This window comes from Hippocampus guttulatus, chromosome 7, assembly GCF_054856545.1.
Source record: "Hippocampus guttulatus isolate MCC_2025c chromosome 7, RoL_Hgut_1.0, whole genome shotgun sequence".
In the NCBI taxonomy this organism is placed as follows: domain Eukaryota; kingdom Metazoa; phylum Chordata; class Actinopteri; order Syngnathiformes; family Syngnathidae; genus Hippocampus; species Hippocampus guttulatus.
In genome coordinates this window covers 11,593,371-11,730,543 of record NC_141267.1, presented here as the reverse complement: position 1 = coordinate 11,730,543, position 137,173 = coordinate 11,593,371, and the positions used below count along the sequence as shown (strand labels likewise).

The following is a 137,173-nucleotide window of genomic DNA, read 5'->3' as shown; positions in this document are numbered from 1 at the left end:
ATCATCAAAGACACCGTTGAGTTGGCAACCTGTTACAACTTTCTCTTTAATTTTTACTTTTGCATCCTTTTTCTTTTTTTTTTTTTCTTCCCCCAGACATGCAAGCTCATTAACAGCTCCTACAACATTGCCCCCTTAAGATCACACATTCTGACAGATTTTTCCATAACAGACATCCCCTTGGTGAGGAATGGATCCGGAAGAAAATGTGAAGAGGGACGAAAGCTAATGGTTCCAACCGTTCTATCCATTGACCATTATAGAATGTGAAGTTATTCCCTAATCGACCAACTAACCCTGTTGGAGAGCGGGAGTTGTTTGTTTACATTCAACCTTTAGCTGTTGGGAGGGGGGGGGGGGGGGACACGTGTAAAATGTCAATGTGAAGGGAGCTCATCTTCATACATCAGCAGAAATATATTTTGTAATTCCAAATTAAGATTTATTAATTTATCATTTCATTCGTATTGTTATTATATTTGCTGTTTTTTATGTTCTATCATTATTCTACACAGCACTTTGTTACAGCCGCGGTTGTTTAAAAAGGTGAATCGAGTTGAGAATCAAGTTACTCTCGGCGTGTAGCAATGTAGAAAAAAAAATATACATATACCTGTATATATATATATATATATAATTTTTTTTCTTCGAAATGCTCACAATGTAATCAAAGCAACATAATAAATTCAACATGCCATTATACTACGGTGTGTATAGGGCCTATTATCTGTTATTGAAGACGTTCAGCCTGAGCCAATTAATTGATTGAACAGGAACCAACAAATGCTTGTAAAATATGCAGGTAAGGACACATTTCTCAGAATAATCAGACTGAATTTATATTGCTTTGAATGTCATTCCAACTTGCAGCACAGGAGGAAAAACCCCCCAGCATAATTCAGTCATCTGTGCAATGTTTAAGTTTCTGTTGGCTTTGTACTTTCTCCTCCTCCTATTTCACATGTCATCTATTTTCATGAGAATTCGGAGATTAGTCATGTTGGACTTTGCTTTCTTGTGATGTGCTTTCATTTCGTGCCAGCATTGAGAGGATCCTTGTAAAGATGTTCTCATATTCGCACTTTGTATGTGTCGGATACGCATGGGAAGCTTACAGTCGTTCCCTCCTCTAAACTCAGTTGAGCCAAAGGGTGTGAAACCTTCGTTTTTGTGCATCAGATTCAGAGGAGAAATGTATTCCCTTTTCATTTAAAGTCGAGCAAGCTCAGAGCTCAAAATCGGGTATGGAATTAACTTCTCAAACGATACAAGAGACATCAGATGACCCACAAAATTGAACTTTTCCACCAAATGAAACCCAATCTATCCCTGAAGACAGTTGCAGCTGGGTCAAAGTCAACAGCGTGACATGTGGAAGGCACTTGAACTGAAAGTTAGCAGTGCATCTCATTTCCAAATAGTTTGAAAAGGGCTCCAAGGATTTAGATCACTGTCAAGATATAGTATTTTTGATTTGTCCAATTTCACTCCGGTGAAAATCCAATGAACAGGCTGTTTTCAGAATGTCAATGTTGGGTATCCTTGCCACCATAATGCTCCCATATCCCGCTTCAGGACTCAGAGGTCTCTTCAGAATCAGTTGCACGCTGTGAAACGGATGATTCCCAGAGATTTCCTGGGGATATTGGATTTCCCCAAGCAGATGAATCTATTTGTGACCGACATGTCAATTTTTCCAGCGCATTTTAAACGACCAAGGAAGGCACCTTCTGACATCTCACAGGCTTAGGCAAACACGTGTTCTGCTGACCAGGAAAAGCTTCACATCTCGTATGGGGATGGATATTGCTTCATGAGATTTTCTTAACAACATTCCCAGGTGACAGGATGACCTAACGACACTCTTAGATGAAGCACCGCTGACCCACATTCAGGTAGAATTAAACCTCCTCTGAAGATTTTGGAATAGCCTATGGAATTTGGTTAATGTGGAAAAAAACAAGAAAAATACTAATCTAAAAAAATATTTTTAAATACAGAAAAAAAAGCCCCCAATAGTCTCAGTTCAGTTTTGTATTTGTTCAGTAATAGTCACACAAGAACTGTAAATGTTCCAGATTTCTTGAATGTATTATAATAATTTCGAGGACAGGGAAAAAAATACTGTCATAATAGCTGCGTGCATTAAAATCAAGCAGATGATTTATGATATCCAGTGTGGTGGCCAGAGCTGGACTGCGGCCAGTGGGCATATCGACTTTTCTCAAGGTATTTCCTCCCAAAACAGACATTTTCTGTTTCTCCGTCTGACTTGAGAGAAAACAGGACTTTAATGGCTTGCAGGCCGAGTTCATTAATAGTACTCCTTAAAGCAAAAATATAGCGATCCTGGCAGGTCCTGGCAGTCCTACATACAGTATATAATCAGGTTACTTGGAAATGCCTGAGTCGGAATGTGGCACCTGCTACAGCAACCAGAACGTGAAAATCTAGAGCCATCATTAGCATAGCATTATAATAATACATTTGGTTCAGACAGCAATGGTGGTTTTGCGACGTGGCAATTGTTTTTGTTTTTTTTCTAAAATTCAGTCAGTTTTAATTCGTGTTTAGTGCATGTTTGCTAGTTTTTATTTGTTGGTATGAGATTTAAAAAAAAGTGACAAGTATTGTGTCGTAAAAACTCAACAAAAGACAACGTTAAAAACCCCCAAAACTTATTAGATGGATCAATACCCATTCCCAAATCGAATAGAGGGATTATACAAGGCTCCACAAAACTTGAGGTGCCTTAAGTGCAGTGAATAATACGACTTTTATTGTTGGATCACATAAAAAGGAATGCATCTCCAACTGCATAAATTGTTAGTACCAATACAATAAATAATCATGCGGAGTAGGCTTACTGTATGTAGGATAACGTACATAACGTAATCAGGAGAACGTGCGTTTGTTTGTGTGTAAAGGAAAAGAGATGTGTGTGTGTGTGTGTGTGTGCATGCCATGGGTATTATTTGGTGTAAGCTGTTACTGCCAAATGAGTAGACAACAATATATTAAATTGGCGAACGTCAGTGTTTGTGTTTTCTTACCTTGTGTGACTTGTTGAGCTGGAGGGACCAATGTGTTCGGATTTTGACTCGATGTAGACGTGCTGCGTGAAATGAATTTCATAGCATATCAACACTGAAAATTAGACACCGATAAGATATTCATTGCTATTTGAAACAGTGGATGAATTCTAGTAAGTCAAACTGAAATTTTGAAAAGGCAGGCTGTTTACCCTTTGTTCTTTCTTGAAGCTTTGGACAGCTCGAAGACTGACCGCATCTCCACCGAGGAGCACCGTTTTCCACTTTTCCGCCCGACTCAGCTGGCGGATATTCCGAGAGGGGTTTGTCTGTCTGGAAAAGCAACGCTGGACTTTTGGGCAAACGCTTGTGTTCATGTATGGGTCAGCGGAGTGTGTATATTGTTCATGTCCGTCTCTTTTACTTGCTGAAACATATCCGTCCACGTTTGACAGCACGGGGGCCGACAGCGTCGTTGCACTTTCTGATCATTTAAATGCTCAAAGGCACACTTGAAGAGCAGAGTTGTTTGGAAAAAAAAAAGAGAAGCCACACAAAGAGGTAGCCAGAGAGCAGCCCTTGACACGCTTCTATATCACATAAGGGACTGCCTGCCACTTTCCAGTGAAAAATAATGCTCACTTGTCAATCTTCCGAGCTCCAGCCTGAGAGCGGCCAGTCCTATGGAGACCTATTGAGGTGTATGCTTTGTTTCATCTGGGGCAGGCCTCAGAGGAGAGCAGGTCTGTTGGATCTAGGAATTGTCTTCAAATATAGAGTACCGCAAAAAGGGCACGCTTGATATAACCCCGGGGCAAATGTGCTATACAGTGAAGGAACTGAACCTACAACATTTTACGGATTTGCCGAGTGAGAGATTTGAGTGTTTTATATTGCCAGAACTACAAGTGAACCTTGACAAAAGAACTAAACAAGATAGTGTTAGGGTCACTTTAAAAAATAAGAGTAGGCAACAATAAATCAAGCACATGTATATAAAAGACATTGTAGAGCACAGGTGTCAAACTCAAGGCCCAGGGGCCAGATCTGGCCCGCCACATCATTTTATGTGGCCCGCGAAAGCAAATCAAACTGTATGATGCTGGCTAAAATTTGGACCAACATTTCAAATGTTCGTATGTAATAGATAAGAGAGCTATTGTAAGTGTTCCTTTTACCAAAACCCACATTACAGTAACTTAAACTATCGGTGAATTAACCATTCTTCATTATTGACTTCCTTATATGGTTTCACAGTCATGACGGCCATCCAAGGGAACCGGTAACTAGAATGTGGCCTGCGACAAAAATGAATTTCACACCCCTGTTGTAGAGATTTGTCACATAGCTTTTAAAGACATCATCTATGAGCTTTGGGACTGAAAACAAAGATACAATACAATACAATACATGCTGATATATAAGATAACCAGAGTAATTGAACATTTTAATTGAACAATATAAAGTAACACAGTGAACATCTAAAAATGAATCCCACAGGAATAATGAATACACCTTAGAACATAGGTGTCCATACCTGTCAACTTTTCGGAGCGCCAACCTGTATAAACGACAGTCAAAATAACGGCAGAACCCCCCCCCCCCCCCCACAAAATTTTCAATGATATTTATTGTAGATCTCCATAATACAATGTCTGGTTAATGTCTAATCATCATTCTACTTAGTGGCATTACTGTGTTCAGAGTTGTATTCCTGCGTTATTTTTTTCACCAACTCCAAAAGCAAACAGAACTACCTGTTAGGGGGAAAAATAAATAAATAACGGACATTTTTAGAATCCGTATGATTTGTGCGATACGGCCATATACGTAAGATTCACCACAAAATCCGTATGAACTATGGCTAAACCGTATGAGCTGACAGGTATGGGTGTCAAACTCAGGTCCTGGAGGGCCACTGTCCTGCATGTTTTCCAAGTCTCCCTGTTGCAACACACCTGATTCAAATGAACAGGTTCAATGTCAGGCTTCCACAGAGCTTGCTGATGAGCTGATCATTTTAATCAGGTGTGTTGCAACAGGGAGACTTGGAAAACATGCAGGACAGCGGCCCTCCAGGACCTGAGTTGGACACCTATGCCTTAGAATGTAAACTCAATTTTTAAAGTTATAAAGTTATTATCATCTGTAGAATGTTAACATTATTGCAATTTGCAAATGTGCTATTTGCACACAATGACACCGGCGATTGCTGCTTTGGATCGGTGGCTGCACGGCCAGTTAGTCGCGGATAAACTTCTCATTTTTTTATGTGGGCAGGCTGTGTGAACTCTGCCCGCATTTACCTGCTTTCCACTTCATCACTTGGCTGCTACTTGTTTGTTGCCTTGTTCTTGACGACATACCTTGCACAACGATTTCATTTACTCCGTGCAGATACCTCGCCACGCAATCCTTCACTGCCCGTCAGCTGTGCGTTGCTGTACATTCCGTCTGTGTTATGATGACTTTCTGTTTCCAGCCTATTCTTTAATTTGGTGGAGGATTCTGTTTACCTCAACTTGCAGAGTTAAGGAAACGCTGGACTCTGATTGGCTGCTGTCACACACATTTCCGTCGCGTCTGGTGGAGTATATATGCTCACAGCTGCAGCTGGTCACATAATAACACAATTATCATTCAGATAAACACCCAGGCTCATACTTAAATTGCACTTTCTAACACATTTTGCTTTATGTTGCGCACGTGACTAATAAAAGTACAGTTAACTTCCAGGTCCCTTTATATGAGTCGACCAAAACTGTATTCCGAAACTGTGCAAATATGACCTGCAAAGTCTGTGAGAAGTGTAAGGATGACATCGTTACAATCTGATGAGATATTTCATGTTTTGACCTAAGGGCCCGACCGATATCATTGCCACATTATGGCTTTTCAGTCCATGATATTGCCTTTGATCAGGCAGATCAAGTCCAACATTTTGAAGTATGTCATATAGGGTGTTCATCCTGCACATTTTTTCTTCCTGGTGCTCATAATACTTCATTGTGCTTTATCTCAACTGAGGAAGTTTGTGTCACTCCGGCGCTGAATGAGATTGTGTGTCTCACAGATTATTCACAGGGATTATTAATCATCCCACTGTCAGAGTTTCCAGCGACGGGAGAGGATCTTTCTTCATGCCTTAAAACAACTGACATGGAAAACAACAGCTGCAGCAATAAAAGACTCCCATAAAAACGATCCATAAATGCACACGAAGAAAAAAAAAGTCGCTTCACTAAACGGTGTGTTTTACTGTCATCTCAATGACTTAACACCTGTTTTATTACGACGCTAGTTTCAATTTCATGTGGCTATTTAAATCATTTGAGCCATTGAAACTCATTGAATTTGTACTTTCATTGGTTATCTGTCAAAAGAAGTTCTTCAGAAGTTCTTAAATGTGAAAAATGAAATTTAATTCACTATTCACCATCATCGTCAAAGTGCAGGTTATTGTAATAAACACTCAACAGGCGTCAATGTTTTTGTGATAGAGACCCTTGTTCACTGTTTGGATCCACAAAATCTTCATCAAAGTCAAATGTGAACTGAGGACCCCCTGTTGACGTGAACATGAAGCGGAGGACACGAAACTTTACCTTCATAGTTGCACGTGTGAAAAATAATCTGGAAATAGATGCAAAGTTTGCATGCTCACGGCAGTGTCCATTTTAAGTGCAAGCAGACAACATTGAGAAACAAACCAAAAAAAGCTTGACATATTACAGGATGAAACTGCGTTTCTGGCACACATTGAACATTTCATGCACAAAAACAAAAAACATTGCGGGAGTGATTCCTGTGTGTAACGATTCTCCTGTAAGAGGACAAGACACATTTTATTCAAAAAGGAGACAAGGCATCAGACGAGCCACTTGTATCAAAGTGGAGACTGACGTATAACTTGACGAATTTGTGAGAAGCAGTTGTTTACATCACCCTTATGGCATGGCCACGTCACATTCTACTACCTTTTGACAGGTGAAAAGCATAAATTGCATGCAGTGCAAGTGGAAAAGGGACATAAGGTAACACTTGGTCTTTTAACAAACATTGTACAACCATTGCGAGGGAGCCTTTTAGTTATTAAAAAAATAAATAAACCATTAATTTAGTCTCTGCCTGTTTCTTCCTTCTCCAACGGTGAGGATGTTCATGGAAAATAAATGAGTGGTGAAGAGTGCTATTATCCAACAGACACTTCCTGGCAAAGAAACCGTCACCCTGTGCCTTTTGCCATTTACTGCACTTTGTTATTATGCAAGGCAGCAGCTGTGATGGCGCCCTACCTAACTAAGACCGGGTGAGAACCTGTGGTGACTCCGACTAATGAAGGTGAAAGGCATTCCATTTCTGCATTAGTCTGCCCATTGCCCTCCATTCGACCTTTTTCTTCGTCACATTTCTCTGTGGGCTCACGGTGACCCAATCCGCCCCACTCATCTGGGTTCCGTGACCGTTCTAAACATAGGCTCACACCGCACTGCTTTTGCTAATTATCTTCAGAAGAAAGTCATGTTTTCCCCCTTTTCTTGGCAGCTATTTTCATCCGACGTGGAATGCGGATCCTTGGTCAGTGGCTTTATGATTAATGATACATTGTCTGGAAGAATGCGATGCGGTGACAAGCGATCATACTGAGACAATGCGGAACGGAAACAACAGTTTTCCTCAAATGCTGCTGCTGAAATTCAAATGAGAATAATGTTCAGGATGGTCAACATTTTGGGTTTTCAAAGCATTCATGCATCGAATTTTGAAATCACGTAATAGCTGGTATACTCATCTCTAAACAGAATTATGTTTTTTGTTCCATATCAGTGACTGTTTTTATTTTTTTCTAATAAGAATTGGGGAAAAAAATCTGTGCATCGACATTCAAGGTACTGCCTTTAAACAATGTGATTTGACTGATAACAAATACACGGTTAATCCATTTCAACTCAATATCAGGCAAAAACTCACAACACCCACTATTATTGATGCACACTATGTTCAATTAGATCTGCAAGATTCAATGGCCCATAGTCATTGATATAAACCAACGTTAAGATGACCGTATAACTTTTAAGTAGAATGCAAGTGAGAAAAGAGAACTCACCATCGTAGACTATTTAAATGGGTGACTAAAAAGCACATAAAGCACGATTGTTTTTTCCTTTGGAGAATTAACCTCATGGCCAGCACCAAGTGCTGTGTGGTTTAAAGGCTGTCAGCCATTTTTTTTCAAGGGATGTAATGGATTTAACAGCCTGGTACCGGGAGGCGTCAACCTACCATCTACTTGTAAATGTAAACGTTGAGGAATTTAGCAGTGTATTTAACCCCAATTAGTGCTTATCTCAATTATTTCTAACGGAATCCTACGAGGCGGATCTAAAGCGATCATCGTCAGTCAAACGTAATGTCAAAGAACCATGAGAGTATTTGTCACTGAATCCATCAAATGTTTATCAAGTGTCTTACTTTAGTGTCAAGTATTTGTTTTTGAGCGTGCACAATGCAAAGAGGAGGTGGAGGTGCTGTGAAAAGACAAATCAGCACGTTTTCTTTCCAGGTTGAGGCTCGACTTCATCGAGGTGCTTCTGAGGGTGTCGATGAGATGCAAAAGGTGAACATTTATGATGTAAGGAAAAAAAATATACAATATGTATTCATGAGCTTAATTACAGGATGTGTTAAAGATTGTTGTCTAATAATTGTTGTCTTGCTATTGTCTAATAAGCAACAACCAGTGAAAGGTGTCATATAACAAAGGACTGCCAATTATATGGATATTATAAGCCAATGCTTTTCCCCTGGCTGGCAGCTTTGCAAAATTGTTGAATGTCAGCAATTTACAAACAAATTGTTGACAATAAATTGGTTGCTGGCAGCCCAGTGGACGAGTGGTTAGCGCATCTGCCTAACAGCTCGGAGGTTTGGCGTTTTGAATTTTGGCTCGGGCCGTCCTGTGAGGTATGCCCATGTTCTCCCTGCGCTGGCATGGGTTTTCTGCGGGTCATCCGGCTTCCTCCCACAACCCAAAAAGCATCCACTTTAAGTTAGCTGAAGACTCCAAATTACAGGGTGTGAATGTTTGTACCAATGTGGCCAAGAATTTATTTGTAAGACATTTTTGGATTCATCCTCATAAACTACGAGTGAATCAAAAACTATCAGTGTTATTTTGCTAGTCCTTAATGTCTCGCATGGGCCAGCTGGTCGTTAATCAAATCATGCTTTTGTTGAACGTGCAAAACCATAAGTAAATATGGCACACTGATTGCTCACTGATTTGCAGTGGTGTTACTAGATCTCTTGCGACCGACACGTGTCTGGCTACCCTGCTAACTCTGAATCATTCAGAGTAATGCGGACTCAGTGCGTCATAATCATTGTGCTTATTATTCCGATACGTACATCCAGTGCTGATTAATGCCTCTGAGCAAACATGTGCAGAGAGTGAGGTTGACCTGCAGTCCTGTTTTAATCAAGTGCACCTTTGATTTTCTTAACTACTTTGTTTGTCCTGGATGCCCTGCGCTTTCACAAGCTCATTATCAATCACAGAGGAGTGACACGTTCTGCTAGACAGGACTCCACCCACTCTCCTCTTCATCTTTTACCTCTTTGCCAAGATGCAGTCAATCCATTATTGCTTAGGCAATGGTAACATTGGGACCCTGTCAGCTGCCGTTAGCCCTCAGGACCGCCGCGACGAACGGGCATTGTGAGCTAGTGTACTGTTTAGGGGAAACACATTTCCTTTAATCGCGGCAGCAAGGTCCACGAGCAGTGAGACACAAAGCGGCAATGTGACTGACACAGGGTGACAAACGCTTTGAGCCCGACAGGAAATGAATGCACAGGTCGAGGAATAACACGATGCATGAAACAGGCTTAAATTGACACGAGTGACACGAGTAAATATTACGGCTGTGGCCTCCACTCTGTGTCTTCTATTTCTTTCATCGCAGAGATTGTGAGAGATTGCATTTAATTCATCTAAAAGGTCGCGCAATGACAGACGTACTCCAACATGTTATGTCATAGTCACTATGACATAGTGTATCAGAGGGTAGATTTGGCCAAAATCTCTAGCGGCAGGCCCACATTGGAGCGTTCTCGTAAATATTGGAGAAAAAAAAAAGCTTACAATTTCTATCCCCAAACATATCAAACTGGACAACAAAATGTTATTCAATGGAGGATCAGTGGTTGTATGATCCAATGACCCTTGTCAAATGAAGCACTCTGGGAAGGGACCAGGGCACTTGCTTTGAGTGTTTTGTATAATTCCAGATCCCCAATTTCAATGTCAGAAAGAAAAATACAAACCAAAACAGCAGTTTAATGCTTTCTTCTTTGACCTCCATCAATTCAGCGAAACATGTCTAAGTGTTTTTTAAATCTCTTTTTTTTCTAAATCCTTCCAAATTAAACAGACACAATGGCCAACTAACACTGGAAAGATCATGACCTCCTCAGTTATGGCAGGATTCAATTTTACTTGGATATCTTTAGTGTGGGAAGTTTGAACATCTGGTTTGGGTCTTGGGCGGCCGTACGATTTAAAGTGTTAGGCCGTGCGCACCTGCTGAGCTCCACAGTAGTTTGGTTTCCTCCACTTCTACTTCTTTATTCCCTGCCGTCCCCTAATATGTCTCTTTAGGAAAAAAAAAAAAAAAAAAAAAAAAAAACCAAACAAAAAAAACATATTTTTACATTTCATTTCATTGTTCCTCCCAATCTGCCCAGAACCAACCTTGTAAAATCGTAGAAATACGACCGCCCTGAGGTCTTTGCAGATGTACACACAAGTCGTACATCACTGATGTGCCAGCCACAGCTGGAAGCCATCGCATCAAAGTGAGTTGTAATGTGGCTCCTGTTTGATTTTACCTTAGAGTCAAAATTCCCGATGCTCCCAAGACAAAAAATTCAGCATCTGTCGGGTTCCCCCGGCTTTGTTTAACACATCTGCGAGTGATGGAAAACACTATCGTAGTCCCCGATAAACTAGAATACGAGCATAATTAAGAGTATGCATTCAATTGTCAAATGCAGTTATGAAAGTTCTGTCCTCGTTAAAAGATCTGCAGAGATGGACTTTTGAGTGTGAAGCTAATCAATCATGCAGGACCACCATAATCCATTACACTTGCTGCTATTGACATGCATTGACATTCAAAGTCTACCTCCACAATTTGAGCTGGAATATGTAATAGAAACCATTCATAATGCCGGGTGCCAATGCTACAATTATCACAAAATATAGCCAAAGTAATTTAGGCAGCCGTACAAAGAAAGAAATGGCTTGAAAGGCGGAAGGCTGGCTGATATTAGAACATCCGATCATTTAAATCTAGTTTTGATTGCTGCCGATATGAAACCTCTGCTCAGATGTCATTAATTGCTTGTCTGCTATTCCCTTTCTTTTTTTAAGTCAACATAATGCTTCTCTCCCCTCCTGCTATCTGCGATGGGATCCAATGAATAGGAAATGGAATTTGCATGATTGGGAAGACCTCGTAATGTCTTTTCTAAGACGGCAGATTGAAATCGTCTCCCCCCCCATCCTCCACCCCCAAAAAAGGGAGGCCCTGGTGTAAAGGATAATTTTATTAGCAGTGGATGGATACCAAGAGATTTCCCGAAGAATCCAATCGTCACAATAAGATGGTAATTTCACATCCAATTAGTAAATGGACCATTGGAAATACATTTCTGGTTTGGTTTGGTTAGGCAGGGAATGCCCCCCAAATCAGATTTTTAAGATCTATACGACTTCATTAATTTTGTTCTGCTCATCCAGGCCAGCTAAGAGACATAAGGCCATAGAGCTGGCCCACTCTTCCACAGTCAGACGACATTCCACTCTGCTTCTCCTGAATCTGAGATTCGACTTTTTGAATGACCCTCCTCTCTGGGGAGGCTGAGGAGTGTGATCCCCCTGCAGTTGGAACAAATGCTACAACTTAAAAGGGGCTCTGCCGGTCTGCCAGTCCAGAGCCAAAATGTCCTTGATGTCCATGTGATGTTCCAGAGGCATGCCAACCTGGACAGCAGCATCCCAACCCCAATGTATACAGTGTTGATGGTACTCCGCTTCCCACTCTTGAAATGTTGGTTGGCGGACCAGAAATTCCTCAAAGCCGTCTGGAAGTCACTCTCCATGCCTTCATTTAAACTCCTCCCACTCGCCAATTTTTGCCTCAGCAACCAACAGAGCCACTTGGTCTGCCAGTACCCATCAGCTGCCTCTGGAGTCTCAAGGCCAAAACGGGCCGATAGGATTCTCTTTCAACTGTGGCAATGTTCACCAGCGAGTTCATGGATTGCTGCCAGGACTGCGGTCAGCTGCTTCAACAATGGAGGCGCGAAATATGGGCTAGTCAGATTCAATGTCCCCGGGACATGGTCAAAGGTCTGTTGGAGGTGGGAGTTAATGTAAGCATATATGTAAGCATTAAGGTCTCTCAACAGATGGGTGTGCTACCCATGACTCCAAAAAGGTTGGGTACTCTTGAGTTGCCGTTTCGTGCATTGGCACAAACAACAGTCAGCAACAGTGTGTCGGGTAAAGCATGACTATCTAATCACTATCTCACGACCTCACGCATGAAGGAAAGCTCTTTCCTTGCCAGGGACATTCCACATCCCTTTAATTAGCTTCTGTGGCCGGAGATCGCCAAGCTCCCACCTCAAGATATGATAAGATTTATTTGTCCCGCAAAGGGGAATTTTGCATCCTTGCCACAGCAGTAGTATCGGGAAAATAAAATAGCATGCTTGAAAAAATATTAGTATAAGAAGCATATTGCACAAAATAGGAAACTGCCATCCTGTTCACCAATGCATCTGGTCCTCAGAGCCACTCCCATAGGTGACTTGTCCATGGAAACGGGAACCCAAATCGTTTTTTTTTCTGGTGGTCCTGACCAGGCCCCTTGTGTAGCAGGCCCGGTCACTAGGTTCTCACCACCACCTTCAGGCCTGGCTCCAGAGCGGAGCCCCGGTGATCTGATTTCAAGCTAATAAAATTCACTCAAATTGTCCTGTTTACTTTCTAATTTGGTTAGAATTGGGGCTTGATTTGAATTCCTGCATGCAGTTTATATGACTTTTGATGTATAAGACATCTTACCTCAAAGAAATACCGTACTTCATGGCAACATGTTTGAGACCGTCCCAAACATTCAAATGTCAACAAAAGTCCAGGCAAAGCCAGTCGTATGATTCTATGAGCAAGCTCGTGCATGTCGGTGTTAGTTCCACACGAGGATTAGGAAACAAACAGAATAATGACATCACAGAGCAAGTGATTTGACAAAGATCACACACACAAAAAAAACAAAAAACAAAACAATAAATAATGTTGTTTTAATTGTCAACTAGCTCATGGTCACAACGGCCCTGTGGGAGACTTTTGGCTGAGATCAGCATGACAAGGTTTTCTCTTGTACGGCTCCTTTGAACGGTGATGAAAAACTACTCCAACAGAGTCATTCATAATATATTTTCTATCTTGTCTTCACAGAACACCTTTGCCACCAGCAAGGAAATTCTAAATCAATATTCCGTGTCAATGTGCAGTTGCACTCAAGGTTATAACTCTTTTCCTTCTACTTATTAATTATAAACGCAATGCAGAGTCCATTGGCTGCTTTATGGATCTCATCCGTGTACTGATGCGGTCAAGGTTCCCAGAGTGTTTAAATGATGCAGCCAATGTGTTGATGTTTTAGATTCAAGTATTGCACATGTTTCAGCATGCTTCGAAGACATGCTTTTCCCTTATAGCACATTGTATCTCTAAATATGATCAATCCCTGATTGTAAAGATTTTAAAGCAAACGAGTTGCAAATCAAATTTTGGTTTCTGTGAGCTACAGTGAAAAAAATGGTGTGTTGAAATTATTCAACTATGCATCTCCTTAAAAAAATACTTCGAGATCCAGAAGATTTCATTTGAGGTACACCTGACGTACTCAATATTTTCTTTTTGAGCTGCTGCTGGCCTATTCCAAATTGTTGCCTTTTTCACATAACCTTTGTGCGATTTCACATTTCACTTGCTCAATTAATGCCCCCCCCCCCCAAAAAAAGTTGTGCAATTCAAAAATTGTACCTGCTCTACTTTACGGCCTAATTGAAAATGGCTATTTCGAGTGTTTGTTGATAAAAGTGAACCAATAATGCATGTATGTATAATTTGAAACTGAGAATAATGCTTGTGGTCTTTCTGCAAAACAAGATAAAAGAGGCACGATGCGATGTGACAAAACACGGTATTTATATAATGTTTGTCATCCAAAAGCAAATAACTGTTTTCCTTGTACTCATTCTGAATGGCGGCCACAACATCCGTAATTGCTTTCAAACGGCTGAGCGAAAGATGCTTTCATATTGAAGTCATTTATCACCAAAGGAGCTGCTTTACCCCACTCTGATGCTATTCTATTTTAAAACACATGATGGAAGTAAAAAGACTTGAACACCGTTGATGATTTTAATTTACACTTTTTTTCCCGATGCAAAGTATTTAATCGTTTGAGCATCCGTGGCAGACTGACAATGATACGTCAATGCTCTCTAATCCTCCGTTTGTAGTCTCGGCTTTTTAGGGAAGATTTATGCAGTGGAGCGATGTAACATTCCATTATATCCAAAAATCTTATTTTTATCATTGTATAATGAGAATAAACATACTCTGATGACTGGTTCTGCCACTTTTTAGGGTCTCACCTTCAAAACCCATCTTTAAAATGAGCCGTCCCCCCCGAGGTTAAACTGGAACTGGCTACACTGGCACAGTACACTTTATTTCATTTTCTCTTCTTCAGTCAGTCACTCTCATCCCTTTTTCATTTGAAACCCTGCATCTGTTTTTTTTTCTTCATAATTATGGGAGGGGATTATAGTGGAGGCAGCTCGAGCTGCAGGTTAATTGGATTTTTCACCTCAGCGGGACCAGATCTAAGTCGCCCATGGGTCGCAAATCTGCACATTTGAAGTTGGGGACAGGACAAAAGAGGCTGGGGGAAGAAAAGAGTGAGCAGTTAAAGGGTCCCCTTTGACTCTCGTTACTTTTGCCTTGCCAGATACTTTCTCACTTTCATCCGTGCTGGTGACATCTGTAAGGGCCGCTGTGTTTTCCAATCTCAGGAGTCATACAGACATGCATTGAAGTGAGTATTGACTCCTGGTCTAGCAAGGGTTTGGAATAAAACTTTTTCAAATACACTCAAAGTACAGTGCAAGTGCTCCTTCATCTCTTTGCAAAAACGAACAATGTGGGAAGAAAAAAAAATCAATCCTTAAAGTTCAATCAAATCCTTCTGATGAACAAGTTTTTATTTTCATCCACACCCTGGTGACACTAGTTCAAATTGGTGATGCGTGCTCAAGCCCGCTTGTAGTTGGGAAAAACACGAGAGGAACACTTGTTTTCGTTTCGAATTTAAATGTAATCATGCATCTGTGAGGGGTTTGTGAAGCTTTTCACTCCTCTAAAACGATGATCAACACATTTGTGTGTAACTTTTCGGATTAATTGTTCACAGCTACGGTTACACTCGCAGTCACATATCACATTGATCAGAAATCTGTCTTTCCTCAAATTGCATCATATACTGCAGAGGATAAATCCTAATTGTTACGGATGATTCAGAAACGACGACTATCGTTTGGTTGTTTTTGTCAAGACCACATTCACATTACACAATCAAAGCCCCGGTTCTGCTGACAATATTCTCTACCTCGGTTTCCTCAGCGCAGACTGCCTCTCACGTCTGTGGGAACATCCGAGCCCGCAGCCCCCCGGCTCCTGGCCTACTTCTGAATCGATGTTTGACAAAGGCCGAGTCTCTCCCTGAGCAAGATGCAGAGAATTAGAGAGGCTCTCATGTGGTGAGAAGGCCACACGCAAAGCTAGAGGGTGCCAAGTCCACACTATCCATCACAGACAAATATCCTTATCCCAGATCATATTGCCATGCTCTTAAGCGCAAAAACAAACCTGCTTGCGAGCATCTAGGGTTGCAGTGCGAAGACAAACAGAATTAAAGTTTGATCAATGGTCTGCATTGTCTTCTTGAGAAAAGTTTGTCTTTTTGCTATACTTCAGCCACTGAATCGACACAAAGCATTTGAGGGCTGACATGCAGGCATGGTCCAGGAAACAGGTAATATTCAATTTAAAAAGTCCTAATATTCATTCCCAAATTTACCTCTCATGCGAGGCTTGACTGAGTGTCACACACTTTCACTCAGTGGTGCTGCTGTAACGATCGACACGTGGAGCCATCACTGAAAAGACAGCCCGTCGGAACAAAAACAGAATACCGAACGGTGTGGCTCATCCATTAAATGCCTATTTTTTTCCCCCCTTAATTTTTTTTTTGGCCAATTGCCTACCTATGTATAATTATGTCTAACTTTTGTCAGCCGCTCAAGTTTTTAAATGCCACATAATTGTGGTGAGTCAAAACAGTAGCCCAGTAGCCCACTCAACTGCTACGTTGCGTGGCTGTGACAAAGAGTGTATCTTTTTTTTTTAAGGTCCGAGTCGTTTACTTCAATGCCAAATGGTAATCAGAGCAATTTCCAGCTCCTCCGCTGAGATCTTGTCACTTCTGCTCAACTGGTGTTACATTGCAGTGCTTCGTAAATTAGCATTACCTGAGGAGTAACACGGGTGGGAACTGAGCATGGGCTTCAGCTGCAACGGACAATTAGAGCAAGTATGTGTCATACTTGGACATATCTAGGAGAATATTTTTTCTCTAAGCGCAGCCAAGTGTAACAATGACCAGTTGTGAGCTCTGTGGATCACTCCCACCTGCTAATAAAGCCAACATTCAACAAGATTTGTGTAGTGCTGCTACGCTGTGCCAAAAGTAGGGCTCATTCAAGAATATACTTAATGGAATACTGCAAATCAAGAGTCATTGAACTTTTATTCGTGTTACAACCACACAGAACCGTTTACACAGCAATTTTCCTACCTGAGTTTCTCATCTCTGAATAACATGAACAGATTTGGCTCGTTGACAAAGGCGGCTGAAACGTGCTCTCTCAAACGGTGCAGCCATGAAAGAATTTTTTTTTTAAAAAAAAGGAGAGAAAATAAATTAGATATAAATTGACCAAATTACCTTTCAAGGTGGTTGGAACTTGAGAGAAAAAGTGTAGATTATCCATAGCAAAAAAATAAAAAATAAAATAAATCAACGTGATCTGATGTCCTGTAGTCGCGAATACACCATTAATAAGCAACATGGCATTTGACAAAAAAAATCACATTTATTGTATTTGTCAAACAAGTGTTGAACTTTACATCAGTCTTAGAATGGAGAGCCCGTTGTAATATGTTTACACAAAATCAGGAGCTACAGTACAGTATGTATAGCAGTGCTGGGAAGTATTTCCCATTTATTTCAAAAATAATAATAATAATAAATAAACCATTTAAGGCAGTGAAAGTAAACTCATGATTAATTAACAACAAAAACCCTTCATTTTCAAACTGCCCATAACTTTGTCTAAACAGTTAAAATATGTACTGTACTTCTACATAAAGTAAAGCCACTCTATCAAAATCAAATCAACACATTTAAGTGGGTGATATTAATGCAATCCAGACAGTATAAACACTGTTGACTGGTGGGAAATGTGATAAAGCATTCATTTTTTTTTTAATGTATAGTTTCTTTCTTTCTTTACATATGTCTTTCACGTTCAAACTCACTACCATGAATCAACGGTTGAAGCCACTAAGTATAACTTCTAGACAATAGTCTCTCAAATGTTAAACTTTGTAGTTAAACAGGTTCTTCATAATTACGGTTTCCCAAGAATCTGTATTTTACACCAGCAATACAACAAAATATATATTTATAGCCATTATTCTTGACTACAGATTCAATGTACAGTTGAGAAAATATAAGGCCAGGGGCTTGATTGCTAGCGGTCATACAATCGAAACGGCATGGGGATGAAGGATGACCAGGACAATATATGTTCCTTTTTAGGGGGCGTGAGAGGGAGGGTAGTCTGTACAAGCTCAGGTCAATGTCCTGGTCCATGAGTGTCATTTTGTTCACAATCCCGAAAAAAACCCAACCAAACAAACCAAAGAACTGAACAAAAACACGGTGTTGGGAAGTGTATGTACAATTTTTTTAAATGCTTTTCTGAGGGATCAAGTAATGGTTCTTTGTTTTTGTTTTTTATTTTTTTTGTCCTTTTGTATTTCTATTATGGTACCGTACAGTTTTGACAGCAGCAGCACATTTAAATACATAATTGGCTTATCTCTAAAAATGAAAATTCTGTATTTTATGTACACTTTTAATAAAACGTTGCAGCGCATTGGCTGAAAAGAGTGGAAGGGTGACCTGTTTGGGGAAGCAGAGCGCTCAATGGCTAGTTCCAATGACACACCTGCTTCCTTGACTAGTTTGTCCACCAAACGGCTGAAAATGGTCAAGAGAAGGTCTGGTTGTTCATTTTAATACATTTAAAGGCTTGTGACTAGCTGCATCTGTCCTTCCCGTACATCGCCCTCCGGTATGCAGCCGTCTTTAGTGATGGGGATAATGTAACCATCACTTGTCCCTTTGCCTATCTGGTAATAGGCCTGCAACTGGTGGCCGGCTCCTAAGTTAGGCATGCTCTTGTAGTAAACGTCCTCATTCTCGCTCCTCTTGGATGGGGACAAGTCCTCCACAACTTCCGGACTGCTCTCCGGATAAGGAGAGTCCCTCAGGTTGGGCATGCTAGTGTACAGGGAGTCTCTGTTTGGAGACTGCAAACTTTCCTGGTCGTTGTTGTCGGGCGTCAGCTGGCCTACAAGGGTTTCCACTCCCCCATCAATCCTCACCTTCTTCTCAGGGGCATACAGAAGCGAGTGAGTTCGCTGGGGGATGAGCGGGGCCTCCAGCTCGTGCTGATGGTGCAGCTCGAGGCCCACCGCTTCGCCCATGTGCACCAAAGAAGAAGCGTCGGCGACAATGGCGTCATCTTCGCTGCTGCTGCCACCCACCGCTGTCACCTTGGGTGGAGCCCGCTCCGTGTTGTGGTGGTGATGGTGGTGGTACTGCAGCGGCGGTGGAGGCAGCTGCTGCTGTTGAGGGCGATGGTGGTGATGGGGAGCGTGAGGCAAATCGGGGGGCTGCTGTTGGTGGATTTTGTTACAGGCACGCAGGTTGTTGTGTACAAGCTCAGAGATGATCATTTTCTCGAAGGCAGCGTCGTCCAGACTGAGTCCGCAGTCGGCCACCTGTACACTGTCGCCGAAGTCCGCACTGCGGAGTGAGTAGCTGTTGTTAAAGTTACCATTTAGCGGTAGAGTATCCATTGCACTTGTATCCCTCACCACATTGTTCAGTGAGTGCCCTGCCAAAAAAAACATAATGACTTTCTGTTATTTTTATCTTCATAACACATGACCGCTGAATCCAATTTTTAATGCTGTTTAGGATGCACGTAGTTAATAACTTTCAGCCATGCCATACATCTGTTAGTTTGGCACAATGCTTTGCATGCATTTTCAGCTTGCCATTTATTTATTTATTTAGTCTAACTTTTGAACTTTCAGCTGTCATTTATTCATTGTCAGCTGTGGTGTATTAGTATGCCACAAAGAGTCAATGAAAGGGGGATCCCAAACAACATTAAGAAAACCAAGGCAACGGTAGCCATCATCACGACACACTGGGAAGAGGCAAGCCACATTACACCAAATAGGTTGAAGGTGCAAGGCGAGAGAAAAAGCACGACGACGGGGAGGAATGACGAGAAAGGGAAAGTAGTCATGTGTAAACATGAGACAGCCATCTTTGTTCTCACTACACGGGGAGCCCACAAGCAGCACTCCACCATCACCACACACAGCAGGTGAAAAGACTCACTTCATGTCTGCCTGCTCAGCCTATCTGGTCTAAGAGCAGCTGATGTACAAAAGAAAGTAAAATGATTTATTGTAACATAAAGAAAAATCACTCAAAAGAGCAACCCAAAAACGAAATTTAAAAAAAAAAAAAAGTTTGAACTGCAACATAGCAAGAGCAAAGGTTCAGAAAATCTAACCGGCTTCCAAAGGCAATTGTGTTCAGAATAGCAGCAGTGCGTCTTAAAAGTTGAGCAAACACACTTCTGTTATTCTGAACACAACTGTATATTAACCAAAAACTATTAAATCGCTTTTCTCTTTTGCTTTTGTCCAATTAGGTATACATTCTGTCCGCAGCATGTGCGCCCATAGCTGGCTCAGGTCAGAGGTCGCCAACAGCCCGGCATTTGGCATTCGTCACAGTGACAGTTCCCAGTGAGACACCGGTCACTGGCAGAGCAGCTGAGAAATAACACAAGCACCGTAGAGGTCAGACGCAGTCATGTTAGGAATTCCTCAAAGCCCGGAGGTCATGAAAAGCAGCACCCAAAAAAAAAAGATAAATATTAGTTATCCCATGATAAAGAGAGGAGATAAAGGCCAATGTGACTCTGAACACTAAACCAGATGTCGACATTAGCAGGAAGACTAATGGGGGTGATTTTGCTGCACAGATTCTTTTTCTGTAAAATACGAAAAAGAAAAAAAAAAGACGTAAAAGGATCAGGTTTGCCACGTTAAATGCCCCACTTCTCGTGGCGAAAGCACGAAAGGCAGATAAGGTCAATCAAACAGCTGCTGCCATGCCAGGCGCGTGTTTACCACTGGACAAAAGTGATTGAAAAAGGTTGCGGATGAGCTCAACTGGACTCTGTCACTGCTGTCCGTGACAGTCGGACAGAAAATCAGGAAAAATGATAATGCCTCTAAAATATTGTCAGGTTACTTTCGAAATCATTCCAAAGAATTCGAACAACATTTTGTGAACCACTTGCTCATTGAGTGTGTGTGTTAATGGCCTAAAGTAAACAGTAAAAGTGCCGGTGGTGGCGAAGGGGTGGAATGTTTGTTTTGTTTTAGTTTTTTTTAAGTAGGCATGCTGAAAAAAAATTTACATTTGATAGGCAAAGTTAAGTTTGACTCCCATACTTGTCTCTCTGTAGGTCACTAGAGGGAAGCACAAGGAAAGAGCACAGAAACATCACAAAAGATGCCATTTCAAATTCAACATGGTGGGGGAAACATACAATGAAGCCCAGATAGGACACTTTTTTTTTTTGTCTCAGTCAATTCTGATTTGTGAATGGGTGCCCTCTGGCTACAAAGAACACACCAAAATGTAAAAAAATAAAATAAAACGAAGACGTTTTTATTAAGCTGTCAAAATAAGTTGTGAAAAATATTTCCTTGCCATTTCTAGTCACTAGATAACACCTTCATCCAATTACACAACAAATATTAAAAATGAGAGGCCAGAATATGCCTGATTTTGGGCTTAACTGTAACTGCACTGCAGTCGTCATAACAAAATTTAAAAAAACGTTTTGATACGCGGGTGACCCTTCTTTGTATGAAATGCATTTTCTGATGTTAACAGATTTGATGTGTTTTAAGGGTAAATCTCCCATTAAAGCACACAACAAATGTCCTGAGAACATGGCTCATGCATTTTACATCATCACCTCATGACTCAAACAATCCGGCTTGTTTAGGTTGAGAAATTGATGGGAGACAAAGAGTGGACAGGATGGAAGTGTGACAATGCAACACTGTAGAACACCCTGCCTTTTGTTTGGCCTGTCAACACTACATTGAAGAGTGAGATACTTCGGGGAGGGCAGGTTTCAAAAAAAGTGAAGAAAAAAAAAAGCAGGTGATAGAATAAGCAAGCACACCTGGAGAGTTAAACACTGGAGCCGTGGGCGTGTTACACACAACTGTCTCAGCCAGTAAGGTGTTATAAGGGTTGTTAGAGCCTTGTGGTCGAAGAAGAGGATTTGTAAGTAGATAATTCCCGGTCATTCCTGGAGATGATAGACAGAAGGTGAGAATGTGCACTCAGCCAACAGTGAAAGTCATAAATGAAAGCCACGTTCAGAGAGCGTCCTTATTTGAGTTCTGTGGAAGCAGCTGGAAAAATGCGAGACGAGCAAAGACATGCGGACAATCGTTTGGTGTTCTTGCCAAGTGTAATACTCTGCTGACTGATACGTAAGACCAATGACTCAAATGTTGCACCTGAATAGAAACAACGGGTGGAATATGAATAAAAGGACTGGGAGGACAAGCAGTTGGTGCGCAATCGCATGGGGATGGTATTTGTCAGGTTTTTGCAGCTATATAGAAATGAGAATATTGTCCAGTGTGCATAAACACTTTTTTTTAAAAAGCCCAACAAAAGCCACTCTTTAAGAGATCATTTTCCTGGAGATGAACCCTAAAAAGTATCATCCACTCAACACAGCAGCAATGGCTCAAGGCTTGCCACTCAAACAAATGCAAGCTGATAATCAAACCCTGAAGAAAGATACATTTTACGATGCCGGCATAAAAGAACATTTCTTCATTCAACAAAGTGTGAATGAATGGCAGTTATAAGGCTGTGTTCCTGTTCAGTTTGTTCTATGAAAAATGCCAATGACATAATCCAAAATTGTTAGTTATCACACTACATTTTGGTGAAGGGATGGAAACCGTCGCTCTACAAAGCTGACTGCTTTGAAAAAGATCAGCAAGATAACATTTCCAAAGGGCTTTTGGACAGTTCTGTATTTATTTAATCGGTTTTAACCTTTTTGGGGGAAAATGTATGCACTTCACACCAAGTAGTTTCTGCTGTATTACATTTGCGGGGTGCCCCCAGACAACAGTCTAGAGCAAGGGAGTGGCAACTGGTGACCCACATGGGCCAAACTCTGACTGGCCTTTGAATAATGTAAAAAACAACATATACCTAATTTGGGGGGGATTAGTTTTTCTTTTTACAAACCCAAAAATCATTCAATCCTTCACACTTTTTGCAAGAGAAAATGGGGGACAATAACACTGAAAAAGGGGAAAATCCCAAATATGAAAAAAATATTGGAAAAAAATAATAATGCATATGTGAATCCACAGGTGCCAAACTGTGAATATGCAGAGGTCTACTGTAGTTTTAAGTCGTAATATCACCAATCACAACGAGGTGGCAGACATGTCTTAGTTGCGCTTAAATTGGGCCTGCACTCCAATGTGAGTAGGCCTATTATATAAACTGTATATTTTTGGTGGATTTGGAATGACAAAGTCTTTCAATAATCTTGACATTTTGAGTAAGTTGATTTTTGTGAAGAACAAAAAATTGAGCACTTAATGTTCATTTCTTGGTCAGCAGTTTTGTGCCATCCATTAATGGTAGTTTTTCTTCAAGAAAGTCATTTGAAATAGAAAAAAAAAAGAAATACAGTTCATGGTTACTTTATTGTTTGCTTCAGACTCTTTTTTGTTGGATTAGGACTGCATTTTTTCAAATACATGCATTGACCAATGTAATACAAATTTAAATACTGTATATTGACAGCTTATATTTTGCATGTATGCTCATATTTTGCCCATATTTCAAATGGCACGATGAAAGAGTGTGGCCAACTCCAGCATTTAAGTTGCCCCTTCCTTGTCTAGAGCATTTTATATCATGAATTAGACGTCACATTTTCCTCCAAACCGTATCCTCCTCTCCATTTCTTTTTTTAACCAGCTTCTAATGTATTTCAGGGAATGAAGGCATCTCCAGTGTCATTATTCACCTGTGTTAAATGCCATCTGTCTGTCCGTTGGGCAGACTTCAGGGATGCTTTTAATGACAGGAAGTGCTTCCAGGAGATAGAGTCCTCGTTTAGTGCAGTGGCTCTCCAGGGTAGCTAGGTTTCTACACCCCGGAGTGATCAATATCTAACCTTTACATTAACAACTTCACGGCTCGACACTGTGGGGAGAAGAGCTCGACTTCTATTTTGTTAGAGGTGTATGAGCGAGTCAAAATGTGCCTCGGAGCCAGAGGTGCAGTGAGTTACCTTGTAAGAAGTGACAGTGAAAAAAGAGAGTGAAGGCAGAGATGTGCAGGTATTGGCATCGAAGCAGGGTGGGTTTGTTAACTGCCTCGGAATAGGCCCGCTTCTCCTTCACATGCACCAAAAGCCATTTAAGAGACAGGAGAAAGCCGAGCAACACGCTAAGCGCTACGGGTCAGCCAGAGTTGAACATCATCTTCTCATCATCATATTTGTGTTCAAGCTAAATAATAAATGACAGTTCTTTTTTTTTTCATCCCCTCACCATTTGAACGTAACCGAGGTCACCTCAGATGCCAGGCAACAAATGGCTTCTTTCTTCAAATATTCAGGTCTTGGTTTCTTCAATTCAGTTTCCTCATTTTTAATTTTGTCTCCATATGTGCTGTGCGTGTTTCTCTGTACGCCGTTTGGACAGCCAGCACTTCAATAGGAAATGTTCTATCCTCGCCCCACTTTAGGGTTGACCGGACGGATTATTTGAGGACGGGTTTTAGTAATCCTTTGTGGACACAACAGGGAGACTAGACGAAAGGCCGAGATAATTTCTTTTTCCTTTTCTAACCGCACGGCTCTGTCTTTTCAAGCTGCGGCCATTTATTACGATTGCCGAGGTACCATCCTTTGCGGCGGCGAGGAGGAGTATTTTTAAACCGGGTGATGAAATGTGTGCATAGGGGTGTGTGTGAGAGATGTGGAGAGAAATGAGGTGTGAACTGACCTTGGTTAAGGGTGGAGGTGCTGTTGATGTCACCTGAGATAAAAGAGGACTCAGATTGCTTTCTTACGGTGTCATTCCACATTCTCCTGATTCGACTCTGTCAGGTCAACAAGGGACAGTCATTAGGACTTTAAACAAGCCCGCTGTGCAGATCCACTTTCATTGCTTTGAGTTATGTGCGCCATCTTCCTCCGCCCACTTTTTATAATTACAGCGACGCTGTCTCCAATGTCACCGTTTTTCAAAATGAATGCTTTTAGCCTTCGTCACTTGCTGAACACATTGGAAAAGTGAAAAGGTGTGGGCATAACTAATTAGCCGATCATTTTGAAATGGGTCCATTGTGTGGAATGATTGTTGATTAATCACATAGTGTACTACTTGGCTGTAACCAAGAATTTGCTGTAAACTATGAGAAGCTGCGCTACAATCCTGTACATCAAAACAGACCTCCATTGCGGAGCATTATGTTGTTCAAAACAACACTGCCATTGCAATGCGTGCACGTTCTGCTTTTTCTATGGCATTTTTTTGGACAGGCAGACATCATTTAATTCTAGTTTTACCTTTGTCACCGGAAGATGTCCTGATCTACCCCACTACATATCTGTCAGCCATCTTGGGGGAGTCGATATATTTTACTTTCGTTTTATTTAGCATCTTTAGTCACCGTTTAACCCGAAATTCAACTTGAAAGTCAACCTGCATCAGAAAAAGACTGTTTGACTTTGAGCCTTACTTTTAAGCGGTGGACAAAGGAAATGCAGTCAAATACCCATCCGTTCTTCCATTGGCATTCTGATGTTGAAAGCTAGCGAGCTAACCCACCGATCACGGAGGCAATCATGTCATTTTGGCTTGACCCAAAGTCAAATATGGTGCAATGCCGAATAAAACGTGCAATTCTATTTCACATGCACATGGCATTAGTGAGAAAGGTGGCAGAAGCTTAAGTGGGCCAGCAGAAAAGAAAGGAACATAAGAAATTCGGAGGATGTAGCTAGTCAATCCGCTTGTGCAAGCTTGAGGATCTACCTGGGTACCAGAGGAGTAGCGTGCGCTTGTCCGTGTCGTGGAAGTCTTTGCTGAGCCATGCGAGCTCTCAGTTGGCAGCCTTCCACAACAGTACGTGTGACGGAAACATTTGCTGTACTCTTTGCGGACCTACGAGTACAGACAAACATGGCTCTCCGGAAATCTTCAAGATGTGTCGAAGTGCTCTAAAGGCTTGCCATCTGTTCTGCTGAGCACTGCCGGATGTCATGAAACCTACCTTTTTCTGGAGGAGGCAGTGGAAAACGAAGATAAACATCCCCTGGAAGGCGTTAAATATAGTGAAGAGATATGCCATGACAATGGAGGCCTCATTGATGAAGAAGAGTCCAAAGGACCAGGTCAGACCCAGCAAACAGAGAAGCGCAAAGGCACCCATGACCCAGGATCTAGAAAATGGCCAAAAACAAAAACAAAACAAACAAACAAAAAAAGCAAGACATTCAATTCTGCATGAATAGCTTATATGTCTCTGACAAATCAATAAATGGAGCATTACTAAGAAAGGGGACAGGAAAGCTGAAAATCCTGTCCAAGTGAGCCACCAATAAAACTCATCCAGCACAGACCTACAACATGACTGAATAAAAGCAAAGAAAACAATTGAAGGGCATGTCTTTCTAACCTTTTCTCCCAAAAATATCATTTTTTCCAGTGTGATGCTTTGTATTGTTCAGATCTGTTCCATATTTTCTATTCAGTCAGAATAAAATGCAGCTCTTCAATAAAACCCTTGAAGGGGAAGTCATGTTAAAAAATGTCTTTACAGTAATATGTTCTCTGCGGCCCCACGAGTTTAATCAATACGGTGTTTAATGTAGCGGTTTGGGAAATATGAATTAAGCGGCAAAATCCACCCGTTTTTATCCATCGCAGTTGCGGGCATTTTGCCACTCAGGACTGAGCTTGTGAATGTCACATGACCATACCCTTAGGCAGTTTTGGTGGCAAAAATTGCCGCCCTCTGAGATGGCTAAAAACGGCCGGCTTTTTCTGCTTAATTAATATTCCACCAACAAAATACTAATCAGAATTTTGTGTTTAGACTAGTGAGGAAGGATAGAAGACATGATTGAAAAGAAAGTTTTTGACTTGCCTCCCCCTTTAACAAACGAACTGACCAACACCTTTAAATCAAATAATGTTATTGCCCCGTGCTGTTAAGAATGTCAAAGGAAGCTAGAAAATAATTCTGTAAGTTGCAAACGCGCTTGTTAACACCATGGGAAAAAAGTATCACTTCATTGTTTTTGTTGTTCTGTCATTTTGTGTAAAATGCAATGCTAAACATAATAGGGAAGAAAAGGAAACTAATTTCCTTTATATGGACACAAATTCCTGCGCCTTTTCCATATTATGAAAAGAGAAAAAATAATAATTAGTGCAGTAATTTAAAACCCTGATAAGACAACCACGAAAAATATGCAGAGCTTTGAAATCCCATTACACCTTTTTCACAGGAACGTTTTCTCAAAACAAACAGCACAATCCGAGGGTACAGTATTTTATCTGTGTCTGAACCTTGCAAGTAACTACCAGCACTTGAGGAAAGAGTTCAAGGAGTAAGGGCAAAATACCACCTGTTGGGTGAAGTCGCCACAAAAATACAACAACACAATGTATATAGTGAGAGGAAAGATTCACAAAGACAGGACTGATTCGTTTAAAGGTTGCTGTCTGGCAGAGAACGGATGACCCAGTAACAACTGGAAACAGGAAAGAGAAATAGGCAGGAGAGGAAATAGAATTAAGGAGAAATTGACGGGTTCTGGTCAATGCGTCCTTACTTGATAAACTGTTTATTATCTTCATAGCTAGCATGAGAAGCAGGAAGAGAGAAGCACAATTAGATCGCAGCAAGGATTGGACTGCAAAGCTCAGTAGACAATAAACATACAGGTTGCTGATGATTCAATTGTAGCATTCGTAGGCTATGTTGACCATGAGTTGGTACATTTAAATAAGCATGTGTGTGTGTGTGTGTGTGTGTGTGTGTGTGTATAATTAGCCGAGGTGTAAAGTCAAAGCTTACCCAGGCAAATCAGTATTATAGTAGCCGTCACAAACGTGATAATTACTGGCATGGATTGCCCCACAGAGAAGAGAGTGACAGAGAAGAGAGGAGAAAGGAGAGGCTGCGTGTTAAATTTGCTTTTACATGCAACATGCAGAGACACTGCCGCTAAAACAGTGCCATGAGAACACAAACAAAAAGACCACAATGATGCTATTAATAGACGGAAAATCCTTGCCGGAATAAACAATTTGAAGAGAAAGGTTCCGAGCACAAAGAACAAATTGTGGTTTCCTTAATATGCGAGTGGAAAAGCTCAAATCCACCCGGGTGCGTAAATAAGCCGTTCTCCTGTCTGCTCTTCTTGATTGCACATTCACCGCAATGTTGTCACACATTTGTTAGGAAAAGTAAATAATGAAATCACGGCTGAAATGAGCATGACTGCTGCCCTTGCACTGTTCAGATGAGCAATGTGTAACCCCTGATTAGCGGCCTGTGAATACTGTTTTCAAATGTATGCAAAACTAAATAAATAAATAAACAAGCAATTACAGCTTCAGAAAATGTCCAGCAGCAAATTTTCTATTGTGGTTTTGTGAAAGGGTTTGTGTTAATTTCTTGGGTTAGAAACTGGGATTGAAAAAAAAACAAAAACATTTCAAACATATGGTTGCTTTTCCGCTGTACCCTCACCCTTGGAGAGGTGAAAGGGCGTGATTTGTGACATTCTATGCAATTTAAAGTTGGAAGCAAATCATACTGTCATATCTATGCTTCAACAGTTTGCAACAATTTGGGTCTCGGTCAGTAGTTCCACTTCACTGAGAACAGAAACAGTCAAAGCTCCAAAGTCCGCCCCAGGCACGATACAAAGAGGTGATGATGCCATTTATTACGTGTAATTCAGTGGCTTGGTGAGAATCTGTATGGGCACTCACTTAAAGTGTGTGCATGTGTGTGTGCTTGGTTGGGGCGGCGGGAGACATGGTTAAATTAGCAAGTGTAAAGTAAGCAGAGCTACAGTATATTGACTGTTGATGAATGCAAATGAGCGATTTAACAGCGTGAGCTTCTCATAAACGACACTTACTTGATGGCTTGGTGAAGAAGTGCACGGGGGCTACAAGACATCGAGCAAATTGCGGCCTCTGTGATTTCAAATGCTTTCATTTATAGGGCTACTTGCTCGTTTTCCACACTCTGGCCTCTGCTTCCACTTGGCGAGGCAAGATGCCAGTCAGGGTGCTCAATTCCTACTTACTATTTCCCAGTTGCTCAAATAAATTGATTAAAACGTGCATATATATATGGGCCGGGATGGAGGTCTGTTATTTTGATCATATTGTTATTTTGACGAAATCATGCCATATACAAATAAAAACATCTGTCAAGTGTTTTTTGCATTGCAGAATAAAATACGCCTCCTCAGATATGCACACCACACGTGTAGTCATTGCATCTCGCTTTTGTCATTTAACTCTAGTATTTCATCAACAGCGGTGGTTAACTCATATCTAGTTTTATAATGGCCCCAATTTGATCCTGGAAATTGATTGCCTCCATTTTCCACGGGATTAATTGATTTCTAAGACCCAATCGGAAGGCCTGGTCATCATTTCACAAACAGCTTTTGGTGTGACAGATTGTATTTCTACATGATTCCATTTCTTAAAAAGTGAAGGACTAAAAAAAAAAAAAAGTATTGCTCAAATAAGTTAAAAAGCCTTTCCGCCAGAGTCACAGAGCCTAAGTTTTCATGGACAGTGGTAAATAGCAGCAGTGTTATATTACTTATAAGTAGGATGTGGCTATTGTGCAGCGGAGACTTTACTTACTTGATATTCTCCAGTCGGCTCGAGTCTGGTTTCAGGGTGGTTGAGTGCTTCACCATTTTGTACATAGTGATGACCAGGAAAATCAGATTGAGCTGTCAAATCGGAGATAAGGCAGTATTAATGCATAAGGATGAATAACTAACAGAGGAAAAAAGAAGAAGAAAAAAAAAGGATCTTGGTCAATGTTGCATCAAAGTTCCAAAATAAAAGAGGAGGGAGGCCAATCCTGCATGTCTGCAGACTAATCCAATAAACATCCATCGCTCCAGTCGAGAGACGACCGGCCAAGTGGCGCCAAATTTAGTGTCATTCCATATCAATAAAAGCATGAGAAAGCATTAAAATCCATCAGAGAAGGAACAAAAAAAAAAAGAGAACGGACTCCTCAGTCTGAGGAATTCAGGGGGGAACAAAAAGGAGAAGAGGTAATAAGAAACCATGTTGTTGTACAACTGCATCATTTTATGCACATACTGAAATATAACCAGCAACAAAAGGCTTAAGGGAACATTGTACATTTTTCGATTCCTCTGCACACTAGAGAAAAGACCACAAATCGGTGAGATGAAGAGGAGGGGGGGGGGTAGCATTTTAGTGTATTAAATCTTAAGGGAATCAGTGGCACATAACAGCCTGGGGGGGAAAAAAAGAATCTGACGTGTTGAGAGAGGGTTTTTTAGTTTTTAGTTTTTTTGGGTTACCTTGAAAATCAATACTGTGATTTTGAGACGCAAAGCCTGTATGGACTGACAGAGAGGAGCTGTTTCAAATAAATTCACTTCAAATAATATTTATTCTGGAACAAGGTAGACCTCGACTCAGCATGTTCATGCACTCAAACGAGCAGGCGAACCTTAAAGAAAAAAAAAAGGCAAAGAATATCTGAGAATGATGAATTGGAGTGTATGCCTATCAAAGACAACGCATGTCACCAGACTTTGAAACTGAACTTTTAAGTGCTGGGTTACAAACAGCATAACAAAGCCCTCCAAGAATAAAATGGAGATGCGTACTTTGCCTGGTGGGAGGGAATGAAATAAACGACCTTTGTGGGTGCCACTCGGACCGTGGCCACTCATTCTTAAACAGATTGTGTGTGCAAGTGTGTGTGTGTGTGTTTGCGTATTCTCCTATGAAAAGACTGCCTGTGATCGATACATCGCCCCTCCTCATGCAATCAGCTCATGGTGCAAAACACAATAACGCAGGCTGTATACTAGGGATAGGGTGGGGAGAGAACGCTGAATCAAGTGCCTCGGTTTATATCACGAATGGCAATGAACCCGTGTTTGTTTTGCAGGTATCAGCGATTATTTCCATCATCCACCGGAATGAGTCAAACAGTGGGGACTGGAGCTGTGGGGTGCGGGCGGGGGGTGTGCGGGGGAGGGACGGGAGGAGTTTTGAAAAGCCCCCTTTCACATCGAGTGGTGACATGGATCCAATGAGACAGCGGAGAGTGACACAGAGCTTTAAAGTAACCTAGCTGCACGGAACATGTCCCCCACCCCCAGCAACGCGCTTCCCTGGGGATCCTCCTTCGTCCTCCATCCTTCACTCTGTCTCTTCTGTCTGGGAACCATCACCGCAAGCCATGCAGATGCAACCTTGCCACACTGGGACATCAGGAGAAAGCCACCCCCCCCCTCCTGCCCCCTTCACATTTTCCAAGGTAGCCTGCGTGTGTACACACTGAACTCTAAATGAACTGCTGGGGATAAAATATTTAAGGTGCAGATGGAGCTGTCCACATGATAAGAACTGCTTGCGACGTGTCATGATCCAAAAGGCCTTGTGTTCATGTTAGCTCAAGCATACTAATGGTTTACCCCCAACTACCACAAGCATACAGTACATTCATTATTTCCATGTACCCCTTTCATGGAGCTAATACTCCCTGTGCCCAGAGACGACAATGATCTAAGTGCCTTCCATCAGCTTTTCTTTCAGCCTGCTTTGTTGTCTATGGCTAGGAAGGAAAATTCACTGGAAATGCACAGTTGTGCACAACTTCAATGTATCCCACCCAGATCTTCGCAATGCTTTGCCAAATTAGGAGTTGATGTGAATGACTATGAATTGAATATGTTTATTTTTAGCTACAAATTAAACAAGAACGTGACTAAAGTAATATGTTGTGCACTGAGATATATAATCATCCATTATCTGAGCCACTTATCTTCGCAAGGGTTGCAGGTGTGCTAGAGCTTACCACAGCCGTCTTCGGGCGGTAGGCGGGGTACACCTTGAACTGGTTGCCTGCCAGCCGCACGGCACACATAGACAAACAACCATGCACACGCAATCACACCTAGAGACAATTTAGAGAATTCAATTAACCTACCATGCTTGTTTTTGAAATGTGACAGGAAAGCAGAGAACCCAGAGAAAACCCACACAGGCACGGAGAGAACATGCAAACTCCAGACATGAAGGCCAGGGCTGAAATCAAACCCCGGGCCTCTATACTGTGAGGCGGATGTACTAACCAGTCGACTGCCATGCCGCCTAAAGTAGTGTATTGTACTACTTTATCTTTATTTTTGTGGCGCTTTCACAACAGCTGCAGGACAACTTAATTTCATGTATACTATATCGTCTGGTATCGTCTACAATAATGTGGTAGAAATAGCAAAACAGAACAAAAAAAAAAGCACAAGGGATTGCATGACTTCTCTTGATGAAAACCAATGCAACATGGTTTAAACGCAGACTTGAGCCACAATAACACCTTTCTTCCTCCCTCATTTTCTTCTTGCTCATGGACCGCTTCCGCTCTCCTTCATTGACAAGGACAAAGCCAATTTGTCGAGAGGTCACTGGTGGTGCAGGCAAACCTTGCTCCTGCACACTCCCTTGAGATCAGCCTTTCCACAATACTTTGTCTTTTTGAGTCATTTGTTGCACCGAACCAGAGGAGCGAGTTCTGCAAAAGCTCATTCCTGTCACACATTAGCTCCTCTCCAATACATTAGCGACTCGCAAGGGTCATGATTCTATCCGTGCGGTCATCACCGCCGGGAGACTGATCCAGACACATTTTTCATGCAAATCATTACGGAAGCAACATCCGATTGGAAAACAATGAGGGTCCAATTTAGAAAAGAAAAACATGCTCCTGCGTGTCTGTCAGAGCGCTAGCAAAGACGATGAAGCAAGCTGGCTTGTTGAGGTACCGTTTTACAACTATGCAGCACATTCACTTTTGTCCTGAGTGTATTGCAAACCAGTGAAGAAAAATGGAAAACGTAAGAGTTATTGAAAGGTGTGGAACCCACTTACTGCTATTGACACATTCTTTAATCTGAGTGATTCTGCAGTTTTTGCTTTTTGTGTATTGATACTGAATTGATTTACACCAAAAATTGCAGAGATGGCGCATGTACCGTATTTATCGGAGTATAAATCGGATTTATCTGAGTATAAGTCACATTTGTGGGTGCATTACCACCACCTTCTTTATATGCTAAATAGAAGGTGACCAATGGCATTCATGAACCAAAGGTATTTGCCAATTGCCTCAAGAAAGCTGACACGATGCAGGGATTTTGGGTGCCAGCCGAAGGGCCATTTTAATCTATACTGTACAAGTCAGGCCCGAGTATTAGTTACAGAACCAGACAAACTAAGCAAAACGGTGTGACTTATCCGCCAAAAAATATGGTATCAAGGAAGGAATTTTTCATCTATGAGGTTTACAGTCAGTAATCTAGTTTTTTTTTTCGCTGCTTTGTTTCAATATACACAGAATGCACTTCAGATAGAGATCTTTATGTGTTCTTACACAGGCGAAAAAGCAGAAGAGTATTGCTCATTTCAAAACACCTTGGGGCTTTGCAGAGACTGGCTAGGATTTGACATGGATGCCGCCTTCCCTTCTCTCACTGTAGCAGATTTTCATAGTCCGTTTAATGCTCAACAAGAGGTCACTGCATCGGTAGATACAGCGGCAACCGTGATGCTGGATAATGAACACAGCGCTGAACAAATGTAACCCATCTGGCCGGCAAAGCTGACAGAAGTTTGCCGAGCTCCCGCATCTTTCCTGGTGTGCATGAGGGTAAGCTAAAACATGGTGTGGTAAGAAGGGTAATATGTATGGGCTAACACAGGATGTTTTTAACACACACACACTCTGGTCTGCAGCGGGAGATAATAATGTCACGACCAGTAAATAATTGCATGGCTCAATGGCACATATGCTATATGTCCTTCACCTCTAACGGTCCTTGACCAAACAAAGCTGTGCCTTTCACTGATGCCGTCATCTGCTATTTACAATTGACATACAACACAAAAAGGAGGCCGGTGCAGGGGAGGAACATAGCAGCTATAAAATCTTAACGTGCCATTTTACTTGAAAGCACGGATCATAGCACGTCACTGTAAAACAACAGCTTCCATCTGTAGCTATCTCTGTGCACCGCGTAAAGGTAGAGACACACTATCAGATCGTGATCTGCGTCAGCCTGCTGAGAGATTATTGTGGGACGGCTCAAAAAATTTCTTTGGCACAAGGAGGTTCGGAGAAAAGAAAATCCTGCTGATTCTTCTTCTCACTTCTACCTTAATCGCTTCCCTGCATCTCCTTTATCTCGCCCACTCACTCTGTTAGCTTCACTCTTCAGAGAAAATACAACTTAAAGCTTACCATGATGATAAAAGTGACAGGTCCTATGAAACTCCAGATGAAATGATTATCCACATTGAGCCAGCATCTGAAAGAAAGAAAGGCACAAAATACACATTTCAGAATGGGATAGAGAAACCCTAGTTTCCTAGATGGAGTAAATCAACCACAAATTACACTGGTCAACAAATGTTTCGAAATTGTTTTAATCAGACATACGAAGTAAACGTTTCTGGATGAGGCTCTTTTTTTGTTTGTTTTCCTTGAAAACATTTTTGAAATCAGCGACAAAACTACATTTTGGGACACAAAGCAATCTCTGATTAAAATTTGTAGTTGATCAGTGCTGTGCTGGACGGAAGAATGCGCACAGAGAAGTTGTCTGAGCGTGACTTCACAATGACAACAATGTTGTTGGTCTGTAGCAGGACAGAATCAACAGCACCTCTGCTGGCTGCTGCCAGGTACTGCACTCACTCTTAACTCAAGACGCTTCAAGATTTGTTTCTTGGACAAAAATCAATTTTTTAAAAAATCAACTAATGGAATCACTGATTATTACGCCCACCCGTAGGATTGGCGTCTTTCGGCCGATAGAATGAATGATTTCTCATCCATTAATATTTAACCACGAAAGCTCTTTTTACAGATTGACCATTGGGGCAGAACAAAGGAAAGACCCTAAGTAGCCCCACTTCATAGTCTTAGCAACGATGCGGTCATTAATCTATGTAAAAAGCTTTTTTCTGCAGAAGGCATTTACAAACAAGAGGTCACCTGAGGGTCTTTTAGGAGAAAGGCATTAATGTAGCCACACCAAATCCCCTCCCTGATTCAACCGCAGTGTTGAGTCTTTCAGACACTTTCAAATGACATGAAAAATTGAACAGCTGCACATCCCGGCTGATGTTTGATGCTGGCCTTGGGGTGTTTGCATACAGTGGAAACAGAGAGTACTGTACATTTTTGTTTCAATAAAATGGGCTAGAATGATTTGCTTACACTTTTTCTGTCCCATAGCTTCCATAGTCGATCGCTGCGGAGACGCCAACGACGATGGCGGGAAATAGGTAACCAGATACGTAGTAGTACTTTTTCCGCGAGTATTCACTTTCAAAGACTTCCACCAGCATGAGGTACAGCTGGACTCCCTCCAAACACATCCAGGAAAAGGAAGCCAAGAAGAAGAAGTGGAGGATCCCCGCAATGATTGCACAACCAATCTGAGTGAGAACACACATCCAAATGAAAGAAGATGCGATTTATCCAAAACGTATTAACCATAAACACTCTTAGATTGAAGCTTGCATAACATATGGGAGAAAACTGAAGGAGGAAGTAAACAGTAACGGCTAAAACCTCTTCTAATGAAGCTGAATTTTGTCCAAAAGTGAGGTTTTAATTGGAAGTATTGTATCACCCAGCAGCAACCTATGGTAAAATAGTTGATGACAAAGTTTAACATGACATGAATTAAGTGAAACCATGGCGACTATACTTTAAATGGGGCAGCGGGGGCATCTGTCAAGGCGTGGACACGGCTTCTTAGTCACCTATATTAACTCATTCAGTACCAGCCAATTCTGGACCAAGTCTGAAAAGACGTTTAGAAACGTCTTTGGGGGTGAATGAGTTAATGATGCTGTCCTGCTCATGTCATGTCAGGGATAAGCCGAGAGGCTTTGGAACAAACAACACTTAAAGTCTCATCCATTTAACTCTGAAGAGTCTTTAGCCTTATTTTGCGGGGTTGTGAGGCGATAACGTGAAAAGGAACGAATGCAGAGTAAATCATTAGGGTGCACGCCCTGCCCTCTTACCCTGGGCTCTGTCATATCGATACCAATTAGGAATATTAACTCAGCGAGGAAGAGATTGATGCAGAGGTTCTTGTGGATGGTGTTGCGATCACTCTGCAGGCCTCGGAAAAAGCAGAAGGTGAAGATGCTCAGGCTTAGACAGACGAGCGACACCACGATGCCCACGCGGGTGATGACAGTCAACAGCAGCTCATGTTGTCTGTTGACCTGCGAGAAATATGAATAAATATCACACACTGCTTTACACGTGCGAAAAAAAAAAAAAAAAGAAACACCATTTCATGTTTTTTTGCAAAACATTACTACTAAAACCCACAACCACCTTTTTATAAGCATTACACTTATGGTCCAGTGTCACATCTGATGCGGTATTTTTTAATCAAATGTTTATTCCCTTGAGTCAAACCAAAGCCTGCCTTTTGTTGAAACGGTCGCAATAATACGATAATCCCAGGCCACTTTTCTACTGAAAGTAGCTCATGGATGGCATTATTATTTCTGCTCTTGAAAACATTTTAATATTGCCTCATTGGCAATTCACACTCAAGTATTTTCACATTTGGACCTCTCAAGCTTCAAAGCCAATTAGCTTCACTTTCTTCATCCTGTGTCACTCACATGAAACTGATTCACAGTCAACATTGTCATGGTTGAAGATGAAAAATTTTGATTGACTGAAAATTAGATGTCAATAGAGAATCTGAAATGATATTCAACTGTCAAAAGGTTTTGGAGAGATATTGCAACATTTTCGCTTTGGCAAAGAATATTCATCTTTGAAAACTTGAAGATGATTAACTGACAAATACTAGAATAAGGAACATTTCCGAATTTCACCAATTTCACCTGGAACAAGGAAAGATGATGAATATAAGCGCGGAACACAAAAATGACATACCGAGATTTTGCGGTGGGCCATGAGGATGGCGAAGTTGGTGAGGTGGCTGCAAGAGCAAGACGTGTGTGTTTTATTGGACTCAAGGAGTTTGCAGCCTTGCGTGGACCAGTGGCCCATCATACTCCGCTCGGAATAATTCCAGAAGGAGCAATTGGAGTTGAAGTAGTGCTCCATCTGCAAGATAACAAGAGATATGCTAAAGTGTCCCAATAATTGACTGCCTGAAATTGAAGTAGATGAACAACACAAAGGCCATTTACCCCCTGCTCGTACAAAGTATTTTTCCGCACTGATACGGATGAGGATTTCTCACTTCACAGCTCTTATGAAGCAATTCATACGTTGTATCTCATTTAGCACACGCTTACCAAATCAAGCGACACGTTCTTGGATATATGAGGCTTTAATAACAGTGAAGCATAATTGTTTGACGCCACGTCTTTGGAATTGCACCATTTCTCTGATAAAGAATGGATCCCCGCGTCGCCCTCGGGGAACTCAGAGACAACTTTAAAAGAATAGAGATAATTGGTGCTCCAGTAATTTCATCCTAGATTGTACAGCTAATCTAGGAGTTAATTTCCCCCCCACAATAAAAGAAAATGGCTATCATTTATATCCCAATGTTGATTAAGGAATTAGTTTTCATTAAGAATTCACTTAGGTTCTAAAGGCGGCTTTAATTTGATGTTCAGTGACTTAAATAAACTACAGAATGACCGAACAAGACATTTGGATTTCAAATTCTTCCTTCCCTCTACTTTCTAGATGTTTCAACCCCCCACAACCTCCCGGCCCCAATCCCATCATGACCCCGACTCCACTCACATCTATGTGCTCCAAGGTAAAAACCACTGGGTCATTGATGAAAACTCGGCTGGATTCTTTGTTGATTGAGGCAGCGATGATGTCGGAATTGACGGACAGGTTGTGTCCGTAAGCGTCGTTGGGCATCTGAATAGTGGCGTTTTCTGTACTGAGAAACTGCCCTAAATTCTTGTAGAGGACAAACACCAGCTTTGCAACTCCTACATGGAAAAAATAAAGGATGAATAGCATCTTGCTATGCAATGATGTTATATGAATTTTTCATTTTTCTTGCAAACACGTAATCATCCTTCCTTAATGGAGCTCACCATTGCGACTGTTGAGCTTAATGGTATTGGCCGAAAGCTGGATGGAGATTCCCCCCTTGGTGGATTGTGGGAATTTGAAATCCTGTACCTGACCGTCTGTGCTGAGCACGTAGACATCCAGGACTGCCGGAGGAGGAGTTAGAAGATGGTCGCGATGAGAAAAAAAGGGGTTATAAATCACAACGAAACATGTTTAATTGGGGACGTGACAATAAGATAAGACAAGACTCGGGAGACTAATGTCAAGGCTTTCTTATAAATACCCACGATCGTATTACCCCCACACAATATAAACGTCCATCAAAATGACATCAATTCATCCTTGTAAAACGCTTTCTGAATGAAGCGATGCAAAGCGACAAAGAAAACGCCATATGTGTATGCTTTAAACGTTAACGGGAATGACGGGGATTACAGGGCAGGTAGTGGATACGCAAAATACCCCGTAGCCGACTAATGCTCACATTAATGTATAGAATTACAAGGTCTAGACACATTCATTTATAAACTAAGCATCTGCAATCAGAGAATCCGGCCCCTTTAATTGTCCGATATTCATCATTTTGTCAGTAAGCGGCTCGTTAAACTAATACGTGATGTTTTTCTGTACCGGAGGTCAAGATGCAATTTATGAAGAGAAAGTCCTCATTTTATGTGGCCGTCTTGTTTTCCGTTTATAAATAATTCCCTCAATCAAATCATATCAGCTGAGCTCGCGTCAATCAGGAGAGCCTATCGGTTTACTGTTTCCGACTCACTTATATTGTCTGCAGGAACTTTAACGATGGCGGGCTCCATCAGGTTATCGGCGAACACAAAGGCGCCTTCCTCCAAGGTGTCCAGTAACATGGTGGCAGCATGCGTCTGCTCCGTGCTGTTCATGTCCTGCCAGGACTTCAGAGCCTCGGGTCGGAGCAGGTTGTTGACTGTATCTACAATGGCCTGTGGCAAACAACAGGGGAAAGTGAAAAACTAAACTAAATGCATTTTTTTTTGTGTGTGGTGGGGGTAGGGGTGGTGGGGGGGGGAAGAAATCTGCATTCGCATTTGATGACAAAAGGGCATGCAGACACTGATGAATAAAAAGCTGAGCGGAATCATCACATTAAAGAATATCATATGACCAGACAATAAATCACAGTGATTTAACAGCCCTTGAGGACTGTATGCATGATGTTACAAGCATGTTATGACGAAAAGAGAGTTGCAAACTAAAACTGTGGATGATGAGTGCAGCGGATTTGGTTTCTTTTCCAAGGACGTCTCATCAATGCACCCACTTGTGGTCAAAGAGTAGACAGTGAGCAGCTCTGCTCCAATAAATGGATATTAACTCAAAAGCATGATGGCACTTCTAGTATTGAAATTGGAAAAGTTCCCTTTTTATTACAATTCGAACTTAGATTCATAGGAATCAACATAAAATTACAGTTTTCTACACATACCTCTGGCTTCACATTTTTGGGAGTGAACAAAACTCTTGCATTTACTTTAGCCTTCTTCAGGAAATAACCAGATCAATACCTCTAAACAAGAAATCAATGCCAGAGACAGGTGGTGTTCATGATGCAGTGGATGGAGAGGACAGCTCAAAAGTGATGCGTGTGCATCAAATATGGCAGGTATCAGATAATGCTGGGCCATCAATCTCTTCTGTAGCACTGCTTTGGGAGACTCTATATTGACGATTGTATTTGGACACATCTTGTATATTATGTAATCAATCAGGGATTGGGCTCGTCCCCGTGCTAGTTAATTCTTTCTCTGATTAAGATATTTTGGACTTTTATGGCAATAGCATGGGGACAGTATTTTCTTGACACACAGCTGTGTTCCACTACACAATGTGAGATCCACCAAGGCCTGCTTCCATGGATGCTGTGTGGAAGAATTCAGTTAAGAGTCCTGGCTTGAGGTCCATCAAACACCTTTTGCACTCACACTCACGAGAGATAACCAACAACCCTTCCCTGAAGTGTGAAAGTTGTTAGAGCTGCAACGGAAGAAGCAACTAGTGTTTTCAACACTTTTTGTAAGCCAAAATGTGAGGTCAACAATTGGATGAAAAGTTATTTGTCCCTTCGCCGTGCAATTAGTCTGCGTGTGGCTTGTGACTTTGCTCCATCTGTTTTAATGCTGTCCCACAAGACAGATCTGCACGGAGGAAGGTGTTGACTTTGGTGGCAAGCGGAGGACGCGGCCATCCATCGTGGAGGAGGGATATATTTGGACACAACACTGTGATGCATAAACAGAACCTGACAGTGTTCGGGAGAAAAAAAAAAAAGATTTGGCCCACGTAGCCCTATTATCCAAGTGGAACAAATTGCACCGATTTACAGAAAACAATTACTCCTATGACCTCAAACCTGTTATTGTGAAACAAGAGCTAAAGTTTGACTTTGCGGTTGATGAAAAGTCAGGTGATGGTGGTTCTTGAAAAAAAAGTATGAATAAGGTGGGATTACTTTTTTTTTTCCATTAGAATGAACCCTGAAGAAATTAACAAGGCAGCAAAACAAGTAGGACATAAGGACTGAATGCAGGAGACTAGCTGTTATGACTCCTGATGTTTAATCTTGGGTCAGAATCTAAATTAAGACATTAAACAGGAGACATTTATGATCATGTCAAGACATTGTCAACCCCAGATGACTGTATTTTTTACATTTGACTTGAATGTGGTTGTACGAAGGGAAGTGTAATGAACACAGGATAGAGTGAGTACATATCAGTTTAAAAATAAATCAATAAATAAATAAATAAATACATTTAAAAAAAATCATGCTGCAGAATGCGAGCTGGTCATACAGCACAGGCATAGAGGAGGGGGTGGCAGCAAGCATGTGGCTTTGGGGGCAAGAGCTTCGCTCCAGTACCTTCATGTACGCCCTGCATGTCCTCTCTCGTTTTTGAAGCTTTTTATGTTTTAATTCATCAAGAAAAAAAAAGAGATAAAACAGAGAAAGACAGATGATTTGAAGTCAAAGTAAGCCTGGAAGAATGAATGCACAAGCTATCTCATCAATGACTCGCTTCTTACCTGTAGGTCAATGAATAATGAGGGATTTGGATGACATTCGTGATCATTGCGTAAATTGTGTGACTGCAATGCATGCAGCCAAGATTTCGTGGTTTCTTTTAAATTGGACGTTACATAGAAAGGAGGCAGAATGACTCCATGAAAAATACCATTATTATCTTTTTTGCATAGTTTCCCCACTTTAATGTTTACGATAATCAAAAAAATGTACAAAGTAAATAGTGGACAAAGACAACGCATGTAAACATAACATGCAGTTTTTAAGTTGTGATTTATTTGATTAAGGGAAAAAAAAACATTTGAAGCTAACTGGCCCTTTGTGGAAAAAAGGTACCGTATTTTTCGGATTATACGTCACTCCGGATTATAAATCGCACCAGCCAAAAAATGCATCATTAAGAAGGAAAAAACATATATAAGTCGCATTTTTGGGGGAAATGTATTTGATAAAATCCAACACCAAAAACATACATGTCATCTTGAAAGGCAATTTAAAATAAAAATAAAACTAGAGAACAACAGGCTAAATAAGTGTACGATATGCTAACGTTACATGACGCTTAAAACAACAAACTGTGAATGTGCCTGGTATGTTCACGTAACATACTAAGAGTTATTTAGACAACTATAACACAAAGAACATGCGAACATATTTACCAATCCATCAGCGTCACTCCAAATCACGAAATCCAATGAAATCTTCATACTCAGTGTCACTTTTAAACAACTCCGCCAACCCTGGAGGTAGAAGATGCAGCGCTTCCTCTTCTACGTCGCTTACGTCAGAGTCATTGTCAGTTGTTTTTCTCAGTTACCACCAACGTGGAAAGTATCAACACAGGCCGAGAAAATAACATGTGATGTGTACAATGTGTTAACCATTTCACACATACATGTAAGTCGCACCCCCGGCCAAACTATGAAAAAAAACTGTGACTTATATTCCGGAAATTACGTTACTTGCCCCCTTGTCAAATCATCAATTAACTGAGACATGTCACATTTTTGGGGAAAGCTGAGTTATTTTCATTGACCACACGAGGCTGATTACCTCCAGACCTGCTCTATCAAGAAATCACAAATTGTAAATAGAACCTGTCCGAGAAAACTAAATCATCTGCAGTAAATGTAACACAGCATTTCAGAAAAAAAAATGTACAATCAAAAATAGTGGCGGTAGTGTTATGGTCTGGGGCTGCTTTGCCTACACAGGACCTGGATGACCTGCTGTGAGTGATGAAACCGCAAATTTTGCTCTGTACCCAAAAATCTTGAGGGAGAGTGTTCGGCCTTCAGTTAGGACCTCAAACTGAAGCGCACTTTGTGTCTGTATCAGGACAGTGAACCAAATCACACCAGCAAGTCAACCTCTGAACAGCTCAAAAAAAACAAAATGAAGGTTTTGGAGTGGCTTGATTGAAATCCGGATTTGAATTGCTGTAGCGCGACCTTAAAAATGATGCTCATGCTTGAAAACCCTCCAGTATTGCTGAATAAACCAAATCTGCAAGGAAGAGTGGAAAAAATATCCCCACAGAGATGTGTGACACTTGTTGCCATTTATATACAGAAAACATGTCAGTTGTTGCTGCTGAGGGTGGCCCAACCAATTGAGTTTCGGGGGCAAGTCCTTTTTCAGGCAGCACCGGGTAGCTTTGAAAGGTTTTTCCTTAATAAATCAAATCAATATTTCAAAACTGCATTTTATGTTTACTAGCACGATCAGTGATGTTTATATATGTTTGATGATCTTAAACAAAACAAATGGGGAAACTATGCATATCTATATAGAGTTTGACCAAAATTCATAAGTTAAAATATGCCCAATAAATTCCACAAATCCCTGAAGGTCAAACTGCAATCATTTATTATGCCGTGCATCAACATATTGCACACAACTACATTAGACTTTGCTTGTTCTTTGGCTTTTTTTTTTCCTTTAACCACCACAGAAAACTAGCAATGTTGGCAGAGAAGCAAACTAGGATAATGACCATAAGAATCAGCAATGGAATTTCTGTCACGTAGGTAAGCGATAAACTCATGATGGGAGAATTCTTTTGAAACACAAACAAGACAATTAGCAATCCTGCTAGACTACACTGGAGATTACAGTGTAATCAGCCAATTAGATAATCAGATGTTTTTTTTTTACGTGCAGTGATACCTTGTTGAAGCTCCGTCCTGCAGAGTCCTTCTCACTCGGCCGTAGCTCCTGCAACTGAGCATCCAGGATGTCCACCAGCTGCTCCATGAGGCGCACTGAGGAGCTGACGTCCCCTGCGTAGATCGGGTTTTTTGTGTGCTTTGCTAGCTCGTTGGCCAAGTTTGCTGCATTTTCGCCACTGCGGATCTGCGGGAGGGCAGAATTACAAGGGTGCAAGGAGACAGATTTACTATTAACAGCCATATTAGGACAAGTTACACGAGAATAAGAGTGTAAGTAGTGTATTTGACTAAGGCAATCTAAAAATACACACGGCACACTATTTTGATAACTAATAATTTGAGTGTCCAAATATTTTCCATCTTCTTTTAAAATGTATTTATTCTTACTCTTTATTTATTGATTTATTTTACATAATGCTTTGAAGAAAAACAGAAATAAAGAGTTCACACTCACCTTCTGGGCTACCTGGTTGACCCAGTGGGAGGTACAGTTGCTGAGATCGGGGCCCTTAGGGTGCCAGGTCCCAGTGGAAAGTACACATAAATAAGATGCTGTGCCTGTGCGAGATAACAAGAACAAAAGTACAATCAAGTAAGCCAGTTTCATTCTTGCAACATCTTGTGTTGGTTTTTGCTCGACATTGGTGAACATTTTTCTCATTTTCTGTCCTAATTAGCCATGTGGCCTAACACAATTTCACACACAGTCCAATACGAGTGCATGTCGCCATGCCGTGTTCTGGGTCCAAACACCTGAGCCTACAACAGAGCCGCTACAGATTGCTTAATTATGTTTGGACATGACATGGCAAAAGGCACTCTATTAGAAACTGCCTTCACAGAGTCCCCACGCTCACTTTAGGCCTGTGCACATCAAGAGATCACGGCAAACTGGCATATCAGACACATCGAATCAACTCGGCTGTTCTCTTGAGGGGCGCAACATGTTGCGAGGCCCATGAGACGAGCTGGGGCCTGTTTACCTCGTGTTCCCTTGGGGCAAGGTCGCTCCACCAGCATGCCCCGCTGGGTCTGAGGCCACATGATGTCTCTTCTCTCAGTGGCCTCGCAGAAGCGCTCGGGCAAAGGGAACGACTCCAGGGGCGGAGGGGAAGTAGTCTGCAGAATCATAGGAGGGGGCCTGGCCGCTCCCTTGCCGCCCTCTTTGGGCCCTGTTGTGGTGGTAGTGTTGTTGGCCACTCCCCGGTGCACTGTGGTTGTTGTGGTGGCGGTTGTCGTTCTCAGAGGCTGGGGGGACACGCTGGCCTGAGATAAAGGCGGAGCTGCAGAAAAGCCACGATATGATTATTTATATTTAAGGATGTGATTACGCAACAAAAGCATCTGGTACGGGCTTCAGGCTGCAGCTGCAGAAAACTGGCGGGAATATATTTGGCACTATCCACATCATGCCAGAGCCAGTCTATCAAGAAAAACTACGTGCATGTCCAACAAATATGTTTTACTGAGTAGGGCTTACTGAAAAGTGGGTCATTTGCAAAGGTGAACTTTGGAAAGGCGTATCGTTGCCAAAAAAAGGTCCAAAATTGTTATTTCGGTTGTGAAGTAAACATGTAGTCACAAACAGAACAATGAACAGGAAGTGCATGTGTGTGTGTGTGAAATGCATCGTTTGTCTGACTACCATTTTTTCACATTGTGCATACACAAAAACTATTATTGCAGTTTGAAGCCCGTTTGCTGACACAGGTTCCAAAATGTTGTCTTGAACATGGATGACCACAGTCAACACGCTTTTTTTCTTCCATTTTTAGCTTGTGACATGCAGGAGTAAGTGTGATTCTCATGAATTAGTCAAAGCGGAGAAAACATGTTATTCTGTGTGGGTGCACTTTAAAGTCAGCTCATTAGTGTGGCACCCCCGTGGTCCTTAATGTGGAATATATCAACTATAGCGGTAAAACTATACAGCTAGTCAATGCTGGAACTTCTGGTTAATGGCTGCCCCATAAGAAACATTTTCAGATTTTTTTGCTTGTTCTCGTCATGTTCAACACTAATGCTTATTCTTCCAAGTATCCTGTTGAGTAAATTGCAGCTAAGTGCTTTGTTCAACAAGTGTATTTGCCTTCCCGGTGACGATGCCTTATCCACAGCACTCAGTCTGCACTGAACAAGACAATAATTACAGAAACATCGTCCTGGCTGGCAGTCATTTCTGCATAGGAGAATTTGAAAGATGGATGATTGCATTTCACCAGAGTTATGCAAAAAACATCGAAGAAAGTAGAGACATAGTACACTCCTTACATCAGGGGTGTCAAACTCATTTTTGTCGTGGGCCACATCGTAATTACGGTTTATCTTGGAGGGCCGTTATGAATTTTGGAAACCAAATCTCCTCCACATATTACATACACAACGTACAACAAATGGATGAATAACTAGTTTTAAAATCAAAATGTCAAGAATAATGACTGTTATTGTGGATTACATATGACAATTTGAAATTTTGGTTTAGACTTTGGCAAGCATCATGGAACTTGACATGCTTGATTTGCTTTCGCGGGCCACATAAATTGATGTGGCGGGCCAGATCTAGCCCCCAGGCCTTGACTTGACACCTGCGCCTTACATTGAACATGATATACGAAGGAAGAATATGTGACGCACTACGATGGTACACTGGAACTCGAATAATGTGATCTCGACATATTCCCGGTGTTTACTCAAGCAATCATGTTTAAATAATGCTTTCTTTTTTATTTTATGACGATGGCTAGATATTTTGAATTATAATATTGGACAACCCCCCCCCCCCAAATTATCTATTTTCTTGAATTTTTGTTTTGCATTTGGCAGCCAATGTAATGCACACTAATGACACCTGCATCTTATCACTCTCTCCCACTCTTGTTCGTTTGGCACAAGTTACGCCGTGTGCATCATGAAAAAATAACAGTGCCCAAACTACCAGATGAGAAGTTGAGATCAAGCGCCGTTTCTGTCGAGCAAAATTAACAACTTAAATAGCATCACTGGCCCATGTTAAGATCTTGGGTATTGCTATCAGACACTCATAATGATTTGTGTTTTGCATGTAATATAATGCAGTATATAAAACATATGATAGACCTGATAAAAACTGATTTTGTACCCTGGTGGAAATTAATTAAAGCAAAAAAAGTTGAACAAATAGTCTCATCCCAATTAAATTAACGACATGATATAAATCTCAATGTATTTGCTGGTTGGGTTTAAAAGGGGCATTTTTATCAATGGCAGGGTCTTTAATTGGGATGCAATGTGCACTGTGAATCTAATCGCACTGGATGACTGATTTCCTCCATTAGGCTGCCCATAGAGCGTGCGGCAAGCGGCGCGGCTATGGCGCGCCAGCCGAGCCTGGCCGCTCGAAGCAACGCAACCCCCATAGTGAAAACATCGATGAAACAAGCTGACACCGACCCAGCGATTGGAGGACAGAGTCAGCTGTACAGGACAAGAGAAGCTGAATGGGGGAAAGAAGGGACTAGGGGGGAAGTGCACGTCGAGACGATGACAAGAAAATTCAGAGCGGATGCAATACGCTTGCAGACAAAGAAGACAGCATCTGTCTTTGGGTGGGATTGAAAGAGAGACAATAACACCCGTATCTATCGGATAATGTGACTGACAAATACCCATTAACCCTAATGTCTGAATGTGAGAGGTGAGCTGAACCTTTTGGCATATTAGCTCTGTTGACCTAGGAAATGTATTTGTGGGCTGATGTGCAACAAACCACGCATACTGTATATTGGTTGACTTATTGCATTAAATGTCTGCTTTAACCTCAGCCTCCCGGCATGCATCCCCAAGTGACGTCTTTCGATTTAAAACAGAGAAATTGTTAGTTGCACAACCTGTCAAAGCACTCATGACGACAACCTGTGCTTAGCATCCATTCTCAACCGGTATTTACACCTGGACGTCTGAAACGTCTGCCTTCATGTCGTGTTGTTTTTCACTACTCATCCAAGTTAAAAAAATAAATAAATAAATTCCACCTTAAATGTTACCTTAGTTTTTTCAATATAATCTGGACTGTGTTTAAAAAAAACAACTAAATCCGGTCTTTTTGCGGGAGTCTTACTTCCAAAGTGTAGAAGACGATAAGGATAAGCTTCCTGCTCTCCATGGGTGGAGAATCCAGACAGAAATAAAATGAAACTCAATCTGCAGTTTGGCAGCATGATTTAAGATAACGCTCTTGCAATTCCAGTGAGTAAATCAACACGGCATTCACTGTAATCCAAGTACATTCTTCTGGCACGTCCGTTTACTACCATATCTTGTCAACATCGCTCGTTCAATCGGGCTGCTTGTCATAGCTTACCAGGAGGTTCAGCCATGCACTCTAGTTCCTTTTCATCGTAAAATATCTTTCAATTTTTTGGTTTTTTTTTTTGTTTTGTTTAATATGCTAGATTTTTTTATTATTCCCTTTTATGAGCAGTGAACTTGTACTGGACCGTTTTTAATACCAGATGTTGGCAACATGATCCAAGAAGTTCCATTCCTCATTCCGTTGTCATATTTAAGAATATAGTCATGCACAAATTCTGTAACACTGTTGTTTACTGTGTTTATTGAGTATGAAACATTTGGTAAATTAAATTCATTAAAACGTTAAAACTAACACACAGCACACTCTGACTGGTCGCAAGAATGTAAACAGGAATACGTTACGATCTCCAGACCAATAATCAACACATTTATCAACAAATTAGCCTTCATTTATAATTTCAAATTATAATTCTGTGGAGTAATAGGCATGCTAACCACATACATAAATAACTGAAGTGGCGTTTAGTAAGTAAACAACGTAATCTGTACCTGTAGTTTTGACACCATTATGTCACATCTGGTAGAAGCATTTAATTGATTTGACTTTAATATTTTACTCCCAAAATAAATACATGCGGTATTATCATCATACTATTTTTTTTTCTTTTCTGTCTTTTCTACAACTCTAGGCATTTGTTTTGCTTAGCACCGACATTTGGCATTCCCATTTTGTTTTCTGGTTCGGAATTGTCACTGAAGATCCTTGGGGTGAGATAATATGAAAGCCAGCTACGATATGTATTAGAACTTGATCCATATGGCACCCCCCCCCCAAAAGTCTATATCTAATAAATAATGGCCCATAGCCGATATAGGGGCGAATAACCAATTCATTAGGTGATGTATGAAACATGGAAAGTGTCTGTGATTTGACACGCGTATACACAAAACAATGTCATGTAAAATACTACTATCGACAGGAATGTCAACTTCATGTGTCAAGAGGGATTCAATTAAACTCAAGCAAAAATTCAACACTGCGACGCTAAACAAATTTTAAGATTCATGGAAGGTAGTAAACTGTCTCCCAAGCACTCGTTTATATATGCAGTTGGGCATTCAATTATTTCAAGATGGTTTTGTAGATGATTTTCAATAAAATAACAAAAAGATAACAATTTTATTCTCATTTAAAATGGAATTTTGGTCATTGTGGTCAGGAAGTGCACAATCAGATGTGGCCTGTGAGTGGCACTGATGGAAAATGTCATTTAAGTTGCCCATCCCTGCAATGGAATACAAAAAAAAGAGCAGTTTCTCTCAGCCATCTCAGAGTGATTAGGGGAGAAGTGTGCTGCATTTTACTGGCCTTTGTGTGTCTGAGGAGGAGGCGCCAGGCACTCGCAGTGTGGCGCACACTCACAGACACACAGAAGCATCGTGACAAAATCTCTGTGCAACAATTAAGGTGATACCTCGGTTATGTATTGATCAATGCCAATTTAGCAGTGTAAATCTATAATCTACCCGGTTTATGGGCCCAGCGATTTATCGGTTGGGCTCGACTATGCATACCTGTTTGGCGAAGTGATTAGGAAATTCACCGCAGAAATGAGGAGCACTCCGAAAAACACGAGAGGACAAGCGAACCCTCGAAAGTGAATCGAATGAAAGCCGTATTAGTTAAACTGCGAAAGCATTCCATTTAGGGAGGTTTATAATGAAGACAAATTCACTTTCCTGCGTGAGAAAGAGGCTAATATGAATGCAAGGTCTACTGCCCTGAGATATTCATGCATAAACAATGCAGCCACTCTGACCACTGCTGTTCATGTACATAGAGCCGCCTCCAGTCTGTGTAATCCAGCCAGAGAGCAGTATAATAATCGTATTACCTTTATGCCATAGCTCAATTTAATTTAATCCAATAAAAGCTGCGAGGAATGAACCCAAAGGTATTAAAATATACTCTCGTTCACAGAGATTTCCAAGAGAACACGTTTGAGTTGAGCTGTTGTTAGCCATGAGACTGGCAGCACATCATTGAATAACATCGTTGATGATGACAAAATCCCACTTTTGCGGCGTAAGCGGAACGGAATCCCTGATAATGATGTCTGTGCGTGCTGCACTCAGCTCAAGGGAACCTTCAATTAGTGGTCATAGTGAGTCAGTGCATGCAATGACACCTGCCAAAGCAGCGCTAATAATCAGGACAAACTTTATGAATAATCTCTTTGTGCCATTACACACTCACACGTTGTTGCACTTGTGTGTACAGTCTCGGCGGTTGCATTGTTGTCGGCAGGGTGAAAGGTCACCAACTGATGACAGACATTTAGATGGGAACCCAGGAGAGGAAAGGGGGGAGAACAACTTTGGGGTGTTGAGCGGATGCATCAACATAAGCGCTCCAGAACCCACGAGCGCGCACGCACACACACACACACACACACACACACACACACACACACACACACGCACGCACACACACACACACACACACACACACACACACACACACACACACACACACACACACACACACGCACACGGCTCAGATGAGACCTCACCGCGGCAAAATCATCCCGGGGTAACAAATGAAAACTGACAGCATACGCGTCTTATATATTATGCTTAATGACTCCCCTTCCAATCGACAATGTGAGGTCGTTCCAGACTCGTACATCTTATGTTAAGGGGGCGGCAGTTGCTTATCTGCAAGGACTTGGTCTTGGTCTTATTTATGAGTCACTGGGCTGAACTGGAGAGAGAGAGAGAGGAATTGACATTTCCTCAACTGAGTTTGGGAAAAATTGTTTTCACATTTTCATACTGATTGTAGATGTGGTAAATCATGAGGAAAGTATTCATATTCATATTTCAAAAATAATTTGAGAATGAGATATGACATGATTTATATCCAAGGTAGAAGGGGGTTCTTTCCACCGCCAACTAGATGACATCAACAGCACTACTGACTCATAGCAGCCCAGCGGTGTGATCAGCTTTACCTCAGCTGCTTCAAGACATGATTTATGACATGCAAACGCTCAGGCAGCCCGAGAACTTCCGGTTGTCATAATTTTCAGCATTTTAGATTTACCACAACCGTATTTGCTACTCAATGCGATGTTGCCAAAGGAAAATTCAAAAAGCTCAAGTTTCATTGAGCAAGAGGCACGACTGCATGCTCTGCACCTTACTGCCAGGCCTCCATTAACTACAGTATTGGTCTTTCGGTCCAGTTTCTTTTCTTTACATTGCCAGAGGATAAAGATTCAACATTGCTCATTGCCATTCAAACATTTCATGTGAACTGTGGGGTTTTTTTTTAGGTTATTTTTTTCGTTCGTTTAAAGGGGATGTGTTTGAGGGAGACAACCAAGGCTGGCTCCCGATGACGAGACGGAAGACAGCACAAGCACGTCTGTCCGAAACCATTTCCTCATCAACCAAGACTATGTTGTGCATCCTGATCCAGCTGCTGTCAGCCTGGCGCTTGACAAAACACAACTCTCCAAATGGAAATCGAGCAGATGAGACGAGAGGTAGAGAACCTGACATTGAAGCAAAGTCATTCTTCGTTTTGGGGCTTATATGAAGAGTTCAAATATCACGAATAACATGTATAAAATGAATGCAGCTCACGCTTCTTTAAAGTTAATTTATCTGAAAACTGGATGAATAAAAAAAAAAGATTTGAGTATTTTGTCAGAGTTATTATGAGTGACTCAAGCTGTTTGTGATTGCACATTGTTTTACAATATTTTTGTAACGTTTGTTGTCTGTTGTCAGATTTGAACCAATACACTTATCAGAGACAGTAAATCCCTAAAAGCAAGGGAACTAAAAAATTCATCCATAACAAGAGTTCAGTGCTCAGTAGTACTATCTTAATCTTAACCTAATCCACTTTGAAAGTACGGTCAAATTGTTTCTTCTGCAGCATGTTTGGTATGTTTGTGGCGTGCGTTATGAAAGGGCATGCAGTTTTTGGAACTGGAGCAAGTTTTTGTTATTATTACACAGCCTTAACCCCGCATATATTCCATTACTAAATTCGCATGAGAAAACAGCACGGAGTAATCTCCAGATAATTTCAAGCGAGGGATTTGAGAAGCTTTACTTCTTTATTCACATTTTGTGGCAGACTTACTGTTACTTTTTTGTATGTTCATGGGTGGTAAAAACCTCCTAATGGGACTGGAATTGGTGAAGTTAAAAGTGAATGGAAACCCAAACATGACAAGTGTGCTGCTGCCTTTGGAGACAAGCCACACTTTGTCTTTGTCAAAGTACAAAGAACCTACTAGATGGATGATAAATAAAGAACCCATTAGCATTGAGGTGATGAACAGTGAAGAAAAAAAACAAAGCAAAACGTGTCAATGATTTATTCTTTTTGTTGCTACTATATGTCGCCTACAACAACATGCATTCACCTAGTCCCCTGAAACCACTCTGCACCTATGGAGTTGTTCTTGACTACAAAGCAGTGTTGTAATACACCATATGTTTGCAATGCATTCCGATATCTGCCAATAACAACAATGATATGCAGAGGAAATTGGATTACATGTCTTTCACTCTCTGTTGCATTTGTGGACGTGAAGCGGGAAGAATGCATTTGATTGCTTGCATATCAGCAGTAAATATGAGGAAAGCTGAGCAAAGGAAAAAAAATAAAAATCATATAATTTCCCATGAGCCATGTCCGTTGGAGCCGTGGCTCAATATACACCGTACGTTCACATCTAAGGGAACATAACCTAATAGCTAATTTATGTCAGTTTTTGTTGTGTCTAATATTTCCCACACACCAAATGTGGATACATATAACCATATTCATACTCTTGCGCAGTAATCTACACCTTGACAGCAACATATAAAGAACAGACATAGCAGCTGCCAGACTAGAGCTTTAACGCCTAGACGACCCCCCCCCCCCCCTTTACCCCCACTGGCAGCTTTTCTCTCGACTGTACGTGCATCAAATTTCAAGTTTTAACTCCAAATGTACCAAGCACACTGATACTTAATGCTGTGCAGACAAGGAGTGACTATTTCAGGGATGAGTGTACACACACGCACATGCCCATAACACCCATGCCTGACATGCACATTTTTCTAAAATGGAAAGTCAAGCATGTTGTTGGTGCAGATTAGCGATAACAAGAATATGGCCCATGTGAGTCAATCCCTTCAAAGGCATGTGTTGGGAAGTAAGACGAACCAATGTAAAGTATGAGTAATAATTCTTTTAATGTGCCTTCTTTTTTTTGGGGCTCAGACTTTACTCAAACGAGACCATGGATCCCTTTGGCAGTAAAGCTCAGTGAAACTATAATCACGCCTTCTACTCTGTTTCATGTACAGCAATTCTTTGTGAGTGTAAATCTTAACCTCGGGTTTATTTCATTCGGCCTTGTAATTTTTAGCATTTGGAGCTATGTCACTTGCAACTTGTGAAACTATCTTGAAGTGTTTTTGTGCAAATGTGTTGTGTAAGAGGAGAGGGTTGGGCAAACGACAACTGCCCTTAATGTCTGATGATGTTCCGTGCAAGAAACAGGTGATGCCTTCACCTCATGAACTGAACATACTCTAAATCCAACAGACACTGGGTTGTTCTCCCATGACGCAACATCGCAGACCTGTGAGCAGGACCGTAAATCCCTAATGTCGGATTTCATCGCTTCGGTTCACTCCATCCGTATATCTTAACTTAGCGTGACGACTCGCGATAACAGCAGTCCAAGTATGAGACCAGTTAAAAAAAAAAAAGCTACATGGGAGGAACAACAAATGTCAGCCCGGCAGTAAAGTAGCTGGCCTTCACAGTCATTCCTTTACATTGCTAGCTTCTTCACAGTTCCTCGTATCTCCAGTAAGCTGAGATGAAATTCGACCCATCATGTGATGCGTACAGACCAGGTGGCAATTTAGAGAACTTCAACAAGTCCACTGCTCTTGGTCACGTAGAGGGTTTAGACACTGTAGATCTGATGACATGTATGCATTTCAAAATTTATTGGCACCACACACATGCAAGCACACGCACAGGCACACACACACGCACAGGCACACACACACACACACACACACACACACAAACACACACACACTTTGGATTGTATGTGAACGCCAGAGTACATACGGTGGAAATAACTCGTGCAACTACATGGAGCAGATGTAAATAATATGAAGAAAGATCCAAACATGTTCAAACTAAGACCCTTCATGGAGTTGGGAAACAGTGTTAACCACACAACCACAGTATTGTCCGAGGATGGGAATCATAAGAACTGCTTTTGAATTTTGGGATGGGGAAAACAAACTAAGGATTACTTGCGGTGACACATTTGGATGGAAAACTGACTGATGGCGTGTTGGAGTGAAACATGTGTATTTCATCAAGAGCACGGTCACTTCCCAAAGGAGAAGGCGTGTTCAACAGAAGATGCTTACAACTAAGGCAAAATAAGTTGGCAAAATATGTTCTCATTCGCCGCTTCAGTGCAGTAATGTACAGCAGTTAGAATAAAAAAAAAAACTCTGCTAAACTCTCCCACTAGTGAATAAATGTTTTTAAATGTCTGAACTAGATATGCGTGATGGCCTTATACAGTTTGCCAAAGGCGCAGCTAAGGATTTACTTAAATCCTGTCATTTAGTCTGCAGTGCTCTTTTAGTATGATTTGAACAGTTTGACGGAGGCTTTAGATTTGACTTCAGGGAGCACGCCAGGAAAAACATTAAATGACCATGTGGGTACACTCTTGAGCAAGAGAGGCAAACAGTGTCAGAACATGTCGTACCGTCAGAGTCCATTTCCTTAAAAGGGCAAGCTACATTAAGGTACTACAAATGACTGAATGCCAATGCTGTTTTTAGACATTTCTTCCCGAAGTCAAGAAGGTACATAGTTGTAGCCGCAATAGCATCGGAAAGCAGAGCAGCAGTACCTCTTAAGATAGCAGCCCAATGTAAAGTGACTGTGCGCCCTTGGGGACTTGAGGTTTTAAAAGGTAATGTAAGGTATTCTAGAGGGAAAAGGAGAAAACACCAAAACGGAAGCTGCAATAGGAGTCAAAAGTGGAGGCAACAAGATGTCATAGCTGAGAATATGACAGCACTGAGAAACAAACCAAAAAGGGTGATTTTACACATCAGTACCCACTCCTTCTTCACTCACGTGTCTAACTTGGGCAGCTGACAGGAGGCTGGGGTGGGTGAAAGAAGGGGTGGTGGGGGGGGGGGGGGTTGTCAAAGGCAAACAATCAAATTGGTTGTTTTAAATGCATCCTAATGCTCGCTTGCTGCTGCAGCGGTTGAGCGTGGAGGCAACACAGACCTGGCATTTTCGCCAAACACCTCAGGTGGCTGTGAACGCTAGATGGTGAGAGTCTCTTATGTCTCTCTCTGTTTTCCCTGCGCTTCCTCAAAATGTTGCCACGTGAAGTTTGACCTCCATGTTAGCGCTGCCAAAAACAAGAATATATCACAGCGGTGCTTATCAGAAAGCTTTAGATTCAACAAATGCTAAGAGGCTTGCACTCTGGGGTGAATGCTCATGTCTGCATCTGCAAGAACAGAACATTTGGGCACTGGACGGGACTTCCATTAGACATGTACACAGTACATAGGGTGCTCTTTGGGCCACACGCAGATAACTTTCAAGTAAGTGGACGAGCGCAATTTCACCCAAATGTCTTTGTTCTCTTCATTACTTTTATACAGATGTATAATTCCAGGGTGAAACACGGCTTGAATCCATATGCAAATGTATTGACATCCGTGCAATGAAGAGAGGAGAACATGATTTGTGTGGGCACGAAATGTGGCGCCGAGGGCTTTTATATGGCAGTGATTCACAATTTAATTCTGCAACACGGGAAACATAAAAAGGCTAACAAAGCTCACCTGTGTCCTATCGAGGCAGCAAATATAGGCTGTTTGTACACATTTGTAGGAAACGAATATCCTTCAACATGCTTATTTGGCAGTTTAACACCACATATCAGCGCTTGGCATAAATAAAGTACCCATAGAACTGGTGCATAATGAGATTCCAGCGAGGACAGAGCATTTAAATCAATTTAATCATCGCCGTTAAAAGAACAGACGTAGGAATATGTTCGTTTACGAGGGCCCATATGCAACAAGGAACAAAGGCACAGAGCCACGAGTCAACGAGTGGATTATGGTGCTACTGGTCAAAGCCAAGCGACGGACTTACTGACCCATTTAATGTCCACTTCCAGTGGAGATGCTTGTTGGATGTGACCCCGTCCCCTCCCCCATAATCCTACACGAGATGATGTAGCCTCAACATGAGCAGCGATATTGGACTTGACAACAATCCAACTGTGTGCCATGTAGTTTGTCAACATCACTTTGCCGCGATTGAACAACCAGCAAATGCGGGCAAAGGGAAACAAGCCAGGAGGTGCGGTCCTCGTTAGTTGCTGAATGCATCACGAGCAGCCGCAACATCTCGCACTTGTCTTCTATGTATGTGCTTTGATTAAAACACCCTGCTGATCATTTGTCCGCAGTTCTCATATCGTCATTATGTTCATAATTGGCATCATTTGCATTCGGAACGTAAAAATATTTTCTGCACAATTAGATGCTATAGCGTTATGATCGGCGTTTCGCGGCTCAAGCAAATCTAGAATATCATTGCTGTTTTTGTTTTGAAATCATTCTGTAGCTCAAAAAACACATGCATCTCCAACACTGTGATTGTGGGAAAGTCAATGAGCCGAGAATGAAGATATCGCAAAGAGGCCGTCTGGCGACAGGCAAACCAAAGTGCCCATCATTTATGTGTCAACAGCAGCCATGTGGGAGGACAAGTTTACTGACATGTTGATGATCATCTCAGACTATTCTCCCCTGCGCTCATCGACGGATGCTCGACATACATTAGTCAGCAGCAAGACCACGCCAATGCCTCGTTTGTCAAGGAGAGAAGAAAGTCCTCATAGACGAGACAAAACGGACAAGACAGAAAACCCATCAATATGTTGTTGAGCAAATATTTTGTGGTGTACTTTTCCTAAGTTCGCACTCTGTGCAGGCACACTGCATAGCTCAATTAAAATTTGTGGTTTGAACGACAATTTATGTTCCGTGTCCTTTTCCATTTAACGAGCCTTAAAATCAGCCCTTGAGTTGATCAGGCTGAAGGGGTTCAACCTCAAATATAAAGAAAAATGTGAAGACAGTTCCTGACAGAACACCATTTAAAAAATATATTTATATATTATCCTCAAATTGTAACTCTGAATGAACGCAACGTGTGTTTCTGGTGACATTTTCCCGCCTTCATTTTTTCATTTTCTTTCGATCTGACTTTTTTGGAATTGTTCTCTATTCCTGACTGGCAGCCATATTTTAAAAATTTGATGGAGTAAATGTCTACATTATAATTCCATCTGGCAGTACAGTATTGATTAATTAGTGAATGAAATCTAACTTTTTTCTCAACTCAACTGTATTTATTGAGCACTTTCAAACAGCTATCGCTGCATACAAAGTGCTGTACATGGAGCAGCTAACATAGATACAACAATAAAGCAATAAATCAGTAACAAAAGATCGTAGAAAGCACCAAAGTTTGACTGTAGGTTTCTCCAATGTTCTTTTTTCTTAACCCGACATAATCCCCATTTTATACACAAACCCCCGCCTTGGCCTTGAGTTATGCGGTTCAGCCGGCTGAACCGATTTTGACTGTCCCAACCCTGCTCCTATCAAGCCAACGAGCAAACACCTTACACATTTCTGAGCCCAGTGATAATCTGTGGAAAAGTTGTTTGACCTCACTGACTACTAACTGACTGCAATGAGCAGTGCATGTGTTTAGGACCCAGGGCGTGAAGGGATTAGGTTAATTACTGGCATTATATTCTTAGAGTAGGGTCTATGCAGGCCCCCTTTTCAGCTTCATGCCAGCTTGTTTAAAAGTTTCCAATGAGAACCGGCTTGGTTGATATATTCCCCCTTTCGTGTCTCTTGAGCCAAACCTTAAGTCCTTGCACTCTTTTGCAGCATATGAAAATATTTAATGGCCAGTAGGGACTTAGATTTCCAGCATCACTTGGGGAATGATCTAACATCGCCCCGGGCCAGACTTTGCACCTGTCCGGGCATGTACGTTTCCAGTGCCGTGAATATGCGTCTCTAATAAGAAAAAAAAAAGAAAAAAAAAGCGCTAGCAGCAGTCCCTTGAGCTTTTGGGACTACTCAGGGAATGCCCACATGGTAAACCTATCTAAATCCCAAAGATACTGATTTGTTATGATACGGTGGCTAGCTTCAAGGTGTTTTTACCGCACACTCTTAGTTCCTACACATCAGTGTTTTTTTATCCTGAAAAGGGTGGAAAAAAGAAAAAAAAAACAACAACATTATATTAGAAAAGTCCAGTGTTAAGAAAAAATAATAATAATTACCACACAAACATAAATGCAACATACTGCAGCCAACAACTATGATAAATCTCTGGAAATAAAATAGTTAAATATTTGTTTTGTGGATTTAACTGCACTTTTCAATGATGGTGCTTATGTCCCAAAACATCAACAATTACAGTTCAAGGGAGATAAGTGAACAATAGTTGAAGCATTCTTACCATGAGCTGGATCCGGTGGCCCAAACTCCAGGTTGTACCTCAGGATGTAGAAATTATTCCACACATAGAGCTGGTTATCTCGCGGATTATAATCCACAGATGCAATGTATTGATACTGGTTGGGAAAGTGGAGATCAACATATTCCCCACGGTTCTGCTTGGTATTATAGATGTAATCGATCATGCTCTTGCTGACTTCGCTTTCATTGTCCTCATAGGTGGAACGGACCACATAGAGTACTCCGCAGGCCATGAAGGCATTGGAGGCTGAGCGTTTGTCATAGGCCGTCTCCCACGTCGCCTCAAACCGTAGCGTGTAGGGGTTCAACTGGCTGATGACTATCATGCCATTGTTCTGCTCTGTCGCGTAGATCACCCAGAGGCCATTCTCATCTACGGCCAGGTCAATGTCTGTTTTACCACCCCACTTATAGGGTGACGTGTCATGGTAATTGGCGTTGTTGATGATCGCTTCCCCGCTTTTGATTCGAGTTCGCAGATCAAACTTGACTATGTTGCGGGTACGTTCTTTGTTGAAAAACACGGCACCATCGTAGACCACAAATCCGGTTCCGTCCACCCGGTGGGGCAGCTTGTAGGTAACTGTTTGGCGGGCATTTTGGAAGTCATCCAGGGAGGAATATTCAATTAGAGTGTCTGTCCTATAAGGAGTCCAAGGCATTAAGTAGATCTTGTCAGCAGCTTGCAGTGGATCTTTGCACCAGGCGCCAGCTTGTTGCTCCGCTTCAAACTGAAAGGAGGGTTCCGCGACAGCTTTCAGAGTCCCGGGGCAAAGAAAAACTAGTAATAGAAGAAAGTACAATAGAAGGCAGACGGGGGGTTAATAGGCCATCAAAAGCACCATACATGTAAGATCAAAATAAAATGCATGTTTGTCTTATGAGCTGTCCACAGAGAATGAGGAAGGCAAACTCAAACGACGAAGCGCTACCACCAATTTTCACAAGCATTATAAGGATTTTGCTACTGTGCATAGCAAGGAATAAAAACCAGTTATCAAGCATAATATTTATGTATTTGCAATTATCTGAAACAAAAAAATACGTTTTGCCTGAGATTAACTGCAGGAGAGAAAACACAAATGAGGGCAACATAAAGGAAACCCAACATAAACAAAAACTCATGTAATTAAAAATAAAAAATACAGCCAAACTTAAGACATAAAAGGTCACGAGAGAGCGACAGTCGACATAGTCTGGGAGGCAGACACGTGTGTGCCGAGATGCGTCTCACCTCTTGTACAGTAAAAACCTTGAGAGGCATGTCATTAGCAAGAGGTAAATGTCGCAACCATTTATAATGTGTGTGTGTGTGTGTGTATATATATATATATATATATATATATATATATATACAGTATATATATATAAAAGTTCAATAAAGGGTCTTTTGAGGTGTTTTGATTCGGGCTCTAAGGCATAAAAACCAACAAAGAACTGAACAGTGCGTAGTCAAGTGAGAATAATGGGAGGAAGGTGAGAAAGAAAGGGACCTTGGAGAAAGAAGGTGACGGAAGAAAGCAATCGCTTCACTCTTACCAAAGCATGCTATGGAAAACGATTTGGAAGCCAGGCAAATTGTGCTGAACTGCAAAAGCACCCAGGCAGAATGGGGAGGAAGAAACCTTTATGGAGTGAAGCCAATACGCCCCGAGTTACATCATTTGGCAGTGTGTGTGACCTGTGTTTTCTTTACAGTCATTCTTACTTCCCTTGGTGCACTGCACTGATGGTTCACATCGCATTTAGTGGACTCTGAGAAGATACAGTGAAACCTCTAAAGTCCATCCGCACACCGAGCAATGCAGTAGAAACTAACTAGTGTCGCGCAGTGTGCGGTTCGGGTTTTCATGAGAGTCCGATTGGCGGACGGAATTGGTGATGAATGACGCCATGTCGCTGACTTAATACCCAATCAAAAAGGCACATGAGCTTTCAAGAGTCGCCAATTGAAATTGTTCGCGATTGTCCAATTCAGTTGCGTTTGGCTGCGATGCTCGAAGGTTGAGCACAACCTCTTCACATCAGCGGTCAACCTCGAATTTGGTCATACTGTGTATCTAAGCAATGTTCTCATTCAAAACAATGAAAACCGAGTGTAGTGGTAATACACTGATATCTTACATTGCTGTAACCGTAATTCCAATTAATTAACTCATGCTGCCGACTGAAAATATTTGGGTTTGACATCAAAAGTGATCGACAGTTCAGCTTGATTTTCAGAATTTACATCTCGATCGGCTACACAACTTTGAAGACTTGGGGCGTGAACCTCCTCTTTGGGGATCAATATGGGGTTATCTTTTTGTTTTGTTTTTTTCTTTACTGTAAATGAAACACCACACTTTAAATCCTTGGTTTATTCACACAATAAGGGTGTTCACACGGCAACTTCTACTCCGGTGTAGCACGGGGCTGCCCCATAGAGCGTTCACACGTACAAAGTTATACCAGTGTAGCCCATGAAAAGAGCTTAAACCCGAGCAAATTAAACCCTGCTCAGGAGGTGATTTAAAAATTTATTCTGAAGTAAATGCTAGTTTGCGGGGCAGCACCGATATCAAATGGGACGTGTGAACGCTACAGTGGTAGATTCGCTTCGCGTGAGAAGAGTTGATTACATACAAGTATTGCATCCATGTACGACACGATGTCGTCGATTTGTTGCCGAATGAATTGTAGAAAGTGTTGCTTTCATGCTCTGTTGTTCTTCCGCCATCTTTCCTTTCTCTCTCTCATCCTTTTACAGTGTCTGATAGACCACAATGTTGATTTGTCTGGAGAAGTATAAACCATGTTTTTTTTCGATATGTCACAAACAAGGCGGGGAAAAGGAAGTACACTTTACGCATGCGCATGTTTTATTTTTATTATTGTATCGCACGGCCACAGAAACTGCCGTGTGAACACAAGTGGGGCTGCACCGGGGTTAACACGCTTCTCTTTAGTAAGCAGCTTTATATGTGAGAACGCTCCGCAAAATTTACACCGGTGTAAGATACTGTATATCACAACAAAATACATCGGTGCGGCACCGATGCAAATGTGTGCCGTGTAAACACCCCTTTTATCATTTGGCGTTTGCTCAAATATCTTTCAACTGTGTTCTTTTAATGGGTATTGCGTGAGTGTGAGAGTGCGTGTGTACGTGTGTTTACTCCCCTAGTTTCCTTTATAAGGGTACAGGGGTAACAAAGAAGCGGTCCCTAGGGCTGCATCCGGTCCGCCACTGTCCTATTTATGGCCTTTGGTCTGTTTCTCATTTTCGAAGATCAGGCAATATCAAATGTTCTAACGGTAGTTGTATCGCTCAGTGAGCAGCCAATTCATCCATTCCATTTATTGTGTATGTGAGGCCGTGGGTGCACAAGTGTCATTCTCCATGCATCGCCATGTCTTTTAGTTGCGTCAGCATGTGCAGATAAGGCCCCAGCGTCATTCGTTGTTCATGGAAATATGTTCATCTCTATAGGTGACTCAGTCATCATTACTCTGATGTTTACTTGATTCGAGTGTGCCATTTAACGTACTGCAGCCGGTGCGAGGACAGTTATGTCACTGTGACTGACTGAAAGCAGAGTGTCAGGCTCAGTCGCGCGGGCACCATATTGTACATTTCCTTTGCATGTGTGCGCCACTGACGAAGTGAGTGATGACGGACAAGTTTACAATATTGTGCCTTGTGAAGCATTAGCCATTTCATTGTTGCACCATGATGCATTTTTTTTAATGTGATGTTTATTCATGAAAGCTTTGTGAAATGATCGCTAAATCAGCTACAGTACTTGTACGACTTGAAGGGTTGCATTTTGTTTGTGAATTTATGACGACATGGAAATGTCATTGTTTTAGTTCTTTGTTTTGTTTTGGTTTTTTTTGTTTTCATGAATACATTACAATTTGATAATAATATATAAACTTCATCCCATATTTGTTTAAGCTTGAGTTTGGACTCTTGGCTCTGTGGCTGTCTTTATTGCTCTCATTTTTTTTCTGCCATCATGGGGTGCTGTTTTCCTCTGTCGACCCATTTGATGTATATGACTACTACACTCATGGCTTTATTTTATCTTCAGGGCTTTTTAAATGGTTGTATTGTTTCTGCCGGTGTTATTTCAAAGGTTCTTTTTTCTACCTCTTCTCTTTCAACGAGCTTGTCTTCTCTTTCACACAGTGAGAGCCGCCTGGTTTTTATGCTGGTTACGCCTCTAAATATCTCCACAAGAAAAGGTGGCTCGATCCAAAGAAAATATGCTGGCACACATGGACGCATGAGGGGGTGGAAGACGGTCACCAAGTGCCCACTACACAGCGACTAACTTAATATCATCCGCAAGTGGAGATCTTATTACACTTCTTTCTAAACATATTTTGCACTCTTTGATTTCCTGCATCCACCACATACTGGAGACCGTGCACCTCTCCTGCGCTGAATTTAAAGTGAATGAGAGGAGCCATTTCCATTGGCCGGAGGGTAAGTTGGCTCTGTTCACTTCCACAGTGGCGGAAACGCTCCTGTCTCACTGGGCCTGTCTACTAAAAATACCCAAAAGAAAGAAATTTCCACTCGTGTGCAGTGTGCAGTGTGCACACTCTCGTGTAACTGCGAAATGTGGATGTGTTCATAATAAACCCATCACATTCAAACTCATGATAAATGGGAGTTAGCACCCACCCTGACACAATTTAAAGTGCCATGAGCAAGCCGGGTTCAGAAAATGAGTTCATCTGTCCTAGTAGGCTTTTCCTGGCATGTTTTTGCTTTCTTGGAGAAGCCTGAATTATTTGGTCTTTCACTGATTGGAATTTGGAACTTTTCATCATTCCATCCACTTTGACTAAGGCCCCAGTGACAGCTACAGAAAAAGACTCAAAGCATGATGCTGCAACAACAAGTTATGTTGTTCTTTTGGTGATGAGCAGTGATGTGTTTGCACCAGAAACACCTTTTGGGAATCTGGCCAAAAAGTCCAAAATGTTCTAAATCGGTTTCATCGGACCACATCAGACACATGTTCCCACCTGCGTTTTGGAGAGTTCAAGTTTTAGCAAAACGTAGGCAGGCTTCCATCTTGCCACCCTACCCCATAACCCAGACAAACTGTTTGAAGAAGACGGGAGATTGCTGCCACATGTATCACACAGTGGGTTGCTGTCAGCCTCTTGGCAGCTTCCCTGACCAGTTTTACTCTCATCTTTTCATCCATTTTGGAAGGAGGTCCAGTTCTTGGTCATATCCCTGTTTGCGCGACTTGATGACTCTATTGACTGGGAAATTCTTGTGTACCTTTCTCCTGACTGATACCACAACAGTAAGATACTTGTGATGCTGTGGAAGTTCTTTGTGGGTTTTGTTAATGTGTTGTGCTGTAAGCCGCGACTACACAAATGTCAGAAAGAATCTAATGGCTGAACTTCATTAGAGGTCAACCAGAGGGACTTTAAATGGTGACGGATGTGCGCATTTAACACGATTTTAAATCTGACTGGTTCATTTACAGCCGCATCCACAGTCATAAGAGGGTGTGTACATTTCTGCGAAAACATTACTTCAGTTGTTTATTTACTTCCCTCTCTAAAATACTCTTTTTTTTCCCCAAGTGAGTGGTACAGGTCATAGTGACAATGGTGGGAAACATTCGACATGATTCATCTTATACTCGTGTTTTTTTATATCAAATAATGTGGCATTTAAACATGCATCTGTATGATTTTTATGTCTAGTTTAAGTAGCATTTGTCATACAAGGGAGAGGTGGACATGTAAATTCTGCGCATCCTTTCATGACACATGATTAACACAGCGACAAACGGGAAAACGGGAGGATGCATTTCCTTGAATTTTGCAGCAAGCAGCCCTGACTGAAATGTGTAAACAACCGACCGAATCCATGCCTAATATGTCAAAAAGGGTGTGGTGTCTCAAAAAGTCAACAGAAAATATTTCAGTGTAATGCCTTATTTTTTGTCAAATTATTGTCAAGTAATTGCTATTTACTTCAGCCAAATTCAGTTGATCAGTTGTGACAGACATGTGACTCACCTTTGCCTCTTATTTACCATCACTGAGATACTGCTGTTGTGGTATCAACAGACAAATCCATGTTGAAAACTCACAAAACCTTTTGGCATTCAATGACAGGAGGCCTAACCTAAAGGTGTCTCAAAAATCTATGTTTTTGTGACTTTGCGTTTCCTGATGGTTTTAGCTAAATTGATGAAATTCAAGGCGATTCAAATTTAGAGGTTGCACTGTAGTCCACAAGTTGATCGGAGGTACCACCACAAAAAGTTTACAACTCAACGCCACAAAACAAAAGTAGCTCTGGTTTGGATCGTGTCTGTCATTTACCTTTTTGCTCCACTTCTATTTTAAGCATTGGAAGAGAGAATGAAAAGGATGGGGGGGGCGGGGGGGGAGAGATTAATATGTATTAACTTCCATCGTTTCGGTTACACATGGAGACACAGCTGACATATGGATAAGGATAGGTTGACCTAATTAGAGAAAACAGCAACGTTTGAAAAATCCAATGCCATGGTCCTGTAGAAGGTGAAGATGTACATCAAGCACTGTACATAATTCATAAATATAAAAAAAAAGAACAGTGTTGGGTGGATTAATGTTGAATCGCGCAGTTTTTCATGCTCATATCTTGATAGTAGTTAAGCATGTTAAATTTCAATAATCATGTCTGAACTGAAAATAAGTCAAATATTGTATTTAACAGTTGGATCAACTAACTATTAAAAAGAGTGGTTGTAATTAAAACACAAACACATTTGTTGGTCATATTTGTGAAAACAGCCATTATTTCTTCACAGACTTCACTACATGCTACATATAATCTGTGGAAAAATATCAGCCATCTCTAGTCGAATCTTGTGCCTCTGTGTTCATATACAAGAAACCATCGCACCAGAGGAAAACACAACTACCGGTAATCTGAGAGGGAAGGAGTGATTTTTGAGGTGTCAATCATTTGTCACGCAGTTACTGGCACCTACATCACAGCCAGACCCCTGCGGCATCCCAAAAAAGTAAAAGTTCAAAATTATAATATTTTCTTTTACAGTTACACTTTACAAATAAAATGCTGGGCTTATGTGAGGCTGCTACTACTACTATTATGACTACAAAGGTCAAGCCATAATCACCGGTTTAACAATTATGACACATTGTGTTTGTTTGTTTTTTAAAACTGTGAATTTCTCCTTTAAATTGCAATTAACAAGCCTAATTGTGTTAGAATTCACGACCTGACTGCAGACACTATGAAAAGAAAATCACTCCACCCATCAGTGTTCGGAAAAAATACAGGTACCACAAATGAACACAAATATAGACTGACAGCTCCATCTTAAAGAAAATTGTAAATTGGTGCCATTTCAATGCTGCGCTAAATGCCAGGGAAAATAGCTCACTCAGGAAGCAGGTCGGTGGAAATTCCTGGAAGGCATAATCAATCAATTACAAAATTATCATTTGTATTTGCCATCCATGTTAATCCATGCATTTTGCATTTTTAACTTGACAATTTCACGTGTGTGTGTGTGTGTGTGTGTTACCCCAGGAGATTCCAGAGAAGGAATATTAAAAATGAAATCTAGATATGTTCAATACATTTTGAAGACATTATCACGTGTGTGTTCATTTTGTGTGCACGCTCTACAATAACGATGTGCTGATATTGCCTTTTAACTGTATCAATAAGAATCAAATATCAAATTGGATATTAACATGGATCGTAAGTATTCATTTACAATATATATCCTAAAAAAATCAGGTGAAAGTCTAGGTCAGACTGCAAACAATTATTTTTGCTGTACTATTCAGATGGTTTAGTTTTGACAAACAGTGATAGGATGTCACGTCAACTTGGGATGGACATTTGACTTTTTTCATTGATCAATCATGCAAGAAAGTAACCATCAATTAATCTGCCAGGAGGAGCTATCGTGAATGTGGAAATGGTGTCAGCTGGCATCATGATAGTCGAATGCAAACTAGTTCATCCATCAAGTGCATTCCAGTTTGCCTCGTTTGCTTTAAGACAAAAGTAATGAACAATCTGTTCCACAAAAATAAATAAATACATCCATAAGTAGAGCAGACCGGTCAATTAATTATCTGATTCATCCCAAATATCAATCTCTTTGATCGAGCAAAAACTGGGATGAAAATGGCGACATTTGATTTAAATAAAAAAAAAAAAAAAACTTACAATGATTATTTCAATGTCAAGTGCAACATTGTGACTGCATTGCTTGTTTATAAAATATAACTACTATAAGCATGGGGCAGTCTGTCAATACTTTTTTCTTTTGTATGACATTGCGGCATTATTTCAGCGTAAAAGCAGTTGCATTTCGGATCACTGCATATGTAGTCTGACGTAGACTTTAAGAAATCCAAAGTCTCTTATCAACACATCGAGATACAAAACCTCTTTGTGTCAAAATATGAAACGGGAGGCATTCTCAAAAATCTACAATTGCATCATATGCTCATACTTTGACAAAAGAATCGTTGAAGTTTATTTTGGAAGATGAGATATGTGGCTCACCTACCACTTCATATTTTGACTTGGAGAGAAAGGCCTTAGTATTTGTGTTCGTACAAAATCAGTTAGCCGGGATCTCTCATTATTCAGGAGAAAACAGTGGTTCATAACCTAAAACACATACTACGATGTGGGAAAAGCGAAGCCAGCCAAATAACAGCGGTTGAAGTGAAAGAGGCCTCTTCAGCCACTTCAAATCAGGTTCAAAGAAGACAGAAAAATCTGAAAAGCGAAATACAGCAGATACATGACAGGAGAGCTTATAGGGTTAGTCTGAACTATATTGAGGAAATGACAAATCAGTGTAATCAGAAATCAGCGGATGGAAAGGGGGGATCTGGTTGCCATGGAGATTTCCTGCGGATTGGACAGGGGAAGGGAAGACAGTCAGTTACTTTTACTGAAGCAACAGTGAAAGACGAGGCACTCCCCTCCCACACCGAGCCTTCAGTCCTAAACTGTTTCCACTAGCCACTGAAATAGCAAGAGAGTTATTTCTCCATATATCAACTTAAGAATACAGTCACATGATCGTAAAAATAACTTTCCTCAAGTATGAATTAAAATGAGCTATAATTACAAAGAATAGCTGTATTAGAATTTTAAAAAATACATCTATATCATTTGGCTAATAACTCTCAATAAAATATGTGGTATTTAGGTCTTTAACAAGTGATACAAAACAGTGTTATAAGCACTGAACGTCATAAAAGTCGATAGCAGTGCCACGCTTGCCATTTGAAAATTGCATGCCGAGTTCAGTTCTATGAACGATTTATCTCTGCTTTCATTTTGTCTGACTCAAGCAAGTACTAGAGCCAAATGAGAGGGTGACTCAGTGCCAGGTGAAGTAAAAATGTACGGAGGCAAGCGCTTCCTTGGCTGGAGGATAATGTTGCTGATGAGGGCACGCCATGAAAAAAAAAAAAAAAAAACGAAATCATAAAGCCAAAGATGAAATGGTGGAAACATGCTGCAAAGGCCACTTGCAAATTTGAGAAAAATCCCCAAATTGCTTGTGTGATCATGCAAATTTTCAATTCGCTTCAGTTGGCCACACCAAAAACAATCCTTTCCAACATTTGTGCAGACCAGCATTTCATCGGCGAAAGCTTTTGAGGGACTGTTGGTTCTAGAGCAGAAATGAGGGCACTGTCTGCAGGCCCGTTGTTGATCAGCTTAATGGGGATTTAATATGTTGTCTTGTAAATCAACTTCTCAAGTCTTGTATCCCAGCAAATCCAGGGAACCCTAAGCCTCTGAGCCACTGTAATGTTTTAATCACAAATCTCGATATTTGGCATGTGCTCTGCTTTGTCTGCAAACAGCAGAGAACTGTATGCTACTAGATCCCTTCTACGCCAACGTCGTAGGATCTTTTACTTGGTCTCGGATCTAAATGCAGCAAATCATACTTGTCTTTGTCTAATCTGACAAAAAAAAAAAAAAAAAAAATCACTGCAACAAAAAGGCAGTGGAATTTCTCAAATTAAACACAATTCAACTGACAGTGTGTTATTGCTGTTTTTCTACAAGAGGTTATCCAAAATAAAATGTGCAACTTTAATGATGAATATAAAAACTGGGATGTGTTAGAATAAATTCTCTTTCTCGCTACAGTTAAAAGTATTTTGATATCTTAATATTAACGCCGATACAGTGATCCCTCGCCGTTTATCGCGGCCTCGGTGCATCGCGGATTTTTTCAAACATATTCATTGAAAAAATAAAAATAAAAAATAGCGAAAATGCCGCAAAAAGTTCACAAAAGGTCCCCGAGAGGCAGTGAAAGTCAGCAAAACAACAGCGTGTCACATAGAGCAACATATACAGTACTACATGTATGTGTTTACTGTATTTCGTTATTTATACACTAAACTAACTTATACATGTTTAAATATATTAGTATATAGCATGAAGTAATGTTAATTACTACAAACATGCATGTATACCATTAAATTTGGCCTTATATATATTATTTATACTCAAACACATGTACATATATCTATACGGGGGGGTTCGCTACTTCGCGGATTTTCGTCTATCGCGGGTGGTTTCGGTCCCCATTAACCCTGATAAACGAGAGATGACTGTATTTTTAAACTTGTATGAGAGTTCTAAAAAAAAAAAAAAAAAAAGTTATGGTTCCTCTAAAGTCAATGACTATGTTAATACGGCATCAAACTAAACTTGTTTAATCCATTTATCTGAACAAATTGGAGGAATACCAGTGTCCCAGAACGGACTTTGTTCGATCTTCGTAGTTTCTCTCCAATGTCCAAAAAAATTTCAGAAGATTAGTCATTTACTGATTGGGAAAAGCGTAAGACATGGTCGGTCCATTAAGGGCCAATCAGATCGACAAGCACCAAAAAAAAACAAACAAACAAAAAAAACCCCTCAGAGCTGGTGTCTCACAATGATGAGAGAGAAATGTGGGGAAAAAAAACATTGTCATTTCTTCTTCAAGTGAAGTAGTGCTTTTGTGTGTGTGTGTGTGTGTGTGTGTGCGCGCGCACTTGGGAAACAGAGGATTGGTTTGAGGAGAGCAACAAAACAAGTTACATTTTACAAAACACGAGTCGACTCGAGTGGGAAAAGCCGGGCGTGTGCGGATAGGTTGGGGGTGGTCACACTGGGAGCACATTAAACACTTACCGGGACAGTTGCGATAGGACACATTCTGTGTTCTTGCTCCTATTCTGGTTGGGCATGGACCTTTGAGAGGCAAACACATGGCGCTACAGACATGCACAGACTGCAACTGCTGAGAATGAAACGCTTCCTCTTTGGTTTCAACTTTGTCACGACATATCTCGGCCTTGGTTATTTAGAAGGGTGTCTTTGTCCACTTAGTAAGTAAGAAAGAGATTTAAGGAAATAGCGTGCGGAGGAGAGTGTGCTGTATGGCAAATCCCTTTGTGTCAGCAGAAGGTGGCACGGTACAGTATATGATCAATATGTGATAATGAGGCAAGTGAGGAATGCCGTACATGTTTAGATGTTGAACAGATGAACAGCTAAAACACAATACTCGTTATTGCTTACTCTTTTTAACAATAAGCCTTTCAAGCCTTGGAGAGGTTGACCTTTAAGTTGTCAAGGCGTACTCCGACTAATGATGTTCACCGGTGCAACCTGAATCCACACTAATGGGCATATTTGACAGGTATACTAATAAAACATGAACAATGCTCGCCTTGTAGGATAAAGAGATATTTGCATTACAAAATGCGAATGATAGGAAGAATGAAGAGTCACCAAATATCATCTTCTCATCATTTCCCCTCAAATTATTCCGGTTCCACCTGATTAGCTTGTCTGGCAATTCATGTAAATTTCCGTCGTTAATCAGGTTGTAAAGGTTACTTGGGGGAATACTCCTCACAAACTGCAAATGAACATGGCAGCTCAAAGGACAAAAGGGGATTTTTAATGCAAAGGGCAATCTGAATTTTGTTTGGGATCTGAATGGCAATGAATATTTTACAACTAGAGAGGAAAAAAAATGCTGACGATACCTCCTCATCGAAAAGATTATCTTGCTGACTTATGAGTACAGCCGTTCTGGTCTCTTACATAATGAAACATCTGTTAGCATGCCTCCACACCTGTTTTATTGACGAATATTAAGCCATCAAGGTGAGCTGTGCTTTTGCCTGACAGACTTCTTCACGCTAGAGTAATGAAACACTCTCTTGCCATTATGGAGAGTCAGCATGACTTCTTCCACCTTCCCCTCTGTTCTGCTAACTCATAACCCGGCTCGTCGGACTGCTGAAAACACGGTGAGCACATCAATAATACAAGCGAGTACAGAGGAGATCCAAAATGTCTTACGGGTCATATATCATGAGAAGTTCATGGCATGACACAGGTGGAAGAAGAGCCAGAGGAAAAGGGCGCTGAAAGGCCGACAAAGACAGCGGACGATACGGACAAGGTGAGAGCAAGAAATGGGACGGTGATGTGTCATGAAGCTGAGAAAGAAAATCAGGACAAGAGCGCCGGCGTAGTGCTGGGATGGAGGGTGACTTTTCAATTCATGAACGTGGGGTGAGAGTGGGATCATACTTACTGTAGGGCACACACTCATACTGGACCTCCAGATACTTGTATGTCCCCGGACAGGGGTCTGGGAAGACGTCTGAACCCGTGATCACGATACACTGCGTCCGATTGTTGCATCTGTGAAGACAAATACAGCATATGAAGAATTAAGCAGCAAGTACGTACATCTCAAACGACAATAAGCATTGAAACGTCAATTCTGTAGAAATATCACACTACCAGCAAAGGGCTTATTCGTTGGCATTCTGGTATAAAGTATTTGCAAGTGCTACGTGAGTAAAAAAAAAAAAAAGGATCTTAACAGAATAGAACTTGGGTAGAAGTCAACTTTGTAGAATATTACTTGGGTGAATGCCTTAAACTATCTTACATTTGGTTATTTAATTATCAAAAGGAATGTTCTGATTTTAAAAGTACTTCAATATTGGTACTCGAAAAAGCAACTCATTATTTTTATATTCACTTGAAATTTATTTTTCATTTCTTTATGTAATTCAAGTTCAGTAGTTAAAGAACTGCGAGTTGGCTCAAGAGCAAAGTTAGCCGGGCCATCACATGACACTGGCGTCTACTGGCCTCAAGCCGGAAGGAGCGACAGACAGAGAGAGAGACAGAGAGAGAGAGACTTTTATGAAGGGATCAGGGAAAAATACCCCCCCCCCCAAAAAAAATGAAATAAAATAAGGCCCCTCTTAGGAATAAAACCATACGTCAGACTGGTTCCAGTCAATAACATGGTGATTGACAATGCGTAGGGAGCAAGATTGCACACTAGCTGGAAAAAAAAAAAAGGTGAAGCAATGTAAACCACTACACGAGCAATGAGTGTAATTTTTGGGGCATATGTACGTTGGTATACACATTTCTACCTTTTTTGTAAGAGGGTGATATGACGATAATTGCCTCAATAACCCCAGGAAGTCATATTTGGTACTGAGGGGATGCAAAATTCTATTGACAAAGTGAACATTCTCGATCAATAATTCTGCTCTGCTGATTTAGCAGGGACATAATTGTATCTTCTCCTGCACATCAATAAAAAAGTCTATTATAGGTTGCCTTGTATTGTGTTTTCCCCCCATTTTACTGAGCTGCAGTAGTCATTACTGCTCTGTGTCCAAATGTTGATAATATAATATTAGGAAGTGTATTGGAACAGAAGTAAGTCGGTTCCAGTGAAGGCACTGAGGAAAGAGCAGATGCAACTGTATTTTTACAGGTTTACAACCTTAAGGGTGCAAGTCTGATTTTATTGATGCATGAAGAATTATATATTTATGACAAGAAATTAAGTTATGTTTTGTTTTTTTTGTTTGTTTTTTTAATTATTATTATTATTTGGTTTCACTGCATTTCCACACCTTCCTGCACTTATTTGTGGCAGAAAAATTCTAATGGGCATATTGTTATTCTTAGAGCTAATGTATTTTATCACAAGATATAGTAGTACAATATTTCTTTAGTCTCTGCCCGCGCATGTGTGCAACTTTCACTTCATTTTTGGATACCAGATCATATCACTAACTTTTATTATTGTTTTGTTGGGAAATGAGCAAACGTGTCTCATGAATTCATTTCATTCTCAATCTATTAAAAAAAAAAAAAAGTGCTTAATATGCCACGACTGCACTGGCACTTGCTATATATACATTATATGGTCAATTTGACGACCCTGCCAGCTTTGCTCATGCCTAAGCATATCACACAGGAGCAATGTGAATTACGGTGTTTATCTGGCACATTCCAATGGGAGCAGGAAAATGAATATCTAGTTTACATTAGGCTTATGAAACAGAATGATAACCAAAAATAAAAATGGTGACAATAATGAGCCTTGCCGAGCCAGAGGCATTTGTATTAAACAAGAGAATATAAGCAGGAGGGACTGGCAAAAAAATGGCAAAAAAACACTTCCCATTTCTTGTGAAACAATGTTGACGTATGTGCTGATAGCTTTCTGATGTATTGGCCTCATTTTGGATCTTTGGAGCCCGGCGTCCGGATCTATGGGAGTGAGGGACTGTGCTTGTCTCATCTGTGAAATCTTGGGCTTCTCCTGAGACCGATTGAATAAGGCTTAATGACTTCTATGCATAGTTCTAGGCCTCCATTGGAGATCACGCATGTAATTGAAATTCTTAGCCTAAAAAGTTCACTATTTCAGCCTGCCAGGGCACAGGTCTCAAAGTGCACTCTAATTAAATACATGTACAGTATTATTTCTGTGACTCTCTTTTGATTGTCTGAGGTTATTTTCTAATTAACAACCACATAATGAATAGTGGTGTTATTTATTTTTAATGAATAATTTTGTAGTAGATGTTTACTACATGTATGTACTTCTTGGTATAATTTTTAGTATTGTTTCGGCAACAATTACACATTGCTCCCGGTGACCACGGCAGCCCCGTTTCAGGCCACCGTGGATTAAAAAGGTTGGTCGTGATCCAACGCAAGGGCACGGAATGGGCAAACATGACAGGTAGTAACTGTCGTGGATGCCCAGTGAGATGTATGAGTGTCAAAACATTTGCCATGGCAGTCACTATGCGGATGACAAACCCAGTGGGCCGCAATAAAACGTAATGAAACCGGGGTGAACACAAGTAAACATGATGTGATAGGGTGTGTATCCAAACTTGAAGGTTTTGCTGAGTGTACTTTCCGTCAATTTCTGGTCCAGCGTCTCGGCAAGTTTAAAGCTGAGTGATACACTTGACGTAAAATCCAATCCATTTATCCTCACAAGTTGTGCTGGAGCCTAACCCAGCTGTCTTTAGGCAGTAGGCGGGGCACACTCCAAAGTGTTTGCCAGCCAATCGCAGGGCACACATTGGCAAACAACCATCGACACGTACAATCACATCTAGGGACAATTTGGAGTGTTCTATTAACCTGCTGTATGTGTTTTTAGAATGTGGGAGGAAACCGGATTACCCGGAGAAAACCCACGCAAGCACGTGAATAACATGCACAAACACCCTGCACCTCTGTACTGCGAGGCGGATGTGCTAGCCACTCAACTACCGTACCACAAAACAGATATACCGTATTTTCCACACTATAAGGCGCACCTAAAAGCATTCAATTTTCACAAAAGCCGAGAGTGCGCCTTATAATCCAATGCATCTTATATATGGATCAATATTCTGTTATCTTGGACGTAGTGCTTTAAATGTTCTGTAAGGCGCTTTGAGAGAGCTGCAGCGGTTGTGAAAGCTCTATTTAAATAAAGCTGTATTGTATTGTATTGTATTGTATTGCCTTTAGTGTAACTCCATCTAGTGGATGCATAACACAACCATAGCTTCTGTAGATTCTATTTCATGCACTTTATACCTCGAAGTGCCTTAGAGTGCGGAAAATACGGTAATCAAATAAATATTTTCAAACTACGGTATGTCAAGAAGTAAACAGAAGAAAAACATATCAATGCAGGTGAAGATTAACACATCCATTCCACGAACGTTGGTTGACCTTAACGTGAAATGAGTCCAAAGGTTAAGCTTGCGCGACATCACAGGTTGAAACATAAATCAGGGTTGACCTTTCAAAATGGAGCTATGACAAACTGAATTGAACAGAGCTGAATTGGAGTAAACATCGGTCAATTCATTCTTGATGTAAGCATATCTGAGGAAAGCTGCAAGAAAACCTATTAATCACTTTCACGTGCACTTGCCATGCCCTACGATGGCTTCTACAGTGGTCATACTGTACGTCGGTCACACTGTTGTGATAGGTATAGAGTGCATGCTTCTCGTAGGGAAGCTTTAAACCTAGCAATGTTTGTTGATGCATCCAAGTGTTTTTTTGCAATAATGTAACAAGGCATGTGTTTGAAATGTGTGGCCCTCAGCCCTCACACAAACATTGATATTAAGGATTTTATTTTGCTCTGAGTTTGTATTTTTTTTCCGACTGAAAAGAAGGATTGCTTTCATGCAACAGTGTAACAAATAAATGTTATTTTTTCTGTATAACCGCATAAAATGATGTGTAGTCATCATCATAGCATTCGACCTGTTTTTATATAAGCTGAATGTCAAGTGCGAAAAGTAGACTTAAATGCACAACTTTTCCTTTGTTTAAAAAAATAAACCCAAATGGTCACTCTCATCGGACAATTTAAAGCAGTTCATTTGATTCATCTGCTGCTTCTCATGTGATGCAGCAATTTTGGATACGGATAAGATGCACCTTAATCGGTGAATCTCAGATGAGTTTCTTTGCCTCTGCTCAATTTTCCATCCATCAAAAGTCGATAAGATCCTAAGAGGCCATTTGGAAGTCGCGAAGTAAGCAGCGATGAATAAAAAACATTGCAGTGCAGCAATATGAGAGAGTGGCTCAAGTGAGCACAGAAAATGAAACACAGAAAATGGCACAGCCTACTTCCTGGTGTTTGCTGTTTGAATTTCAATCAAATTACCGTCTCTTCAACTCAAAGTGACCTGTCTCGCTTCATTTCAACTGAAATGCTGAGGAGGTTGAAGGCATAATTATCAAAGCAGAGATCTCTCTCTCAAGGGGCTGTCCTGTTGATCGCAGCCAGGTCATTGAAAAATAAAACCATCTGTAGGACCACAGAATGGTAGCAAAAAAAAAAAAAAAAAAAAACAATTCATTGCAAGCAGGATATGGTATATGGTCAGACTTTTATATAAAGCTGTGGACAAATAATGTTGCAGGAAACAGCCTATTTGAATTTAACCATTAGCATCCTTCTTCCAACAAAGGCTTGACTTGATATTCCGGAAACATGAACAACCGTAATGTGCTTATCTTTTGATTTAGTAATAATGAGCACATTAGTGATGTGTTCTTATTGGCATTAGAAATTTAACTCATAAGAATCCCTGCGAAAGAAGCAGAAGCAGTTTCATGGCCCATGGACTTTAGAGCGCCCCTCCGCAACAGACCAGCTGCATGTGGATCTTTATGAAATGTTTAGCTGCTATGCTTTAAATAAAACTCTCGCCGTGCATACGCGGGAGACAAACAAGGCACTCCACTGTCAGACAGCAAAAATGGAGCTCCTTGGAGAGCCGTGCAAGCACTGATAAAAATAGTGTGAACACTATCATTTTGGCTTTCCCAACTTACTTACACTGATTGACGAGAGTAAAAATAAAACATTGATGATTACACCTTGGATTTGTTGTGCTGGGTTCCCAGACTTTTTTTTTTGTACCGCCTGTGTGCAGGTTTGTTTACAAACGTATCCTATCATTAAATATATCAGTATAATTAAAAGACAAATACTTCATTATTGTATGTTCCTTTTCGTGATAACTATTAATGATTTTCATGTCAGTCCAGGGCGTGTTGGTCTCCCCCACACTGGTGAGTTTCACCTCGTCCATTAGAGCGCTATCAGCATTGATCAGTTATGTGAATGATTCACTCCTTGCAAAAATGATGACCTGCTGGCATGGCGCGACTGGGCCGTGTTACAGTGCAGTGATCAATGCCCTTGCTATTGAATACTTGCAGTGAAGCTCATTAGTAGAAAAAAAATCTATCAATGTAAAACTATTCACAGAGATCAGTTCTGCTAGATTCACCTTCCATATCGTGTGTGGCAAGAACCTATTTAGGATGTATAACCTTTAATACTCTGCAGAACTTTCAAATCCACACATCTCTAAAACGTATCTGCAGAGCCATTTAGTGATGAGACGCTAAAGATATCTTCCCATTTCTTATGGGAACTTGTCTTGCCCTAATTGTGTTCTCATCATCTGATTAGAGGTGATTAGATTCCGCCATCCTTGTACTGGGACTCTTGTAAGAGTTGCATGGAGAGATATTTCAAAGGAACCAGTAGGACTCAATTCAGACCTGTCTTTAGGCTCTGTTCACACTCATCAGGCTTGGGTCATTTTAAAACAAACTCCAGTGTGATTGCTCTGGTGAAGTGTGAAAACTACCATGTGAATCCGTGTGGGTAGCATGCAAGCGAACTCTGGTATGGTTCACTTCATGTCATCCCAGTGCATAGTGAATACGAAACGTAATTGAAAACACACCATTGTGCATTGTTGCTCAAACGTTAAAGGTTTTATCTCAATCTCATTATGTCGGGTATGAGAATTCACAAATATATATATATATATATATATATATATATATAATGCATTTAAACTGCAAATGGAGTGTATAGATGTGCTCTCCTCGGTTCAAAAAGCTCACTAACTGATGCAAAGAATGAAAATGGCTCATTCACTATTCATCCATCCATTTTCTAATCCGTTTATCCTTACAAGGGTCGCGGGTGTGCTGGAGTCTATCCCAGCTGTCTTAGGGTGGTAGGCGAGGTACACCCTGAACTGGTTGGCAGCCAATCACAGGGCATACACAGATGTCACAATCACACTGAGAGACAATTTAGAGGGTTCCATTGACCTGCCACGCATAATTTTGGAATGTGTGAGAAAACCGGATTACCCCGAGAAAATCCACGCAGGTGCAGGGAGAACATGTAAACTCTACACAGGAAGGCCAGAGCTGGAATCGAACCCTGCACCTCTGCACTGTGAGGCGGATGTGAAAACCAGTCGACCACCGGGCCGCCGATCATTCACTATTGTGGAATGAAAAGCAACTACTGCTCAAGGAAATGAGGCTAAATTTGCAATCTATTGTGAGATGGAGCGTGCATCCCCAATTTTCTATTTTTTAAGATCATTTTATTTTCAATAATGGACATGCGGTGTTACGGATTGTCAACTGCTCACACCAACACTTCTTTCAACTAGTCAATCCGTAAATATACACACTATTTTAATAATATTACTAATCATAACAATACTTAAAGTAAGGCCCAGCTTTGCGTATACCATATTAATTATTTTAAATGGTACCCTCGCGCAGCATATGCGAGGGTTGCGTCGAGATTATCAGGCACCTGAGTTCACTAATTGCTTGCAGGTGAATGTTCTAATTGAGCCACAGCAGTCCTAAGGCTATTTTCATTCAATCATTGCGCTCATGAAGGGAGTATGCCGACCAATATGAGCAGCGAAATGATTTATCAAACATGACCAAGCCTCATTCCAGTTCTCCTCACTTCCCCAAAACATTTTAGAGTGGAACGGGGATACATGAACACAGATTTCCACACGGGTGCAAATCCTCTGCGCCTGCTTGAATTAATATGTTAAGATGAATATTTTTCATAATGCTGGTTGGTTGAAAATATTCTACACTGCGACCTTGCGGCAAGGATTCAATTTTCAATCTGTTGCTAATCTGTCGTTATTCCCTTGGTTCATTACACTTGACATTTTAGGTTATGTGTCAACCAACCAATAAATCAAAATTCAGTTGTGGATCTCACTGGGCTGTTTTAATAATGGTTACGTTTCTGCATCGCTGTCACCAACGCTGCTTTTAGATCCCATGCATTGGATTAAGAAAAAAAAAAGAATGTAATGAATGACAGCAAAGACTCTTCCCTGATGAAATATCTTGCAAGAGCTTGCAAATGCTCAAGTCATGTCTGAAATGTGATATTGATGGAATTTAGTGCCATTGATTTTTGGGCAATGTACTGGGATTTGATACGAAGTTCTCTGAGGTTCTTTCTGCAGTTTCCCAAAAGAGAATAAACTTGGCAATCGTGCCGTGGGACTTAAACACTGAAAATAACTTGAACATTACTAAGGCCTCTGGCACTCTCAGAAGTGCATGCGACCTGATCCAGTCTTTTAAAGGTACGGGCCGAAAATACTGTTCCACTTTTGTTTCACAGGCAGCTCCTGCTGGGCAGTATTTGTGCTTGCGTGTTTGCTATTTTCTTGTGCAGAGCGAGGTTGAGCTTTGCGTAATGTGCAGGGCCACAAGCAGAGAGCAGACAGGCTATACCCTTTCAACACTGACAATGTGAGTCAGCTATTTGACTTCATCAAACAGGACTTGACAATAAGCCTCTTGCATATGAGGGCTCTGAGGTTTTATTTCAGCGTTTTGCGTCTTTTTCATTTCCCAAAGCGGCTGACCAAAGTTGCTGATGTTGTTTTACCATCCAGTCCCTCTCAGTGGCATTCATATGCCATTCTATCCATTGCGCTTTGCCTCTGATGGCATCCAAGTGTGACAACTGCTCTCATGTTTGAGGGCTCACATTTATTGCGATGGCAAAGGAACCTGACTGGAAGAGCATGTGAACGTATGTGAAGTCTTCCACAGTCGGTCATCTGCTTTGCACATCCACAATATGGAGAGCCTCGCCAAAACACTGAGAGGAAGTGAATAGTTGGCGTTCTCTGGTGTATCTTTGCCTGGGTTGTGCTCAAGGCTTTCAAGTTCTTTCACGCATAACTTATTCAGTCATGCTTACTGCGACGGGACACAGTCATGCTAGAAACAAATCAACAACCTCTCCAAACTTAATTGGGTTGAACAAAATATTACTAGGTCTCAATAAAAGCTGCAGTGGATTGAAATAATTAAACTGGGCTTCAAACTATTATTTATTATTGTAGGATTTCAGTTAGATAATCAAGTGTTAGCTTGTCTGTGGAACTTTTTGCATGTTATTTCCCCTCTCTGTTTAGATCATTGATAGCGATCTCAAACATGTTTGACGAATAGTCAATAGGTGAGCCTAATTAAAAGGAAATTGCTTCAGGAGGTTGTCACGCATTGTAAACCGAGTCACGGTTCTCATGTCGTACTGGTATGTAGAATGACCTTTCTGCTGATGAAAATGTGAAATCGTCCAATAACTTGCCAAAGGAATGCAAACATTTTAAGAACACATCAACACTGTCATGCTACACAACGCTCTCTCCAAAATAGGTGGACTTTCTGACTGACCATTATCTTTCAAAGAATAACCATCACTTCTGAAGTCAAATAAATTGTTTGGAAGACAATGCGCAATCCCACATTGTTTTTGAAGCTTTAGCTGCTATTTGTCTAGGGCGTTTAAAGATGTGGCCACCATCGTCCCCTGATCGAAACCCTATCGAGAACCTGTGGAGCATCTTGAAAAGAAAGATCCGTCACACCTACCGTAGCTTTAAACAAATTTAAATTTGTTAAAGCAAACCTTTTATCTACACTGTAAACAAAATAATGGCAAGCATAAAAAATACAAAAAAAAAACCTCACATATTGTAGTGCTTTGGTAAATGCATATGCCTTTAAGAGGCGGGGCCTAATAAGGTGTGTATGACATTGAGTGAGAGTTGTGGCCGCCCGCAGCGTTTGTGTGAGTGTGCTCATTGCGTTTGTGTTTTACTGTTTTCCTGGTGTTTAATATGCGACTGCAAAATTTACCCCCCCCCCGCAATATAAAAGTCCATATCCCACTGAGTGGTGAAGTTTTGGGAATGTTTGCGAACGTAGTTAATTTTTCGTCAGGGTTCATTCAAGTTCACCAGCCTTCGCAATGACGTTTGCCAGACATTCGCAAACAGTTTTAACGGCCGCAAACAGTTTTTCTTGTTACCCGCTCAGTGGGACACGGGCTTAATGTGCAAAGGCTATTAAGAAAAAGAAGAACTGCATTTGTGTAATTATGTAACTTGTAATTTGTAAAATTTTCCTTGCATGTTCTTGCTGTTGGGATGGACTGGCTGTTTTATTTTTGCCCGCACGCTACAGCAAAACTGAGTTAATCTATTTTTGATGGGGTCGATCAATCGTCAGGCAAGCATGTTAAAGATTTTCCTCCAAAGGCGAGAGAAGCGATGGGAGTTTCAAAAAAAAAAAAAAAAAAGGGAAGCCAAAAGGGGCAAAACACAAAATAGAAACATTTGACAGCAATCCAGAGCGGATTGCTGTGGGAGGGATTCCACATAAACATTTAACACAGAGTGTAAGGAGCAAGTTTACCTCTGTGACATGATCTTGTATGCTTCTGGAAGATAGCAGTTGATGTTCTCCATCTGAAAAGGGTCGGCGTCGCAGATCTTGTCATCTGTTCGCCCGTAGTTGGCGCTTTCGATTGTTATGACATCACTTCCTGGACAGCGCAGATCAATGGGGTAACCCTCACAAGACAGCTCTCTCCGTACTAAGCCAAATGGCAGGGCAGCCCGACTGAACCCTGAGGGAGTGGAAAGAGAGCTTTATCAGCGGGAATCAATGTGGAGCGGGATCGGACCGACATTGAGAAACACCATACAATATGGAAGAGATGGATGTGAACAAAGAAAACATCTTTGAACCATTTACTTGTTTTCTGATGGACTGTGTAGGCTAAAAAGTCATATGACTTCCTCCAATACGGTCAATGAGCAAATACATACAAAGAGAACAACAGCACAGCCTTAGAATTTTATTTATTTATTTTTTTCCAACACAGTGTCTGAACGCTGTCGGGTGTCCTTTGTTTCAGTGAAATACAAAAAAAACGTGCATTTTCAAAGAAAAAAAAAATTAAAATTAAAAACTCAATTAAACTGTATGCAAATGCATTTCATTTGCTTTGCAGGAAGGAGTATCACAACAGTATGAGGGTAGTTGTAAGAGTATGGGCGGGGAGTTAACAAAAATCCAAATCAATATTAAGCAATAAAAAGCCCAGCTGAAAAGGAACGTGAAAAAAGAAAGCGATCCCAAATACAGAACATTTTTAGTTACTCATGCCATGTCGTCAAGTATTACAGCTCACTGATATAAAGCTTAACCAAATTGCCAGCTGCTCCTCTATTCAAAACCACAAGCAGCACTGAATCATAATATCCCATTTTGGAGCATCTGTTACCTTTTTCAGTCCCTTAAATGCCAGTGTGCCAGCTATATTCGAGAGCTGGAGGCTCTCGACTGAGGTTTTTGTGGCTGGATTACTTGCCCTTATTTTGCTGTATTTCATTGGCACCTGTACAAATGAGGCCAATCCATACTTTCATTCGCTTGTGTTTACAACACACTTTTTGTGGCAGCAGTTGCCTTAACTACTGACTTTAGGACTGCTAAAACTGCTTGGAATGGCTCCGTTTATTTTACCCTATTGGCTACTTCATCAATCTGTCATGCTCTTGTTTCTGTTTGTCTCCAGTAGGTGGCATATGCTTCGTTACCAACTGCCTTTAAAGACTGCCATGCCAACAGCAGGTTGTCAGATTATCCAGCCTTGCTTACGGCTATTTGTCCAAGTGATTAAATTGTCTTGCCGCTCTCAATTTTTGCCTTATAGTTTTGTCAAGTAGTTCATATTGTTTCTCCTAAGTATTTTTTTCATGACTGTGGAGTCTCGGTTTTGTATTCTCGTGTTTTGGATTCTCTTGTCCGTTTAGTTGACAAGCAATTTATGTTTTCTCATTCCTTGCTTTTTGCAAGTGCTTTTGGGTTGTTTGGCATTCTGCTGGTTCTTTGTTACCAGCATCCAGAGTGGTACTTTGTCAGGCTTGAGTTTTGTTAATAAACCTTGTTTGTACCTAGATGTTATCCTTGTCTACGTTTGTGGGATCCACCACTTTCCGGATTGTTCAATTAAGTGCAAATACAATTATCTTTGTCTGATTAAATGCTATACTATAATGGGAAGGGGATTAAGCTGCTGAATTGTGGCCCTCACCCGAAAATGCTACCGTGGTCTTTTACAAAGGAAGATAAATGTCACTTGATATAACCCGATCCTCCATTTGTGCACCAATCAGGTGAAAGCTCTTCTTCTAAAGGTGCTTAGTGTAGTGTAGAGCTCAGAGTAAACAAAGGATAGATTTGGATGGAGTGGGGCAGCTGCCACAGCCTCGCTAACCTCTGTATAAGACTTCATTTGTTTTGGGGCATCCAATCAAGGAAGGATCTTTTCTTCCTCTTCTGGCTCTCTCTAAAGGAAATATTGTGTAATGCGACCCAAAGCTATGAATCACTGATACAATTCAGAAATATTTCCTTTTTTTTTATAACCCCTTTTCTCACCTGAGTCAATCAAGAAACACTTCAGGTGTACATGTTGGCTCGTGACAAGCTCATGTGATGGGGTGGAAAAGTAAAGCATATTTGACAATAAAGATGACCTTGACCTTGAAAATAAGGCGTGGTAGAAACAGCTGAGACAGCCAATCTTGACTTCACACCAGCATGGTTAAAACCAAACGGCAAACTGTGTAAAGCTAATGTACAACATCAGTCAATGCCACATTGCCACATCTTAGAAACAAACACTAACCGAAATGATGGCATCATGTTTGCTTCTAACTCTATCACGATGTAAGAGCTTGACTTGAAAGATTGTTTTTTTTGTTTGTTTGTTTTTTGTTTTTACCCAGTGAATATGCATGCACTATACTGTATGGGTGTTGCACGTCCTACTTTCTCTTATTGTCTCTAATTTCTCTTTGTGGTCATTCGGCGATTAAGGGTTTTTTGTTTGTTTGTTTGTTTGTTCGTTTTTTTGCACATGTGCAGGAACCTTTGTGATAGATCTCAAGCTTGGCAGCCAAACCCACTGGTGGACGGTGTGAAGCAATTGCTGGTAAAATACTTAAGTCACTGGAGAGCCTTTGAAAATTCTGTTTCTGGTTTTATTATTTCAGACTGATGTAGTCATTGTTCATAAGTAGGAAAACAGACTGGAGCTACACACTGACACCTATGAGCAGTACACTGCTTTCACTCATGTATTCCGGGAATGATGATGTATTTCCGACCACACAGATGACAGGCCCTGTAATAATGCTTGATTATTGAGTCAAAATCCAGACATCGGATGAAATGGTATGTCCCAGAAATGCACTTAATTCTTCAACCGTCTCATTGCATTATTGTCCAGAAATTGCTCTCCATTGATCAGACCCATTGCTGTACTACTTTCCCAGTGTACTGTCAGATGGTAAATGTGTGATAGCGGAAATCCAGCGGACCAGGAACTCACAATAACACTAGCATGGCACTCAGTCATTAAAATAATTCTAATCATTAATGAAAAAAATTCAAGTGGTATATGAAATGAAGAGTGACACAAGAGACACTTTTCATCAGCAATATGTGAGTACAAAAAATGGTAGAAAAGGTCAACAATATTAAATGTTACAAAATGTTATTACCGTATTTTCACGACCATTCGGCGCACCGTATTGTTGGGCGCAGTCTCAGTAACGGGTGCTATTTCTGTATTTGACACATACACAAAACGCACTGTATTATTGGGCACAGCCAGGCATGGTCAAACATACGCCAGCCTAAACATATGGCATGCATGCACGCACGCTAAAAACACGTTTTTAAAAAGGCAACGGAAGCAAAACTGAGTTCGGTTGTACTTTATTTAGCCATTTTACAATGTACTCACGCGACTGGTACCTGCTAGGGGCGTGCCGTTAGCGTCCTCTTACACGCCCACCCTTCACTCATTGGCGGACTTCCGCATGCCTGTCATCACTCACGTCCGCCTTTTCTCTGTATAAACAGCGTGTCGGCCAGAAATGCTCTCAGTCAGGCTTTGGAACTCGGCGCATGCACTAGACGCTCCGCATTATAAGGTGTCCTGTCCATTTTGGAGAACATTTAAGACTTTCAATGGCACCTTATAGTTGTGAAAATACGGTACTCAGGACTGTTAAAGTCTTCACTTCACTTGTTAGACAAAAATCATCAAGGATTTTAAGAAATTTACCTATCCCGGTAAATATGACAATTTATTCAAACTCACACTCTTTAGATGATGCTGAACATTAATATTCAGTCTTTGGTGGTACATATTAGAAAGCTAACCTACAGTGTTAGATCACTGTAAGAGATTTTAAAATCAGGATGAAGTGGCTTGTATAAGATAATTCACATTTTGTCTTGTTGTTTGCCTCGGGCATTGAAATGACTAGCTACGGCCCTGCACTGAGCCATCCAAGTGTGTTCATTCGCTCTTGCGCATTGATGACACGAGACAATGCTGAGCTCCAAGAATTCAAGTGAATTGCACCGCACGTTGGCCATCGACACTTCAGAGGTATGTCGCGGTAGTATGCTCCTATTGTGCAAAGAGATTCTCACTCAAGCATCTGGGTTCTTTTCCCTGGTTGGCTGTGATGGGACTGGTGAAGTGATGAGTGGATAGCGCGAATGCTGAACAATGTGCGTCTTCGATTCACATGTCCAACACATCGCAACGGTTTCAGTTTGTTTTCGAGCTGCAATTTCACCCGTGTGTTTGTTTGTTTTTTAATGTAAATATCCTGAACAAAAAGCATTACAGGCGTACCGGTTAGCGTATACTGCAACTGTCACCATGGAAATTAACAAGCCACAATTCAACCGTAGGCATATAATTAACAGAGACCAAGCCCTCCGCAGCAGTAACGTTATATTACGTATATCAATATTACTGTCACTGTAGAGAAGCCGCATTGAGGATCCGGGACTCGGTCAAATTAACCAAGTGAGCATCAAGCAAGGTCTGTGTGACATTTCAGTCACAGAGGCTGCCATGCTTTCACCATTTTCTGTCTTTTTTTTTTTTTTTCTGGGTGCTGGAGCCTATCCCAGCCATCTTCGGGCAGTAGGCGGGGGACACCCTGAACTGGTTGCCAGCCAATCGCAGGGCACAGAGACGAACAACCATGCGCACTCACACTCACACCTAGGGACAATTTAGCGTGTTCAACCAGCCTGCCATGCATGTTTTTGGAACGTGGGAGGAAACCGGAGTACCCGGAGAAAACCCACGCAGGCCCGGCCGGGGAGAACATGCAAACTCCACACAGGGAGGCCGGAGCTGGAATTGAACCCGGTACCTCTGCACTGTGAAGTCGACGTGCTAACCACTGGACTACCGGGCCGCCCTTCTCTCTCTCTCTCTCTCTCTCTCTCTCTCTCTATATATATATATATATATATACTGTATATATACAGTATATATATTTTTTTTTAATCCAAAACTTAATCTGTCTATTTGAAATAATTTCATTATGCAACGGAGCCATTACAGTAAGAATTCTTTTGCACAAGGAATCATGAACAATTATGCTGGTCAAAGATATGAAAAATATTTGGTCTCTATATTTTGACAGTAAGTCAAGGATCCTTCCTTGACTTACTTATATCGTTACAGTGTAGCTGATGTTAAACTTTTGGAATTTCAGTATGAATTTACTGTGACTTGTCTGGTGTTTAGAGGCATTTTAAGGGGGAAAAATGTTTCTTAAAAAAAAGAAATATTGACAAAAATACTGAAAAAAACCATTAAATTCTGTTTTCATATTCTGCTCCTCCTCTTCCTCCTCTTCACGAGTAGGTATCACCCTTATACCTCTTGCATATGTTCATCACTATTGTTTTGAGACTGTACAGCAGCAAACGGAAACGCTGACAGAAAAGTGATGCCTATCAGTCAAATCTAATTATATGCAAGTATTAAACCACAAAAAGCTAATGCATATTCAGTAGCATATTAGGTAGAAAGCACAGTGCTGTGACCATGGCAACATGGTGGAGAAGAGAGATAACCGGCCAGATCCTTATCGCGGTCTTGTCGACATGTTTCCTAATCAGGCATTCTGTTCAATCCATCCATCCACTTGAAAAGCATTTGAGTCTCTCTCCATCAGCCGGAGACAGGTGACAAATTAAAGGAAGAGAAAACACCACATAAGTACATGTAAACAACCGCAACAGCTACAATGTGCCTCGGAATTCAATTGGGATGAGTTCCTGCCTTCCTTTCTCATATGGTGTTGAATGTGTGTGATTCGGTTAGAAACCCACAAAACATATTCTCTTGGGTGTGAACATGTATTGTCATATTTATGTGTTATGTGGACCGAGCATCCAAACCAATCATTACATTTTATACAGTATTAAATGTACTGAGGGGGAAAAAAAAACGTATTTCTCCAAATCATTGTGGCCGGAGGGGGAAGTGTCCCTAATTTGTTGGAAAACATGCATGAATCGATCATCTATCAAAATGTACAAAATGATTCTGTCTTGGCGGAGGTTTGCTCTCTTCTGAGTACCTTGATAGTTTACGACGGGACAACTCAACCTTTCGACATCTGCTTATCGTACATGTTGTTATAACATGCTGGTAAATGACTTTGATTGGTGCAAAGGACCTCTATTTCCATGGGTTATAGCACTTTATTACACCAATGAGGAGCCTCTATTTAAAGCTTCCTAGGTTGGCATTTATTACCGTGTGTAACCTTTGCAATGACATTAGGCTGATCCAGAATAGGCATCTTAGGAACTGTGAGAATTTCCCATCTGCAAGACAAAGCCATTATGCACAGTCTCTTTAGTGCAATCATATAATAATGATTTTTTTTTTTCTTGCAGATGAGCCAAATCAATTGGAAAGTGACCATCTGGTAGGATATGAGTGTCACTGAAGCAGGGGTAATGAGCAAAGTACCTCTGCATTTCATAGGAATAGGGAGCCATTCGAGTCTTCATCAGCCATGTAGAAACCTTAAACCTTGTACTTGCACAGAACAAGTCATTACTTCATATACCAAGGACAATCAGAACAAACTAAAGACTGCCCCCTCCCCTATAAAAACTCTGAAACAGTAAAGTGCCAAATTATTCTGTGGCTCAAGTGAAAATGGCTCAAAACAATTTCTTTGGCTGTAATTTAAATGAAAATGAGGTTTTGGAGCCTAGAAACACAAATATCTGCAAATGGATTTTAAAGAGGAAGTTTTAGAAAACAATGCAGGAGTGTGAATAAGCGGAAAACACAGACATTCTGTTATTTGGGGTGGAGAGTGTGGGAAATAAATGTTTCTTGATAAAGTAGTGATGCTTGGCATAACAGTGATCGTGTTTAAAAATTCTCTTAATTTTTTAAAAAATATAGAAAAGAAAACCAAACTATTCAGCCTCTTATTCTGACTTCCTTCTTGCCAGTGAGGTTTTCTTATTAAAATGACCCTTTGTAACTTGAGTAACCCATGCTTCTAGATGGGAGACCAGGGGCTGCGGCTGATCAAAAGGCCTATTGAGCCCCTTACCCTTGACATCACTGTGACCAGAACACAAAGATCTTCAGATTATTTTGATGGGAAACCAGATAATCTTTCAGTCCAGAGTGTGACACAGACGCTGCCGATGCTTGTCGTCTACAGTTAGCGTAGCTCTTTGATATCCTTTCTGATGGGCATTAAACAGCTGCTTTTAATAGAGCAAGCATCTCTCTTCGGCCAGCTATTATTTGGCTCGTTTGAGCCTACAAGGTCTCTGCTTGGGTTGGATTTGAGGTGAAAGAATCGTCTGACCCACAACATTAGTGAGGGAACGACAGGGAACACAGCTTGAGACCTGCAAGTTCTGCCACCCCAGGCTTTTCTCTGTGGTACAAAGTACAAGTAAAGGACACCCACTAGGGAAAAGAAAACTTAAAGTTAAGGTTCTTCCCACAGAGCTGACTCTATAATCCACAGATATCCTTTACAACAACAGAAATTAGGTCCACCCAGTGGTGAAGAAACAAAATATTTCGTGTCACCCGCAAACAGCAGGATATGAGGTGGGCTATTGTCGAGGAAGAATTGTTACTTGGGTGTGAAACGTATATCCTTGACATTGTTTTTGGACTATTTATTGTGTGTCGTAGGAAGGACAAGCACTATCAAGAATGATATTGTTTGTTCAGAATTTTTCAGTTTACTGCCATTGCTTCATAGTTTTGAAAGAACAAAATATGTTCTATTTGCGAAAGATGAGGCTTATTTTACCAGCCATATGACACATTCATACCAACATATTGGACTTTTCCCTGCCTATATCTTCAGACATGCTTAAAGTCTTTTTTCACACTGAGGCAGATGCAATGCTGTTGTCATGACTGGTTGGCACAGTTTAAATCAATATCGTACACCAATTTATTCTGTCTACCGCATATAACTCGCATGCTGATGTGGTAGCCCTGCTTCCAAAAAAATAAATAACATCTAATGTTGCGAAATAATGTCAGGATGTCAGAATAATGGTGATATTAAAATTGCCACAATATCATTGTCGTCATGCCACTATCTTAAAAGAAACAAACATGACTCTTACTTGAGACCGTGAGCCAATAGGAAAACATGACAATAAAATGACTGACCAAGCCTATTTCATTGTTTACTGCTGTTATATACAATAACACAATATTATGCTTTTTTTGCAATACATGTATCATGACTTTTTTTTTTTACCCACCTCCCACCAGTATTGTGAGAATTTTTCGTATTGTGAGGTTCCTGTTGTGATATCATATTGTTCCATTTGGATATCGTTACATCCCTGGTCGCCAAGTAAAAAAAGGCAGAATATTAAAGAAACAACAGACACAAAACCAAATTGATATTTCGGCTCAAGGGAGTGCAGGCATATTGGGAAATATCACACTAGACGCCAAAACTGTTTGCAGAACACACCCACAAAATGCATCTTTGTTTCAGCAACATCTCTCAGATAACTTATGAAAGCAAACACTGGAGTGAAGTGAGGGATCAAAACTTCATTTGGTATTTATTTCTCTTTCATCAGGCAGTTATGCTAGTGCAGGATTCTTGTGAGAGCTAAGTCTTATTGGATACTTGAATGCTGGATATAGGAGGAAATGTTCAGGAAAAAAAAACAACTCTTGCAAAGACGGAAGAAAGAAAAGCCTGATAAGTGTGGATAGTGGAAGACGACAAGGCAAAGAGCAGCAAGGAAACAAGTGTTTGAACCTTATTTGTATTCCCCACCATCCAACTCCCTCCAGTTCATTTCCATCCCTGCTACTTCCATAGCAACAGCACGGGGGCTATCAAGAGCATCTTTGATATAGGTACATGAAATAGATGCTGTCATTTCTGTGCAAGGCCCCACTTTTGGTGTTAAGGTGGGCTTCCATCCATCCCTTTTCAACACCGCTTGTCCTGTACAGGGTCACGGGGGAGGTGCTCGAGCCTAACCCATGATTTCGGGCAGAAGGCATACTAGTCTTAAGGTGGACTCCTTTATCACAAAATAAACCTTGTAGGATACTTCTTACCAAGTATCAAGCACTTCCACTTCTCCATAGAGCACTTGAGGATACAAAAGCCTCTGTGGGAAATGGTACTAGTTAAATTTGACCTCCGTTTTAACAATAAAATGATCTTACGTAAAGAGGACCTTCGCAAACACATCATGGTTTGTTTGGTCTTTCATTGCAGACAAACATAATGTCGAAACGCACACTTAATTAATCCTAGAGGAAATTTTATTGTTGAAGTCTCGCTAGCGATACGAAGGCAATGAAAATACACAGCCCGGTGAAACACCATGTACACGTGTATGTAAATCAACCTTCCGGCCGAATTAAGCTCAATGGGGCTCATCAAGGTCATAAATTCCCCCCTTTTTTCATAATGCATTATTGACTTCCCAACTTCAGCACGTCGGCTGGCTGTACTCACACGAGCACACACTGTCATATCACCGTCCAATATCGGATCGTCCTGGGGCCAGCCAGTGTGTGTGTGTGTGTGTGTGTGTGTGTGTGCGTGTGTGTATGTGTGTGTGGGGGGGGGGGGACAGAGAAAGGTTGAGTGCTTTTTAGCCCATGAAAATAAAGCAAGGACATGTTCTTGTAATGAAATGGTTCCAATGACCATAAAGTATGTCACTATGTGCCATGATCTTTAGCAAATATTGCAAATATCCAACCAGTACATTTTTGCCATGATTTCTCACTTTTCTTTTTTTGGCCCACCACTGGCACAAGCCCTGTATATTAATGCTAAGATACAAGTTTCAGTGATTCTCTCATATTTAACTCAACTGTATTTATAGAGTACTTTAAAACAACCACGGCTGTTTACAAAGTGCTGTACATGGAGCAAATATACGGTATATATATACTGTATATACACAACAATAAGCAATAAATTAATCACAAAGACAGTAGAAAGCACAAAACAATAAAACTAAGATCAAGTCTCAGTCATGCCGAGTCAAAAACCAAAGAATACAAATGAGTTTTGAGACGAGTTGTCAAGATGGGCAGCGAGGGGGCTTGCCGAATGTTCAGTGGGAGGTCATTCGATTTCATGTCATTTTTATGTCATGTCTTTATACCGTATTAAGACTGGAAGAAAATATTCCTTCGGTGTAGCTACCTTTATGCATGTTTTTTTTTTTCTGGGCTGTATGTCCTGTTCAAGCTATTCCTCATTGAAGGATCTATTAATGATGACCGATCAATTCAAGTGGATAAAACTCGAAATATGAAATATTTTAAAGAGTAAGAACGTTTTCATTTCATCGTATTTATGTGTTGAATAATTTTTTAATGGCCCGATTGGGCCAGTGTCAGTACACTTTGGGTGGCACGACACAATGATGTCATGGCCCCGATGTCATTGGACCACCGTTAATGTCGACCCACGAAAATAACAAGCAAGGAAATATAATAAAAATTTATGGGGCCAATTATATGGTCAAAGCCCTTTTCGCATTAATGTGTAAAATGAGCCAATTGTATGTTTGTTTACTTTATTTTTTTTTTTTTTGCCTGTAGTTGTCGTAGTGAAGTGAACCAACGGATCATTCTTAAAGCAAACTGTATTAAACAGTTCCTTCAAGGGTTACTTGGGCTTTTTTGTGAGAGCGGGCACTTTTGACCTCATTACGCTGCTTTGCCGCTTACAATATTTCATTTTATATTAAGTACGTTTTTAAATGTGATAAGGGTGTCAGCCATATTTTCTTTGAAAGACTTTTCAAATTGGATTGGGGGTGTGTTTGCCAGCTCACTGCCACTGTTTCCATTACAAATGATGAAAAAATAGACTCATATTCGTCGAGTGGATCGGACTCGGTTCACTCTTTGCTCCAATGAAGCGTTTGATGCCCCTTGATTCAATAAGGAAACATTTTCCAGTTCCACAAATGAGAGCGGTCCATCTGCTTGGTTTGCATTCCCCGGGTGCACTTCCTCAAGCTTGTTTCCTTAGATGAGACTACACTCTCGTGTGTATGCATTTGTGCCACATTATTTGGCTAGTGCTTCGACTGACCCCCCGCCTACCATTGAAGTCTGCTCGCCGGCCCACTGAGGACACCGCATCTGATTCAACTCTCAGTCTAGACTGCGGACGTGCTGCCTCCTCGTTAGGATGAGTTGCTATGTTGAAAAACTCTCATTTGATTTCACAGGTTTTGTGTAATGATACAACTGTTCATCCATCACAGCAAAACAATGCACCTTTCGTTTAGCAGCATTATTTTTACATTTTAAATCCTTGAACTTCAAGGGTTTCATCACGTTATTTTTTTTTGTGGTCACGATGTAAAGAAGTTCTGATTTTAATTAAATTAATTTGACACCGCATGTAGTTGTAAAACTCGCATCAGCTGAAAACCGGACACAATTCTTAAAGATCAATTAATCCGAACTCATCTTACCCATCTTTATTTTATCCCCATTTTTAGAGAGTACAGCAATTTAAAACTTTTTCAATGTCAACTTTTGACTCAGGCGGCCCGGTAGTCCAGTGGTTAGCACGCCGACTTCACAGTGCAGAGGTACCGGGTTCAATTCCAGCTCTGGCCTCCCTGTGTGGAGTTTGCATGTTCTCCCCGGGCCTGCGTGGGTTTTCTCCGGGTGCTCCGGTTTCCTCCCACATTCCAAAAAAACATGCATGGCAGGCTGATTGGATGCTCTAAAATTGTCCCTAGGTGTGAGTGTGGGCGTGGATGGTTGTTCGTCTCTGTGTGCCCTGCGATTGGCTGGCAACTGATTCAGGGTGTCCCCCGCCTACTGCCCGAAGACGGCTGGGATAGGCTCCAGCACCCCCCGCGACCCTAATGAGGATCAAGCGGTTCGGAAAATGAATGAATGAATGAATGAATGAACTTTTGACTCATGACACCCAAAATAAATACAAATGACGAACGATCACAATCACAACGAATTCTCTCGAGTTGGCAATGACATCTATGAACGCGTGCACATTAAATGGAGTGAGAAACTGACAGCGAAAAGTCTGGTCCATGTCCGGTCCATATCGAAATTCAAAGTTCAGTTTTGACGATTGTGTGATGCCTTCTAACTACCATTGACGGTGTTGCAACTGTTCAACTGTTTCCTGCCGTCACAGCAAGGAAACATTGATATTTCCATGTCATAATTTATGAGCTGGCTCTCATGTATTCACTTTTTGGTTCAGTTAAAACTGATTTCAATTTTTTTATTTTATGTTTTATTTTTTTTTGCAGATGGTGTGTAAATCATCTGCTAATTTGAAATGAAGATAAAGCAACACGAAGGAATCACAACCGCGGGGGTATTGGTATGGTCATTTATCTCAGTTAATTAAAAATGACTTACTCTATTGCTATTGATTTGTACTGTTTCCACATGGGAAACCTTGGATTGCTGTGTTCTTCAGGCGATAGTTTACTTTAGGGGCTTAAGAAAAGAGAGCCAAGCCCTTGACATATGGACACAGTTAGGGGTCATAATGACTCACAAGGTCAAATGCTGAGTCACACAGGGTCAATACGTAGTGATCTGTCACAGGACAAATGGTCTAAGGCTGACAAGTTAAAGCTGACAGCAAGCAAACCAGAAATTTGCGACCTCTTTGTCTAAATGGTGACTTTTGAAAATGGGATAATAAGCTACAACAACATGGCTTTCCCAGACTGCCTATGGTCACTTGGATTGCGACCAATGTTGAGGTTTATATGAATTCAAAATACTATTAGCATACATTTACACTTGATATTGTGTTGGAATAGCTAGCTAAATTTGGTTCGACTCGTCACATTCATTATTTGGAGGCAAGTGAGGTAAAAGTTGAGAGAATGACTTAGTGTAGCTGCAACCGGCGGAGATACTTTGAATCAGTCTCAACTAGCTCGCTGCCTAAAGAAGAAAACATGACGAGGTGTGGGAAGATGAGCTACATTGCTGCAGACATCTTCTTTGGCATAACTATTTCAAGCAGCATCAATCAATCTGCAGGAGTGACACTAGTATGAACATTGGAGTCCAGATGAGAGCATTCAGAGCAAGATTCTTAGATACCGTTAAAAAATACGAAATGAAAAAAGGAAAACAATTATTCTGTTCATGCAATGTTCTTTTTTTTTTTTCAAATGCCCATTTATATCATCTGCCGAAGAAACTACTTAACGAGCTTCATAAATGGGAAGTCAGACTTCCTTCGAAAGGTGCTGGGTCTAAATGCTTTATATTTACAACCCCCAGTTCCACCATTCCTCGTTTAGAGGAGTCTCAACTGAATTTATAGCCGCTCTAAATCAGGACAAGAAAAGCAATAGGACAAAGAGGACGCTGGTTAATGCAAAGCAACATCTTGCATTAGAATGTTTCACAAAAAAAATACCTTTCAAAACTCCTCAAAATATGCATCATTCATGTATATTATGTTCTGTTAACAGAAGACCGTATGGATTGACCTTTCACATACTAAGATGAAAATGGCTTTCATCTGCAGTGAAAGCATCTCCCACCAATACCTGTGTGAATTAACTGCTCATGTTCAGGGGGAAACTCAATTGTTTAATATAATTCCTTTTGCATTTGCAGGAAGGGGACTGAATTGCTTACATTTAATTAATTTGTTCCTCAACCATGTCCGTAAATCAACACACTCTCTTAAAATCATATTTCGCCATTAAAATGAATGAAAAACCATACATCTGTGACAGCCTCCCCCAAAATACTACAGCAAAAATAAATAAATAAATAAATAAATAAAAAGAAAGAAATCTGTACCTCATGTATTTTTTAATGAGGAAAATGTATCATATATAATATATAATAATTAATACTGTATTTTATAAATTCAATAGAATTAAAACAAATGAAACTGTTTTTGTCATATGTCCTCCTTGGCCACCTAGGGACACACATACAAATATACTTTATTGCGAGACAGCTCCTCGCTCAGGTTCTCAGTACGGCAGTAACGTTAGTCATTCTTTGAAGAGGATGAACAATACATGCCTGTGTAAATACATGTGTTGCTCCACCGTTTATACGGCCATTGCTTAGAATGCAACGCCGCCGCCAAATAGTTGCAAATTTTTAGCCGATGTGACTATGTTGTTAGTGGAGACACTGCAATTTTAAATACATAGTGTGTAATTTGACAGTAACCTTTGAAGCCACTTTCTTGAAGAATCGTTTACGATCTGCTAATTACTGCTTGTCGTGAAGTGAGTTGAGTCAGCCGCCAGCGTGCAGCAATCGGATCTCAAGATATCACTGTAATGTGCAGCAACAACAGCACTTCAAACGTTGCAATATGTGCAGCATCATTATAATTTGTTGAATACATAGTACAGTTCAATGTGCTGTGTAAGACTGAATCTTGGCACCATGCGGTCATTTGCGAATTCAACCCTAGAAGACTTTGCTCTGCTGATGAAAAGTGTATAGCGCAGCTCCGTGTGACCTGAAACTGCAGTCGAGTTACCTTAAAATTCGTCAGTGATACAGTAGCAAAAAGGGAAGTCAGCTTCATCTGCCCTTTGACCTAACAAGCTAGTTCATTTGTGCTCCCGAAGCTTGCATGCTGGTTCTGCTTTGAAATACCATCTACTAGATAATCAAAAACATTCTCCTCATCTGTCCCTTTCACAGACCGCTTGATCAGTAATCATATGAAGGGAGATCTGCCTTTTATATCCCCACTCTTCTGTGATTAAGTGGGTTATATCTTGTTTCGATTTCAGTGGGAATGTTACTTCATAAGATACAAAAGAATAATTTGCTCAAGACTACAAAAGTAAAATCTGGATTGTTATATGACTAAATAAAAAGCACCGTCTTAGAATGAAAGCATTTCAATGTTGATTTCAAACTTGGCTCATAAGACATTGCCGACGTGGGCAATATTACAGCCCCATGCCCCCAAAAATACTTTCCTTTGAACTGTGACTCGTTTTCCCTTTAGAGAGATGTCAGATACTCTCGTATTTGGGATTCACAGAAGAGAATCCATGGGTTACAAAAATGTTTTCCAGATTGCTTTAGATATATTTGTAAGGAACCTGCATGATTCTGTTGAAACAAGCTCAAAATGAGACAAAGCATGACGGTAAAATACAGGGCTGACGGGGAAAGGATGAGGGTAGACAACTAATCAAGAGCCCCAGAGATCCCACCCAATGAGGGCCTTCTGTGACTTTACTGAATGGCCATTATCCACAAGGATCAGCTCAGTGAATACCAGGCAAAGGTAGATTTCACACAAACACGCAAGCCCTCTCACACTGAACCAACCTCCTTTTTTTTGTCCTTCTCCAAGCAGAGAACAAACGCACATCCACATAATGCCTTCGTCAACATGGCTACATCTGCTTGTCCCGCCTCACCGACGGACCTGCACCGATGGACTGAATTTTGATGGAAGCGCACGACAATTAAGTGGTGTCTAGTCTCACCCGGTCCAAGACACAGAACGATATTTATCTGGTAGTCTGACAGTGCGTCCATCTCGGGGGGGAAAAAAAAAAAAAAACAGTGGTGTAGTTTGACGAAGCCCTAAGAGACAACATGCTTGTAATTACTCAGGATGAAGGGAAAACATTACAGATGAAAGAAAACAGTGTTTCCTGTCACAAGTGTTATCGAAGGTGACTGCAAACAGCCAATTACAGATTCTTGTCAAACTTTCTTCTGCATAAGTAAGTACAAAAAGGCAGTTTGGACACACTGGTTAAAAACACCAGTCACTGTAATGAGCAGTAAAGTTCAGTATGGCCATATGTAATGATCAGTATGGATAGGAATGACAAACCCTGGCCGGTGTTTCAACTACGGCGTGTGAAGGCAGGATGCGGCTAAAAGAAGCGGAAGATGGGAAAACATAAGCAGTGCGGCATAATCCAAAATATCTTTTAAATACTTTTGAATGATGATCTTCACCATTTCTTTCTTAATTTCGCATAGAAAGTGATGGATATCTGTTGACTAATGAACAGACTGTAATGTTCTACCTTTTAGGCAGCAACTGCAGATGTTGAAGAGTGGTACACCGGATAGGAGTTTGCTGTCCTTTACAATTTCTGACAATGGAAAGCAAAAAGTGTACTGCAGTCGAATGAATCAAAAGTTGATTCAAACCAAACATGGCATGCCCCCCACCACCCACCCCACCCCTCAGTAGCCAGGTGAAAGGAGGTCTGTGTTTGGGTTGGATGGGAGTATGTCAGCACTCTGCAATGCACTGCATGACAAACACCAACCTGGGGCCAGCTGTGACAAAGCACTAATCCAACAAAATCCCTCCTTCCTTTGCTGAAAATCCTAATGAGGATTTGAAGTGCTCAGCGGGGAGGAGACCTAGGGGCTGTGGCTACACCTTGCCACTGCTCATTGTCTCCTTATCTCCAAGCCTGGCTGGTGATGAAAGAGACATGACAGCACAGTGGGCCTTGGTACACAAGGCCCCCCACGCCGGCCTGGGTCCTTGGGAATCCAGATTCAACAGTTGGCCGCAAACAACCCCAGTGACAGCAAGGCATAGAAGGTTAGACAAAACGAACTGGACTTGTTAACCAAAAACATGAGAAAAAAGAAAATTATCCAGTGGCTTATTCCTGTTTTAGGATATGTTTAGATGTGAACAGTATATGAAAAAGCTACTTTTCTTCTGGCATTTTTCTTGAAGTTTCATGTAAACAGGACGAGATGAAATGATCAGCATTCACACGGCACTGCAAAACCGACAGTCGGTCTTGCAGTTGTATTTTGCATGCCAGGAATACATCTCGCATGAATCTCGAGGACAGTACCGCATGAATTCAGCACTGAACAAACTACTTGCCTTAGTCTTGGCAAAGGGCTGTGGACAAGAAAGACGGAAAACTAAGCAGCACGCACAGTAACAGAACTCACACAGCTTCTCCGAAGAGGGACTGTTTCTATGTTGTCTTTGTTCTAATGGACTTACTTCAATATTGTATATATACATTTGGAACCCATTTTGTGACCAATTTCAAGTTTACTTGAAGCCAGCAAATAATAACTACCCAGAGAAAATTGCGGCATGGCAGTGGGTGGCACACGATGGTGCTCTTACAGGTTCTGGCTCGAATGAAGCCCCTCAGCTTTTACTTGCAGTAATTACATTTTGGAACACCCTGATTGTCTATTTCACTCTATTCACTTTGAGATTAAGGTTTACAGCCTCTTCTCCTTTGCTTTCACATGATCCCCTTCCCACCCCCTCCCCCCAAAAAAGGACTTTTAAAGGTGCCCTTCTCAATTGCCCTTGAGAAATTTCAAGTACTTCAAACAAATCAAGCTGTGAAAAGAAACAGGGGTTAGTGTAAGGGATGATGGGGAAGAAAAAAAAAACTTGCTCAAAGTTTGATCTATGAAAGAGCTTTTAAATCATGGCGCAGTATTTACATGCCCTTCGAGTCAGAGACACAACCGGCAAAAGCGTCATCTTAATGGAATGAAAAATAGAATACGAAAAAAAAAAAAGAATTAGAGTTCAAAAATCCACTGCGACCTAATTTACAGAGGTCTGGCAATACAAACATTTCATTGGCTTTATTGTATTGTTTAAAAAACCGTAATGCTATTTATCAGCTGCTCACATTTTTTTTGGATTGTTCGCTGTTAGAAGAAGTTAAAAAGAGAAAAAGTTAGTGAGACCAGCAGCAGAGAAACTTAGCTTGTCTTGATTGATTCTCAGCTGTGCGTCTGACATGTCACAATCCCCCTTTCTCCTTGACACAGAAACATTGCTCCACTCAGTGTAATTTGAACAATCTTCATGGAAGCCTTTGAAGAGAGTGCACTGCTGATGCTAAGTGTGAATTGTTATTCACTTGCTGATGCCGACAAATCCTCTCAGCCTGACTAAATAACACAGGAAGACTTGGAAGACGGCTTAATCGTGTGTTACCAAAGAAAATCATCGCTGAATTACACGTTATTGAAAACATTAGAGGATTTCTTTGTGAATCATACCCTCAGTTAATTTTTTTTCTGGTTGCTATGGTAACAGCCACAGAGGAACCAAGCAGGACAAAGGAAATGATCCTGCCGTTTGACAGACACCAAAGTCGAGTGACTTTTGGGACAGGCAGTATGACAATTTGTTGAATGTAAAACTGTCGATGGTGTTTTGGCCAACGCGGAATATGCAAATGTAAAAGGTTTAACAATAAATGCCTCCCAACGGTGTTCATCATAAATAAGTCCAACCCTTTGAAAAGTAAGCTTTTGATCTTCTTCTCAGTGAACACAGGAATAGAATCATCTTTGTCCACATTTTTTATGATGATCATTAATTAAATGCTGCATGGCCAAATTCAACACTCTTCTGTATGATTTCGGTTCGGAATGATGGTGAATGTTCATATTTTTACAATTTACATTTTTGCTTTGCTAGAGTGAGTGTGTTGTAATTTCTCATTACTGACAGATCTCATTTGCGATCAATGTCTAATTCTGTGGGCGTATCGGTGGTATATTATGCCAGGCAATGATTCTGAAAGGAACGTCAATGTGATGTTCTCAAAAAGAAGTCTTTTATTTCTTCTTCATTCACTTTATTTCTTCAGCTCTGGTTGACATACGCCTTTCTCTTTGCAGCACAGCATAGTCAGATTGACCAGAGCTTCCGGAACAAGTGTGCAAAACTCAATATTTGAAACAGTTTATAGATTTAGTAGTTAAATAGTTAAATGGTAGGTTTGCTTGAATGTCACGTAAAGTGTAAAATATTGATATAAAGCGTAAAATATTGATCTTGTGTTATTTTCTAACTATTGATATTGCACTTCACTGCATTCCTTAAAAAATGATATGCGAACCAGACTTAGAATGGTATTTATCTGGTGGTATTTGTCTTTTTTTTTTTGTCTTTTACTTATTATGTGTTTCATTTTCGTCTGCTTTCCTATATGGAATGTGTTTCATTAAAAAAAAATGATAATATTTTAAAAAAGAAAAGAAAACCACCTACAGTTGATGCAATTTTAAGGAGAAATATCTAATTATTAAGGAATGAAATTTCCTGTTTCGGGAAATAACAATTTGTCCATACAGCACAGCACTATCCATAATCGTAAACCATCAGTTCATTAGTGCAAAACTAACAAGATACTGCCATGTAAAGAATATTGTCTGAAGACTTCACTACTTATGGGAAACCATTGACTAATAAAACAAGAGCTTTACACAAAGCACTCTATCAGGAAGAATATAAGTCACATGTTTCTGTGGCAATTAAAGGAAACTGTTGTTTTGTGGTCTGATAAAGTTAAAAAAAAAAGGTCAATTACAATTTGTAATCCATTGTTTTGGAAATATAATTCATCCATTTCTCACCTATGGTGTTCGAAAGGTAAGGTATGATAAAGGGTCGCAATGCGACTTGTTGGCTGGTCTATAGTAATTAAACAGGAATCACGCTTTTATCAAGTTCGATTATCTTTTATGAGGAAATTAACGCACACTTTACAAAAGTTGAGTTGTTTGTAATTTGTCAAGAGGCAGCCCAACAGGTTGACAGATTAAGAATGTCAAATTCAGTGCTATTGAGAAATCTCGACTTTGAGCTCTTATTATGGATCAAGCCTAAGATGCAAAGACATTGACCCCTCCCACACCTCAATGCTACAATAACCTTTGTGAGACTCTCCCTGTCTGGTAAACACCCACATCAACCTAACACCCCAGTTTGCGCCAAAGGCTTTTTAGGAGATATAGAAGCAATTAGTCTAAATCCTGAAGCAATCGAAACACTAAGGACTCCCCCACGACAACTGACCTCATACACACACGTTCAAGTGTCAGTAGAGGTCATCTTGCCTCGATATGTAACCTTTTGAGTGCAGAATTTGAAATGCTAAAATGTGTGATGATCAAATCCGACAATTTTATAATTGAAATGAGTATGTGCTGTCCCTTGAGTAATGAATACATCCGATGATTCTATGACCACATAGCATGATGAGTACTAAAATCAATATCCGAATGTCCTGCCAAACAATGCAGTTTCAGTCGAGCTCCAAATGGGTCCTTTAGAGCAGAGTATGAAGACCACCCAACGGCTACATGAATGAATAGTGACACAAAAAAATAAATAAAAATAATAATAATAATATCTAGCCAATGACTGTAAATCTTCACACCGTGCAGGATGGCCAGAAATGCAGGTCATAGGAAATCTCGAGAACAGACGCTGACTGCAGAGAATGAAATTCCGGCACTATCTTTAGTTTCCAAAAAGTGGAAATGACAAGAGAAAAGACGACTTCTGGCCATCATAGATACTCCTAAAGCCTGTTGGGCAAAATGTCATGTTTCAAGTTTCAATGGATGTGCTAGTATCCATGCGCCTGTATTCATTTTTACTCGAGTGCAATACAAATCAAATCCCATAATACGAAACATCATAAAGCCACCTCCACATTCACTCAAATTTCTGAAACAAATGCTGTTCACGTGTCCGTTAGCTCTGTACCATAGATCTATACGCGCACACGTTTTCTTTCATAGAGATAAGAAGGTGAGGGTGGGGGAGGAAAGCAAGAGTATAGGATGAAAGCCTTGGGATGACAGTGAAACAGCTGTGCAAATATAGATGAAAGACACGTATACATGTGGACCGCAGTCCAACAGGCATCGCAGGGTGTGGAGGATGAGATACACAGTACATTGTAATTGTGGTCACAACACAAACCCCCTTCAGCAAAATGAATAATGTTGTATGTGGCGCGCTCTTCCTTCCGAACACAAACTTTAAACTATTTACAACATTTCACTAACTCATTTAATTCAATTATAAAAATACATTAAAAATATATTAGGCATAGACGCAGTTTAATGAAGCGTGTGGAGTTGGGGATATTGTTTGTAATGAACTGTTTCGCAGCTGATCTCTGCAGCTGAGATGGGAAATGGGACTGACGGGGGGGGGCAAACTAACAAATGACAAATGTTTTCAATAGCCAAACCAAGTGCTCATTATTTAATAGATTTTGCACATTTCTACTTATGACCACAAGTACCTTAAACAAGCTTCATTTAAACACGACAAAAGTTAGTTTCATAGAGTCTAAAACCTTCCTGCTTTTCTAATGTCCTCTATTATGGCCTTTTTAAAAGTCTATTGGAGGTGATACTGGTTGCCAGTCAATTATCAGGCATATATCGACACTCACTGTTGACACTCACATCCACACTTTCACCGGGTAGGAAGTTAGCCCACGTAGAATTCTGGAGGGTAAACCACAAACAAGGTCCGAAAGTTACTCGGTTTTTTTTTCTGGTTTTGTTTTGATTTAAAGGAATGTAGCAACTTTAACTTGACACGATGAGTCCTATTTGCTATTGTTTGAATGCTGCCTATATTGTAAATGTTTCTGATCGTAAAAACCGTGTTTCATGTCAGAGCATGCGTTGAGAAGTTGATTATCATGCTCAACATTAAATGTGTGGATATTTTTAACATCCACGTTTGGGCTTCCAGTAGCCTAACACTACATTTGAAATCGATGTAGCGCCACGCGAGAGCTCTCTGGTGATCCCAACTATCTCCATTTGCTCAAGGTGTAGTCACATTATAAGCCCGGAAAATTGCAAGCTCTTATCGCCCCATGACGCGAGACATGAGATGATGTATGTTGCCAGCATTGATGAAATTCTGCTTCTCAGTGTTTGACAAACCCACTGAAGCTGAAAGGAGCCGCACACTCTACTTCTCGTGCGACTGTAAAAATCCAAGCCAGATAACACAAGCTAAAAAGAAATCGTATAATACGATTACACACAGGTGTCTTGTTTGACGTGCTGCAACAATTATTAACTTGCCAACTCGTTTCAATAATCTTAAATCACTGAACTTCCCAAAAAGGAAAGCCTAGCTGAGACCTACAACAGTTGGCACCAAATAAACCAATCTTTAATAGCTCTTCTGATATTCTACACTAAAGAGAAGCCAATTTTTAAAGCAATCAGCAATTACCAAATGTAGTGCAACACTACTGCAGTGATTAAACACTAGTAAGTAGAGGAAATTGTTTATGATATGCAGTTTAGACATCTAAATCTGGCCATTAGGATACAACCGAGACTGATTTAATCAGAGCTAAAACGCACCGTGATTAAAACATGAACGTTTTTGAGGTGTGCAATCTGTGAACGCCGGCCACGACACATTTTAGGCCGAAATTTCGAAACGCATCCAGCTCCGATGCCACTGGGAACAACTGGCGCTCTCATGCAGAAAATCTCTGGCAAATCACAATTTGTCTGAGATATACCGACTAATGAAAGCGCTCCCTATCATCCCCACCCGCCTGAGCCTATGGTCCTCTGAGTCACATTACTTAGACATGCACTGTGGGACCCCAGAGGAGCAGCGTGAGCATTACATTTTCATTGCTCATTCGAGAATTCCTAAATAAGTCTATAAGAAAGAAAATTCCCCACCGAGTGACTGACTGTCAGTGAGCCTGAAACACTCATTCGCAGGATGCTGTAAAATGGTGCTCTGTTTTTACAGTCCTAAAGAGTTTCGCCCTACACTTACCTTCAGTGGAGTGGACTTGGAGCAGCGTGATGATAAACCAGCACAAGGTGTGTAGTTTCCACATGGCGCCAAGCTTTGGTGGTCTCTCGCAGGTTTTTGTGTCGTGACAAAAGGCTTCTGATTAAAAAAGTCAGATCCAAACTCTCTTGGAGATGGGCATCATCGATCCTCTCACCTGTGGGGCAAACACATCGAGAGGGAGGGAATGTGAGTTCAGTGGTGAAATGGTAGTCAGGGAAATGCTGCAAACCCACACAGCCTGCCAAATAAGCGTATGGGGGCAATAATCATGAGAAGGGGAAATCCTTGAATGGCATTTGGAAGCGGGACCACCTAACTGTCAGAAACTGGGTGCAACCAATACTGTCAAACAGACAGAGCCCGCCCCTGTCCAACCCCACTGTGACCTACTATGGGAGAGGGGATGCTCCACCTTATCAACCCATGTCTAATTCCAGTATATTCTTTTTTTTTCAAATCCCCATCTATAAAACATAGCCTGCGCCTATGAGCCAGGAGCACACAAGCCGTATCTTAAAAGATTTTAAAGTGATGTTGATTTATCAAGACATCTCACATTTGGAGTCGACTCTCGCTTGCCGACAGAGTGAAAATGCTCCAAACGGAGAGGAAGCGGCCAACTGTGAGCTGAACTGCTTTCCGCATCCGCGTGCATGGCAAATACTAAATCAACTGACGGCAGCGTTAAATGCAAAAATCATACGGCTGAGTGAACATGATGCAACATGTTTTCCGACATGCTCAGCCTGGTGAACGAGTGACATTACATTTGAAGCCCACTGAACCAGTTAAACGTCTCTATTATAATCACAAAGGGGCCATATGACTTCCACGAGTCACTATTTCCCACTATTATCTGCTTCTGATATTCTAGCTGCAAGTTAAGGAGTAAAATTGCCTTTTCCACCCCCGGGGCACAAGCAAACAAATAAACACTTGAGAGCAAATGGTCAACACGCTTTGTTGTGACTGACCACAAAGTTATCTCTGCATCCACACCCTTTCACTCCCATCACTCCCGAGCAGGATTCCTGTCTCCCCACCTCATCCATACCTGTCCCACTACTAGGACTTTGTTTGAATGTTTGTTTTTGCTCTCTTTCGCTAGAAAAGCAAATGCCCCCCTCCCAAGTCATGGATACACTGGTGGGACTGCGCAGGGTGAAACCTAATGCCTACCTGCACGTCCAGGCAGGCATTTCACACTCTACACGGCTCCCTTTTGTCCGCCTGTTTACATTGCTGGGTTCAACTCCGTCCTCTCAGTCCCATGAACCATTAGCACATTTACCAAGGGATGTGGCATCACTTAGGCAACGGGGCACACAGGACCCCATTAGAAATTGCTTTCCCCTCATCTTTTTTTAGGCCAATCAAAAACAGCCGTGTCCTTCTTGATGTGCTTGCAACCTTTCTCCGAATGTTCAAACGAGGCATTCTGCCTGTCGCGTGCAGCCAGAGCTGTAAAACTCTGCTTCCACTCACTGGAGAATATCCGCTGGCTGTCGAGCGTTTGATCTATTTTGTGTTTGCTAGTTCCCAGACAGTGTAGTACTTCACGGGCATGAAAACGTGCAGCATGCACACATTAGGCAACAAAGTTGTAATTAAGTCTACCATAATCACCTCATCTAATGTGACACTATGCCTCACATGAGACCTCTAATTTCAGAGCCATTAAATTGAACTTAGCTGGAGTATGGGACACGACATTGCGGTATGTTTAGGTGCAATGAATGAATACACAGTTTCAAAAAAAAAAAAAAAAAAAAATGTTTTTTAAAGCTTTGCATATTAAATTAAGCAAAATTTTCAGGGACTATAAAAAGCTCACGGCCTCTGTTGAGGAATCATGTTTGCTAAACAGGTGAGCTGATATTCATCGTTACCTTTGCCACGGTAATTTTCAGCCAACAGAAAGTGACAAAATGGCCGCCACTTGAGTTTGCGAAAAACTGGTAGATTTTGCTGCTTAAAGCATGTTCCACAAACACAATATGAATGAGAAGGCAGTGTTTAGACTAGTTAAGGCACAAAGAACATATTATTGTTGAAAAAAATTTTGGAGCTAGCTTCCCCTTTGAATTAGAAAATGTATGCATACACAAGAGGAGGGTATGAATTTGGTCCTGATACAAGGATTGGTTCGCCTTGGTGAAGGTACTTGCTCTACTGAGTGCCATTTTCCTTGCATGTCTGAATTGTATGATGAGACCTTGTGTCGGCCGTCTGTAAAATAAAGCTGCAAAGGGAGCATAAAGGTTTTTACGATCCACGTAAACACGCACAGGCTGACCACTGACTGTTTGGTCCACTGAGAATACTTGTGGTGCACATACAAAAACATGACAAAAATTCCCTTCGAAAGCTAGTTTGCTCATTGAAAGAATTGTGAATTTGAAAAGTTGTTCAAATGGAAATGGTTTAAACCCACCGACTTTTTTTGTATTAGAGACCAAGGAAAAATCTATGTGTACCCTGAGTACTGTAGATTTGTGTTTTATCAGTCGCATCCTAGTCAAGAGTTTTACCAAAATCTAACATTCCATTCACGCTGGGACCTCTTCTGTGCAGGCACACAGTCCCAAATAAGTTATTATGGCATATATATGCATTCACACGTCATGTGCAAAATGAAATACCGATGCCCGACGGCTCACGACCTTGAGTGAGATAGATGAGATATGATGTTTATATCCCATTATTGCCCTCCTCTAATTTTAATGGAAATGCATATTAACAACGAGATTTTGTTGGCTCGGTTGAGATTAATGGTCTGAATTAAAAGCTTAGCCTCAAACTTGTCTGGAGTTATCAGGAGAACACTCGCAAGTCTTCTGTCAAATCGCATTGCCTTCCTTCAACTCAGAACTGCGTATTACTTTAATCCTTGTATGCCTCTGTGTCTGAATTTCAATCCAAACAACCTCAGAGACCCGAGCTGCACATTAACAGTTTCAAAGCCAGGTTAACTGAGTCTGAGGGTGTATCCAGTCGGTAAGCAAACTATTACATGATCCATATACAATTGTTGTCCTTCTGTTATTATCTCCTGGCAGTGCGCTCAACATACTTCAATTGTCTAAAGACAAAAAAAAAACTGATGCCTCGGAGGTAGTGGAATCCCCTGCCATGAGGTAATTGTAAAGTGTGTTTCCCTCATACATGTACATGGCTGTTCTATAAATCGATTACAACAGTCTTGTACTTAATGTATTTCGTCTCATGCTGTGAGTGTTCAACATGCACAGACACCAAAGGCGCAGACCGGAGGGACGCCATCTGACTGGCATTCTCCTCATTAGATGCGCCAAAGTCTCCCCTCTCAGCTGGAGCTTGCTTTTCTCTCCCCATGCCTTTAAACAGAGACGCCGGCAGTGATCATAGTCTGAGCCCCCTCCACACCGCCGTGATCTAAGAACAGGTGTTTGCATCTACAGACCCAAGCCAGACAGATGATGAAGGGTGTCAGCAACAGAGTGGCTTGATTCCAAAGGCATAATCGAACCGAAGCACCGATCGTGCAGTTGTTAAATTGATAGGGCTTTTGTTTTGTTTCGTTTTTACATATTAAGTCGTTACAGGGCAGATGTTTATGTGTCCCGGAAAATAGAGATGCTCCAGGGGTGTGTATGACAGACTGTTTCAAAACAAATCAGTTGCATTTATAGTTAAGTGCAAAATGGGGGCTTAGTAGCTAAGAGGAAGGGGGTGATTAGGAGAGACGGGAGGAGGGCTGATTGAAAAGGGCAGTTTTAAATTTGAATTGGAAGGGTGGCGAGGGAGGTCTGAAAACAAGAGGCAGATGTGAAAGAATGCATGGCTTCTCCAAGACAAAGCTTTTGGTTGTCCCTCTTGGCCTGTTAGAGGGCCACAGGAGAATAGAGGAATAGTTGGGCTTTTCTATTAAAAGAGGTCTGGGAGAGGTAAGGGGGGGTTAGGGGTGTCTGAGAAGAAAAGGACTTGAATGGGGGAGGGGATTCAAGTTACAATAAAAAAGATTGACAGCTTGCAAGTCTTGCTTGACCCTTGAATTAGCCCTTCAGCTTTCAACAAACCACAAGAAAGAGTTGGGATGTTAATTGTCAATGAACATCACAGGCATGCAAAACACAGGCCTGGACATTCACTGAAATGTAAATCACAGCCAACAGACCACCACATGTTGAATAGGAAGGTTGTTTCTATTGGTTCTTCCCAACAGCATGCTCAAACATGAATTCATACACACTGTAAGGAAGGACTAAACCACCCGGGGACTCAGAGCTAAGATGCACAAACACACAGGCACTGCTGCGGAAGGAAAGTACTAACACAACCTGTGAATAGATTGCGCTCCTGCTTTTCCATGGCTGAAGAGGTGCAAGTACAATTTGGAAAGATGAAATCGGAAAATTTGCACTCCAGAGGAAAGCGATTGGACTGTTGATCAGATGAGTCGGGAGCCCCCCTGAGCTCAATATGGGGCATGGAGGAATCAGGCGTTGACCCTTTCTGCTGAGGGAATGATTGAGAGCAGCCCAGGAGTGACATCCACGCAAACGCAGGGTGACTGCTGGTGCACCCCCCCCCCCCCCTCCGCCACCTCACTCACCCGAAACAACGGCCCTGACCAGAGATCACGCAAGGAGAACATCAGGTCAAACTTGCACGTAGTGCAACAAGACAGATCAGAGTTGGGTGTAGGGTGGGGGCGGTGGTTTGAAACAATAGGAGGCTGGAAGGTTGGACTCCATAATGGAATGAAAAAAAACAACAACAACAAAAAAACAAAGGAAAGTCAAAGACAAAAGAAGAGCTTTCAATTGACACATTTCCAAAGTAAGAGGATGAGTAAAGGCTCATACAAATCAGTAAGGTCGATACTTTTTTGATACCGCTTTAGCTAAAATAAATGGTAAATTTTACTGCTCTGCAAGCATCACTTTCATACACAAAAACAATTTCACGACAGCCTGTGACAGCAGCATGGTGCTCGTTGGGCTCATTGCTTTCATGTTTGCACCATTCATCATTTTTATGAGCCACTCAACTCATCGATGAGCTGTGCTCCCCACTGATCGGGACATATGGCTACGAAATAAAGCAATTATGAGCCATCGGTTGGAACAATACAACTTATTGGGTGTATGGAGATATCCTGACAATCAAACACCAAAAGCTGATCCAGTCCAGGTAGGGTTTAGTGGACATAATATCAGCAAAATATGAAAAGATATGTGCTATGATTCAGTCGTATTGCTCTCTGCCTCAATGTAAACAGGTGTATGACATCCGCAGTTTCATAATCACTTCAGCAATGCACTGAAAATCCTATTAGTTCTGTAAGATACCGATACCTGTCCGCCCATAGGGATTATTGCAAAATGATTCGACACGGCAACCGGGTTGTAATACAGGTTCCATAAATCTGAGTTGTAATTTTGATGTTTCACTGGCAACTGAAGTGGATTATCTAGAAAGGAATTTCAAAATGTCATTTCCACTTGCTGATAGCACAAAACTATTCTTTCAGCTCTGTTAAGATAAGAATGATTCTGCCAGGGCTATTAAACGGTGTCTTTGCCAAATGTTCCCAGTGCTTGGGAATTATTGGACTGGCATTCATACACAATGATAAATGGGTAGATCAGGAATAGGAATGGGAATTTAACGGTGATAGGAGCTGCCAATCAAATCCAATAAGTCCTTGACCAGGCCTGATTCACCTTGATTCAGAATGTAGGCAAAGCCTATACAGTGAACTCCACTAGCCACAAACCCAATCAAATACGTGTGCACGTAAATACTCTGCCAGATTGTTGATCAGCGAGTATATTAGGACATCATAAAAGTAACAATTTACAGTGGCACCCGCTTGGCCATGGCAAAATTTGTCAACTTGGGGGATGAGACCAACTGAACTCTGCTGTCTTGCTAGAGACTCGAAAGCAGGGGTGTCCAAAGCCGGTCCTCGAGGGCCGCTGTCCTGCGTGTTTTTTGCGTGTCTTTTGTCTTCCTACTCCAACACACCTGATTCAAACAGACCTGTTTTATTTTTATTTGCCTTCAAAGATGACATGTCTGTTCTTTGTGTTGGATTTTACCATATAAATTCCCCCCCAAAATGTGACTTATACTCCAGTGTGACTTATGTATGTTTTTGTGTTCTTTATTATGCATTTTATGGCTGGTGCTACTTATACTCAGGAGCGACTTATAGTCCGGAAAATATGGTATTGAGCGTCGGAATAACCACAGCCCCTCTCCTCCACAACGTACCGTGATAGGTAGTGAGAAAACCATGGCCCACTCCCTTTTGGGCACACGGGGGCTCAGTGCCTCAGCCTCACTGAAAATCTGTGTGATTATTTATGTCCATGTTTGTTTGCCAAAAAGGAAGCAAGCACTTTGGATATATAAAGCGTGGGGATAGTGTACAATAACAATGCCGCTGTGTTTACAGGGACGCGGACCTGTAGGCAGCTTATGTGACCCTCGAACCTTTGCTCTTTCAAAATGAGCAACTGTGTGGTTTCTATTCAGGGCCACGGCATCAAATATGCACGGTGATCATCAGGCAGTATTTAACAGGATGATTATTTTTTTAAATAGAGGACAGCGGCACAAAACATGGACATGGCAACTGGGATAATGATGCTGTTAAAGTGGTAATACGTTGTCAGTGCCATTGTTTAGGATAATGTTAACCACTGTAAAATCTTTCGAGTCTCTATTGGTAAATTCTTGATTCAGATACAGCATCCAATAAAACCTTCAGACATGCAAGTCATTTGTGTCGAAAATGTGCGTCACACTTTAAATTGCAACACAAGTGGAAAAAAAAGAACTTTACAAGGCATTCTACAGTAGCTTTAAGAAATAACAATTGCAGTTGTTCTGCTATTAATTTCAGCCGTCTTACTTCACAATCTTACAACATAAGGGAGTGAATAATGACAAGTGATGAAAAACAAAGAAGAAAGAAAACATGATCTGAGCTGAATTTGACCATTTTTATATATATATATATATTTTTTTTTAGGCACAAATTCTGCGGCTGCCTCATAACTATGTGGAGTATCCTGAAGTAAGTTACTGAACATCGAGTAGCTCCTAGTGCTTTAGTGCAACAGTGTGTGAATGAGATGCTACATTCCAATAATGGAAATATACCCCCCGTTAATCACTGTGTGACTGGGTTAATGAGTGCAAAAGCGATGCGCATACCTTGACAGTAGAAAAGCATTAAATATGTGAAGCTTGTTTCCTCTGTGACTATTGCATTTAACAATGACTCAATTGCACCTTTGCCCTGCATCCGCCTCATCATTTTGTCAAAGCATATCACCATATTTAAATGCTGCGTACAATTAAAGAAAAAAAATACTTTAACAAAAAAAAAAAAAGAAAAAAAGTTCACAGACTTGGAAAGCAGTAATCGCTGTGTGTCCCTCTTTTTTGAAAATGCAATTCTTTGAGCTTAAAGGCTTGGGCCATAATGTGAATGACCGTGACTTGGTGTCTAATTGATGCTTTTAACCTTCTGCAGCCCAGCTGAAGGACAAACGGCTAACATAATAGACGCCACATTACGTCACTTTGACAGAACAAAGCAAGATCTTACAAGGCACCATACAATTAGGGACAACCAAACAAATGATTTGGACTTTTGTGCACTTATTAATGAAATTGGATTTTTCATGGACTATGCAAACCTTGTAGGATTTTAAATGGAAAACAATGAACTTAATTCTTAAACTTAATTTCGCATAGATGAAAATTCAGCAAAGAGACAAACCGATCATTAGACCAATAATGTAAGTGAATAATTCTTTATACAGTGGCATGAATGTACAGATGCCAGCTTGATCTTGGCATGTCACGATCCCTGCCACACCACTGCTGAATCTATTTTCAATCCCAAAGACAACATGAATGCCTTCATTCCACAAGGGGAGCAGCACGTCAACCGAAAACGCAGTGTGACCCTGGGTCTCATCAGCAAGCACACGAATGACACACACACACACACACACACACACACACACACACACACACACACACACACACACACACACGCACACACACACACACACACACACACACACACACACACACACACACACACACATTCTAAAAGCTGGTTGTCGTATTTCCAGAATCCAATCACCTGTCAGCCCTAAATCACAGCACCCCGACAGGTAATGGAGCTTGTTAAGCTATATTCAGCTTTGTTTTTTTGCTACATGAGTATGTAGGGATGCATTGTGTTTTTACATTCAATCACAGCAAGTAGGCATAAAGAGCAAAGCTTTGAAAAAGTTCACAGTGCACCATTAGATTTCCTCCAGCAATTTCGTTGAAACAGCTCCATCGTCCCGCCCTCAGTTTTGGTGGGGCTGAGAATTCTTCTCAGTGTTCATTAGCATAGCATCAGGACAGAGAGGTGGATTGTGATGCAAACAAGCTCACCCCGCCAACCCTCTATTTTAATAACGGAGGTTCGAGTGAATCCGGCTCTGGTGTGCTCACTGTACAATGGATCAGGCAATTTTAGGACCTGGGAGCCATATTTAAATTCATGAGATGATGAAAGTGGAGTTGCTTCACTTTGCTTCGCGCAACACAGCTAAATGAGGACAACTGCAAAAACAAAAAAAAATATGTACACTGTCGCATGTTTAGTGCTTTCTTGAAAGGGGGAAGAATAGCTATCCCCTTTCCAACATTATTCAAGTATAATTGAAAGACATTTTGCATTCATGGCCTGTCTTATCATCCGCAGCTGGAAAGCAGATACAGCAATCACTACTGTTACACCTTGTGTGTGTTTAAAGTGTTTACTTTCTAGTGATAAGCAAAAAAGGGGAAGGACGCATCCCCCCCCCCCAACAGTGAATAGGATTCCAAAGACACAAGAAGAGAAGCTAAACGAGACTGCCAAGCTGCATGCGAGAAAACATTCACAATGGAAAATTATCTGCTCCTAATTTGAATGCCAAAGGGACCTTAATTCCCATAACAAACTCTGAAAGCGAGAACAATTTCAGGTTGCACTTTTTGAACCGCCCCTTGGGATTGCGTATGAAGTCGAGATGTGAATCAAGGTACAGTATCTGTGTAGGTGTTACACTGAAATGTAGTAGTTACAGATGGAAGTCGTTCCAAATTGTGGCAGCAGAGGACAACTCACCTGGACTACAAATGGAATGTGAAGAAAAAAATCACGCGTTCTACACTTCAGAATAGCATACAGCAATGGAAGATACTTTCACCAGCCGGCCAAATAATTAGGTACGCTAGCACCTCGCATAGCTAACCGAGGTCGCAAAGTACAGTTCTAATCTGAAAAATACGACTACTATACTGCAAACAACCATAATTAACACGTTATCAAGCTTAAAATTAATTCTCATTTTTTTGATGAATGGTATCTTGTAAAAGAAAATGACGATAACTGAGTAAAACATTGTCGTGTAGATATTTTCATATCCACTTTTTTCACAATTACAACAGGCACACTTATACTGGAACAGAAAATACTGATTGTTGATTGTGATGAAGAGGTATGGACTAATTTCTTTATCCATGTCGTGTACTTTATGTCCACTCCTCTTAGCGTCCGTGCAAAAAGACAAATGTTAGTGTAGTAACTCGTCATGAAAAGCCTCTCAACAACTCCCATATGTAGAACATGTTTTCCAGCTGCACAGCACAAACGGATTTAATGATGTCATTTAAAAGGAATGGCTCAAGATCTTTAAAGGCTCCGTCACTGCACTTTAAATGTACATACATTTTAGGAGGTTTTAAACAGTAACACATTGCGACTTCAAAGGAGTAGCCGGCTAATAAATATTCTCCGTCGCCGCCATCCATCTTTGTCTTACATGCCAAAAATATCCAGAGCATCAATTAGCACTTCAGTTTGGGGCTATCACTGCACGCTCTACTTGCATGCGCTTACCAAAGCTTCATTAGACACAGCTACATTTATGTTTTTTCTTTAAGTTTGAAGCATGGATGGAACAGGAGTCTTTTGTCAGGAATTGCAGAATATACTTTACTCCCTTTCCACTCCCTAAGTTACAGTATGTCTGCAACAACTGTACACTGGCTCTAATATTCACATAAAACTCTGGAGCCGCTTCAGGTGAGAAAATCAAAGCTTGCGTGCACTACAAGTGAGGAGGCGTTAGAATGTCTACTGTACTCTCCATCGGGTGTCTCATAGCAACATTTACATAGCATAAGGTCCTCTGCTTCAGCATAGGTGTACTGTATTTATTTTGCTAAACATCCTAAATATGAAAGCAACTCACCTCCGGTGTCAGGGTGATGTTATCAGGCAAAATAGGAGAAAACTTTTACATCCTGTGGGCAGGTCTCGGCCTCTACCGAAATGCAGCTCTTTTTCTATCCGCAGGCAGGACCTTTGTGTGATGGAAATGCCTACGAAAGCTGCATCCTCAGCTCACTTCACCACCTTCTACTGTAATCAGCTCAAACTGATGAACGATGCCACAAATGCCACGAGTTGTATTTTTTTTTCATGAAAATTTTTGAAAATCCATCAGTCTTTTGTTCGTTTGATTGACCTCATTATGGTCATTTTCCGTCAGCTGATATGGATCAGCTGTCATCACACTACTGAACCACTGATCAAGTTCAAAGTAAAAAAAGAAAAAAAAACTCACATGGAGTGCCGCATGATGGATAAGAAGTATAAACTAGACTGTAATCCTTGGTGGACATTGAGACCAGGGCAAACTACTAGCCCCATGAGACTGTACCTTGAATATTTTGCAGATTTTGTGATTGATTCCAGTGATGGGAACATCAGAAAGAAGGAACATGAGAAACTCGAGAAATACCAAGGGCTCAGAGAGGAGCTGGAGAGAGCCTGGAAGGTAAAGGTGACAGTCGTGCCTGTGGTGGTCGGAGCACTCGGGGCAGTGACCCCCAAACTAGATGAGTGGTTGCAACAGATCCCGGGAACAACATCGGACATCTCAGTCCAGAAATGTGCAGTGGTGGGAACAGCAAGGATACTGCGCAGAACCCTCAAGCTTCCTGGCCTCTGGTAGAGGACCCGAGCTGAATGAGGGACGGACACCACCCGAGGGGGGGTGAGACGAGGAATTTTATTCATACACATATATAAAGATACAGTACATTTTTTTTTCACAAGTATACACATATTTTCGCTAATTGTTGTCCTTGTTCCTCACTTCACTTCTAAGTTGTAAAACCACCATTCACCCCTAGATGGCAAACATGGCTTAGCTGTGCTTTTACTGGCTCTTATACGCTCCTATACTACAATGTGAGTAGGCATAATATTTTTTTTTCGAATTTGGAATGGCATGCAGGAAGGACACACATCGCACCTCAATAATCTTAACATTTTGAGTGAGTATATATTTTTTTGTGGGGGTTGTGGGGGGGCAACATAAAAGGAGTTGTTGCACCTCATGTTGGTTTGCTTTTCAACAGTTTCATGCCTTCCTTGAATGGTAATTTTCATGCATGAGAGCCCTTTGCGCTGAGGGGTAAAATAAATGAAAAGAATCACAGGATGTGGCTAATTTCATACATGCATTGAGAAATGTACTATGTATTATAACAGCATGTATTTTGTATTTTGTCGATATTTAAAATGGCACTTTTGTCATACAGCTAGGAAGTGCATGGTTCTAATTTGTCCTCTAGTAACATTTAAAAAAATCATGGCCCCCTTCATCATTTAAATTACCCATCCCTGATGAACTCTGTTCAGTGCTGAAATGACAAAGACCCCTGAACCTTCACACACAGCCAGAAAGCGAGGATAAAGTGACCATCCATCACATATAAGCAATAATAAAAACCTACCACTTAAATTGAGATTGAATGTTGCACTAAATGTCCGTACCTTTCATGTTACTTAATGTACTATGTTGAAAAAAGCTAGACACTTTTGCACATAACTACATATCGTAACTAAATATTGTCTGATTGCCTTTTGAAAGGTTGCATCAATCGATCTTCAGAGAGAGGTTCCTGAAAAACTCATTCTGGGTTTTATAGACACTTTTTTACAGCTGCATAAAAACAGTTTGTAGAAGTTTAAATTACCTTTATTTATTTTTTAATTTTTTTTTTTGCTGCATGTCAGAAGAAGAAGCTACAATTTTTATCGACGCACATCTAACAAGCTGCAAAGAAGAGAAATGTGAAGATAGAGCATTACACGATGGTAATTACACATCTCCTAGTGTCGTCATAGAAATAGTTTTCATAACATGAATAGAAACGTGTATGAGCCTTGAACAAATTAAAGGTGCTTTATTGCCGATGGAAGATTTTAACATTGGTGTATCTCCAAGTGAATTGGAATATGATTTTTTTTCCTTGTTTTGCAGAAAAAAAACTGGTCGGCTCTGCAGCATTCACACACACGCAGAATATTAAAAAGCAAGAAGTGTTAGAAACAAACGTGCCGCATGAATACAACACTGGCGGGGGGGGGGGGGGGGGGGGGGGGGGGGTTGAGCAGCATTAGTGGGCCAGCCTGCAGACATGTATGTTTCTTCAGCGCGTGCCAAAAAAGATCAGAGGTGTCAATATTCTCCTTTCCAATTTTCATGATTAATACATGTATCATTTGACATCTCCATCAACCCAATGCCGATACGGAGGTGGAGGGTTACTTATCACCAATGTTAAGGATGATTATTACTTGAGCACCCCCGCAGCGTAGGTGGAAGAGCTCAATCCAAAAAAACAGCAGCCCATGCCAGCAGGCCTGGCACAGCTGTACAAGCAAGGCTGAAACTGGGGGAGTCAGTCTCAACGCCCCCCCCATCCCTCCAAATACACACACACACACACACACATCAGCTTTCAATGAATCACTGCTTCTTACATGCATGCTGTCATTAGCCTGATTCTTCTCCACTTGGACAAAAGGTCGATACTTTTTGCCTCATAAACATGTTTCAGCTATTTTAACACATTTCTACTAGTGCAAAAAAAAAAGCAAATTGTAAAATGCCGCTCAATACGTAAATAATATAAATCAGAAAAATGAAAATTTAAGCTGCAAAATGAAACCCAATTTTTGAGTCACTGTCAAGACTGTGAGTATGACAAATGACACCAAACAGCTCACTGAGCAGGACAACCATAAAATGTCTACAGCTCAACCATGTTTTAATAAAAATAACAGTAGAATTAAACGGAGCCGTTATTACGAAGAAACATAAAAAAAAATAATTTTTTAAAAACACCAAAAATGTAGTCACTAAAGTCAAATAATTACAATCATAGCTAATAGACCCTTTGTACTAAAATATTAGACGTGTGTGTGTGTGTGTGTGTGTGTGTGTGTGTGTGTGTGTGTGTGTGTGTGTGTGTGTGTGTGTGTGTGTGTGTGTGTGTGTGTGTGTGTGTGTGTGTGTGTGCGCGCGCTTAAGGAGCTCATGGATTCTACATTCACGGTAACATGGAGGGACAACTAGGCTTTAATATGACTCTCCAGACAGATCAGTTTATATTAAGCCAGCTCTCGTGACCCCCATTTTGTTTTATGCGCAGAGATTTTGCACTTCAGCAGAACTACATCTAAGTCCCTGGGGGGGTAGGGACAACAATTTCAATTCTATTTTTCTACTTCACATTTTTCTCTCTCCTTTGTTTTCAAGAGCCTTCTCCTCAAGAAAGACATGTCTAGTTGAGTCGAGATGAGGCCGAGGGCTTTTGGTTGGTCACGGCCGAGTCGACCGAAGCGGCGGTGGCTGCTCGGCGGGCGACACAGAGCGAGGGGACAGAGCAGCAGGTGCAGCTGTGACAGTCGCTATGTTGCCGCCCGGCCCACACTGTAGTCAAGAGGAGGTTCACAGATGTAGCCACTCAGCGCGCGCCTTTATTGGCTGCCTCAAACAATGCATCTCTGTCAGGAACAACTCCTCCTCAGGCCATTTTGCACTGTGTTGGTAATACAGCAGCGAGTGGAAACTTCATTGTGAAACATACACACACGCACGTTGTGTACCGCTTGCAGCAATGCTATCAAAAGCGCTCGCGTCAAGACAAACAACAGAACGCACTCCAACCTGAAGCATCCCCATACAACACAGAGGTCTGACATGTATTTGTACCTGCCGATTTGCTCATCTCACATATAGGACTTTAAAATGCACTTTGGGTACAGCAGCACAAGATAGGAAAGTATGAACTACAGATTCAAGATACAATAATCAAGATGATGCCCAATCATGACCTAAAAACGGATCACCATTATGAATATAAAAGGTAGAATCTTATGAAAGTGGTTAAGTGGCAGCTGGTGGGTCTAGTTAATAAAGTGGCATAATTTTAATCACCAAGTATATTTTATTCTTTCTTCTTTCACAAGCCTGTCAAAAAAAACACATTTCTGATCCATCATCATAGCTTTTTACAATTAGAGCAACCAGCACCGCACCTGCTGAGACTGCTCCACAAACCCCCCCAAAAAAAAAAACTTGATGTCAATCATGCACAACATTCTAACCGTAGCCATCAAATTAAATGTACTGTCTTTGATTTCTTTTTAGAAAGAAAATTCCAAGCAGACCCTCAAAGTAGCTCAGAGAAGAACATATCAGATATAATACGACGATAGTTTTACGGTGTCTGCTTTCTCAATTACTGGAAAGAAGCTCAACGAGGGCGGTTAATTCAGATGCAGAGACTTTATCTGTGCCCAGAGTGAAAGGGGAAGAGCGGGGAGTAGAGGGGGACCCACGGCGGGCCAAACTTATGAGCGTGTGAGGGAAACATAAACCATTTTTTTTCTTTTTGTGGCCCACACATGGTGCGCAGTGTGAAGATAAAAGCAGCAGGTTCCATGATTCACTGCAGGAAATTAATCGACTAATACTGTTCTCTCTCTCTCTCTGTTTCAATGCCCAAAAACCCACATAAGAAGCTCATTAGAGGTGATGATGGACGTTTATGTTCATTCTCAAAATGTACACAGATTCTTTTTTTTTTTCTTTTTGGTGAGTGAGCAGCCTCCAGCTCCATCTTTTCTCACGTACAACCCCCCGCCCCCCCCAAAAAAGCGCCTCCTGTCAGCATGAGCAATCATTATCACATAATTTCATTGTTTTTCCACCCCTCCACTGCCTTTGATGTCTCTGGCACAGTAGCAATTGAACAGATAATTATTTTGTTGATTAGCTTAGTTTTTTTAGCAACTTAGCAGGCTTGTGATATTGTGATATTCCTCTGAAAGTCCCAGGCCAGACGCTCCACTCCATCTGACTTGGCAACTAAGCTACGGTGCGAGAACAAAGCCCCAAACACAGCCAAGCACACGCTGCACGACACAGTAACAACTTAGCAGACTTAATCCACTAAACAGGAACATATAAAATGAAATGCCCCATTGTGAATTATCCCCCCAAAAATGTAAAATTTGCAAAAAGCTAAAGTGTACAAAAAAAAATGTTAAATGGTATGGTAAAGTTTGCTTACTAAAATGTTTTAATGTATCATAAAATTGATTTTATGACTGTTATGAAAGGATATGATTCATGTAATGTAACAGTCCTGTGTTGCTGATTTGATTTGATTTTTACTTTTTTTTTTTTTTCGGGATCAAAGACAAATCAAACAAACCTAACTTCTGACTCAGGTTTTAGATGAATTGGAAACATTTTCCTGAAAGGTAATACTTTTAGAAAAAGTGCATACAAAAACAAATCAAAATATTTGAAGGGCATTCATTGAAATATTTGATTATTAAAAAGTTCAAACCGAAAGTAGATGACCAGAGTACATGTTCATTTTGTTCTGCTGCACAGTGATGTGTGCAATCATATTTTTGAACGCATTTAAGTTGCCAAAACTGGTTCCCGCTTAAATTAGCGCAACGGGACCAGGATGAATAGACTAAATAACAGCCGCAGCTCCTTCTTTTATCCCTTTTAAATGCAAAGAGGCACCAAGTCGTACTTCTCTCACTTGCAACGAGTTACAATTGTCAAGGACGGATATATTGCTCTGCCATGTTTACCCATACTCCCTGAATAACAGCCCGTGTCCTGTCGGCGCAGGGGCTTTTAAGTGCCTCGCTCTCTTATAATCCAGCCGAGACATGACTCCCTTCCCCTGGCAGACGTGTGCAGATCCTCCCGTTTCTCCCAAAGCACGCCCTGCTATGGCGGAGTTGCAATAAATGCTGTTTGCTCAAAGCCTCCCATCTCCTCTGACATGCACAAATTGAATATTTTCTCCAAATAGTGTTGCAGCTGTGCACAGATAAGCACACGTCTTGTTCACATATACGCCCCCATAAAATGAGACTGTGGGTTTGTATTTATGTCTTCATTCTTTCTTCTTATGAAACCGGTAACAAAGAGGTAAGTGTGAAGATTAATTGCACATTTCCATCAATGCAATATTTCTTTGTAATATTTCCACTATCCAAAAGTGACATTGCTCTGACTGCAAATTATTTCAGGTTGAAAAAAAAAAATGTCATTTTTTTTCCACTCTCTTTATCTTTCATTCATTTGTTGGCCTATTTTCTCCTCCTGCCCACATGCTGGGTGTGACCAATACTCAGTTTTAAATCATGCGCAGCCTTGTGAAAGCCAAGCATGTGCGCAACATGTCGTAAAATACAGTATATGACTTACAACCACAAAGTGGGTCCGGTCGTGTGTGCACTTTGCACAAAACATTACACAAAAGACAGCTAGAGAGCCGACTAACGGGAACACAGAGTGAGGACGGCAGCCATGTTGCTTCTCGTCATCGTAGTTGAAATAGTGCCGTTGCAACCTAGCCTTTCGTTCGTGTCACGTACCTCTATGAAATTATTTCGGCAAGCGGGAAATTTCGTCAGCCGAATCCCACGAATCAAACCCCAAGCCCCTCCACCCTCGTTAGCCTGCAAGGACTTTTTGGGAAGTGGAAACAAATGTTTGGTGGTGGTGGAGGTGCTGGTGCGCACAGTAGCGCCCAGTGTTTTACTGATTAGCAATCGTAAAATAAAACAACTCACATGAATGGGAAGTACTTGGCGTGGAAAAAGCGCGCACCTTCCATCCATGCCTTTCTTTACAGCCTTGTTTATTCCTTTTAATGGCGGGCAGTTATCCGCCCAGCATGACTCCATGCAGAAAAAAACCCCACAAACCCACAATTTATATGCCAAAATTGGCAACGGAGTGTAAATCAAAATGAGTCGACTCCATATCCGATCTAGCCTAAACTCCACTCGCGCATGGAAGAAGAACACTAGAATCTTGACACGACATTGCTTGAGAGGAGAGGCAAAAGAAGAGCGAGCATATTTGGACGGTCATCAGTGAGGATTTTAAAGCTCTGCCTAGAATGTGATGCTTGTGGCAGAGCAACCCTTAAGTCACTGGGAAGGTATTCTCATTGGCACAATGACACAACGAGAGCAAGCGAATGTCACCACTCGTCTAAGCTATTCAATATTAAATCAATAACAAATTACTTTAATAAAGCCCAAGTGCGAGTGCTTGACTCATTGTTATCATCTAAGGATCCAAACAATGGTCTCTTTAGTGTGCGATTCATCAGACGAAGCCAATCTCGGTTGCCGTCTATTGTGCAAGAAAACAAGTGTGGGATGGGCAAGGGTGCATCAAGCAACAGCCCATAATGTCACAAATTTTGATGAGCTCTCACCCACTCCCTCCTCTTTCACGCTTACTGGCTGGAGTGTGGGGAAAAAAAAAAGTTGAGAAAATGGATGAGAGACACTTGTGACTGACTTCAAACCCTTTGGAGAAGCGAGCTGGCCCGCATCGATCCATTCCTGGACATAAAATTGGTCAAAAGAGGAGAAAAGGGTCCTACGGATCCCGACCCAATTCCATTCTAAGATTGGAACAATGTACTCACACTTATGTCACAAGCGATGGACAAAGCAAAGAAAATATTTTGAAAATGCTACTAAAATGAAAAAACAAAGACTCCTTTTCAAATTCTTTTCATTAATCGACCCACATTTTTCACCTAAATTTACTTGCGGTGAGTCAATTTAATTTTACAAAAGCTTTGCACACACAGCACAACACAAAGGGTTGAGTCCAAGCAACGTTCCAGCCAATACTTGATACAGAATTCGGAAAACAGCACTCAATACCCATGTGTTTATTCCAAGTGCATGGAATTTGCACAAAGTGCACGACTTTAAGACCTGGGAATAACCTCAACGGATTAGATCAATTCATACATATAAACAATTTGCCAACGTATCCTTTATGATTTACTTTTAAACCATGCGTTCTTGCTTATACTTCAAACTGTGTTGTTTCATTCATATGACTGAGTCTTCTAAAATGATCCACATGTACCAAAATGCGCATCATTCTTTTCATTGTGAGAAACGACTTAAATCGCAATCACGGACCTGAATGCACTCGGGAAACCCTTTTTTCAAACTGCCCAATTTAAACCTGAGACGATGTCAAATGCGAGGCTAAATTTGACCAATAATCCCGTGATGGATGACCGAGGAGTGCTGCTGTGCTTCGGGGTCTGCCATGCATCACCGGCCAGGCCGCCGCGTGCTGCTCGCCCAGCTCGTGATCACTTGCCTTAACATCCTTGATAATAAATTTGCCCCCCAAAAAAGAAAATCACCCGATTTTGCAGCATTTCTGCGCAGACATAAACAACCACAATTATTTCTCCCTTTGCCTCATTCGGCTGACATTCACCAGCCAATTAATTGCACCACTTTTTTACAGAAGTGATTATTATATTTCAAGAATATTTTCAGTACTTTTCCCTCCCATGTCTTTGAACAAATAGCCCTTGTCCAATTAAAAAAGATTAGCCATTGAATGTGCTCAAAATAACTTCTCAGTTCACAGTTCCGCGAGAAATCCCCCACTGAATGTAACACGAGCATCAACGGATTTGTAAAAAAAAAAAGGGGGGGGAAATGAATCACGGAACTGAACTAATAAAATGAAATTAATGTTTTAGCTTCTTCCATCTCTGAAATGCGAAGCAGGCTCAACGCGGCCGCACATCTGTTGCACGGGGATTTTTACCCCCAGTATTTTGGAGTTATCGGCTCGCAATCTGCGTGTGACCGTGACTTTTTAAGCTGCTAAAATAGAATTTGCCTTGCAAAAAGCTTCTTTTAATTGAGTGCCGAACACGCGATGGGGTGTGCTTGCAAAAGTAGGGAAAGTTGCCGCACATTCAACTTAAAGCCATCTTCCTTCGTTTAAAGTGCAACAAAACTTACCTTGCAGCGAAGCCAGGCGAAATATAGTCAGAATTGAAAAATATGAGTAAGAGGGGGCGAAAAATGAGTCAGATAGTGTCTGATGAGGGGGGCTCCTGTCAGGGTTTGCGGGTGTGAAGCATGCCCTTTTGCGGGGGACTCGGGCTGGTTCTCAGTCGGCGACAGGTTCTCCTCTCATCCCGGCCGTGCCTCTCTTCCAGGGGCACACTTCCATAGCCAAAAGCCACTCTGCCCGATCTCGTCAACACCACTGGCGGGACCGAGCCGACACCATCTAGTCTGTTCTCCTCTTGTGCACCAAAACGACAAAAAAAAGTGTCGGCGAACGCTCGGTGGCTCTATCCACGGCTTGCGCTGAGAGCGAGAAGTTTTGAAGCCGAAATAGAGCCCGCTCTCGGGGTAAAGAAGGAACGGACAAGGAGCACTCTTGCAGTAATCACAGCCAGCCAGTACTTCGGCCGGGAGCAGACTGTCGTGTGCGGGCAGCCACTGAGGGCAGGGGCGGCCCAAAAGCGCGGAGTGGATAATGTCGGATCGGGCTGTGCGGCGACAGCAGGACTTGGAGCAAGGGGGTTATTAGCGTGCCATCTTTTTTTTTCTCTCTGTCGTCTGAGGAAATTCAAATCAAATCATTGAGAGGATGTTATCAATACATCATTTATTGGCTCTTTTTCTGCTTTGAGATGTAATCCTTTGCTTTAGTGCAAACAGTGATGTGCTACAGTGGGCAGTCCTGTCGAGTGAACCAATGAAAACGAGGATTTAGTCTCTGCTGTTATCTTACATTGGGGTGTGGGGGGGAGAGAATCACAGCAATAAAACAATAAAACACCTCCACATGACACAGTAGTCAAGTTAAACCGTGGTTCAGCATTTTTTTTCCAAACACCTTCACTCAAGAACCACAAAATGAGGCAAACCAGCTCTAACTGAAAAATCATATATATATATATATATATATATATGATCATACGACACACACAGTATCGGGGGGGGGGGGGGGGGGGCATTACCTCTGTACTAACGGAAGGCATGTTGGTTCACCATTTTACACCCATTTTGCTGACGATTGACAAATGGAAAAGATGGACCAAAGACTGACTGAAGTGGGTTTTCATCGACGGACCACTCAGTCCGTCACTGACGTATGCCCCTTTTTTGCTGATGACTGATAGAAACACGCCCCGCCTGTGATTGTTCAAGGAGGTTTCTGAGAAAGGACTGCATTGACCATGACCATGTACAGTATGTGTGAGGGTGAGTGCTTCTGTTTTCAATAGGATCTCTGCGTAGACTGTAATTCCCAGCTGTGATTAGCTTCAGGCCCTATCCCACTGAGCGGCGAACGATTGCAAGTGTATTTTTCAGGCAGCCAATGTTGCATTCATGTCAGAGTTCGTCAGGGTTCGTTCAAGGTTGCAAATGTTCACCAGACACTCAGCTGTACTTTTCACAAAGAAAATAACTTTTTTTTTAATATGTTCAAAATTCCCTCGAAACAAGAATAAACAGAACATTTGCGACCACGAACGAACCTGGATGAACTCTGACGCGGAACCTTATTTTTCTACCTTTGCCAATAGTCACAATTGTTCGCCCCTGAGTGGGAAAAGGGCTTAAGTAGGTGGAACCAGATGCAGTCACTTCACTTTGCTATGACTACAAAAATCTACAATCTTTATAGTAGTGTATTGTTCGACTGGTTAGCACGTCCACCTCACAGTGCAGAGGTTCAGGGTTCAATTCCGGCTCCTGCCTTCCTGTGTGGAGTTTGCATGTTCTCCCCGTGCCTGCGTGGGTTTTCTCTGGGTATTCTGGTTTACTCCCACATTCCAAAAGCATGGATGGCAGGCTAATGGAAGCCTCAAAATTGGCCCGAGGTGTAATTGTTAAGCATGAACGGTTGTTCGCTATGTGTGTCCTATGATTGGCTGGCCACCAGTTCAGGGTGTACCTTGCCTACTACCCGAGGACAGCTAGGATAGGCTCGAGCACGCTCGCGCCCCTCATGAGGATTAACTGATTAGAAAATGGATGGATGTGTTTATTTGCATATCAACATTGACGATGGTGGTGTTTTATGAAATATTAGTGACATTATTTATATTTAGATTGTCTCGCGTGTTTGTTCACGGGGCTGAATACACGCAGGGTTGTTTCCGTTGATTATGTATGGAAACACTTGGGCTTCGTGTACAGTAGGTGGCGGTATGTGCCAAAGAGCTGTCATCCACCAATGAACCAAGAAGAAAAAGAAGAAAGTGAAGAAGCAGTAGCAGATGACGAGCTTTTTATAGACAAGAATAGGTGTGCAAGGTACTTGGATTGGGTTTTACTCTTGGCCACAATGCGGAGCGAGCTTCTGGTTTGGGTGAGCCATTCCAAATTTTAAATTATCGTACAACTTTTAGGTGTTTTACGTCAGAAAACAACTGGAACCAGCCACCAATTCAAGTTAGGCAAATAAGTGTATGTGAAATGTATGAGAGTGTGTGTGTGTGTGTGTGTGTGTGTGTGTGTGTGGGTAGCACTGTATGATGTAGATACACTGATAAATAGTGCACTTCATTTACCATTTTTTTTTCATTCCAATGGATTTTTCATCTGTTAGACTAGTACGTGTGCTTTTTTTTTGGGTGGTGTTGGAGACTGGGGGTGTAACGGAATGACGATAGACAGATTGCTAGACTGGTGAAATTTACTGATGGAAGCAATGACGGAAGCGCAGTTAAAATAACAAGTACTGACGATTACTGTTTGGTTCGGTTTGAAATGACGGACTGACAATGATGGTCGGTGCCAAGGCCACTGATGGATGAGGAATGACAACGACAACATTTTGTAAATTGCCCACCTTTGATCAAGAAAAAAAAATGTAGACACGTACATTTGAACCATCAGTGGGAATTAACCCGCACAGCTTGCACAGCCAGCATACGAACCACATCATTCGTGACCATTTTTACTTTGGTTTATTATTTATTTATTTATTTATTTCATGTTTTTGTTGTCTTCATTTGAGCACAGTATTTGGTGCATCTAATAGAACTGTATTACAGTGAATTGCGGTGCAGTTCAATTAATCACATTGACAAAGTCATGAAATTGTGAAAAAAAACTCTATTGTACTCTATTATATATTCTATTCATCAACATATTCTATGCAATGCTGTTCTACACCACTGTAAATGACATTGACAGTAATATATTTTAATATATTTTTGACCTGAATGCCTCTTTTGTATTGGATTTTTTTTTTGACCGTGCAGGAAGATGTTATTAAACCAGAGGTGCGTCCTTATACAGGTTTGTATGTAAAAAAAAAAAAAAAAAACAAGAACAAATATAAATACCATACTCAAATTCAATGTGGGTAATATCCATATAAGGAACTCTTTTACTGACACAAAACAAAACACGGGCAATGCAGAGGAGTTGCATGTTTATTTCAGCATTGGGCGAGGACCCGTGTGTTGTGATGTGGCTGAGCAATTCTGTCCTGATATATTATGAGGCAGGACATGCCTAAGCACCTGGCTTCAATAAAAACTGTCTTTCACACACTGTGGGGAAATGTGAAGTTGAGTCATGCTCACCAGGTGAAGGTGAATGCAGGCGAGCGGCTGACTTATGTTTTTATAAGCATAATTTTACATAATAATACATGCCATTTTTTTGGGGTGGGGGCAGGACAAAAAAAGAGAAAACAGATGTAATAAAAGGTCAACCAGTGCCAAGCATCCATAGCTGGAAAAAATGTTTATTTATAAGCAGAGACTAAAAACACATGTGGTGTCTATGGCTTTGTTAAACAGCAATTTTGTATTCACACTAGTGTGCAGTCCAAATTGCCAACAGAGGGCATTCAACTATTCCTTTGAAAAGATAACTCAACATAAACCATTTAGAGGTGAGGACAGTTTATTATTAGAGAATTCACACAGTAATATTTTTCTTATCCCCACTGTGTGTGTAGCATGTGTGCTTTTATGTTTTCCATGAGTCACAGCCAGTGTTTATGAGTTACAGTCATATTCACGTATCTCACAAAAGGAGACTCACTAGCACCAGGTGCTGTTTGCTAACTGCTAGGTACACTCAGGATGGCCCAACAATTGCAAAATAAGTTGGGGTTTTTTGTATTGTTTTTTTCATGGAGAAATCCACACTATTTTGACATTGAAACATCTACAATTAAAGGCAGCGAGGTATGACATTTGAAAAAAACAAGAAAAATATGACGCTGAAAAAAAAATGTTGCGCTGAACCTGGACAAAGGTTTATAAGATAAGATAAGATAAGATATCCTTTATTTGTCCCACACTGGGGAAATTTACAGCCTCCAGCAGCAAGAATGTAGGCAGAAAGAAGAAGAAAAAACAAACAAACACCGTTCAATTAAGTGCAATATAAATACAAAATGGATAAATCGCAGTACTATTTACAATTGTTTTCCACATCATTTAAATATTATTAATATTATTGTTGCTATTTTTATTCAGCAGCCTGACAGCAGTTGGTAGGAACGAGCGTCGGTATCTCTCCTTCTTGCAGCGCGGGTGTAACAGTCTCTGGCTGAAGGAGCTACCTAGTGCTGTCAGGGCGGGCTGGAGAGGGTGGGAGGGACTGTCCATCATAGCTTTTAGCTTAGTTAGCATCCTCCTGTTGCCCACCTCCTCCAGAGTGTCAAGGGAGCAGCACAGGACAGAACTGGCCTTCCTGACCAGTCGCTCCAGTCTCTTTCTGTCCCGGGCTGAGATGCTGCCTGACCAGCAGACAATGCCATAATGGATGGCCGAGGCCACCACCGAGTTATAGAAAGTCTTAAGGAGCGACCCCTCAACCCCAAAAGACCTCAGTTTCCTGAGTAGGAAGAGTCGGCTCTGTCCTTTCCTAATCAGGTTGTCCGTGTTTGTAGACCAGTCCAGTTTGTTGTTCAGAAGAACACCTAGGTACTTGTAGGAGGTCACCCTCTCTATGTCCATACCCTGGATGTTCATCGGTGCTGGTGAGGACTGTTTCCTGCAGAAATCCACAACCAACTCCTTAGTTTTCCTAGGGTTGATCTGGAGGAGATTCTGCTGGCACCAGTCCACAAAGTCCTTCGTCATTCCCCTGTACTCCCGATTGTCCCCCTCTGTAATGAGGCCAACAATCGCAGAGTCATCGGAGAACTTCTGAAGGTGGCAGTTTGGAGTGGCGTGTCTGAAGTCCGAGGTGTAGAGGATGAACAGGAATGGAGCCAGAACAGTCCCCTGCGGCGCTCCAGTGCTGCAGAGAAGCCTGTCTGACTCACAGCTCTGTAACCTCACGTACTGCGGCCGATTTGTGAGGTAGTCTGTGATCCATGCTGTGAGATGGTGGTCCACTCCGGCGCTCTGCAGTTTGCCTCCCAGCAAGTTGGGCTGGATGGTGTTGAAGGCACTGGAGAAATCAAAGAACATGATTCTCACAGTGCTCCCAGCCTTCTCCAAGTGTGACAGCACTGAGTGGAGGAGGTAGATAATGGCGTCTTCCACGCCGATGCCAGGCTGATAGGCAAACTGCAGCGGGTCCAGTGCCGGGCTCACCAGCGGTCGAAGGTGGGCGAGGACGAGTCTCTCCAGCGTCTTCATCAGATGAGACGTCAGCGCCACCGGTCTGTAGCTGTTCATAGGTCATACAATTCAGAACTCTTCACTTCAGCAAACAAATAATTCATCTATTGTGTGCCAAGGGCCATTTTACAAGTAGGATCAGGGGTTTGAGGGTGCCGAGTTGACAGCCAGGCATCGATTTTCAACACCCATATCGCATATTGCATGTTTTTTCAAGATTGTGCAATCTTAATTTTGAACCTCTTCATATGCGTTAACAGTATGCTTCTTTTTTTTTTTTTCCTGGAACACGCCAGCTCCCGAAAGTGAGTACCAAAAGACCAACAACAGACCTTGGACATGTTTTTTGAAACTTAATATGAAATTAAATGCCAAACATGTGCAACACATGTAAAGAAACTACTGACTTTTGGGAATACTTTGAAAAATAAAATCCACTCTTTGCTCCAATCTCTCTTTGTGTTCTAATATGAATTATAATGTTAAAGGGCATGCAGTCACTCAGCTTGTCAGAAGTGCCGTGCCATTAATATTAACACATGCACACGACACAGTGGCGAGCTTCTCTTATCCCAATTTAAACAGAGTATAGTGATTCTGTCTCTGACCCGCTAAAAAAAGAGAAATCATTTTGGGCTAGAGAGGGCGAGAGAGCACTGTTTCACTACAAGGAAAAGGAAGGACAAGGAGAGTTGGCAGTTGAATCAATTATTGTGTTGTTTTTTTTTTTTTCACTTGAACACCAGCCGCTGGATATATTGGACGCTCCATGAGTCGTCCCTACTACAAAAATCAAAACTGGCGGAAAACATACACGTTTTGTGTTTGTTTGTTCACTACTAAAGACATGACTCCTGTTGATTTTTGTTTCTATTGTCCTATCATGTGGAGATAGTGGCAGCTGCTTTGGACTGGCCTCAGTCATCCCCAGTGAGCAAACATACCTCCCAATTTCTCATGTGGCTCAAAGCATGGCTCTTAACCTTGAATTGTTCCTTGAACAATGCTTATTGGTTCTTTCCCAAAATATTTGCACATGATTGACATCTCGTGCACACATGACCAGTCACAGGACTGTGGCTGACCCTGATAAAGTAGAGCTCTATGGCCCAAGGTTTTGGTCAGATTTAAAGTTTCAGAGCACAATTACCATAGCTTCTTAAAAGCAACATGACTCGTTGGTTCACTTATTCAACTCATTTGTGTCTCTTTTTGTATTAGTTATTCATTTTATGCACTTGTGTTCCTACAGAAGTAGAGTTGACCGATTTGCATGGAAACATGGCTTTGTGCAGGATATAAAGTATACTCGGCAGCACATATGAATAAAGACAGTCAGTCAAAACAGCCTCTTTAGTTTTTCATTGCACACAAACAGCACGCTTGCACACAATTGCAACATTTTCGGCCTCTGGCATGGCTTGGAACAAGATACAGTTAGCTAGCAACATACAAAAACTATAAATAATATTGAAAAGGTCATTGTGTGTTTGCTTTTTTATACCCATAATTATGGATGCTTTACAAGGATTTTGAAGGTTGCAGTGAAAGGTACAGCAGACCATTTGGTAACAAACCAATATAAATGCACTCCTCACTATAACAATGTGAAAGAAAAGTACTAATAAAGTTTGATTTAAATGACATTATTCCAAGTACATGTACCTCAGTATAGGGCTACCTTCATTGTGGGATGCCCCAAAAGCTTTGCAGTTTTGATGCAATGTTTTCCTCCATCATACAGGAAGTCGGTATATCGTGGGGTCATTTCAGTCATTATCAAAGGATTAACTCAAAGAGCTCTATGTTTCATAGAGAGGCACACGTGCGCTCGGCATAAAACTGGTGGTCTTTATTTCATTTTCGTGCTGAGGCAAGTTCAGCCCAGCGTGTGTGGGAATTCAGTTGACCGTCCTGCGCCATCTTGGGTGTTCGAGTGGATCGAGTTAAAAAAATGTTTTTTTTTACATCCCACTCAATTTGGTGACAAAAGTGGACTACACTTTAGACAGGCTGAGAGCAGGTCTAAGTTGTGGCGTAGGTGGCGTAATGTGATTTTGGTGGATTGGTGGAAGGTTTGGACTGTAACACATTATACATAAGTGAATATTGATCCCAACGGGAAATGTTGTTTTAGAGTTGTGACAGACCACTGCACTGCAGTTAGTAAAAGTTAAAAGTCTTCTATTATCTTCATTCATTTTCTGTTGCAAATGTTTTAAATTCCAAGTACGGTATTCAATATTACGGTACTGTATACAAAAAGGGAGCCACACGTTAATGGTGTCTTTATATAATGTGTACCTGGATTAATTCATTGATTTATTTATTTGCCCTACGCTTGTAAAAGAGCAGCTGGATTTTCCTGAAGGGAACTTCTTCATATTACCGCAACATGCACTCTCCTGGTATTCCGGCATCATTTTTGCCAGGGTGCCTTCAGTGGTCTCCTTGGATATCAAGCTCTTGCAGCAGACTTCCAATCAAAGAAGGCCTGTCTCACCACAGAGGCGAGCCGGTTAATATTTATGTAGCCATGGGCAACCGTGCCACTTGGAGACTTAACCTTACTTCTCCACTTCTACAAGGAGCTGCCCTGTTTTTGCACGGATTGAACTGGACTTCCTTTGGGTTAACAATAGGCTCTGTTCAGGTTTATATATTATTTACTTTGTGTGGGTTGGATGGTGTTTTGGAAATCTCCCCGTGAACTGCACAGCTGAACTATTATTAAGCTTAATATTTGCTTCAGAGTGGTAATTAATAGTAGACACACTATATTTCAAATTAAAATATGACTGTCTCAAACAATTGAGTACAGCAGAACCTCTAAGGTCAAAGCAATCCATTCAAGGTACATTGGTTAACTTCCAGTTTGTTCATGTTTAGAATCAACTATTTGCAGGAAATAATGAAAAGAAAAAAATAACTTCCACAGTCCAACTATGGTCCTTATCAGAACTTGTTAAAGTCACTAGAAAGTGAAATCATAGATTTGCTTCCAAGTATATTAAACACGTTTGGAGATAATTGCTGACAATGTGCAAAGACTGAGATGAAAGTATGCAGCGCTGAATTGTGGCAATATAGCATTAAACTATTTTCCTCATATTTTTTTTAATCAGTTTTTTTGGGTTATGAGTAACCGCTCCCCCAAGATTTAAGAACTTGAGCTGCCCAGTGACTTAATCGGGCAACCAGTTGGCAGTCACTTTATGTCTCTACTAATTACTTTAAGTTGGCTTGTGTGCTTATTTTGTGATTATAGTCCACAGTAACTACCGGTATTCCATTTTGACGAAGAGCCTCCTACCAAGATGAATAAACTACAATTTCCACCTCCTTATTCAAAATCAGCACATGACAGTACGTGAAACTGACGGTCCATAAAATGCACCAATATAAACTAATTATAGTACCGAGCTTTGTCTGTAACATCTCAGAAAATAGGCCAAAATGTTGGCTTATTTTGATGAACCTCAAAAATCATCCGTCTTCTTTCATGGAGGACAACAGAAACCAGAGAATATTTACTGCTTAGGCGCTGAAATTGTGAGGATTCGGACAACTGAATGATGACTAACATAGTAGTGGATTCATTTGATAATAGTTTAGTTGTTGAATGATTAATTAATTGTTGTACATCTGGCAAGTACACGCTATAATCTACAGTAGTGGTGTTTGATTGATGGTTAAGAGTTGACCAGTTTCAACACATGCAGTGGACAAGCCCACATCGTTTGAGAGGAGACATTGATGAGGATTTTCTCATTTTGAAGTCTCATTTTATATGCTAGGTTTTTTGCGGGGGTTTTCATTCAATTCTGGCAGGATCATGAACAATGCTCTTCTCGTTTCTGTGTCAAACTTACAGGACATGCTTACAGGCCTTGCTTTACAGGGTTCATCTGTATAAGAACAACTACTGTACTGTAAGTGGAAGAATATGTTCCTGTGAAGGAGTTCACAATTTTTTAATGATGTAACACTTTTTTGAGAAACAAATGTAACAGGAAGTGAACCAATGTTAAAACTATCAAACAGTCTGATCACAGTGATGACAGCAGTATCACTACTTTGAATAAGAGTCTGCAGACCTCGTATAACTTCCAGTGTATATTCTTCTTTGCTTCTCGCCTTCTCCGAAAACCTCTTGTGGTTGTTATTCCTTTTGGAATAAACGTCACAAAAAAAAGGTCCAAAAAGACTTGCACATGTGTTATACACAACGGCAGATTGAGCGTTGAAGTTTTCTGATACGTTAGCGTAAGTGTCAAAATCAAGGCCCGCGGGCCAGATCTGGCCCGCCACATCATTTATAGGGCCCGCAAAAGCAAAAATGTGTGTCAACTTGCCTGATCCTTGCTAAAATCTCTACCGAAATGCCAAATTGTCATGTGTCATAAATAACGTTGAGATTTTGCAATAGTTTTGTTCTCCTGTTTCCACTCACTTGAACAATGATAGATCAATCTATGATAGTTGACTGATTTCAAAACTGGTAATCAATCAATTTGTCGTGCACAAGTAATAATACGATGAAACGATTCAACATTTATTTGGTTTCACTGTCATAATATATAAAGGAATATATAACTCCAAAGTGGCCCACGACCAAAATTAGTTTGACACCTTTGCTGAAGAGGGCTACTTTCTGATGAACATAAATGTCCAAGTATTCCTAAATTAGACAGACACAAACTATTTTCGTAGGGTTAATCAAAGTGTTAATGTGTTAATGGAAACCTGTCTTCTATGTGTGAGTCCTGTTTGAGCTTTTAAACATTTTTGTTAAATACCATCCATAAAATCCTTTAATTAAGTGACAATGGCGTGGCACCCATTTGACTGAAATCAATAATGGAAAAACAGAGTAATACTTCAAAGTGTTCTATGTCTTCAACCTACTTCAATCAATAACTTATTTTTTTTTTGTCGTTTCTCCCAGTTTAATTAAAATGGACTCAAGAATAGCGGTGCGACTAATCAACTTCTGTCTAAACATTAAAAAGGGCATTTCAAATCGGTATACAGTATAACGTATGATCAAATCAAGCCCCGATGAATGATCTCATGATCGTGCTCACATTTCAGTTATTTAATCATGCTGTCTGTTCAAAATGCTATGCTCCCCCTTAAAAGAACCCAGGGCTTATAATTGACCCAGCAGACAGGAAGTAATTAAAAAGAAGTCAAACACATGAGGGGCTCCGAGATCAAATTTGAGTGAAAAAGCCAGGTTCAGCATGGCCACGTTGGGCTCTGGCTTGCACAACTGTCAGAAAAGTTGACTGTTAAAAGACCGCACCGCATAAACAAATCATTGTGTTGTGGCGTCAACATCGTATGGCTTCTACGACTACATTCTTTAATCAAACGAGCTGAGAAAGTTCTCGTGCAGCAAAGCCTTTGGCTCTTTTGACGGGTGGGCTGATGTATGAGGCACATGTTGGTTTAAACAAGAGCAGGGGAGCAAAGGATATACATGAAGAATCTCTATTCAAATGTTTTGTATGGAAACTTGGGCAAGTGGAAACAGATGTGCTTCACTTGTGACCTATAAAAAAAATGATATATGGTCCACAGTAATATGGTTCAGCAGAGGCCAACAGTACCAATTTGCTTCATTTTGCCATGCTATAAGTCTGTCTTGTGGAAAAATTGACATATTTTTCAAAAGATGTGGCATTTTCACTGGAAACGCAGCCCCATGCTCAGTGTGCTTTGAGATGATTGAGCGAGACACCCATTCACTCCCAAGTGCAACACGTGGAGGGGAAAAGAACAGGCATTCTGTCGAAAATGGAGCTTTCATAATTATAATTGATCAAGCTGATGAATTATAATCAGAAAGTGTAAAACATTGGCAAACAAATGAGAACATCTGCAAGTTTTCATCCTTTTTTACAAGACCTTTGAGAGAAATCTGAAAAAAATAAACCCTCATTATTTCACTGGATAGTTACTCTTCAATTGTCTCCAGACTTGAGGATCGATATCCACAATTGTTACCACACGACAAGGAGAATGTGGAACACTTCAATGTCATGCCAACAACAGTAACAATCACATTGACTAGAAAATAAATACATGCAGACTTGGCATTGTGAGAAACTACGCCCACCTTGGAAACTAAATTATGACTGTGGAGAAATTATCCATCCATCCATTTTCGAACCCGCTTTGGCTGACAAGGGTCGCGGGCATGTTGGAGCCTATCTCAGCTGTCTTCGGGCCATCGGCGGGGCGCACCCTGAACTGGTTCACAGCCAATCGCAGGGCACACACAGACGAATAACCATTCACGCTCACAATCACACCGAGAGACAATTTAGAATGTTCCAATAACCTGCCATGCATGATTTTGGAATGTGGGAGGAAACGGGAGTAAAACCCACGCAGACACAGGTTGAGAACATGCAAACTCTACACAGGAAGATCTCCCATATTCAAAAAACATGCACGGTAAGTTAATTGTCCTTTGGTATGATTGTGAGTGTGAATGGTTGATTTTTGTCTATGTGTGCCATGCGATGGGCTGGCAACCAGTTCAGGGTGTACCCCATCAACTGCCCGAAGTCAACTGGGAGAGGCTCCAACACTCCCACCACTCTCATGAAGATAAGCAGTTCAGATAATGGAGAAAAATATATACACACACACACACACACACACACACACACATAGTTGTGTTCATAATAAGGAAAAGGCAGTGTGAATTAAGCTACTCAGTCTGTGGTCATAACTGAATAACACAGAGGTAGATTAAAGAAATAGTGTTACTTGAACCATGCAGTGTAAAGACGAAGACGCATTAGTGGTTAAGAGTTGTAAGGTCAATATATTTAAAAAAAAAAAAATGGGTGCGAGAAAATCTCATTTTACCTGTGCTGACCATAATAGAAAGCAACTTTTTTCGTGAACTGTGCAGGGGCTAATCTGTCTGCGTTAATACCCTCTCGTTTGAGCAGGAAACAACTTCAATTGTTCTCCCTAATGAAGATGAATACTGCACTGCAAAGACAGGGGACAATGTGTGACCTCAACAGTCCCTTTAGAGGTCAATAATCTTCTGGAATAATTGCCTGAAATTTAATTGAGGCAAAATCTTACTTAAGCATTCATCATTGTGGACGGACATTCTTCCCTTCAATTTTGGATTCCGATTAATTCTACCAAATTAAAAGTAACTGCTTTGTCCAAGTATAAAGGAACACAATTATAAGTTTTAAGTACATATAGCTTATTTCCATAAAACATTACCGTTCCAAACACAGAAGGTGATCCCCAGGGGTTAAAAAAAGGGATACAAGCTATAGATGCTTGAGCAAGTCAAAGTTTCTTCAAACTTGATGCAAACCAAAAATATGTACGCTTGTAACACCCGCCAAAATGGACGATATCAAACATTTTAATTTCTACAGTTAAAAGTCTGGAATGAGTCCCCCTAATTATTGAACTTAATTTTTCCAAAGGCAATCAAATAGTTTGCTTGATTAGTGGCATCATCTTGAGAGAATCCAAGAGTGGAAAGCGACATGTAAAGGAAGGGCATCTCCTCATTCGTGAGGACAATGCACGAAATTATTCTGTCCCAATTTCTCAAGAGATACTTTGTAATCATGGCTAATTACTATTATGTGGTAAATTGCGAAGGGAACAAAGTTGCTGTTCCTGACTTTGAGAATGCAAAAAAAAAAAAAAAAAGCTCCATAAACCTTTGTACATCACTGAGGGTCACTTCAAAAACAAAAATACATCTGTTCCATGTCATTTGTGTAGCGGATGTCATTAACCATGCGAGGCAGCTGGATACATCTGAATACTGGTAGTGGTATTGAGAACAAGTTTCAATACCGTTTTGTAGTGGCACTTGATTGGCACAGTTAGACATGCTTCACTTGGATTGTCCACGTCGAAATAGCACCGTAGCAAACCACATTAGTTTCAACGTTTTAGCAAACCATAATCGAGGCGATCGTGTCTGTTAGGTTAGCTTCGGATATGTGGTTGATTTATTTATCCAATTGGAAATTTGATTAATTTACTTGCAGGAAAATGTATTTACTTCTGTGGCTGTTAGCCATGGTAAGGAGACAAATATAATTTTGAGCCTGAGTGCCGCAAAAAAAAAAGACACCCATCCTGAGAACCAAACATGGACTATAATACTGCAGTGTCTTAATGTTCGCACTTTTAACAGTGTACACTCAATTATGTTGCAGCGATGACAACTACACTACTGACTGTGTCTTCGGCCCCTACTAACTTATAGTGGCCCCATCAAATCTTAGAACAAAGGGCCACACAAATACCATTTGGTTAATTTGGCTTTGACAAAACTTTCTTCGCTTCGGTGTTTTGATTCATGTTGTCATATATCATTTTCTGTAGTTGATTAATTGTATGTGCTCGTTGATGCCATCGTTCATTTTTGCTTGGTTATGAATTTGGGAAAACTCGAAGCTAAGTGACACAATATTTGAAAAATATTATTTGATACGTATATTGACTCATGGGGTGCGATACGATTCAAAGCGGTTTATAAGTGGAAGGGTATGATTATATTCCTATATCTATCTATCTATGTCTATATACAGTATATATATGTATATTGATGAAGATAGATTGATATTTTTTTAACTTAAAATCAATTTTCTGATTCAAATCATTTTTTTGTTACACTCCTAATTAATATGAATACTATTCGACCAATGGAATCTGCTTGAAATCAAAGCACTGTACATACATGTCTTTTTTTTCTTTGAGACCCTCTAGATTCTTAGACAAATATGGTCGTCTTTGCACATCTGCTCACTGATGCTTTGACCAGCTGGATCTTAATAGAATGTTTCGTGATTGTGGAGACGTTCGCTCATTTAAATGTGTCTGCATTTGTTCTCAAAAAGAGGACATTTGTCAGCAGTGTCAGGGCTAACATAAATACCTGTTTGAAAGCAGCAGAATAAATAGGGTCAA

General features: G+C 41.0%; 1 protein-coding gene across 14 annotated transcripts; it reads right to left on the bottom strand.

The window, feature by feature from the left end:
• Positions 1 to 16,962: 16,962 nt before the first annotated feature.
• adgrl2a (adhesion G protein-coupled receptor L2a) lies at positions 16,963 to 123,123 on the bottom strand. Of its 14 annotated transcripts, none has more exons than XM_086115028.1 (25): positions 122,598 to 123,123; positions 103,325 to 103,499; positions 80,724 to 80,937; positions 70,885 to 70,994; positions 58,224 to 59,024; positions 44,272 to 44,571; positions 43,743 to 43,846; positions 43,287 to 43,472; positions 40,956 to 40,994; positions 38,835 to 39,018; positions 38,077 to 38,199; positions 37,769 to 37,968; positions 36,941 to 37,114; positions 36,043 to 36,249; positions 35,225 to 35,445; positions 34,244 to 34,310; positions 29,593 to 29,684; positions 27,773 to 27,817; positions 27,528 to 27,554; positions 25,961 to 26,129; positions 25,723 to 25,851; positions 24,688 to 24,784; positions 21,813 to 21,941; positions 21,067 to 21,084; positions 16,963 to 19,421 (listed from the first exon to the last, which is right to left on the bottom strand). In XM_086115028.1, the coding sequence occupies exons 2-25, from the start codon at positions 103,386 to 103,388 to the stop codon at positions 18,544 to 18,546; spliced, it is 4,578 nt and encodes a 1,525-aa protein (XP_085971154.1). In that variant the 5' UTR covers positions 103,389 to 103,499; positions 122,598 to 123,123; the 3' UTR covers positions 16,963 to 18,543. The 14 variants fall into 14 exon arrangements, with proteins under 14 accessions (XP_085971154.1, XP_085971156.1, XP_085971149.1 ...); XM_086115034.1 differs by lacking the exon at positions 122,598 to 123,123 and adding an exon at positions 19,937 to 19,975 and having other exon boundaries at positions 19,402 to 19,421; positions 103,325 to 103,435; XM_086115030.1 differs by lacking the exons at positions 21,813 to 21,941; positions 122,598 to 123,123 and having other exon boundaries at positions 103,325 to 103,419.
• Between the last annotated feature and the right edge of the window lie 14,050 nt (positions 123,124 to 137,173).

Coding starts and splice junctions, on each gene's coding strand:
- adgrl2a (XM_086115028.1), bottom strand. CDS start 103,388: ATGTGGAAACTACACACCTTGTGCTGGTTTATCATCACGCTGCTCCAA. Junction 43,847..44,271: donor TTGCCCCAAGGGAACACGAG/GTAAACAGGCCC, acceptor TATCTCGCACAG/GCACAGCATCTTATTTATGT. Junction 36,250..36,940: donor TGGCCCACCGCAAAATCTCG/GTATGTCATTTT, acceptor TATTTCTCGCAG/GTCAACAGACAACATGAGCT.